At 32.1% G+C, this 129466-nt stretch overlaps 4 protein-coding genes across 4 annotated transcripts; 1 reads left to right on the forward strand and 3 right to left on the reverse strand.

Moving 5' to 3' along the window:
* Positions 1–29853: 29853 nt before the first annotated feature.
* Positions 29854–63202, reverse strand: LOC127724588 (pre-mRNA-processing factor 17-like). The gene is made up of 14 exons (XM_052231606.1): positions 62961–63202; positions 49537–49623; positions 45010–45139; positions 44582–44665; positions 43109–43251; positions 42176–42272; positions 39876–40090; positions 38560–38707; positions 37320–37435; positions 36543–36676; positions 35909–35985; positions 32935–33035; positions 32074–32117; positions 29854–30334 (listed from the first exon to the last, which is right to left on the reverse strand). The coding sequence occupies exons 1-14, from the start codon at positions 63117–63119 to the stop codon at positions 30157–30159; spliced, it is 1713 nt and encodes a 570-aa protein (XP_052087566.1). The 5' UTR covers positions 63120–63202; the 3' UTR covers positions 29854–30156.
* Positions 63203–63411: 209 nt separating this feature from the next.
* On the forward strand, positions 63412–90156 carry LOC127724585 (actin-binding protein WASF2-like). The gene is made up of 7 exons (XM_052231602.1): positions 63412–63501; positions 78058–78338; positions 79026–79179; positions 82397–82520; positions 82794–83036; positions 84075–84861; positions 86708–90156. Exons 2-7 carry the CDS (start codon positions 78071–78073, stop codon positions 86902–86904), a joined length of 1773 nt encoding a protein of 590 aa, XP_052087562.1. The 5' UTR covers positions 63412–63501; positions 78058–78070; the 3' UTR covers positions 86905–90156.
* A 14956-nt stretch (positions 90157–105112) lies between these two features.
* Positions 105113–107104, reverse strand: LOC127724591 (uncharacterized). The gene has a single exon (XM_052231610.1). The coding sequence runs from the start codon at positions 106959–106961 to the stop codon at positions 105312–105314; it is 1650 nt and encodes a 549-aa protein (XP_052087570.1). The 5' UTR covers positions 106962–107104; the 3' UTR covers positions 105113–105311.
* An 11031-nt stretch (positions 107105–118135) lies between these two features.
* Positions 118136–123131, reverse strand: LOC127724936 (protein PML-like; the record flags this gene model as incomplete). Its single annotated transcript, XM_052231938.1, has 1 exon — positions 118136–123131. A coding segment is annotated over one exon (942 nt), but the record flags the coding sequence as incomplete, so codon positions are not given.
* Positions 123132–129466: the final 6335 nt, after the last annotated feature.

A 129466-nucleotide genomic window follows, 5' to 3' on the forward strand; every position in this document is an offset into this window, starting at 1 on the left:
TTGTATTCTTGTCTTTCATTTTTGCTTATGTGCTTTGTCTATAGAGTGTCTACATGCAATTTTGTTTTTCTTTGTTGACAAAGTTGTTAGCTTTTATAGTGATTTTTGCGTTCCCTATTGTTAATTTTCCTTTTTTTTTTGATCGTGATGTTCCTTTGACCCTATGTTACAGTGTATATATAACCAAAATAGTTCGTTCTGTCCGTTTCTGTTATGACGTTATAGATTTCAATGAACGAAATCTACGTATCAATGGTAACTTAAATATTAATTCTTGGATTTCGTTTAACAAATAACTTTAAACCTTATATTATTTTGTTCATAGATAAAACAGATTTTTTTTAAGTGTGACTGTACCTCATTACAATGTATAAGTACTAGAACACACCCGCAACATCGCAGGTCCGTGACTGAATTAAAGTACCTACCCCTTATTTTCAGCCTGATTTTTAGTATTCGTATTGTCATTTGATAAAGTTATGCTGATTATAAGGTGCACAGTTTACTCTGATTTCAAAATATTTCTGTTTGAATCCGTCCTGGTAATCTAACTACAACCGGGAACTACTTGTTGATATATTAGTTTGGTCAATGATTGACTTTAGTAGTGTCAATCGCTGTATAATGACGCAGCTCAGGTGTGGTTATGACCCGAGTATATAGCAAATCCCAAATACAGCGTTTGGTGGTGCGCCTGACAGAGGCGGAATGTACAGATTAGGTAACAGAGGTACTATTGGTATCGGTATCGGATTCGACCCGGAACTTGTTAATCATTGGTTTTTGTCGAGCCTGCGACTTCTATAGTGATCCGGCGGCGGCGGCGTTAGCTAACCTCTTAAAAGCTGAATATTTCAGAAGGTAGAAGACCTGGATCCTTCATACTTTGTATATAGATGCCTTATGCTATGAAGTTTCCGTCTGTCATATGACCATTGTCCTTGACCTCAATTTCATGTTTCAGTGACTACTTGAAAAAAAATTAAGATTTTTAGTATTCTTAATTTCTCTCTTATTATGAGTAATAGGATAACTATATTTGGTATGTGCGTACCTTGCAAGGTCCTCATGCCCGTCAGACAGTTTTCACTTGACCTCGACCTCATTTCATGGATAAGTGAACAAGGTTAAGTTTTCGTGGTCAAGTCCATATCTCAGATACTATAATCAATAGGTCTACCATATTTGGTGTATAGAATGATTGTAAGGTGTACATGTCCAACTGGCAGGTGTCATCTGACCTTGACCTCATTTTCATGGTTCAGTGGTTATAGTTAAGTTTTAGTGTTTTTATCTGTTTTTCTAATACTGTATGCAATAGGTCTACTATATTTGGTGTATGGAATGATTGTAAGGTGTGCATGTCCATCTGGCAGGTGTCATCAAACATTGACCTCATTTTCATGGTTCAGTGGTTAAAGTTACGTTTTTGTGTTTTGGTCTGTAATTCTAATACTGTATGCAATAGGTCAACTTTATTTGGTGTTTGAAAATATTTTACGATGTACATGTCAGTCTGGCATATTTTCTTTGACCTTGACCTTATTTTTACGGTTCATTGCTCAATGTTTAATTTTTGTTTTTTGGTCTGTTTTTTTTTAATACTAATAGCAATAGGTCAACTATATTTGGTGTATGGAATGATTGTAAGGTGTATATGTCTGTCTGACAATTGTCATCTTACCATGACCTCATTTTCATGGTTCATTTGTCAATCTTAAGTTTTCCTGGTATAGTTTGTTTCTTAGATACTATATACAAAAGGTAAACTATATTTAAAGTATGTAATGATTGTAAGGTGTACATGTCTGTCTGGCAGGGTTCATCTGACCTTGGCCTCATTTTCATGGTGCATTTATCAATGTTAAGTTTTCCTGGTTAAGTTTGTTTCTTCGATGTGCAATAGATCAACTATATTTAAAGCATATTTAGTGTATGGAATGATTGTAAAGTGTACATGTATTTCCAGTTTGGTTTATCTGACCTTGACCTCATTTTCTTGGATCATGTTAAATTGATGTGATAGTTGTTGTAAGGCTTTATATTTAGGACTATCAACATAATATCAGTGGTTAGTAAAGAAGGCAAGACATTTCAGCGTGTGCACTCTTGTATTAATTATGTTGAAAACAACAGGACCTGGAATGGTGTAATTTTTAATCAACACCATTCTCCTATATTTGTCGTTTTACGTCATTCTGGCTAACAAATTGGACCTCGTTATTTTAGTAGTATAGATATATGTTATTGTTATTACTCAGTCACATTCCTCGTCTTACAGAGACTTTATATACTACCTCCTTATACTGAAAAAATGTTTTATAATTGTAGTAACAAGTACAGTCAACTATTCTGCAAATACTACCACAGGTAAATTGTCTGATATTCAACTGATAATTGATATGGATATAGATTGCAATTCCTCCAAACCTTAAAAATCTAGTTGAATTCTTTAACATGTTTATTCAAACTAGTATTAACGTTTCAAATGTATTCCTGGAAAAGAGTGGGATTCTAGTAGTTCATTGTTCTGATAAAATAAAATATTAATTTAAATTTCTTTTTGATTTTTTCCTGCTAAATATTACAATTTTCTTTGTTTTTTTTTTTATTTATAATTAAAGTCCAGGTTACACACGTAGTCTATTGCTAAATAATATCGTAATATAAAGAATTTGTTGTGTCGTGACCTCTTATAGCTGACTATACGGTAAGAATTTTTGTAATTGTTGAAGGACGTACGGTTACCTATCGCTTTTTACATCCACGTAACTTGGTTGATAGTTGTCTCACAAAAAGCATAACAAATCTCCTTATTTTATATTTATCAAAATGCCAAAATATAAGTAAACAGTATCGACAGAGCTACATATGTAGGACCAAAAAATTTTCTTAACTACTAGTATATAGAAACGTATTTTTAAGTTCATTTAAAGGTTTTTTAGTGTTTGATTTCAAATATAATAAAAATAACATTATAATATTGTTATTCAAAGTTTGCCCCCCCCCCCCCAAGAAAAAAATCTCAATGAATTCGAAAAAAACATTTTGCAAAACAGTCGATAGTTTAAGAATATATTTAAAATATTCGCCCCTGAAATACGCTGAACATTCATTTCCGTGTTATACGCAAGACATAAGATTTTACATTTTTAAACATAATATAATTGCCTTTTTTTCAAAACTAGAATCGTTATTTTAAATAATGGACCAAAACAAAACCCGTATCAAGAAACAAATTGAACAATTTTATATATACAGACATCATTTCATCTAAGATATGTTTCATATATTCACTTAAAATATAATCACCTCCTGAAAATTTCCTGTTGTGTTTTAAAAATCTATCGTTTTGATTTCGTCTTCCGGGATTGGACTAATACACAGTCTTAGAAAAACATGAACAGATTCACATGTGCAATGCCCAAATATTAGTATTGACAGGATGTAGGACCATATGGGTTTATAAAATGATCATATGTCTAATTACAGCATGATGATTATTATAAAGTATTTGAGGAACTTTTAAATCAAACATGATCGAGGCTTATTGTGAAGAATGTTCTTTGTATGTATAACAGATTTTGAAATGTAAAATTATTTAACAGTAACAGATCCAATAAAAACAGACAGCACCATATAAAAAAAACTACTAAAGGCCAAACAACATTGACAAACCAAAGATTGAGCAACACAAACCACACCAAAAAAAAACCTGAAGGAAACTGAGGTGCTCTGAAGGGGTATATCTGGCATTCGTTGTGTTGTTCGGGGAGGTAATTTCACAATCCGAAACAAAGGCTAGTTACGACAAGTGGAACATGTTCGTAGTCATATGTGACACAGATATTCCATAAGGACCATCTATAAACAATGACGGCGTCCGTAAAACTTTCGAAGCGATGAACTTAACCACTTGGAATAAAATTGAGAATGGAAATGGGGAATATGTCAAAGAGACAACAACCCGACTAAAGAGCAGACAACAGCCGAAGGCCACCAAAGGGTCTTCAACGCAGCGAGAAAATCCCGCACCCGGAAGTTCCTCAGCTGGCCCCTAAATAAAATTGTGTACTAGTTCAGTGAAAATGGACGTCACACTAAACTCCAAAACATATAAATGAACTAAAATTAAAAAAAACATACAAGACTAACAAAGGCCAGAGGCTCCTGACTTGGGACAGACGCAAAAATGCGGTGGGGTTAAACATGTTTTGTGAGATCTCAACCCTCCCCCTATACCTCTAGCCAATGTAGAATAAAGAAACACATAGCAATACGCACAGTAAAACTCAGTTCAAAAGAAGTCCGAGTCCGATGTCAGAATAGGTAACAAAAGAAACGAAGCAAAATGACAATGATACATAAATGAACAAAGGACTACTAGTAGTTACTGACATGCCAGCTCCAGACCTCAATTAAACTGATTGAAAGATTATGTCTTCATCATATGAAAATCAAATACAATCCCTCCCGTAAGGGGTTTAGTATCATACCATCATAAAATATACTAGTATGAGAAGAACATAATCCGTATCATGCCAATAACTGATTTTAGAATAAATGTGTTTATTTCCGATGCAAAGACCCTATGAGTGAATCAATATTAATAGCAAAATATGCAATCCTTAATGACTTGACAACAGTATCGTAACTATATCCTTTCCGAAGAAGTCTGTTTAAAGGTTTGGTTAGCTTTTGAGGTGAATGCCGACATTTTTGTGCTTTGTAAAGAATATTACCATAAAATATTGGATGTGAAATACCTGAACGTATAAAATGTCTGCATGTTGATTTATATTTACGAATGATGTCCTTGTACCGATGATAAAATTTAGTAAATGTTTTGGCTAGTTTGTGATATCGAAAACCCTGGTGTAATAATTTTTCAGTAATACAGATATTTCTTTCATTGAAATACGTTGTTACATACACGAGCGAATCGAACAAGTTGAGATATAAACACCATAAGATGGTGACAAAGGAACGTCACCATCTAAAAATGGATAATTAACAATAGGAAATGAAAAATCATATCTTTTATCATAAATTTTGGTTTTTAAGCTTCCCGTTAAAGATATAGATATCAAGATCCAGGAAAGGGTAGTGTTCATTGTTAGTATTAGCTTTATTTAAAGTCAGTTCGGCAGGATAAATCTCTTTAGTGGATGTAAAATCTTCCTTTCTAGCAGTGGCTCTATAGTCTATACTAAGGAAATCATGATAGGAAAGCCTTGGAATATCGTACCAACTGGAAAATATATACCAGGCGCTGCTAGAATTTTGCTACACAGAAATGGATATTTCATAATAGGAACATTGAAATCCTCTCTTTTGTCGTAAAGTTTAGTTCTCAACCGACCCCCATTGTCAATTTATAGATGAAAGTGAAGATTAGGGACATACTTAACTGTATCTGTGGTATCCCGTTTTAAACATTCATTGGGAAAGATGTAATCAATTACAAGTAATGAATTATTAAGTGAAAGGACATCATCTATATAGTGGAAAGTCGAATCAAAGGACAAAGCCAGCTTATTTTTATTTTCTAGAGAAGCTTCTGTATGAAGTCTGCCTCATAAATAGAAAGAAAGAAATCGGCAAGCAGAGTGGCACAGAGGGTTCCCATAGGAATGCCGATTGTTTGTTGAAAAACATGTCCTCCAAATGTACCAAATGTGTTTTCCATATAAAAATCGATTATTTTGAAAAATGTCAGTTTTAGTGAATTTCCTACTAGAATCAGGGAGGTGTTATACAAAGTACGATATGTCCCTTCCTAAAACAAGATATTTGAATTTGCGTTAGCCATTCTGTCATGAAACAATATATGATCAATTCTTTTAAATTGTGTTTAAGTTTAGATTGAAGAATGCTAGAGAAAAGAGAAGAGACGTCCAATTTTTTTTTTACTATTTTAAAAATAAAAATAGCCTAAGGATCACAACATTAATTACAATTGAGGGCAGAAAGCTTCCTTTAATCCTTTCCCTTTCGCACCGGTACAGCTTACCGGTGACGCAAATTTTAAGAAATTTTTGTTGGCATAAAGTCTTGTTTCATCGTCATTCGCTGACGTACAGATGTGATTAAGGACTCAAATTAATCCTCAGAATTCCAGCAATGTGATTAAATGTGCATCAAACTTCTGTCATTATCTGTTTACAGTCGATTTGCCTCTTATTTATTTTTTTCTACAAATTTTAACAGGATATTTTCACAAAGTAGTGCATAGAAAACTGTTTTTTTTTGTGGGGGAATTATGACTTTTTTCAATAATTCGGTGCAGTGAGTTTTTGAGGAATAATATAAAAAAATAGTTCTAACTTGTACACTAGTAACTAGTTAAAATGTAATTTTTTAGTGTACCATCGCAAACACAAACTTGAAATGCTCTAAAAAAAATCGTAGTCATTTCTTAAAGAATTTATTGAAAAAGAGACAAAAACCACTAAAATATCCTGAATTTTTTTAGCGAAGTTGAAATAGATGTAACAAAACATGGTTTCGTAAGTGCTGGGGTATGATAAAGTTGAAAACTTTTTTGTTTAGATGAAGGAACATGTATATGTCAATGGAAAAATGACAGACTAAGGACTGGATTCCTCCTAATATATTTGCGTAAAATCATGCATTTGGCAACAAAAATATATCATCTTAACACATAATTTCTAAACAAAATCAAGCTGGATGAGGATCTTTTTTTTCACGTCTTGAGTAGTAGACTAAAGTACTAAAATTTCAAAATATTTCTAAGGATGCCAGTGGTGTAGGGGTATGCTGAAATAACCTACAGCGGAAAGATCGCGTGGTGTTCAAATCTCTCTGCCGGAGGTGGAAAATTATTTCCTACATTAAATGTAACTTACCTTAACTTTACTTTCAATTTCAAAAAGAAACCAACGAAATATTTATGTTTGTTTTTTAAAGAATTTATGTAGATATAGGAAGATGTGGTATGAGTGCCAATGAGACAACTCTCCATTTGCCCCCCACCCCGTCCCCTTTTCTTTCCCTTTGTTCAATTTGGCTCGGTCCAGGGTGCGCTACGTTAAGTTATCATTGGTAATTCAATGCATTTTCCCTTGTAAAGACCAAGTTTGGTCTACTACTTGACTGAAAACGATTTAGACAAAAAACTAGTGTCAGGGTTTGAATTTGGACGAAAAAAGCTTCTGAAATCAATTATTTTGAATGTTACTAACATCGATATTTCAAGGCATATAGCACGTATTTTGTCTTTAACAGACTTGGGGCATTGTGTTTCCACAAAAACCTTACCCTATTTGCGCAATAATATGTCTCTAGTCCACTTTTCCCCCAAGGATTTCGTATTTTTCCACATTTTCCCCAAAAGTCACGTGACTTTTGAAACATACCACGTGACAAAAAAAAACGAATTACCTTCAAACTTGATTTTCTGAAATATTCGATCAATTATCTTTCATATGAGCCCGACATGGCATGAGCATGACCATTGGTGCGAATGCAGTATTTAATTGAACTTTGATAGTGTCTTTTCGATAAGTAAGGGGAAGGGTTAATTTTTTTATTTTTTTTTTGGGGGGGGGGGGGGGGGGGAGGTTGTCATTTTAGAGTTTCAGAACTTTGACCCTTAGATTTAAGGCTATTTATCATAAATCATGCAGTTACTCCTGTATTCCTAAATTGAGTACACTCAAAGATGGAAGATAGCTTCCTCGTGTTTTTTTTTTTTATTATCATTTTCCGGTTTGTCTTTCCCGTGTTACGGAACTTTAACTTTAACTGACTGTTACATTTGAGTCAATTTTTCACAAATAGCGCACTTACTCCAGTATTCCTGGAATTATTTCCTCAAAACTTTACATATGGTTGGGATTGATGAAAGAAAGGTACCCTTTAATGTGAACATCAATACTTCAATATTAAACCAAAATCCCAAGGATTAGAAATAACCTGCACTCGTAGTGATTACGACTACCAAAACTTAGATTGCGGTTGGTAAGAATACCATTTTAAATATGTAGGACCACTCTAAAGTGCGATGGGGACGCTAAAGTACGATGGTCACGCAAAAGTGCGATGGTCTGCGCTAAAGTGTGATGCCTCAAAGTATAGACGTAAGAAACGTAGTTGGATTATGACGTTAACAGTCGTTTATACAAACCAAAAATGAACATGCCTGAAGATAAATTAAGAATATTTGATTAACAACTTTTAAACCAAATGTCCATGACTTAATTAATTTAAACCTAACTGTGCTTTGTCGGCTGAAACAAATGTGTGTTTTTTTGGTTGCTGGAAAAAAGGACTTGTATCCTGCAGTCGACCATTTTACTATATAGATACAAAATAGTATACGCATAAGTATTCTGTATCCTGCTTCTATTGGGAGCGAACAGATACATTTTGAATTTTTGTTTATGTTGCAGTTTACTTTGCGGTCCCCGTTAAAATATTTTCGATATTATTGAAAAGCAACATCGGTAAAATAAAGGTACATGTTTAAATTATATGGCTAAAACATTAGTCTGTACATTGCAGGAAAATATAACATTTACTTGTACTCGCTACGAAAAAGGAGAAAGCTCGGCGAACATTGCCTTTCTGGTCTCTCGCATTTAAATTGAAGCTTGAACAAATAAATGTTACATATTCAGACAATGAACGAATTTTGTATTTGTAATTTACAATGACGACTGTAAGGGGAGGTGTTCACATTAGTGATAGACTGTGTGAACGGCAAGCTACGCCAATTATCCAAATATTTAATCCGCCAGAATTGTTGAAAAATCATTTAGAGGAAATATAGTATTTTGTGACACCTGAATTACCTTTTTAGCAATTATTACGTGGTCGGGCTTCTAAAATAAAAACAATCACTTAAGCCTACGGGTAAATTATAAAGCCTATCACATATGTTGTACCTTAGTATACTAGCTTTTGCAAAAATACTATTTTTCAACATCCATGTACTTTAACGTTTTAAGCCCTCGAACTTTGCCCGATTGGTTCATCGCACTTTAGCGTGAGACACCATCTTTCTTTAGCGTAAACCATCGCACTTTAGCATGACCATCGCACTTTAGAGTACCATCGCACTTTAGAGTTCTGCAAATATATTGCTATACTATTAAAGCACAAAATAAACTTAATTGGTGTATATAAGTAGATCTTTGATTATTTTTATTTTTCTATTTTAAACTCGTATTTTTTCAAGAAGTAAGGGAGTATCCTTATATCTTAAATTGTATGTTGTAACAATATACGATCAGAATTGATAAGCTATAATTCCAATTTTTTTTTTATACAGGAATGGATATTGGTCAAAGTTTCTACTATGGTCTATTTGCAGCAGGATTTGCGGTTTTATCTTTGTCTGTTGGTTGCATTTTTTTCATCAAAAAATACAGAGTTACAATTGCGAAAGAAAAAGAACGAGGTTCAGATGACAATGAACATCAAGAGGACGTGTTGCATGGAAATAGTACAAATAGTGCCACTGCAAATGTAGTAGCTCTGGGAGAAAGTGAAAATGAAACATCACACTACGAAACCATTAATGATAATGAGATGATAGAATTTTCAAATGCTACAACCAGTGAAAATTGGTCTAATTTTTCTTGTACTTCAAACATTGCTCAATCTTTACAACAGGACATGATGTATTTGAACGTTATTGAATGCACCGACAATAAAAAATTAGATCAAAAAACCAGAACGAACGAAGAAGACCATGTGAGCATATCCAGTAGTTCGCTGAGAGAGGAAAGAAGGGCTTCGACATATATATTTTCGACAAAAAACGAGATGGAGGTTGAAAGTAACACACTTAACAAAGAATTTGCATTGGCTAATGAAAAAAATAATTTTGAAGACTGCAAAACAAGAATTAATTCCATTTCAGTGTCGTGTTCTTCTTCAGAACAGTCTGCGGGTGAGAAGATACCAGAAGAGGATAACAAAGCGTCCGAACATCTAAACCAATATATGTCTTTAAATGTGAATGATATGGAATATTTAAACAGTTACAGTACACTTATAACTGAAAACAAACTAAGGAAAAGTAGGTCCCAGAATTCATATAACAATGAACGTCCTTGAACATCGATCAGGCGGTAAAAGAGATCGTCTTGTCGCTTGAAGTGTTCATCATAGCTCATATTGTGACCGTTATTGTGTACATATATGCCGACTTTAAATATAATTTACTTACTTACTAAATAAATGTATTTGATAGCAATACCAAACTAGCAATTAAAATGTCGGGATATCTAATTTTTAGTTAAAGATACCGGTATGTGCATTAAGATTACGTCAATTAATGTAAGCATTGCAATTACCGACACAAAAATCAAAATCACTGTCAATATTGAATGACTTGATTATCCATTACTACATACCATATCTAAATATCTTCCATGTAGATAATGTGGGTTACACAAAAAACGTCGTGCATAGTTGCAATACTGCAATTTTTGAGAAAGATGTTTTACAGTTGATCAAATGATCTAAATGTTTCTTAATGCCTGTAGGTATGATGTCTTTTTAATTGTAATTTATATTTTTATTAAATTAAAATCAGTTTTATAATTTAAGTTTATAATTTTTCAAACATAAGAAATAACCAAATAATGCAGTTTCTCATTAAAGTTCCTGTATAAACAATGTATGTGATATGTCAAATAGCATATCTGCTTCTAGGTTATCATGGTTATGAGGTCTTCTTAATTTCACACAAATCGGAAGAATGTGCAGTTAATTTTAGAAGTCTGACAATATTTCGGTCTCATCTATAAAAAACATTCATAACATCTTGTTCCTTGAAAATGGTAACATAGCCATATATAAAAATAAGGAGAAATAGGATTTCAAATGAGACAACTATCCACCAGAGACCAAATGACTTGGATGTTAGGCTTAATTTTATAACTCATGGTTGTAGCATAAAAAATGTAATTATAAGAATTGAATGCTTCTTGTAATTAAAATTATTTATAGGGTTGTTAAAGCGTTTAACGTGCGCACATTTTTGGTATGTAGCGCTTCTGTCAACTCTTTTAGACCACAATGAAATAACAAAATAAGAGTTCAATTCTTAAAATTAAACAATGGGTATATGTATCAGAACGAGATCGAAGTCTATACATTACTTTGTCAGTCTTGTATTATTTTTAATTTTAGTTTCTTGTGTACAATTTGGAGTTTAGTATGGCGTTCATTATCACTGAACTAGTATATATTTGTTTAGGGGCCAGCTGAAGGACGCCTCCGGGTGCGGGAATTTCTCGCTGCATTGAAGACCTGTTGGTGACCTTCTGCTGTTGTCTGTTCTATGGTCGGGTTGTTGTCTCTTTGACACATTCCCCATTTCCATTCTCAATTTTATTACTGGTCCATTTTAATGTTTCTAAATTAAGAAATATATAACTAAAGAAATACCAATGGCCTTTTACTCACAATTCACCAAAAGGAATTCATCAATGATTGATAAATTAGTTAGCATAAAAATGGCATATAAATGTATATGAGAACCAAAAAAGTTCAGCACTTTGACAACAATTGCGTACAGTCTTGGAAATAAAAGAAATTTGGTTGAGCAGAAAGTACCCAAATAAAAAAAATGAAAACCGCGAAAAACAGGAAAGAGGTCCAGTGGCTGATTAAGATGAAACTACGTAGTAGTACCAGTACAATAGTTAAAAAACATTATAAATAACAATAACGAATCTAATTGTGATGCAACAGATGAGTATTTTAATGATTAATGTCTCCTTGGAGATGTCCCATGCCTATATGAGTATTTTGTTATTAATCTCTACTTGGAGAGTTTCTATAGGTCTAGATGGGAATTTTGACGATCAATATCTCCTTTGGCGGTTCCAAGCCAAGCTAAGTAAGCATTTTGATACTTTTATGTTTCCTTAGAGAGGTTCCAGATCTAAACATTTAGAGCGCCTCCATACTTAAAATATGATGAGCTAAAATAACTGAAACTGACAAAAAAGAAAAGTCAACATTTTTGAATTGAGATGATCCATAACTCCCTTATATGCATTTCTTCGTTTGCGCTCCGCAAGTCTTTAAACGCATTTATAGCGTTATTATGCCAGCACCAAATTACTAGGTAACTAGGCTTAAGTAAGCAAGTGGAAATAACAACTATGCAGACGATCTACATGGTGACATGCAACTATATATACAATATATGTACATTGTCGGAAAATATAAAATTTATTTGCACGAGCTTTAGAAACAGGACGAAAAGCGAGGCTCGCCGGGCTTTTCTCTTGTTTCGTAGCAAGTACAAATACATTTTATATTTCCGGCAATGTACATATATTGTTTTTATCCTGCAATTTACACCCGGTACTTGAACGTTAGTTGCTTAAATCCAAATCCTTGGCCTCTGATTTTTCAAAGAAATCGACATAGTTGAAACGTGGACCGCGAAGAGGACCCCAAAATGAAGTGTTACCCAGAAAGAAATATCCATTTAACCGCTTGCTCAACATGGAAGAGGGGTAACAGGAGACTTTATTTGTACAAGTACCAATCAAGCAAAAATTTATTTGTGTACCTGTTATTTGTACAATAGTTAGCTGATTTCAGGATAAAACGATGTAAGTAATAACATAAACGATACCAATTTTAATACACCAGATGCGCATTTCGACAATTTATTTCTCTTCAGTGGTGCTCGAGGCCAAAATATTTGAATATCCAAAATCTGATACAAATGATGAAGAGCTTATCAAACCAAAATGCACCTAAAGTATAGCCAAATCCAGACAAGGAATCAGAGCTTTGCATGAGGGAAATATATTCCTTAATTTCAAATAATTTCAAAAATTGTATTACAGCAAATTTTTATCAAACAATATCCGTATTTTCATGCCAGTACCGAAGATCAGGCTACTGGGCTGGTGAAACCCTCGGGGACTAACAGTCAACCAGCAGAGGTATCGACCCAGTGGTAGTAATAACATAAACGGTACCAATTTTAATGCACTAGATACGCATTTCGACAGATGTAAGTAAATGTTGCCGGCTTCGTTGGATTTGCACAATATACCAATACTACAGATGGGTAATAAAAAAGCAAAGTGCTCAAAAGAGTGATCTATACATTGAGTTTATCGTTAGACAGAAGTTAAGTCTATGGATGCATTAATCAAAAACAGCAATTTGAGGCGTTCATAACATTAAAATGATGAAAAAGCTGTTCCTTTTTGGAAATTCATTCTTAAATTTAAATTAAGTTTGTCAGGGAAAAAGCCATCACGTCATTGTCAATTGTAAACATAACATTAATTTGTCATTCAGAAATGAAAGTCAACTAACTGCAGGGAAATGCCGCCATATTTCTGTACATGCGTGATTATTCTATTATCAACAATACATTATACGGTCCAATTGCACAATATACCAATACTACAGATAGAGGTAATAAAAAAGGCAATAGTGCTCAAAAGAGATCTATAAATTGAATTTATCGTTAGACAGAAGTTAATTCTATGGATGCATTAATCAAAATCAGCAATTTGAGGCGTTCATAATATTAAAATGACGAAAAAGCTGTTCATTTTTGGAAATTCATTCTTAAATTTCAATTAAGTTTGTCAGAGAAAAAACCATCACGTCATTGTCAATTGTAAACCTAACATATTATAATTTGTCATTCAGAAATGAAAGTCAACTAACTGCAGGGAAATGCCGCCATATTTTTGTACATGCATGATTATTCTATTATCAACAAGACATTATACGGTCCAATTGATGTCGTTTTGAAATGTTGACGGGGGCGAGGTCAAAATATCAAACTTATTATGTTATGCAGTGTCCGTGAGAGAACCATGATGAGATACAGATACGTTATGTATAACTCTAGAGAGAGTTATACTATGTAATTGTAAAAACATCACTTCCTAATATCACGAATCGTAGTTGTTTTAGAAGTTTTAGTAAAATGACCATAATAAAGTGAGAGAAAACAACCATATAGTCTGCGGTTAAAAGTATCGTTCCGTCAACAATGATGGATAAGATATTTCGAACTTCTTATATATAGTAGGTCGTGAATGGCTTTGCTTATTCTTGAATTAGAGCATGCGTTGAAAAGCGGTCATAACGTTAAAGATATGACTAAATGACCGAAAAGTCTGTTGGTAAAAAATCATTATGCTGATTTATTTTGACATCGCGATGACCGTGAGGGCATTCCGATGTATTGCTATCGCCTAGATTTCCAGTACGTAACTTTCGTTTTGGGTTTGTAACCGATCTATAAACATGATAAATACGCGGATATTAACGAGTGCAAAATAACATTCCTTATCGTTTGTTATAAATACATCTCTTCAATGAATACTGATAACAATATTTTTGTTTTGAACATAAATTAATAATATGAAAATGTTTTGTCGTTAGATATATATATATATACATATATAACCATGTCTAAATTGAAAACAACGTTCAAACCTATGATTGCTTTGGATAAAAACCGCAATTTTTATACGTGTGCATGCAAAACAAATTTCTTGTATATATATATATATATATATATATATATATATATATATATAAAAGTAAAAACTCATTGATATGGTAAAGCATGCGGAAGAATATCTCAAGAACATTTTGCGATAATCCGGGCAAGGACCGGTAACTCTGCATGGAAGATTGTTTTTGCGGGAAAATATGCATGCCTACTCATATCAAATCTTTTAGAAAAATCGAATTTTTACAGAAAAGTGTCCACCATGCACTTGCACTGCACTCTTATTAGAATAGTAGAATAGAATGATATACAAATGGATGAAAATTATATATACATGTAACTGTTATATTAATATAATATATTATAACAACAAACCAGTGTATACTGATTTGTATCACTACAATATAATAGTTATTACGGTGAGGTTGAATTTCCTGTCATTTATTCATCATCCACGCACGAACTTGTCTCGGAAAAAAAATATCTCTGTACATTAACCTCAGTTTTAGGTATAGAGATGTGATTTTTTTCTGTGACAAGTGCTTTTGACAATCCACAAGATCTTGCGGTCATCCGATGTTCAGTACTTCAGTACTTTGATTAATTTTTGCTACAGGCAAACGAAACATATATGTATAACCAGGAAAAATGTTAATATTGAACCCAGCAGAGAGATATCGTTGAAACCACATCGAAATAAGGTCAATTAACGTTTCCAATATATTATTAAAAGGAAATATTTTCGAACATGTCGCGAATATCAACTTTACAGGAAATGAATAATTAACACATTTTTGTCTATCTTTCCGTGCTGAAAATGATGATTCATATATTACTATTATTTTGTCTACGACTATATATAGGTATGGAAAGCGTGGTTTTTTATGAGGCTGCTTCCCGTTGATTTTAGCTTTTGTTCTCTGTCATAAAAGTTCACTCAGTACTCGAAGTACGAAATTTGTGCTCGAAACACCAAATCCAGTATTTTAATTGGTTAATTTCTGAGTCAGAGTACAAAAGTAATGCTCGAAATTTTTATGACCGCGAGGCAAGATTGTATATCAGAATTCAAATGTAACTGAAAAATATGTGTTCGCTACTCTGTTAAATATATTGTAGTATTGATATCAGTTTATCAAAGAGATGTCAGTTGGATTTGTGTGTCAGATACAGGTACTTTTAAATGAATTGTTGCCGTGGGATTCAGGGGCTTGATAGCCATTTACGTGTTATAGAATATTTTTTCTCTTTTTCTCCCCAAAAACTCGTGAAAGGGGGGGGGGGGGGTGATGCAAAATTTTTTTCGATGTTTATCTGCCCTCCAACTCGAAAATGGCGTGTAGTTGCAAAGGAGTTTTATCGTTGTGATAAGAAGGAAACATTTTCTAATACCAATTATGAAGGTAATTAATACTATTCTTCCATTCCCAAGAACTAGAAAAAGATCGGTTAATTGATTGCAATGGTTGCATGTTGAATGTGTGTAAGATCCAGAGACAAATATTTGAAGCATGATCAATTCACGGAGACGGGCCTTTATAGAATGAAGAAAATTACTAAACATCCAGTGACATATATATTTTCATTAATTTCGACACGTTAAAACAGGTATCCAACCAAAATAACAGTAGGAAAATTTATAGTCATTTCTATTACATTTTGTTTTATTCTTTCGTTAAGTGAAGGAAATTAAACGACTAAAATTCCAGTGACAATTTTTTTGGAATATTTATATTGTCACGACAAAAACAAGTATCAACCAATTTATCAATATTGCCTCTTCGTTTATAGACCACGTTATACACTATATAGACTATCTTGTTGTTCTTTAGTTAGGAAGAAACTCAAATTGTTCCTTACTAAATTTATTTTCCATACATGTAATTATTCTGTTATTCAAAACTGAACTAAATATTTTTGCAATTCCATTAATAAGAGATATTCCTTTGTAGTTGTTTGGATCTGTTGTATCTCAAAAAGACTTTTAAATATTGGCACAAGCAGAGAATATTGTCATGCTTCAGGGGAATATCCAAGATCAAGAACAAGGTTATATAACTGTGTAACATTTAATTGTTATTAGACTACAATATTTAACTTCATTTACAATTGAGTCTGAACCTGGAGATTTTACATTTTAAGGGATTTTATTACTTTATTTACTTCATTTACTTTATTCATTTCATTGCAATTGTTTTTATTCTCTTTGGTTTTCAAAAGCTGGTTTATCTCAATTTCTGCTTTATTGCAAGGTTTGTTCCAAATTGTTTTTGCTTTTGAAAATGGTTTGTAATTTTATCTGACTTTATATCAATCCATGAGGTATTTATATTATTTTTTATAGAATTAAGTAGTTTCCAAAATTGTTACAAATATGATTTGCTATGTCATATACCATACAGACAATTTATTGTTGTCATTGCTTTGTCAATGTTCCTTGTCATGATGTTTGCTACTGGACAACAGTTTAAAATCGCATGACGGGTTAAATAAATGAATCAAAGTTAATGTATACGCCGATGAGAAAGCAACTCAACAACACACATTTTAAGATAATCATAAAATGCTTTCTATAATATACACGAAGCTCTAATTGCACCCCGAGTCTTGAAATAAACATAGCAAAGTTTAAATTTATTAAACATCTGGTATTTACACCAAATGATCCACATATGACATATGCGGAGCACCAGATGCATGCGCTTGAAATAAATGGAGAATGTGTCCATGGGACACAGATGATGCCCCCGTGGCATTTGACGTTATAAAGTGACATAAATTGAGAACCGTAAAAGTGACAACACCCAAATTCAAACCTGATCTGTGTTTTATGGTAATAAGCATTGTATATAAGTTTCATAACTGTATTGGTTGAGGCAAACTAAAGTGAGAGAATTAACGGAAACCAATTTTTGGACGTACGGACGGACAGGGGTAACACTAAATGCCCCCTCCGCTGCGACAGGGGCATACACATGTTGTTCCTATGTGCGATTTGTCATCGTTACGATTTTCACCGTTCTTTTCACTTCCATGTTTGTATGATCTAAAGTGGCGTCATTTACTTCTTTCATATTTATTGACAGAAAGTTGTTTTTATTTTTATAGTTACTTGTACAGTCAGCTTTTATGAAGACCACTGCCACGTATAAATTGCTTAATATACAACGTACTGGAAGAAAAAAAATAGGTAATCAAATTTCATCCCAAAATTAAAATCTTACAGATTTTCGAATATTTGAAAAGGTTGTCCAGTGAGAAACTTTCATATGTTTGACCGCTGCTTTACTGTCATGTACCGGTATTTATTAATACAACAGATGTTTTTATATCGTGACAGTTCGGCAATTAATTTACAAACATCTAGAAAATTCCGATGGCTATGAGTAGACCGATGTGTACGAAAGCTTAATCGAAAAAAGTTTTAAGGAAATTGTTTCATTCTCAGAACCAACAGGAATACTTTGAAAAATGGAACAATGGAAAAACTAAATGAAATCCTTGGTAAATGTCTGACTCAATGAGACTACAACCTTACGGCACTCAACCCAATAAACATTTAGAGGTCAACATGTTGTCTTCAACAATAAATATCATTATTAAATATTCTTTGATTAATATGAAGAAAATATTGTTATTTAACTTTTCTTATTTAAGTTACGGTAATTGTTTTTCTTCTTCTTCAGACAGACATACTATAAGCTCCAAGAGCACTTTAAGGTCAAGTTACATAAGTTGTCAGTTTGTTTTCGATCTATGAGTTTGACTGTCCCTCTGGTATCTTTCGTCCCTCTTTTACAGTAAATGGGCTTAGCCTATGTCACAGATTTTCTTAAAATTTTGCATACACCTTTGGCTCGTTGAACTTGAACTGAAAACCGAAAAATATAATGTCTTTATCTAATCTTATCTTTTATTTTCTGAAATATTACTGATTGAATTCTTTGAGTTATAATAAGTAAAAATTATCATGCTGGTGGGCTTAAAGTGATAGACATAGATATATATATATATAGAATCCATAAATATTAATAGGTGAACATTTGTATAGAAAGCACATAGAATGGGCGAAAAACGTTCTTATATTTGTCTTAAAATCAAATTTCCTATTTTTAATACATAATTTTTTTTTTAAACTATGTGTTGTTGATAAAAAAAAATCCGTTTTAATGATGAAAAAATAATAATAGGGTCACTGACTTCGATTTTACGGTATACATTATTCAAAGTGGTGTACTATGTGAAAAAATACCACAGAACGTTGAAATAACCGTGGTCGTCATCGCGTTTAGGCCGTAAAACGTCGATTTTTGACGATTTTCACTACCAACACCAAAATCGATGATTGTGGTCAAGTTTGGTTAAATTTATTCCACTAGTTTCAGAGAAGATTTTTGTAAAAAAAAAGACAACGGACGCCAAGTGATGAGAAAAGCTCACCTTTTCATGTGTAAAGAGAGTGCAAGGAGGATCTCTGCACGTTAAGAAACTTTGCAACAACTCTTTCAGGTGTTCGTAGATGCCCTGTTCCAATGCTAAATTTCTGTCCAACCTACCTTCATTTTCAAGTGGCAGTCCAGATTTCTAGCCCTATATCCCGATTGACTCCTATAACAGGACCTACCTATTGCATGTATTGTTAATTTGTTCTCATCCAGAACTTGCGTAAAATATTTGCTCCTGGACGTTTAAAAAGCAGCTAACAATCAATCATTGTTCAAGAAACTACACATTTTTTAAAATGCATTAAAAAACATTCTTTCAACGCATATGCCTATACTATTAATATTTTCCAAATTAAGTTACAAGGGGGTGTGGTTCCAGGAAAAATCAATGTGAATTAAGTAATTTATCATATATAGAACTTTTGATGTGGTCTCTAATAGCAATTCAAAATGATTATTCTGTCCATATCTCTTTGTCTTCCATGTGTGCGGTTAACACACATAAAAAAACATCATAATGTATAGTTACAATGCTACCATTCTTGAAGAAGACAATTTTTTTTGGAAATTAAAATGGTCTAATTTTTATCTGTATAGGTCACTGAATTTACATGATTTCTTTTTTATTTATTTTTTTATGAAACAAAACCATTTGTATTTTTTCAAGAACGAGAAGTTACCAAATGACGCCTGAATTACCTTTATCCGAATTGTTCTTGTATAAAATATGTATGTTATATTTAAAATAACATATCTGCTACGTGATTATTATAAGGATTTGCATGTATAGTAAGACTATACAAATCCTTGATTATTAGGAACAATTGATGTCTTCTAATTTCCAATGAAACAATTCAAATATATCTGCAATTACAATTAAAAATAACCAAGGGTCCAAAAGCATGAATCCAATGAATTATTTTAAAATTGAAGGGCATCTATCTTTTTCAGAAACATAGACTTCAAAGGTTTCACTCTGGGACTAAAACATGACTGTTGTCCCCAGCTACAATTGCCAAATTTATTGGTGAAACCAATACCAAAATTATTTCCTTTAAGTATTGCAAAATAACATCATTTTCAAATTATGACTTTTTCTGAAATAAAAGAAATATAGATTAACCTGTTATAAGGGCCCTGCATCTGAAATAGAGGATGCAGGAGCCCTATAGTTTTCACTTTGTCTGTCTGTCTGTCAACATGTTTTTCAATGCAAAAACTCAAAAACTAAAGGTAGGAGGCTAATTAAATTTTGCACAAATATTGTACATAATATGTAGATGTGTATTTCATATTCTGGTGAAATTCAGCTCATTAGTTTTGGAAAAAACTTTGTTTTTGTTAAAAAAATCACAAATTTGGAGAAATGTCTTTTGTAAACACAAAACCTCCAAATATTTAGGTAGTAGGTCAATGAAATTTAGCACAGTTGGTATGCATAATAAGTAGATGTTCATATCATATTTGGTAAAAAAGAAAATGGTAAAAGCCTTTTGTTGAAAAAATAACAAATTTTGAGAAGCATCTTCTTGTAATATATGTCATCAAAAATTGATATATATTATATATAGCCAAAATATGCATTCAAAATTGTTTTCTCGGGTCAGTATTGTGTAAGCAACTCAATTATTGTTAAAAAATGATAATCATATTTTTGGATAGGATTTAATGAAAAAGGTATCATTTGTCATTAAGAAATGATTCTCTGTGTAAAAATTATTGGTTGCCCAACATAATACATATATAGCTTGTGCTTAAATTTTAACAAAACATGTATAAATCGAGAACATATCCTGAATTAATTACTGGTGTCAAAATTTATAAAAATTATGAATCTTTGCTTTGTATGCATCAGTCTCTTTGCCTCTCATAAAAATGTGCAAGCGGGGCCCTTGCTGATATGTCAGTTTTCTCTAGTTTAATTAGGTACCAATGACTTAAATAACATCTTTTGTAATAACAACATAATTTATTCTTTCCATGTTTGAATAAACGAAATAGGTAAATTCAAAATGTTGAAATAGCCAAAAGACACCATATAACTATGTATAAAAATAAGGAGATCTGGTATGATTGCCCATGAGACAACTACCCTAGTATCCACCAGAGACCAAGTGGCATTGGAGTAAGCAAGTGCTGTCACTGTACAGCATTCAACAATGATCAAAACTATACCAAACATCTAATGTCCTACTGAGATCAAGAGTTGTGTAATTAGTGCTTATAACAAGTAAATGATTACGTAGGTCAAGAAGCTTGGCTATTCAAATTGTTATATGCAGCTGTTAATTGACAAACAAAAAAATAATCTTATCATCTTAGTAATGAAGTCTGAAGTAATTTATGCAGGTGTATATTGACAAGAATTTACCTCATAAGTTTTGCTCTAAACCATATGTGAAAAACCAAAAATGTAAAACATTGTTCAAAGAGCAATAAATGTTAAATAACAGATACATTTGAACATGCAAAGGAGCACTTGACTGTATATCTGCATGAATATAACAAATGATTGAATATCTTTTTGTGGTCTGAGATTTAACTTTTTAAGGGGATCATAAAAATATCAAAAAGTGTCGCTCACCTTGGTCTATATGCATATCAAACAAAGGACACTATCCAACATTGTAGATGAAAATAGACTTCATGACAAAAACGTCTATTTTGTTGATCTTTTAGTCTGTTAAGTTTCTCTCTATCTTCTTTAGTTTTCGCTCAAATCACAAAAGAGGGTAAAAAAAAAAATTCCTCATTAATCTTATTATCTTAGTGATGAAGTCTGAAGTAATTTATGCAGGTGTATATTGACAAGGGCAATGTAAAGGGCAATGACTCCTTATGAAGTCAAGTGCTTCATAAGGGCAATTACTCCTATGAAGAGTGACAGTCTACTAACTATATCGGCAAAATTTGACTTTTTAATAAATCTTGCCTTGCCAGTGGCGGATCCAGAGGGGGGCGTAGAAGGCGTACGCCCCCCCCCCCCTTTTGCTTGCACTTTTTTTTTTTTTTTTTTTTGTAAAATGATTGATTAGACTAGACTCCGTGAACTTTACCATTTCCCGTGTATTTAATTTTTATGCGACAATTCTTTACTTATAAAGATATTTTTCGCTCGTATTTACTGTAATATATTATTGATTATGTGAAAGTCATGTGATTCGCAACGGTGGAGTTGTCCAGTGCGTCGAAAAAACGTCACTCAGTCATTTTGAAATTCAAATTACAGTAACACATTGCTTAGGCTGAGGGTGACAAGCCTGACACCTTCAAAGCGACAAAGGATTGAGCAAGAACGTATTGACTTCTATTTCACAATTCCACCAAACAGAAAGTAATACTCTATTACACTCTCATGAAAAAAAAAGTTCCACAGCAATATTATTTACCTACGAAAACATGTTTAACCCCACACGCCCCAGCCTATTAATAACATAGCTGAATAATGATCCCCAGTCAGTAAGCTCTAGATAGATTTAAAGTCTATGGTACGGACCATTTGATTTGAGGGGGCAGTCTGGGATATTTGAGAGAACAAATTCTGACCCTGATTTTTGCCTTAAACAAAAAATTCTGGCCGTATCTGAATTGAAAACTATAATCTTGTCCACTTTTTTGCTATTAGAAACAAAAATGTCCAACTGAATTATTTAGCATTAAATGAACATGATGAATAAAAACGGGCTTAATGTTTTGGGGGCCGAGGGTTTACATGTAAATCCCGTATCTGACCGGAATGTCTGTTTCGCCGAACTGATATATTGAATAATTTTTTCAAGGCCCGACTGCAACCTGCCTGCTGGGTGTGGCATTTCAGACTCATTCGTAGCCTTTGGTTGATTTGGAACCCCTCACTTCCCTTGTTGGGTGAAACATTTCAACATTTGGATAAAAATTGCGTGTTTGTCTTTCTTAACTCGTATCGGTCGTATTGTAAATTTCATTGAACAGCCCGGCGTTTATCTTGTTTACAACAAGAAATCTGTGTGAGGATATGCTAACTAAACATACAACAAACGAGAATTTTCCATGTCCATTTTTTACTGACAAGTCCCACATCAAATATATTAGTACATAGCTTTGGATCCATCCAATTATTTTATAATAGTCAATTAATGGGGAGAATACGGCATCAAAAATGACCAAGTTGAACCCTTACACTTTTACTATAAATATACATGCCATGTCAGGAACCGTTAAAAAATGAATTTTACACTTATTTTATGTTTTTAAGTCAAAACAGGGCCAACGAATTTTCGCCTCGCTCTACGCTCGGCAAACTTTACATACTTCGCCCCCCTTTCCAAAATCCTGGATCCGCCCCTGCTTGCTGATCATTTTTGTGATTTAAAGTGCCTATTTATCTATTATAATTTAAAATTTATGCAAAAAGGAAAAAAAATGTTTCTCTCTAAATATCATAGTTTTCATGATAATAGGCAAAAAAGAAAAAAAAAAGTAAAATTTGTCATTTATGGGCAATAACTCCTATAAGAATTTGTCTACCAGTTTTGAAGTATATGTAAATTAGAAAATTATTTCAACCTCAAGACTGACTTCGTAAAGGAGGCTTATTTATCAATTAAAGATTTTAATATAAGAAGAGCTATATGTAAATTGAGAATAAGTGCACATGATCTTAAAATTGAGAAAGATAGGTATAGTAAAAAATACATAGAGAGAAGTCAGCGTCTATGTCATCACTGCCTATCACATGGATCAAATTCTATTGAAGATGAGACCCATTTCACAGTAAGTTGTCCTTTATATAACGAACAGAGAAAATTATTATGGGATAAAGTAAACAGTTTTTGTAATAATTTTAAAGAATTACCCAAGGATAAAAAATATTTCTGGCTGTTCACAAATGAGCATTTACCAACTCTTATGTGCCTAGGCAATTATATAATTAAGTGTTTAGAAATAAGATCCAGGTGGATACAAAATATATAAAATTATTATGCAATTATTGTTAATGTTATGTAAGACACATGATGTGTTAGGCTCTGATCCTGTCCAATATATGATAGTATTATATTAGGATATAGTTTTTCTTTTTTCCAATCATATTGTGCTTAATATTGTTGTAAATGATGCCCTTTATGGGTTCTTGATTAGATTAATAAAATTCTTAAATTCTAAATTCTTAAATTCTTATATGGACAATTGGTAGAGCTCATTATTCTGAATATTTTTGTTCCTTTCAGATTTTCTCAATTTATAACGATTCAAAAAATAATAGACAAAACTTGCACTTTACCCCCTATGTTCTATTTATAGCCATGTCCGCCATGTTGATTGGTAGGCAGGGTCATTGGACACATTTTTTAAACTAGATACCCTAATGATGATTGTGGCTAAGTTTGGTTAAATTTGTCTACGTAGTTTCAGAGGAGAAGATTTTTGTAAAAGATTACAATAAAATGCTCCGCTGGGCGCAGCTTGATACGACCGCAGACGTCGAACCCTGAACAGTTGGGGCAAGTATGGACACAACATTCAAGCTTGATACAGCACTGAATTTGGATTGTGATTAAATATTTGACACAGCATAGGTTTCTGACACAGAATGAATGTGGTCTAAGAACTAAAAAAATTTAATTTACCTATTCAAACCATATCATTATTATTTGCTTTTATATATAAATCAGAAATAACCAATTTAAAATGGAAAATTTTAAAGAAAAACTAGAGGCTCTCAAGAGCCTGTGTCGCTCACCTGTATTCAATGATGCTTTGGAAATCATGTAAAATAAGGTTAAAATCATAATTGATAGTATTAGATATTAGATATTATAATGATATCTAAGATAATAACAAAAAACTGCAAAATTTTTGTAAAATTACTTACTCAGGGGCAGCAACCCAACAACGGGTTGTTGGATTCGTCTGACAATTTCAGGGCAGATAAATCTAAATCTGATGAACATTTTTGCCATCTGTCAGATTTGCTCTAAATGCTTTAGTTTCAGAGATATAAACCAAAAACTGCATTTTACCCCTATGTTCTATTTTTAACCAAGTCGGCCATAATGGTTAGAAGGCGGGGTCATCGGACAAATTTTTTAAACTAAATACCCTAATAATGATTATGGCCAAGTATGGTTAAATTTGTCTCAGTAGTTTCAGAGAAGAAGATTTTTGTAAACGATTACAAAAATTTACGAAAAATTGTTAAAAATTGACTATTAAGGGCAATAACTCCTAAAGGGGTCGACTGACAATTTTGGTCATGACAACTTATTTGTAGATCTTACTTTGCTGAACATTATTGCTGTTTACAGTTTATCTCTATCTATAATAATATTCAAGATAATGACCAAAAACTGCAAAATTTCCTTAAAATTACCAATTCAGGGGCAGCAACCCAACAACGGGTTGTCAGATTTGTCTGAAAGGTTCAGGGCAGATAGATCTTGACCTGATAATCAGTTTTACCCGTGTCAGATTTACTCTAAATGCTTTGGTTTCAGAGATATAAGCCAAAATCTACATTTTACCCCTATCTTCTTTTTTTAGCCAAGGCGGCCGTCTTGGTTGGTTAACGGGGTTATCGGACACATTTTTTAAACTAGATACCCTAATGATGATTGTGGCCAAGTTTGGTTAAATTTGGCCCAGTGGTTTCAGAGGAGAAGATTTTTGTAAAAAGCTAACGACGACGGACGACGATGACGACGACGACGACGACATCAACGACTGACGACGGACGCCAAGTGATGAGAAAAGTTCACTTGGCCCGTTGGGCCCGGTGAGCTAAAAAAGGAAAAAAAGGGGAAAAAAAATCCCTCCCCCAAATTTTTTGAACCCCCTTATGATTCATCACCCCCAAACTCAATCCCAGCCTTCCCTTTGTGGTATGGTACCTTGCAGTACAATTTCAGAGAGATCCATACACTTGAACACAAGTTATTGTCTGGAAACTAGAAAAATGCTTGTTTTTAGGCCCCTTCTTGGCCCCAAATTCCTAAACGTTTAGGGCAATTACCCCAAAACTCAAATCCAGCTTTCCCTTTGTGATATGGAACCTTGTAGTACAATTTCAGAGAGATCCATACACTTAAACACAAGTTATTGTCTGGAAACTAGTAAAATGTGTTTTTTGGCCCCTTTTTGGCCCCAAATTCCTAAACGTTTAGGGCAATTACCCCCAAACTCAAACCCAGCTTTCCCTTTGTGATATGGAACCTTGTAGTACAATTTCAGAAAGATCCATACACTTACACACAAGTTATTGTCCTGAAACTAGAAAAATGCTTGTTTTTGGTCCCTTTTTGGCCCCCAATTCCTAAACGTTTCATCAATTACCCCCAAACTCAATTCCAGCTTTCCCTTTGTGATATGGAACCTTGTAGTACAATTTCAGAAAGATCCATACACTTACACACAAGTTATTGTCATGAAACTAGAAAAATGCTTGTTTTTTGCCCCTTTTTTTGCCCCTAATTCCTAAAATTTTGAGGCAATTACCCCCAAAATCAATCCCAGCATTCCTTTTGTGATATGGATCCTTGTGGTACAATGTCAGAGAGATCCATACACTAACACATAAGTTATGTCTGGAAGTTACAAAAATGCTTATTTTTGGCCCCTTTTTGGCCCCTAATTCCTTTACTGTTAGTACCATAACCCCCAAAATCCCAACCTTCCTTTTGTGGTATTGAACCTTGTGGTAAAATTTCATAGAGATCCATTCACTTAAACTAAAGTTAGAGTGCGAAAACTAATGTGGCTTCGGACGACACAGGACGACACCGGATGACAACGACGACGACGACGCCAACGTCATACCAATATACGACCACAAAATTTTTTTTGCGGTTGTATAAAAACTGCAAAATTTCCTTAAAATTACCAATTCAGGGGTACCAACCTAACAACGGGTTGTCTGATTCGTCTGAAAGTATCAGGGCAGATAGAACTTAACCTGATGAACATTTTTACCATCTGTCAGATTTTCTCTATATGCTTTAGTGTCGGAGATATAAGCCAAAAACTGCATTTTACCCCTATGTTCTATTTTTAGCCATGTCGGCCATCTTGGTCAGCAGGCGGGATCATCAGGCACATTTTTTAAAGTAGATACATCAATGATGATTGTGGCCAAGTTTTATTAAATTTGGCCCAGTAGTTTCAGAGGAGAAGATTTTTTGTAAAAGTTCACAAAAATTTATGAAAAATTGTTAAAAATTGACTATAAAGGGCAATAACTCCTTAAGGGGTCAATTGACCATTTTGGTCTTATTGACTTATTTTTAGATCTCACTTTGCTGTACAGTATTGCTGTTTACAGTTTATCTCTATCTATAATAATATTGAAAATAGTAACCAAAAACTGCAAAAATTTCCTTAAAATTACCAATTCAGGGGGAGCAACCAAACAATGGTTTGTCTGATTTGTCTCTAAATGCTTTAGTTTCAGAGATATAAGTCAAAAACTGCATTTTACCCCTATGTTCTATTTTTAGCCATGTTGGCTATCTTGGTCAGCAGGCGGGATCATCAGACACATTTTTTAAAGTAGATAAATAATGAATGATGGACGATGACAGACAACAGACGCCAAGTGATGAGAAAAGCTAACTTGGCCTTTTAGGCCAGGTGAGCTAATAAAGGGAGTTGTAGTGATCAGGCCTAATTATCAATAGCTGATCCAAAAGGTTCTTTTTGAACTGACAATGATCTTTATTAGTGTTTCACTGTTTTCGCCCTGATCTTACAGCAGCCAGATCACTTAGAATTTATAGACTCTGAGTCATCAAATATATATGGTAGTTTTAAACCAAGGTAATGGAAATTTTTATGACCAAGAATAATTGAAATAGACTGATTAGTTTAAAAGAGAACTTTCTTTTTAATAAATGTGGATAGTGTCCACATGTGGACACAGATGATGCCCCCGCTTGCATATCATATAGTTATAAAGGGACATAACTGAAGAGCGGTAAAAGTGATGCTACCCAAATTTGAACTTGATCTGAGTTTTGTGGTAATAAGCACTGTGTGTAAGTCTCATAACATTTGGTTGAGGCTAACTTAAGTAGAGAACAGAAACTAAAAATTCAGCAATTTTTCTATTTGTAAACACGCATAACTCTAGAACAGTTGTGTATAAGTTTTATAACATTTGGTTGAAACAAACTAAAGTAAGAGAACGGAAACGAAAAATTCAGCAATTTTTATGTTTATAAAGGGACATAACTCAAGAATGGTAAAAGTGTCGCCACCAAATTTCGTACTTAATCTGTATTATGTTGTAATAAGCATTGTGTATGAAGAAAATAAAATTTTTGCAATTTTTCCATTTATAAAGGAGCATAACTCTAGAACGTTGAAAGTGACGCCACCAAAATTCAAACTTGATCTGTGTTTTGTGGTAGTTAGCATTGTGTAGAAGTTTCACAACATTTGGTTGAGGCAAACTTAAGTTACAGAACAGAAACTAAAAATTTTGCAATTTTTCCATTTTTAAAGGGCATAACTCTAGAACGGTTAAAGTGACGCCACCAAAATTCAAACTTAATCTGTGTTTTGTGGTAATAAGCATCGTGTATAAGTTTCATAGCATTTGGTTGATGCAAACTTAAGTAAGAGAACGGAAACTAAAAATTTTGCAATTTTTCCATTTATAAAGGGGCATAACTCTAGAGCGGTTAAAGTGACACCACCAAAATTCAATGTTGATCTGTGTTTTGTGGTAATAAGCATTGTGTATAAGTTTCATAACATAACATTTGGTTGAGGCAAACTCAAGTTAGAGGATGGAAACCAATTTTGGGACGTACATACGTAAGTACAGACGGACAAGGGTAAAACCTAATACCCCCACCGCTACGGCGGGGGCATAATAAGAAAATAAATGTTTATTGTAAAAATAAGGAAATGTGGTATGATTGTCAATTAGACTATAAACCAAGACAAAAGGTAGAGAATGTAAACATCAACAGGACATGTACAGCCTTCAACAATGGCCAAAACCCATACTGTATAGTAAGCTAAAAAAGCATATATTAACACCAGTTGAGAACAAAAGCTCAAATTACACTTTCAGTTATGTATAAACTTTTACATAAACTTTTTTGGTACATGTACAATAGAAAGAATATGTTAGCAACACCTAAAGCCACGACACAAAGTATTACATGTGTTTAAGTCATGTTGATCAAACATAGGATCATATAGAAAATTACGTAGTTTTGATTTGAAACAAGCAGAATAATTTAAAGTTTTAACATCAGTTGGTGAAAAAACAATATGTACACTGTTGGTTTTATGTAGTATCCATCATTCATTCTTGGGTCAACAGTTTTACCTTGTCAAATCTTTCAAGATGGTGATACTGACTAACACTTAATTACACACCAACAGTTAAAGATTTTAGATGCATGATCATTCATACTGTTGTGATATCCTTTAACTTTATAAGGCAAGGGTAAGAATACATATCTGTAATTGTCTTGAAGGGTAGAAGTATTATTGGTAAGTATATGAGCATCATATGCTAACAGATTTTTCAGTGTTCCTTGATCTTTTTACTTTTGTAGGATGATGGGACAGCTATATTGAAGTTGTCAAAAATAAATACAAGAAAGCAAAATGTAAAAAGTAGGTCACAATGACTTATTTTTTACTAGATGCTCACTTCGTCACAAAGGTTTGTGTACATCCTCTTGCACATGAGAAGCTTGATCAAACAAACCAAAGATTTTGGTCAATGGACAATAGTCATATTATTGTACCATGGGGATATATCAAGTAAAAAGATGAGATACTAGTTAGAAATATTACCTGGTGAAATAGAGAGAGTGACATGTATATTCCTTATTTTAATGATAGATTGAATGCTTAACATCCAGTTTTAAATATTCCTCATTTTATTAAAGGCAGAGAGGCTTTTCCCATTTGAACAACAAAAGCCTTATATCAATTTAAGAAACATGTAATGATGTATTTTATTTAAAATTGCAGCAATGATAGCACATTAAAATGAATGACATATGTAACATGATCTTGGATGATAGCGATAAAATGAAAATACGTTCTAGCATCAATATTGATTTTTGAAATACATTCGGCTACTTCTAAACCAGAACACTTTTTGGACCTGGTCACTGGTTAATTGTACTCTTGATTTTCTGGAGATCAATCTTGGATACACTTATTTTTCCTCTCAATTGTTATAAGGTATTGATTTTCCTGATTTGACATTACAATATTTCATCCATCTCAGTCCCAGTATTTTATCACACCATCCCATCCACATGATGCCACTTTTGAGGTTTCGTGAGGATGCCATAACACAGTGGCACACACATCATCGTGAGCTTTGAATTTTGTATAAAGTTTAGTTGTTTTCCAGTCCCATACATAAAGTTTTCCATCTGCATCTCCTGATATCACATAACTGAAATAACAAAAAAATCATATATAGATTTGAAACATTTCACTCAAACAGGTGCTATTGGCTGTCTTGAATTTGTTTTGAAATGTGGTCTTTTTTTACCTGTAGAAGGCCTCATCCTGACTTTGAGATTAAAACAGTAGTACAGATGCTGTTCCTTTGCTTTGGTTTTGTCAAGTGCATGTAGTGATCATTTTTATGATGGTTAGAGAGTATGTGCAGTCTCTTTTTCAACTTAATGCCAATAATTGTGCAGGAAAATTAATTTTTATTCCATTAACATCTTGTTGAGATTTGGGATGATTAAAGATGAACATATGGAACCAATATTTGTCTATTTTTGGAGACCTTATGATGACCCTTACATATCTTTGTTGTTTTAATCTTTTGTTGTGTTGCTGTCATGTTGACTTATATGCCATATCTGCTTTTTATATGTAATTTAATATTCCTGTTTCACTTTGTGTATAAAATACAAAATAATAGTTTTTTTGTACATTTTTTGTAAAGGCGTAATCAGATGGAACCAAACTTTTTGTCAATTTTTTCTAACGTTTTCATATAAGAAAAATAAAATGCTTTCAGTGTGATACAACAGCAGAGGTCGAACCCTGAACAGTTGGGGCAAATTTGGACACAATATTCAAGCTTGATACTGTCTGAATTTGGATTGTGATCAAATTTTTTGACATAATATAGGTTTCTGACACAAAATAAATGTGGTCAAAGATCTTATAAATCCATTGCGCAATACTGTGCAATTGAAGATTTCTTCTTGAAACTTTTCAAAAATTCGAAATTTAAAAAATTTTGAAAAAAAAATATGAATCCCTTAAAAAAATTTGGAAAAAAATCCCCCCCCCCCAACTTTTTGAAACCCCCCTTGGAGCAATAACCCCAAAACTCAATCCCAGCCTTTCCTTTGTAGTATGGAACCTTGTAGTACAATTTCAGAGAGATCCATACACTTACACACACACAAGTTATTGTCCGGAAACTAGAAAAATGCTTGTTTTTGGCCCTTTTTTGGCCCCTAATTCCTACATGTTTGGGGCAATTAACCCCTAACTCAATCCCAGCCTTCCCTTTGTTATATGGAACCTTGTGGTACAATGTCAGAGAGATCCATACACTTACACACAAGTTATTGTCTGGAAACTAGAAAAATGCTTGTTTTTGGCCCTTAATTCCTAAACTGTTGGCCCCATAACCCCTAAAATGAATCCCAACCTTCTACTTGTGGTATTAAACATTGTGGTACAATTTCAGAGCAATCGAAATACTTATACACAAGTTATTATCCTGAAACTAGAAAAATGCTTGTTTTGGGCCCCTAATTCCTAAACGGTTGGGACCATCATCCCCAAAATCAATCCCAACCTTCCTTTTGTGGTATTGAACCTTCTTAAAAAATTTCATAGAGATCCATTCACTTAAACTAAAGTTATTGTCCGGTGTCTTCGGACAACGACGCAGACGACGACGACATCATACCATTATACGATCCCAAAAAATTTTTTGCGGTCGTATAATAAATGATTTTTAGCAGACAATGGTATTTTTTTATTTTAATTAGGAAGGCCATATATTTGCTCAAATTGTAGCAACTCTGCTTCATGCCATTCAAAGTAAAATATTTATTAGAAATGACCTACCAATGAAAAAAAAAACAAAGCTGTAGTAATAATTTCTTGATCATTTCACACTTGCAGCATGTTCAAATATTCTATATTAAGTCATACCTCATATCTGGTGAAAAATCTGGCTGACAAGCATAACCTGCTACCTGTAAAGACACATGACATAATTTATTAATAAGCTTTTGACACTGATATGTTTCACCTGTATGTATTGATTGATTGGTATTTAACATTACTTTCAGGACTACTATGCTATTTCATGGCACTCAGTTTTTATTGGTAGAGGAACCTTCCGTAGGAACACTGACAATCCTAGTCAATTAAGATTGGAGTTGAGCGCACCTGCCACATGTGGGATTCGAACTCACAACATCAGTGTTGACAGGCTAGTGATACAGTAGTTCGACTACCTATACCACTCGGTCACCGAGGCCCCCAAATGTATGTAGTTGTGATATTAAAATGCAAATGTTGAAATTGAAATGGCATTACTGTAATATGTAAACTATGCAAATCATTCACAGCCAATTAACCATGACTGAAGATGTAGGCCCAAATAATCTCTGTGGAAATGAGATATGCCAATGCTAATACAACTTGCATACCAAAATACCACTGTCTTTTTATAAGTTGTTCCCCTTAAACTGACATAATCACAAACATTAACCATTACTGTGAGGACAAGCCAGATAATGAGATCTGCCAATGCAAATTAACAAATGACTTTTTTATTTTCATTAATTTAAATTGCATTCAAGAATTTTTTTTTTTAATCCAAACATAAATACATGTTATACCAATTTTTGTTTGCTGCATTTTGAAACAAGATGTTTGGTAGAGTAACTGTTATATTAAAAGTCAAATAAATTCAAAAATGTAAAATCTTTTTTGTTGTATTGTTATAGTCATACAAATCAAAACAAACATGTAAATGTTATAAATTAGTTTGCAACAAATACATACCATATGACCAGTAAAAAGTTTCTTTCTCATATATTTAAATCTGTTCAGTACATTAAATATACAGATCTTATTGTCCATAGATTGGCATGCTAACCATTTTCCTATAAAAATAAGTCAATGAAAATAATTAATTTATGCAAGTTGTTTTTGGAAGTGAAAATAGATCCCAAATCTGTAACAAAAACAGGCATTTAAAAATTCCACCAATCTCTTGTCTAAAATCTTTTATTCATGTTCCGCTGTTGTTTTGGTTTAAAGGTAAGCTGTTGTGTTGGTTACTAGTAAGCTGTTGTATTGGTTAATAGTAAGCTGTTGTATTGTAGTAAGCTGTTGTGTAGGTTATAGGCAGGTTATATCAGTACCACTTCAAAAAGCACTAGAAATTCTAAAGACTTTTGATTCATTTTCATTTTACAAATTTCCTACAGCAAGTAAGCAACAAGAATTCAAAAAACCTAACTGGGACTTTTGGTTTATTGCTTGATCTACATTCAGAGAGCTAAATCATCACTGATTTTTATACGCCCGTCAAATTTTTGACGGGACATATTATGGTATACAAATGTCCGGCGTCCGTCTGTCTGTCCGTCTGTCTGTCCGGCGTAAACATGTTGCACCGTAACTTGAGAATGACTTATCCAAATTTCATGAAACTTAACATAGTTGTTTCTTATGATGGTCAAACGATCTGTATACTTTTTGGTGAAAATAAGATTAAAACTTTTTGAGTTACGGGACTTAGTAACTAAAACAGGTGTGTGTTTTTTTCACATGTCGCGCCTTATCTCAAAAACAATTTTTGATTATTGCTTAAAACTTTACACACTTCTTAGTTATATTAATCTTAAGATCTGTATACTTTTTGGTGATGATTCAAAATTTTATTTTAGAGATATTGAGTATTTTGTTAAAAAAGGGGGAGGGGTTTTTCACATGTCGCGCCGTATCTCGAAACAGTTTATGATTATTGCTTAAAACTTTACACACTTCTTAGTAATATTAACCTTAAGATATGTATACTTTTTGGTGATGATTCAAAATTTTATTTTTGAGTTGTTGAGTATTTTGTAAAAAAAGGGGGAGGGGTTTTTCACATGTTGCGCCGTATCTCAAAAACGATTTATGATTATTGCTTAAAATTTTACACACTTCTAAGTTATATTAATCTAAAGATCTGTATACTTTTTGGTTTTGATTCAAAATTTTATTTTTGAGATATTGATTTATTTTTTTTTTAAAGGGGGGGTTTTCACATGTCGCGCCGTATCTCAAAAACGATTTATGATTATTGCTTAAAATTTTACACACTTCTTAGTTATATTAATCTAAAGATCTGTATACTTTTTGGTTTTGATTCAAAATTTTATTTTAGAGATATTGAGTATTTTGTAAAAAAAAAAGGGGGTTTTCGCATGTCACGCTGTATGTCAGAAACTATTTATGCTTATTGCATAAAAATTCACACACAAGACGACGGGCGTATCATGCGCTCATGGCGGAGCTGTTTATTTTACCATATCCTATAATTTTTGTGTGCATTTATTATTGTGATTGTTATTCAATGGACAAAAATGTGTGATTAATCATTGTGATTTCAAGAAATGCTGCATACAAATGCTGCTATCTTAATTATAAATGTGGGGTCGCTATAATAATAAAAGAACAGAAAGAACAGAGTTCTAATGTCCCCTGTGTTGCACAAATTAGTGTGTCCAAGGGAAATAACTTTAAAAACTTTTTCTTTGGTTTTTTCAAAACTTTTTCTTAATATATATTACAGAAATGAAGACTTGAGAAAGCTTACTATGCAGTTTTCAATAAAATATTTTCAAGGGCAAGAATTGTACACATGAGAGCACTTACAATGCAACTTTCTATATAACTAAAATTGTAAGGGACATAACTCTTTTTAATAAATGGGGAATGTGTCTATGGGACACAAATGATGCCCCCGCTTGCATATAAGTTATAACGTTATAATGGGACATCACTCAAGAACTGTAACAGTGATGCTACCCAAATTTGTACTTGACCTGAGTTTTGTGGTAATAAGCATTGTGTATATGTTTCATAACATTTAGTTAAGGCAAACTTTAGTTAGAGAACGGAAACGAAAAATTCAGCAATTTTTCCATTTGTAAAGGGGGCATAATTCTAGAACTGTAAAAGTGACGCCTCCAAAATTTGAACTCGACCTGTGTTCTGTGGTAATTAGCATTGTGCATACGTTTCATAACATTTGGTTCAGGCAAACTAAAGTTAGAGAACAGAAACCAAAAATTCAGCAATTTTTCCACTTGTAAAAGGGCATAACTCTAGAACGGTAAAAGTGAAACCACCAAAATTCAAACTTGATCTGTGTTTTGTGGTAATAGCATTGTGTATAAGTTTCATAACATTTGTTTGAGGCAAACTAAAGTTAGAGCACAGAAACCAATTTTGGGACGTACGTGACGTACATACGTACTGTACGAACGGACGGACGGACAAGGGTAAAACTTAATGCCCCCTCCGCTACGGCGGGGGCATAAAAATAATTTATCAGCACTGATTTTCAAACTTGTCCAAGAGTTTGCTGATATAAACCTATGGTATAAAGTTTTATTAAATCTGGCAAGAATTGTAAACATGAAAGCGCTAACAAGACCGGATGAACAGACAAACTGATGAACAGCCTGTATTTCTATGTCCCCCAACATAATGCTTTGTGGAGACATTTAATAAATTTGATGCATCTGAAGCACTTTTTTCTGATTGACCTTCATTAGGAACTCTCACTCTAAAAATTGTGAGAGCAATGGATGTATAAATACCTGCATGCTTAAATGTCTAAATAGGACCTAAAATGAATGAGTTAAAAAACATCTTATGCTTGAAATATTATGAACTACTAAATGGTATCAAAGCAATTTTACATAAAATAGATGCCTTATTTTTGAAGGAAATAGGAATAACTATTTTTTTTCCATCTTACCATTTGGTGACAATTTAATTGCAGGCATAGAATGCATAGAAGGATCAGCAATGTATTTAAAATCCACAGGAATTCCCCTGGAATAAAAAAAGTTAGTTCAAATGTACATATTTCAATATAAATTAAATTTGTGATGATTAATTCTTGTTGCACACATTTATTGAATATCAGAATTCATTTTTTCCTAAACAAAACTACGATGATGGACTGCTGTCGAATATAACATGCATATTAGGACGTACTAGCCCAAAAAAAGGCTGATATAGATTTTTAAAGTGCTAGTTCACATGCATGGCAATTGTCTGTAGGAAGATATTTCAAACTTATCTGACACACATTCTGATTGTAAGCCGACCACTCTTTGTTCTTACTCATAAATGCTGCTTGCTTTGCAGATAAGCAACTAACACTTAATTTCAAGATGTATGTTACCATTTAGAAGTCTTGATATAATTTATGTTACTGATTTGCTCTCTTTTTGATATATTTCCATATCCTTTTTTCATAGTTTCTTGTCATTTTTATCAAATTTAAGAAATATTTTCACATAAATAATGTAATCGCTTAAATATAAGCTGTTTTCAGACAAAATATACACCTTTGCTATTAACAGAAGAAAACTATTTTCACATACCATTCCCATATTCTCATACTTTTGTCGTCAGATGTTGACACAAATCTTCTGTTCTGATCTACAAATTCTAAAGCATTTACTGCACCTAAATGTCTGTCGTATTCCTGAACTATTTCACCTGACCTTATATCCCACTAAAAATCAATAAATACATATTTGACATTGGCAATATTAAAATAATCTTTAAGAAAAATATAATAATCAATTAATTTGAAAATGTAACAAGAATACATTGATGTGCTAAGCATACCAAATTCAGTATTCAAAGTCCTGGAATCAAGGAATATATGTCTGACAGATCCAAAAGTGCACAAATATTACAACTCATCACAGTCAAGCTGCTGACCATATATAAAATCATTCTGTTCTGTAGTATTGTGAGAATTGTGTGACTAAAGTTAAAGATGGGTCTAAAAGTAGATGTGTATGTGATGTTGCATATGGACGGACATCAGCATGCAGCTTTAAAAAATTTCTGCGCAAAAATAAGCAAATTTTTCAAAATGTGTAGTGGATTTTATAATTATATGTGGATTAACTTATTTTCATGCATTTTGTGAGGTCAAGATGAACAATGCATTATTGTCATAAACAATTTGAAATTTCTAAAGGCCTGTTTGCAGAATTGTCAAAACGACCAAATTAAGTATCTACGAACAAAAATTTGTACTCGAACAACAAAAAGTAGTAACAGATGGACAAGGTGAGTGCAATAAAGCCCCAACTTCTACTCCTATTTATTAATTTATGTTGTTTATAGAGGAAAAAAGAACTTACACAGATAATTTTCTTGTCTGAAGTACCAGCCACAAACAAATGTTGTTTATCTTCATCTGGATTGAACCTTATACAATAAGGCACTTTCTTACTGGTAAATCTTGCCTTACACTCCCCTGTAAATGCAGTAACCCATTAATAGTATATATATCATCATGATCATACCCTATCATCATTTTTGTAAATCCACAATAAAGGAAAGATTTGGTAGACCTGCTATCAATTTCATGTCCTTTAAAATAAATGAATTGAATTATAATGTACAGCTGTTAAGATTCCAACCTTATTGATTAATTGATTATTGCTTGCTTAATGCCCATCTCCAATTATTTCATGCATATTCAAGATGATAAATGATATCGAGGACAAGAACATGATGTGGTATCAATGTGTATCCAGTTTAGTACTAGAATGTCTGAGATGATGTGACAGACCTTTAATGCAGTAGTTTTACAAGGTCACCTGTCAAATGAAGACACGTTACCCTGCCTGAACATCATTTTGCTTCTGTGAGCTATAAACAAATTTTCCTCTTATTTGAAAATTTCACATGCTCAGTGGAGCTTTAACATACCTTTATATCAATATTATCTACTCCTGAGGAGCATCACCAAGGTGTACTTTCTTATGCCTTTTAAAGTGCCTATTGTTGTTCAGGCTCATTTTACAGGTGAAAGCATCATTGTGTTAATTTAAATTTTTTTGTTCGTCTTTGCAGTTTCAATATTTAATTCAAATTTAAAATTGGTCTTTGACTTTTACATTGATTAATTGTTGCATGCTTAACCTCAAATGGAAATTATTTCATGCTAACTTTTACATGTTTTATATAAAAATAAGAAGATGTGGTATGGTTGTAATGAGACAACTCTCCACCAGAGACCAAATGACATAGAAGTTAAAAATTATAGGTCACCGTACGGCCTTCAACAATGAGCATAACCCATACATTTGTTTATTTCAAGTCTCATTTCTTTATATTTCTTTTATGAATTATCAGTTCTTTCTTTCCTAAAGGATTTATTATTGATACCTATTTTTTTTATAAATATTGTGTGCTTTGCTTGATTCTCAACTTTTATATATTGCCAAAATATCATTTGAGAACTGTGACTCATATAATATGATACTTCAACGATCTAAACACTGACTTTTAAATATCTAAAAAGCCCAATAATTTCAGATATAATCTCGAGCCCAAAGCATACTTGCATTTGACTAATACTTCACAATACCATACCTGTTTCAGTATCCCAAAGTTTACAGAATCTGTCATAAGCACAGCTAAGGAATTCTGTACCTGAGTTATTAAAACATGCATCACGAACAGCCTGTTTATGTCCGCTGTAAGTTCTGACTAGTCTACGATCATTATATACTTCCCAAATCTGAAAAATGTTAATATTAAGACTAGATAATTTGTGAATGATTTCAACAGTAAGGACCAAATATCTAACATAAACATATCTTTACTTGTAGTTGCTCATAACTTTTTCGTTTAATCTTTTGTGGGCATTTGTCTCATTGGCAAACATACCAAATCTCCCTATTTGCAGTTTTTGTGCATTCAAAACAGAAAATCTCTTATACAATAAAATGAAGGACTGAAATGCCAACCTCTTTTGTTGTGATCAGTAAACAAAAATTTTGAGCTGTATATGGTGATTTTGACTATTTATTAGAATAAAATTTGCTATGAAAAAATGAAAATTTTGAGCTGTATATGGTGATTTTGACTATTTATTATACATGAACTGTTAAGAATAAAACAAGAGTTATCTCCACTTAAAAAAATCCAAAGCCACATGAACATACTGCTACTTGATATTTTATTTCATTAAAAATTTTAATTTTTACATGATAGTTCAATGGAGAAATGCGTCAAATGAATGTTCTAAGGGAATACTTCCAAACTGGGAATTTGTAAAAAATCTAAACAACTGAACATGTCTATTGGGAACTAATTTTTATGAGTAACCATGGTAACTTCACATAAGTAAATGTGCTCTAATACATTTACATTATTTATACTTGAGATTGTATTTAGAACTATGAAGTTAAGTTTGACTGTTGGCCAGGTCTGTAATAAATATCAGTGTTAGCCTTTTTACTTATAAAATAGATGTGTAGAATATTCCTGCAATAGTTATTACCAAACAAATTAAGAGACTAATTATAAAAGGATAACTAGAAACCCTGTTTGACAAGTTTGTTTCTATATTTAGAACAGCTAATAAAGAATTCATGGTTCACCGAACATACAAGCAAATTGAACTTTCATGAGCGGTTACACATCTGAATACTATGGATTCATTATAATTCGAAGAGCGCCATTTTGTTTGGTGTGGATTTCAAGGGTATAGGTGAATATTGAAATTATATAAAGCTTTTATCAAAATACAAATTTCCTATGAACTTGTATGCTGTGTGTGCTAAAACCACAAAATCAAGTACTTTTTTGAATCCACAAAAATACAACTTTTCATCCATCCATGCAAAAAAAACGAATCCACAGCAGTTCAGCAGTAAAGGTATTATTACAGTAAAATCACTTACCTTTAATTTTGAATCCATACCACATGATAAAATTAAATGACCAGATCTGGGGAACCATTTTATGGTAGCTACACCCTTTGTATGCCCTGTCCAGGTGTGGATTAATTTCTTTGGCAAAAAACATTTTTCTGGTGGTTCGTCTGATTTTAGATTTATACCAACGTCCTGTGGTGGACATAAGAATGATCTCCCTTGGTAGTCGTAGGCATCTTTAACTATAAATAAAAATAATACAAAAAGATTAAGCCTAAAATTTATCTAAATTTAGAATAATACAATTTTGTATTCCAAAAGTTTATATTTCGTGGAGAGTTATTTTTATTGGTACCAAACCTGTTTTTTTTTACTGCCAAAGATTACATGCTGTTTGCTTTGCAAACGCTGTCATTTTATGGAATTTTTTTAATTGTTTCAAGGAGTTTCTATTGCCAAAGCTAATGTTATGTGTAGTGTTCTTTTTGTAAATTTATTTTCATTAATAATTTCTATTATTTTTAAGCAGTGTTTTTTTCGCCAAATATTTTATCTAATTTGTACAGCCATCATATTTTATGAATTATTTTTTTTTTATCAAATTCAATCATTTTAAAGATTTACACAACCAATGTTATGTATTTTAAAGTTTGTACTACCAACGAAATTGTTTTGATTAGTTTTTAATGTCATATTAGATGTTTGTGTGGGTGTGGGAGGTTTCTTGCCAATTTATTTTGTGGAGTTTGAATTGTTAAAGTGCCAATAAGTTCCTTTTGTAAGCGTTTGAACAGCCATTGGTTATATCAACTTATATTTTGTTTAATGCTTTCTTTACCACAGGTTTATAAAACAGTTTTGAAGCTTATAGAGTCAATACTTTCTTTCAAGTTATCTTTTTATATTTTTCTTACATGTCTATAGCAGCTTTTTGTTGTGTCAGGCTTGTTTTATTGTCAGCAAATTCAGCATTATTGTATTTATTCATATAATATTTAACATCAACGAGAATTGTGTAAATTGTTGTTCTGTTACACAATAAATATAAAAAACAAGTAAAAACATGAATATAGAAAAAATTGTGAATTGATAACAGTATTTTGGAATTTTTAGAATGATTTTGTTTGTTCTGTTTTTAGGCCTTTAAGGTTTTACAATATTATTTAAAATATCCATATGTAAAAAAAGTACTATGCATGCTTAAATATTGTAATAGTAATGTGCTGTCTAAGCTGTCAATTTTTATTCAAAAGGTAGAAAAGATGCTTGTCTAATTTAAAACTGTAATAAACAAAGACTTATTTCTGAAGATGTATAATTCAACAATGTATATTATTATACCTCAGTATGTTTTTTCTATATAAAAAATAATGAAATAGTTGTGCTATTTCATTCCACAGACTATTTGCTAGTCAATAGTTTCAAAGACTATTACCCCGGTTAATAGTTTCATAATCATCTTTCCCGTACTTTTTCATGCTTATTTTTCATTGGACAATAATGATGTCATTGACTATTTTGCTTGGCAACGTCAAACTCTAATATTGTAAACGGTATAATTTGTTTGTGTCGATTGTAATTTCACTTACAAGAAGCAATTATAAAAGAGAGAAAATCTTTGCGCGCATTTTTTAAAGATCTAAAATATAGTACCTTATTCATAATATGGGTTCGGTCGTCGTATTCTAAAAGCGAATTTGCGTTTGGTGTACTTTAGCTTAAATTTATCATATGCACAGAAAATTTAACACAAGTATTTCTAGTCTTGATTGCAATTAATGAAATATTTACAAATACAAGAAGAACTATAAAAAAACGTATAGTTCATCTTGTGCATGTCAAGTTATGTGACATTTTTTTCTTTTCTTTCATATGATATATGTACACTTTTAGAAAATTAGTTAATTTGGTATATAAAAACACTTAATGACTGTGTTGTTCAGTATAATAAAACACCTAATGACTGGTTGTGTGGGTAATAGCAAGTTTGTAGTCCCTTCGCATACCAACTATTGCTCTCGGCTTTGCCTCGAGCAATAGTTGGTATCTCAGGGACAACAAACTTGCTATTACCCTCACACCCAGTCAATAGGTGTATACTGTTTGTATTATGAACTATGTTGTAATTAATATTGTGTATAATATGCTCCTGTTAAGCAGTCTTCTGCGGCTGAGTTTTCTTTAATAAACTATGAAACTATGAACAATTTGGCTTTCCAAATTTTTAATCATGAGTGTACCAATGAAAGTTGTTCCAGAAACATTGTGTTGTGTACACAAACACCATAATAATGTATTTTTTATTCTGTAGAAATAAGTATATATACCATGAAGAGTTGTCTTCTCCTCAGACGGTTTTTCTTCAGTCTGTTTTCCTGTTTTACTTCTCTTTGCGAGTATTTCATCAAGTTCCTTCTTTTCTTCCTATAAATAAATGTCAATAAAATTTTAATATTGGTCCAATGGCTTACAAACAAAAAACATGAATGAAAAAAATTATAAATATAATACTACAATTATATTTATGTTACATATATATTCAAATATATTTTCACAACTCCCTATCCTCAGTCTAAGTGACATTTTTTTTAAATGGAGCCCAATTTGTAGTTATTCTAATTTTGTTTCAGGATTAAAAATTCATTGTAATTTATGTAAATAATTAATGTTATCAGATATATTTTCAATAAATAAAAATCTGTTCTTCAAAAAGAAAGGGTTTTAAGCAAACTAATTTAAAGTGAATTATTAATAAGCATAACTATATATAGACATGTTTGGCCATGCTTCAGGAGCCTGTCATTCAGTGGTTGTCTTTGGTTCATGTCTGTCATATTTGTTTTTTTTTGTTAATTGTTTTGTTATAAGTTAGGCCGTTAGTTTTCTCAATTGAAATGTTTCATATTTTTCACGTCGGGGTCTTTTATAGCCGACTATACAATCAGGGTTTTCTCATTGTTGAAGGCCGTATGGTTGCCTGTAATTGCTTACATCCACTTTATTTGAACAAATGGTGGATTGTTGTCTCATTGGCAATCATACCTCATCTTCTTATTTTTATATTTATGTTTCAAAATTAAGTCAACAATTTAATCATGTCGGATTTACTTTTGAAACATTTGTCCCATAATATTTGTTAGGGTCTCTAAAAGATCAATGAAATTCCTAACCTTTCTTCGGCAAAAATTTTTTTTTAGAAGCCATTCCTTCAGGCCAAGTGAGCTAAAAATAGTCACATATTATATATGTTTTGTTTGTACCTCATTTGGTTTCATTACAGTTTTCTCATCCACAAACTTGCCCCATGGACCCAAATACCCCTCTATGTCTGAAGAATCATCATTTCTCTGCCTCTTTCTCTTGTCCTCAGGCCTCTTTTGCGTCAGTTCAAAAACTGTTTTACCTATCAAATATAAAGACATACAATGTACAGTTTAGTTACAAATAACATCTTTCACTTCTTGTGTTAATAAGACAGACATAAAAAATTCGGGCACCACTGTACAAGTTCAAGTTCATATTGTAAGCTTTTATTCAAATTTCAACTACCTAGCTTAAGAAATTATGGTGATTCTAATTATACTTTTAAAATTGTGAAAATGAACTATTATTTTAAGCGGATGTTAAATTGCCAAAATTTAAGAAAACATACAAAGTTCCAGTATTCTCTGTCTTTTGGAAGCTGAGATTATCCTGAACATTATGTACATGCATATGTACAAATTTAAAAAACTTTGATGGTCTCTGTTCATTCATAACATTTTTTCTTAACTTAGGACAATTTAGAGATCAACATATGTTGATTGTTGAGGACTGCATGTTTAACTCTAAATGTCTTCAATTTTTTGGTCTCATCTGGTTGCTGTTACATTTGTGTATATCTCAAATCTTGTGATATTCATTGCAAATCATTATCTGCACAATTTTGTTTCTTATCAGTAATGTATTTCACTTTATATAATTTTCTGTACAAATCACCTCAGCCTATTCCCATTTTCTAAAGGTTAGAATCTTACGCTATTAAATGACAAATGGCAATTATCTATAATTATAATAAAAAAGTTTGTCAACTAGTTGCAAAAGTACAAAGTTTTAACCAGTCTACCATGGTCTAACTCTTCCCCCCAAAAACTAAATGCCATGAAATACAAAAATGTACGAGAATTCATGAAACAAACAATGGGTTGTTTGTTGCTGTTTGTCTTTGTCTGTATATCTTGTTAATTGGTGGTTGATGTGGTCTGTTGTACTATTCAGTATTACTGGTGATTCCTGTTAGCCTTTTTATGTTTAATCAATAAAATCAAAAGGCTTATTTTGATATATAAAGAGATCATCAAGTTTGAGATATGCAATGAAGAGGAATCCACGGTAATACACGAGATTTACTACTTGTCATTTTATATGTTTTTTCTGATAGCTCTCAATTTTATAAAATTGATGGATAATTCTAATGCCATCCTGAATTTTTATTTAACATTTGTAGATGTTTAGTTGTAATTGTATGCCTCTTTAACACATTTCTTTCTGCAAGTAATGCACCAAGACACCTGTTTACCTTCATATGCTGGTGGCAAGGTACATTTCACTTATTATTCCTTTTTTTACTGAACATATTGTAACAATTCAATGCGATCTTTCATGTAGGATGCTTCTGAAAATAGCAGAAATTGAATAAGATTTTTATTGAAGTACAAATAAAGTAGATACATCCCATATTACTTCAATCCTACCTTTGTTGTCATCTGATTTAGAAGAATCCCCAACCAGTTTTGGTTCTGCTATGACATTATCTACAGATGGATCAATGGCATATCCTGCAAAATAATATAAAGCTTTTAAGTTACCATGGACAAATTTTTAAAGAAAGGACATAAACCACTGACAAGTTCCTTGTCCTTTTTCTTTTATCTATAATCAAGGCTCTGTGCTCTAATTAAAAAAAAATTAGCCATGGGAGGAAATTATGAAATTCAAAGTTGTTTCCATCGTTGGAAAAGAGTACAAGTTTTTCTTCCATTTTAAATGTCACAGGGGGAAACAGCTTGAAATGTATAGTCTAATAGTCGTAAGATCAAAAATAAATCTCTGATGCAGCAGACGTAATACCCTGATGTGCTTTTGTCTGCATGCATAAGCAAATATTTGAATGTTACCTTACCATAACTAGTGAATGTCTTTCTCTGGTTATCAAACTGAAAGTCACTGATATGGGCAGGCTCTGCAAATCCTGACATCATGTTCCTAGGGGCCAACATCTGTTGTGTTTTAAAGGGATTATTGGGACCAATCTGAAAAAAAGAACAATTTAAAAAAAATACAATACTCTGAGATTTCTTATTCAAAGTAAAAGAGTGGTCTATGTAGTGATTGAATGCAACTTTGACCTTAGACAATTTGGTTGTTCTGTTTTATAATACATCCTTTCCATTTTTATTTTCCTAACCAAACTTTTGCCCTCTGGAGTACATGATGAAGGTAATCATTTCAGATTGATACACCAATATGTTGACTGTCAAATGTAGGAATAAAAGGAGATGTAGGGAACCTGTCAATGAGACAACAAACAAACAACACAATAACACCAGAAAATAGATTGATTGTTGGTTGCTTAACATCCATTGGCAACTATTTCATGCATGTTCAGGACGACAGAAAATAGACATCATGAGATCAACTGAATGTAAATTCAGAAATAAGTGTGTGAATTTATTAGGGGATTTTTGAAAAATAGACAAAAATGTGAGATTAATTTATCTTGGTGTGAAGAAAAGGACAAATTAATAGACACTCAGTTTTGGTATAGGCCAGGCAAATCTACCATAGATGCCATATTTGTTCTCCACATTGTTATATCACATGTTATTCAACAAAAATTATACTGCGCATTTGTGGACTTTCGTAAGGTGTTTGATAAACTCAGAGGAAGAATCCTTACATACAAATTATTACCAAATGGAGTAAGCGCTAAATTTGTAGCTATGGTGAAATATAAATATTAGTCTGTGCAACTTCATGTTAAATCTGGAGGTTTGCTGTCCAATTCTTTTGAAAATCTGCTCGGTGTGAAACAAGGAGAACTGTTATCTCCTCTGTTATTTTTATTTTTCATAAATGATATAGTCAATGATTTATCTATTGATACAACTGATGATGTCACTGCAAACAAGTATTTCAGGGCCTAATCTATGATTTTTGAGAGGGAGAAGTGACTTCTCCTCCCATGAGAGAGTTGGGAGAAGTGGTCAATTTCTTGGAGAAGTGAAATTCCATTACCGTTTCGTTTGCATAGTGTTTTCGTGCACATCATTCAGGGACACATGTTTTATTTATAAAAAATAAAAATTTTACTTGCAGTGTTGTATATGATTATAATATTGTATAAAATGTATGAATTGAAAATTCTTAATAAAAAGGTTTAGACAATGTAGTTGTTATTTATTCATTCAACCTTTTGTGCTGTCAATTTGAAATTTATTTTGTTGCTTGCCTAGTAATATTATAATGCATTAATCCCATGTGCATCTGCTTGAATTTTCAATAGTCCAGAAAAATATGATTCCCAGTTTATGTGATGACTTTTTAATGACTGGGCAATTTAATGTTTATCTTTTGTAAAATATTGACTGTCTAGGACATCATGTCAGTTGTAACTTGAGAATCTCGTGAAAGATTGTAAGCCTATATATAAATAAAAATATTTATCAATCACATTTTAATCAATAGATACAGAGCTAATTTTTATCATTTTGTTACAAAAAATATCTCCCTCATTAACAAATTGGTCGTGAAAAACCCACTGCTGATCACAAGCTGGCCATGTGTTGTACGTTATATTACTCTTTGCAACCAACTTATCCATTAGCTGTCTTTCTACCTTTTATATTTCAATTTTTAATCAAAGAATATAAAAAATCTGCCATTCACTCCCACCCTTAACCTACCGAATAGTAAAATAGATTGTCAGAAACAGATAAATAAAAAGAAAACAAAATCAGCTGAGCGATTACGCAACATCCTCAGATGAAAATCATTGTAAAGTGATAACTCAAACAGACGCTCTGTTTCTCGTTTCAATAGTTTTGAATGTTAAATCCATGGATGTTCAAAGTCGGCGTTGTATTTATTTCATTTAAACGTCGACAGTATTAGTCCTGGGTCGTTTCGAAAATTTCAATTTTCCTTGTCGGTCGCCATATTTGTTTGGTTTTGTTAACCTGTGAGACTTGCAAAAATTCAAGTTGTCTTCCTTTTACCGATTTTGATAGCGATTTGACTTCGCCATGCAGTCAGTCGGACGGTGAGTGTTAGCGATTTTCTAAATTCCTTGGCGATTTAAATCGTCAATTCCCCGTCAAGATTATGGCCTGTATTTGATATACCTCATTTATTTGCAGACGATACGGTTTTGTTTGGAAAATCACCTGATATTTTACAACACACATGCAACAGTTACTTAATAAATTGTCAACATATTGTATAATATGGAATATTGAAGTAAACACTGACAAAACCAAAGTGATTGTATTTAGAAATGGCTGGCAGCAGGTTAAGAATATTTTTTTCTATGACAACAACGAACTTCAAATAGTTGATTTATATGTTTACCTCGGAATATCTGAATATTGTTGCATTCTAATGGCAAATTTCTACAAACAGAGAAACGTCTGGCTCAGCAAGGATCCAAAGCCTTATCATCACTAATGAATACTCTTAAAAATGTTTACATATCAACTGATCAATGTTGTATTTTATTTGACAGTATGGTTGGTTCCATTCATAGTTATGCATCAGAAATATGGAGCTTTTGTCGTGCTTGGGATATTGAATTAATTTATAACCGTTTTTATAGATTTTTTGTAAAGGTTGGTAAAAAAGGTACCTATCATTTTTCTGTGTGGTGAACTTCAGCATTTGCCTATCTACATTTCAAGGAGTATTAGAATTTATAAATATTGGTTATATTGAAAAAAAACATGTGTTGATTGCGATGATTACATGCCTCTATATAAAGATGTTAATAATGGTAAAACAAATTGGGTTTCTTGTGTACAGGATTTATTATCAAATCTTGGCCTAAACTTTGTTTGGATTTCACAGGATTTAACTAATGTAGTTTTTGATACTGTTAAAGATCGTATTACTGATCAATTTTTACAAGAGTGGTCAGCATCTTTATATGATTGTGAAAACTTTGTATGTATAGAAGAATCAAGACAGATTTTTGTCTTGAAAATTATTTTAATTTCTTTTGTGATGTTCGATTACTTAAAAAACAACGTAGTGGGACACTTCAATCAAATATTGAATTTGGTAGATATACCAATATTCCAAAAGAATCACGATTATGTCTTTGCTGTAACATGAACGTTGTTGAAGACGAATATCATTTTGTTTTAGTTTGTCCTGTTTACAGACCCGTAAGGTCACATTATTTACCAAACTACAACTGTTCATTCATTGCCAAATATTTATAAACTAGATCAACTGTTAAAAGCTGCCATTAAATCTCTGACATGTATATGCTTTTTGCAAATAAACTCTCGCAAATGCTGTATTCAGATTTTTGGGAAATCTGCACACAGATATGTGTACCAAGAACCATAACTCTGCACAAAATTATCAGACCGAAACAAAAATTTGAACTTGATCTGTAACTTGTTATGATAAAACTATATACCAATTATCAATCAATATCTTCAAGCATGATGAAAAAAAAGTGTGGAAAACACTCTAACATTAGATATGATTAATAGTTCTCTAAAATTAGATATGATATAATACAATGTATATTTATTTTCAAGTTATAATCAAATTTAATTAATAGTTCCAAATATTTTTTCTTTCATTTGTCACAAACTAATATAGATTTGTAACTTATCTATAAAATGTCAACAACTTTTATCTATACATAATGTAATGTAATGAAATATATACCTTAATAAAAATAGATTATTATCCTTCACTTCATAACTTTTTTTTATGTATATAGCATTCAGAAAATTAGTTTATACAAAATAAAAAACACTTCAAACAATTAACCAAAGAATGTCTTTCAAAAAATGAGTTATCTCTCACTGTACAGAAATATGGTTTAACATACACAATGTAGTACTCTAACATTAGATATGGACCATGATAACTCTGGACTAAATCATGAGACCAGAACAAAATTCGAACTTGATCTATAACTTGTCATGACAAAAATATATACCAAATATCAAATCATTATCTTCAAGAACGAAGAAAAAACGTGTGGAAAGCTGATTTGCCGGACTGACGGACGGACAGACGGACGGATGGAGTGCAAACTTAAAGTCCCCTTTGACTTCGTCGATAGGGGGCTAAAAAAGCCTTGCAATAATGTCTGAATTTACAGTACTGTCTTCAATAACAGAAAGTGTCTGCATCAAACATTGTCAAATGTGACAAAATGTCAAGCTATAAATCACTGAGCATTGAAATAAGTTGCAAATAACTTCAACAGAGACTCCCAAAGATTGGTCTTAAACACAACATTCTTTGAAAGACATACACATTATAACATAGAAAACTACTGCATTGGAATAGGCACATTACCATGTGGGTAGGTTAAACTACATTTTGAGTATTCCACCATACCCCCTTTTTTCTAGTTCAGTGAAAAAAAACAATGTAAAGAGAAGAACATCATTCTTCGTTAACATACCTCTGGTGCAAAAAGTTCTTCATATTTAGGGTTATACTTGACTTCCTTGGTTGTTGAATCTAAATGTCTGTTAACTTGGATATCATCCTGAAAAAGAAGATGAAAACATAACAATAATGGTCGCCATCGCAACATTTGAAAAGTCTAATACAAGTACATGTATATGTTGTAGTGTTATAGTTAAATTCAAAAACTAAAATTCTAATTTTTATCAGTTTGAAATTTGTCCTGTCCCATTTTTACCCATAACAGAAACATTGTATTAATTCACAAAAATTTTCTGAGACTGATCAAAAATATAAAGAAACATTCTATTTAGAATTAAAGTTTCTACAAATATTTATCTTAGAAGTATTAAAATCTGCTGTCCTTATTTTATACATTTTTCTTGTTTAATGAATAAGTTTAAATTACATGTATTATTAGCAATATAAAATAAACCTATCCTAAAAAAACAAAAATAACCATAGAAATATGATTTCTCATGTTAATGATTATTTACAGAATCATTATAAATAAAATGCTCCGCTGGGCGCAGCTTAATACAACCGCAGAGGTCCAACCCTGAACAGTTGGGGAAAAAATGGACACAATATTCAAGATTGATACAGGTCTGAATTTGGATTGTATTAAATATTTGACATATTATAGGTTTCTGAATAAATGTAGTCAAAGAACATGAAATTGGTTATATGAATTGAATTTATATTCAATTAAAGATTTCTTGTTGTTGTGCAATACACTGTGCTGTTGCGCAATACTTAGTAAATCTGTTGTCAGACTATAAACAATTAAAGTTCAATTAATTCTCAATGTCATATAAGAAATTTATGGAAATGTAAAGGGAGCTTACATCAATAGATATAAACAATTCACCAAAGTTTCATGAGAATTGCTAACAGCATTTTTGAGTTATTGTCTGAAAACTGGAAAACCCCCCCTTTTTTAATGAATAAAACCCCATAACTCAAAAATGTAAAATGTAAAATTTATAAAATTCTAAATGGAGCTTACATCAATAGATATAAACAATTCACCAAAGTTTCATAAGAACTGCTGAAAGCGTTTTTTATTTTTTGTCTGAAAACTGGAAAATCCCCCTTTTTTCATGAATAAAACCCTGTAACTTGGAAACGTAAAATCTAAAATATATAAAAATCGAAAGGGAGCTCATGTCAATAGATATAAACAATTCACCACAATTTCTTGCAAGTTGGTGAAAGCATTCTTGAGTTATTGTCCTAAAACTGGAAAATCCCCCTTTTTTTTAATGAATTAAACCCCACAACTCTGAAACATAAAATCTAAAATTTATAAAAAACAAAAGGGAGCTCACGTCAATAGATATAAACAATTCACCAAAGTTTTATGTAAATTGGTTAAAGCATTTTTGAGTTAATGTCCGACATGTTGACCACGGATGGACAGACGGACAATGGTATACCATAATACGTCCCGTAAATGGGCGTATAAAATTATTGGGACAACTATCATAACTATCCACTGCTTTATAAACCAGCAAAGAAATATAGCTTTTTTATTGTTGTTTTGACTCCCAATTAAAAAGTCAAGTAATTATGCAAATATGTGAATATGACATTACTAATGATATCTCCTACACTTGTAAGCTGTCATTGGTACAAGTTAATTGTTATTATATACCAGTAATGTATATATACAGGTTTTTTTACATGAGGAATTTACCTGGTGACAATATACAAGAATCTTTGTAACACTCTAATTCACACAATATCTAATAAACTAATAAATCAACTGCCACAATAAATGAAATAACTTACCAGAACTTTATAAAAATAGTACATGGATGCCCCACTCACACTATCATTTTCTATGTTCAGTGGACCGTGAAATTGGGGTCAAAAAACTAATTTGGCATTAAAATTAGAATGATCATATCATAGGGAACATGTGTACTAAGTTTCAAGTTGATTGGACTTCAACTTCATCAAAAACTACCTTGACCAAAAACTTTAACCTGAAGCGGGCACTATCATTTTCTATGTTCAGTGGATCATGAAATTGGGGGTCAAAACTCTAATTTGGCATTAGAATTAGAAAGATCATATCATAGTGAACATGTGTACTAAGTTTCAAGTTGATTGGACTTTAACCTTAAGCGGGACAGACGGATGGACAAAGGAACGGACGCACAGACCGAAAACACATAGTGCCCCTAGGTAGGGAATAAAAAGTCTATTTAGGTATTGTATCTAAAAGTAGACTTAGCAATTAGAAGAAAATCAAGCAAATACCATTAATATGCATGTCTAGTGCAAGTTTTCTTGCATGATTTAACAAAAGACAATTTTAAGATTATCATTTGACATCATAGACATGTTTGATTGCATATGACACATGTGTACATCTTACCACATGTGTACATTTTACCACATGTGTACATTTTACCACATGTGTACATTTTCCATGCCCTTTTGTATTTCAAATATTAAATAACAGTAATTTTTATTATCTTATTCAAATTTATAAATTTATTACAAATGCATCGAAGGGAAATAACTCTGCTAAAAAAGCATATACTGGAAAAGTAAAAATCAATGACTGACAATTTCATAGAAAATAATAAAATGCTTCGCTGGGCGCAGCTTGATACGACCGCAGAGGTCGAACCCTGAACAGTTGGGGCAAGTATGGACACAACATTCAAGCTTGATACAGCTCTGAATTTGGATTGTGATTAAATATTTGACACAGCATAGGTTTCTGACACAGAAAGAATGTGGTCTAAGAACTTCAATTTTTTTAATTTACCTATTATGGTCCAATGTCCAAAATCAAAATACATGGTTAGATTCAGCATATCAAAGAACCCCATATATTCAATTTTTGTTGAAATCAAACAAAGTTTAATTTTGGACCCCAACTTGGACAAACTTGAAAACTGGTCCCATAATCAAAAATCTAAACACATGTTTAGATTCAGCATATCAAAGTACCCCAAGAATTCTATTTTTGTTAAAATCAAACTAAGTTTAATTTTGGACCCTTTGGACCTTAATGTAGACCAATTTAAAAAACGGGACCCAAAATTAAAAATCTAAAAACACGGTTAGATTTGGCATATCAAAGAACCCCAATAATTCAATTTTTGATGAAATCAAACAAAGTTTAATTTTGGACCCTTTTGACCTCAATATGAACCAATTTGATAGCAGGCCCACAAAATAAAAAATCTAAATACATGGTAAGATTCAGCATATCAAAGAACCCCATATATTCAATTTTTGTTGAAATCAAACAAAGTTTAATTTTGGACCCCAATTTGGACCAACTTGAAAACTGGGCCAAAAATCTAAAATCTAAATAAATGTTTAGATTCAGCATATCAAAGAACCCCATATATTCAATTTTTGTTGAAATCAAACAAAGTTTAATTTTGGACCCCAACTTGGACCAACTTGAAAACTGGTCCCATAATCAATAAAATGCTTCGCTGGGGCGCAGCTTGATACGACCGCAGAGGTCGAACCCTGAACAGTTGGGGCAAGTATGGACACAACATTCAAGCTTGATACAGCTCTGAATTTGGATTGTTATTAAATATTTGACACAGCATAGGTTTCTGACACAGAAAGAATGTGGTCTAAGAACTTGATTTTTTTTAATTTACCTATTATGGTCCAATGTCCAAAATCAAAATACATGGTTAGATTCAGCATATCAAAGAACCCCATATATTCAATTTTTGTTAAAATCAAACAAAGTTTAATTTTGGACCCCAACTTGGACAAACTTGAAAACTGGGCCCATAATCAAAAATCTAAACACATGTTTAGATTCAGCAAATCAAAGAACCCCAAGAATTCAATTTTTGCTAAAATCAAACTAAGTTTAATTTTGGACCCTTTGGACATTAATGTAGACCAATTTGAAAACTGGACCCAAAATTAAAAATCTAAATACACTGTTAGATTCGGCATAACAAATAAATAAATGTGATCAAAGATTTTACAAATCTAATGCGCCATACTGTGCAATTAAATATTACTTCTTGAAATTTTTCAATATTTGAAATTTGAAAAAAAAATAATATTTGAAGAATAATTCTTTTTAATTTCTGAAATCTGAAATGAGAAAAAATTGGCCCCCCACAATTTCTTTTTATCCCCCCCCCCCTTTTTCCCCCAAAAAAATTCTTTCCCTCAAGATATGGTCATAATCTCAATTCAAATTTCCAATGGAGTTGGCAACCATAATTACCCATTTAAATTTACCATAGTGCTAACTTAATCTATTTTATTATAGAATTAATAAAAATATAGTGTCAAATCTTTCATATGGATTTTTTTGTAAAAAAAAAAGATGAAAACATTTGCAGATATTTTTACTGGTCTTCCTTTATAAATATGCATTTCTTTAAACATAATTTAAAAGCAGTGTAAGGGAAGTAACCAAAACGTTGTATTTGGATTACCTCCCTTACACTGTTTTAGATTATCTTTATTGTTCATTAACCATTACTTTATACATAATTTAAAAGCAGTGTAAGGGAGATAATTTCAATGATGTATTTGATTTATCTCCCTTACACTGCTTTAAATTATGTTTTGTACTAAAGTATTTGTCAATTAACCAGGACAACCTTGTTTTTCCCCCTTTTTTGCCCCTAATTCCTAAACAGTTTGAGCCATAACCCTCCAAAGCAAATCCTAACCATCCCTTTGTGGTATGGAAACTTGTAGTATAATTTCAGAGAGATCCATACACCGTTCCACAGTTATTGTCTGGAAACTAGAAAATGCTCATTTTTGGCCCCTTTTTGGCCCCTAATTCCTTAACAGTTGGTACCATAACCCCCAAAATCAATCCCAACCTTCCTTTTGTGGTATTTAACCTTATGGTAAAATTTCAAAAAGATCCATTCACTTAAACTAAAGTTAGAGTGCGAAAACCAATATGTATTCGGACGACGACGCCGGACGACGACGACGACGACGACGACGACGACGCCAACGTCATACCAATATACGACCACAAAATTTTTTTGCGGTCGTATAAAAATCTAAACACATGTTTAGATTCAGCATGTCAAAGAACCCCAAAAATTCAATTTTTGTTAAAATCAAACTAAGTTTAATTTTGGACCCTTTGGACCTTAATGTAGACCAATTTAAAAAACGGGACCCAAAATTAAAAATCTAAATACACGGTTAGATTTGGCATATCAAAGAACCCCAATAATTAAATTTTTGATGAAATCAAACAAAGTTTAATTTTGGACCCTTTTGACCTCAATATGAACCAATTTGATAGCGAGCCCACAAATAAAAAATCTAAATACATGGTAAGATTCAGCATATCAAAGAACCCCATATATTCAATTTTTGTTGAAATCAAACAAAGTTTAATTTTGGACCCCAATTTGGACCAACTTGAAAACTGGGCCAAAAATCTAAAATCTAAATACATGTTTAGATTCAGCATATCAAAGAACCCCATATATTCAATTTTTGTTGAAATCAAACAAAGTTTAATTTTGGACCCCAACTTGGACCAACTTGAAAACTGGGCCCATAATCAAAAATCTAAACACATGTTTAGATTCAGCATATCAAAGAACCCCAAGAATTCAATTTTTGTTAAAATCAAACTAAGTTTAATTTTGGACCCTTTGGACCTTAATGTAGACCAATTTAAAAACGGGACCCAAAATTAAAAATCTAAATACACGGTTAGATTTGGCATATCAAAGAACCCCAATAATTCAATTTTTGATGAAATCAAACAAAGTTTAATTTTGGACCCTTTTGACCTCAATATGAACCAATTTGATAGCGGGTCCACAAATAAAAAATCTAAATACATGGTTAGATTCAGCATATCAAAGAACCCCAAGAATTCAATTTTTGATGAAATCAAACAAAGTTTAATTTTGGACCCTTTTGACCTCAATGTGGACAAAGTTGATAACGGGGCCCAAAAATCAAAAATCTAAATACATGGTTAGATTCAGCATATCAAAGAACCCCATATATTCAATTTTTGTTGAAATCAAACAAAGTTTAATTTTGGACCCCGATTTGGACCAACTTGAAAACTGGGCCCATAATCAAAAATCTAAATACATGTTTAGATTCAGCATATCAAAGTACCCTAAAAATTCAATTTTTGTTAAAATCAAACTAAGTTTAATTTTGGACCCTTTTGACCTTAATGTAGACCAATTTGAAAACGGAACCAAAAATTAAGAATCTAAATACACGGTTAGATTCGGCATATCAAAGAACCCCAATAATTCAATTTTTGATGAAATCAAACAAAGTTAAATTTTGGACCCTTTGGACCTCAATGTGAACCAATTTAAAAACGGGGCCCAAAATCCAAAAACTTAATACACGGTTAGATTCAGCATATTAAAGAACCCCAAGAATTCAAGAATAAAACCCCATTGAAATTGATCAAGAAATAAGCAATTTATACGAAGTATCTTCTTTTGCACAATACTGTGCAATTGAATATTTCTTGCTATTGTGCAATACTGTACAATTGACAATTTCTTGCTATTGCGCAATATTGTGCTATTGGATATTTCTTGCTATTGCGCAATACTGTGCAATTGAAGATTTCTTGCTATTGCGCAATACTGTGCAATTGAAGATTTCTTGCAATTGTGCAATACTGTGCAATTGAAAATTTCTTGCTATTGCACAATACTTATTATATAATAATTTACACATCCTGTTTGGTGTGTATCTCCTACCATATCATTATTATTTGCTTTTAAATATTAATCAGAAATAACCAACTTAAAATGGAAAATTTTAAAAGAAAAAAAAAAGGAAAAAAAGAAAAAAAATTCGTAAGGGTTCCGCGGAACCCAGTGTCTCGCCTACTTTTGCTCTTAATCGCGGGCTCAACAAAAACGAGGAAAAAAATTAATAAAAATATTCCTTTCTATACCATCTTTTGATTGTAAGTAGCTTCTGTCCAAGTTTGGTACAAATCCAGGATAGTTTATGAATCTAATAAATGTTTTAAAAACTTAAACTGCAGACTGTATGTAATGTTAACTGGAAGAAAAACTAAGTCCATTTATAAGTAAAATACAGAAAAAATTGAACAAAATTTTAACAAAATTTCCTTCTAGATACTAGCTTTTAATCATAAACAAGCTTCTGTCCAAGTTTGGTACAAATCCAGGATAGTTTAAGAAAGTTGCTAAAATTTTAAAAACTTTAACCACAGAGTGAATGTAATGTTAACTGGCAGAAAAACTAAGTCCATTTATAAGTAAAATACGGAAAAAATGGAATTTTTTTTTACAAAATTTACTTCTGGATACTATCTTTTAATCATAAACAAGCTTCTGTCCAAGTTTGGTACAAATCCAGGATAGTTTAAGAAAGTTATTAAAATTTCAAAAATTTTAACCACAGAGTGAATGTAATGTTTCTTGGCAGAAAAACTAAGTCCATTTATAAGTAAAATACAGAAAAAATGGATTTTTTTTTTTACAAAATTTACTTTTGAATATTATCTTATGATCATAAACAAGCTTCTGTCCAAGTTTGGTAGAAATCCAGGATAGTTTAAGAAAGTTATTAAAATTTGAAAAACTTTAACCACAGAGTGAATATTTGTGGACGCCGCCGCCGACGACGACGCCGACGGAATGTAGGATCGCTATGTCTCGCTTTTTCGACAAAAGTCGAAGGCTCGACAAAAAAGAAAAAAAAAAGGAAAAAAAGAAAAAAAAAGAAAAAAAAAAATCCCCCCCCCAAAATTTTTTGAACCCCCTTATGATTCATCACCCCCAAACTCAATCCCAGCCTTCCCTTTGTGGTATGGTACCTTGCAGTACAATTTCAGAGAGATCCATACACTTGAACACAAGTTATTGTCTGGAAACTAGAAAAATGCTTATTTTTGGCCCCTTTTTGGCCCCCAATTCCTAAACGTTTCGGGCAATTACCCCCAAACTCAATTCCAGCTTTCCCTTTGTGATATGGAACCTTGTAGTACAATTTCAGAAATATCCAAACACTTACACACAAGTTATTGTCATGAAACTAGAAAAATGCTTGTTTTTTGCCCCTTTTTTGGCCCCTAATTCCTAAAATTTTGAGGCAATTACCCCCAAAATCAATTACAGCCTTCCCTTTGTGATATGGAACCTTGTGGTACAATGTCAGAGAGATCCATACACTTACACACAAGTTATTGTCTGGAAGTTACAAAAATGCTTATTTTTGGCCCCTTTTTGGCCCCTAATTCCTTAACTGTTGGTACCATAACCCCCAAAATCAATCCCCACCTTCCTTTCCTGGTATTGAACCTTATGGTAAAATTTCATGGAGATCCATTCACTTAAACTAAAGTTAGAGTGCGAAAACCAATGTGTCTTCGGACGACGCCAGACGACGACGACGACGACAACGACGACGACGACGCCAACGTCATACCAATATACGACCAAAAAATTTTCAATTTTTGCGGTCGTATAAAAAGTTTGGCAATTATATCTAAGCTGTTAGAAATCGTTTATATTATTTCAATATCTACTGACTTTTGAAAGACTTGTTTGAGCTAGAAACAAATATATTGGCATAGTCATATCGAAATTGATGACTGTAAAATTATCATTGTTAAGTCTTGAGATAATTGCTATCTGTATTTTTGACCTATCAAATTTTTTGCTTCAATGGAAAAATTTCTTATTATATAACGAGATAGAAAAATAAAAAAAGAATGTGTCAGACATGTCAGAAGACATGAATGCCCTTGCTTAAGCTTTGCAAACAGTAAATGACATACTGCATCAACTCTTTCTGTGTGTTGTCGTTTTTAGCATTGTGTATGAGTTTCATAAAATTTGGATGAAGCAAACTAAAGTTAGAGTTTCGGAAACAAACAAAATTTGCAATTTTCCAAGTTATAAAGTGGCATAACTCTACAACGGTAAGTGACTCACTGCCCAAATTCAACCTAAGATAGAGTGAGGAAACGAAAATGGGATGGATGGCCTGTCAAGGGTAACACTTAATGCTCCTGTTGCATAAGGCGGGGGCATAAAAATATTTGAATAATTTTGATTCTGAAAAAGTTTATTACTTTATCTGTACCCATACTTCTTGAATTAGTACAGGTCCTTTTTTTACTTATGGAAGGATTAGTATTTTAATTTAAGTCGGAGCTAAGATAGATGAAGACCCTACATCAACTGTCAAGATGAAGAACAGGAATAAAAGCCCTGTTCATTGATAATTTTCTATGTTTTCTATGTATTGTGTGTGATTTTGTCCCATGTACATTTACTCCATATCCTTTCATTTTCTATTCACTGCTATATTTTATTTAAATATAAAATAATATTTTCCCAAGGTCTAGAGAATTTCAAGTAAGTGTACAACCATTAGCAGTCAGGGGACTTACTTAAATGAGTGATTTTCTAAATCACTGATTCAAGTAACATTATGTCCACAAATGTTGGAAGTAAGAGTTGTCTTTCTTTAATAATCACCTATTTAAGTAGTACAAATAATCACTAGACTTAAGTGATTTAATTTTATTGTAGCTTTAAATATACAATACTAAAGATCCAGGGACTAATTATGTTGTTAAAATTATCAGAACCAACATCTGTGTTTATAGGATGACCAGTCATGTCAGGTGATGACCTTGTACTGAATTTGAGATAATGACATAATAAAATGCTCCGCTGGGCGCAGCTTGATACGACCGCAGAGGTCGAACCCTGAACAGTTGGGGCAAGTATGGACACAACATTCAAGCTTGATACAGCACTGAATTTGGATTGTGATTAAATATTTGACACAGCATAGGTTTCTGACACAGAATGAATGTGGTCTAAGAACTTAAATTTTTTTAATTTACCTATTCAAACCATATCATTATTATGTGCTTTTATATATAAATCAGAAATAACCAATTTAAAATGGAAAATTAAAAAAAAAAAAAAAATCCCTCCCCAAAATTTTTTGAAGCCCCCTTATGATTCATCACCCCAAACTCAATCCCAGCCTTCCCTTTGTGGTATGGTACCTTGCAGTACAATTTCAGAGAAATCCATACACATGAACACAAGTTATTGTCTGGATTCTAGAAAAATGCTTGTTTTAGGCCCCTTTTCGGCCCAATATTCCTAAACGTTTAGGGCAATTACCCCCAAACTCAATTCCAGCTTTCCCTTTGTGATATGGAACCTTGTAGTACAATTTCAGAAAGATCCATACACTAACTGTTGGTACCATAACCCCCAAAATCAATCCCAACCTTCCTTTTGTGGTATTGAACCTTATGGTAAAATTTCATAGAGATCCATTCACTTAAACTAAAGTTAGAGTGCCAAAACCAATGTGTCTTCGGACGCCGACGACGCCAACGTCATACCAATATACGACTGCAAAATTTGTTTGCGGTCGTATAAAAATCACTTGTTTAAGTATCATACCTCAATTTCCTTCCAAAAAATCACTTCTTTAAGTATCATTATTTTAATAACCCCCACTAATTTCAACACCCCCAAACAGTGAAATTTTCATCGCGAACAGTAGAATTTTATTACATAATCTGTAAGATGAATACTTGAATTTTACAGGAAAAATACTCCCACTGCTGGGAAAAATCTGTTAAGAAAGTATCAGTTCATTATGTAAAGCCTTTAGTATAGCATTTTTTCAACTAAAATAGAATTTACAGCTAAATGATTGCATCAAAGGCATAAACCTTGCTACTTAAACATGTTAAAAGAAGCAAAAGGTTCATTTTTTTCAATTTTACTAATGAAAAGATATTATCTAAACCAATGTGTTTAAAATTTTGGTAAAATTACAAAATCACAATTTGTGACAAAACTTTGAATTTGCTACTAAATAAGTGATTTAAAAATCACTTATCATGCTTATTTCAATAAGTCCCCTGACTGTCAGATTAGAGATGTAGAAAACTATCACAATATTAAAATGTTTACAACAACTAACTTGATGCATGCACATCACTAAACCCTTTATAACATATATGGAAAGAACAGATTTCACAACCAAACACAATAATTCAATTTACTTACAAATATAACACAAGGTGTCCCTTTATAAAAATCAGAAGATGTGGTATGATTGCCAATGACTAAATGAGACAACTTTCCACCATAGAGCAAATGACATACATTTGTAGAAGTCCCTTTACATAGATTTCATGTGCTTAGTGCCCTTTTTAACATGCCCTTTTCTAATCCAAGATACAATAGCGACTGTAAAACTCATATGACACGGAAAACTGAAAATTGAGCAACACAATTCCAACAAAAATACAAACCATGTTATTTACTTACAAGCTGGAATGGCTTTCAAGTATATTCAGTATTACCCTCAGACATCAGGCTACAGGCATACATGTAAATCTAGCAACTTTTAAGCAGCAATAATCATTTGCTTTCAAGATTTACATATCCACAGCCAAAGGTAACTCTGGTACACTAGATGTAAGAACCAAGCCAAACAAATCGGGGGTTAAGAAGTGTGCATGTTCTCTTGATCTTTTCTTCTAAGGGAGCTACCATTTGATTTTTATGGGGGGCCAGGATGAAAAATTTGGTCCTGCTTTTTTTTTAGTTGTAATCTCTGTCCTGCCTTTTTATTTTTCACTCTATTCAGTCCTGCCCTATTTTTTTATTACTTTATCCTGACTTTTTTTTACATAAATTGTCATCCTGCCTTTTTTTTTGCCAAGTTGCTCATCCTGCCTTTTTTTCAAATTTCATCCTAGCCCAGCCCCCCCCCCCCCCCCCCCCCCAAATCAAATGGTAGCTCCCTAACCAGTTACCATAATTAACTCAACTGACTGAAAGTTCGGGAGTTATAGAAATTTTAACCAGTTTGAAGAAGGCTGACAACTTCCATGTAAAGACATAGCAGTGCAGCTTTCAATTACCTTAATTCTATAACTGACAAAAAAATCTTATTAAAATTATACTCAATTATTGATATTTTTTTATATTATCCTCAAACTGCAGAATTGTGTAAATGTGATCAAGATATTTAATAAGGGAATTTTTTCTCTATTCTATATATTTTAGCACGCCATTATTCTGTACACATTTATTTTTTTTGCCTATTTTTCTCTATTCTTTACTTTTTGGGCCCATTTTCTGTAGCATGTGTAGTATAGGTCCACTATCATGACTATACTGTTTTAGGAAAACCCCACCCAGACTGACTTGACTGACCATTAATGCACCTAATAAACGTGTGCTTTGCTCAGTCTGTTTTTTGTTTTATTCGTTGTTGTCACATCAATGTCCTTGTGACTAATTTGATAGCCTTTTGGTATCTTCCGCCTTTCTTTTACAAGTCTTAGAGAAAAATGAAAATTTTCATTATTCATTTCATCAAAATAATTTACAAAAACAAAAACCTGTTTTAATACATTTTAGAATGTCACTTTATTATTACACAAACAAAACTTATTATCTTTATTTTATACCAATACACTACCATGACTACTTAACATGCTTAAAGCAGTATTACAAAATATTTTAAAACATAACCTTTACAAAGGATGCAAATGTGTAGAGTGAGAACAGACCAAAGGTGCAAACATGTGGGGTACGAAAGTGACAGGGGGCAAATGTGAATGGGAACAAACATGATTTTGGGTAAACTGAACGGATTTGGTACACAGCACTAGCACTAGTCCAAATAATTACGACGTCTTGCAAGGCTATTTTAATTTTTTTTCTGTGACTTCTTCCTACGACGTCATAACGCTGAAGCCATTTTTTACGTCTGGACTTTGAGAGAGAATTTTGGGGGGAAACTTTGAGACCCAATTTTGGCATGAAATCTTCATTGCTGGCTAGAAATTTTTACATAGTTACTAAGTCTTACCTTTTTTTGTGCTTATTGATGCAAAATATTTCCAGAAATATCCAAAAGAAATGATAAAATAAAATACAATACCATTCACTGCCATTTGAGGTGAGCAAATATTTACTTTAAAAGTCTTTATTTTCAAAATGGTTTCCCAGAATTTAAAAAATTCGTCACTTCCAAAGAGTATAAAATATCAAACTCCGTAAAATTTGATGGACCCGAATTTCTGGTAAGTTCGATTTGTATTATCCGAAAATTCAGGTCCAACTTATTTTACAGAGTTTGATTTTTTATTTTAATTCTCTCTCAAAGTCCAGACATAAAAAATGGCTTCAGAGTTATGACGGTGTAGGAAGGCGTCACAGAAAAATTAAAATAGCCTTGCAAGACGTCATAATTATTTGGACTACACTAGCACGTACAACTACAAGTACATGTAGCACAAGGTCTACCACCTGTCTCCTTTAAAACATAAAAGGAAGAAAGATGATACATATTTGGAGGTAGGGATTTGTCTTATCTTGGTGAAATATCATGCCAAGATGGTTGTCATACTTTTGTAAAAATATCTGGTGCTGCTTTCAACTGAATCGTTGAAGAAATTGCATTTTTCTGATTTATTGGTCTGAGATGGGCTGTGAGATCCTCTAAATGATCTTTGTTTTCATGGTCTGAATTGTCTTCGTCACTGCTGTATTGTTGAAGTGCCAACATTTTAGGGCATTTTCAATAATTGTCATAAAACAGGTAGGGCTGGATGAAAACGTTTGAAAAAGCACTAACCGGAAACGAAATGCGTAAACAACACTATCGAAGAAAAAGTCTTCTGCAGTAAATGAAACCAAGTACCTGATAAAATTTGCTTTTTTCATCGATTTTCTGGTTTTGTTCAAGTTTTGGTTATTTTTAATAATAAATTGAATAAAAGGAATATTTTCTTTATGTATACTTCAATAAAATAAATGTCAAGTCTCGTGGATAATGAGAATGCATGATAATTAACGAGATTTTATCGCCATTTTCTTGACTTCCCGGATTGATGATGCTGTATCGTAAATATTTACATTTTTCCAATCATGAAGTTTGAATGCAACTGGTGAGCATGTTAAAATGTCAGAAAAGAATTCTTTGTTCGAATGACCACGTGAAAAATCATGCCAATTCTCTTAACGGCTCAAAATTTATTATCAAACCTGGGTGTGCCAGTGACCTGTTTTTGTTTTCTGCTGTCATCTTTCAGGTCGAAAAGTAGCTAAAAAATGTAAACAGATTTTCAGAATTAGTTCATAGTTGCACAGCTACTCTTGTCACATTTATGAAATTCATTTAAAGCATTATCATATCTCATTTAACAGCATAAATTCGCGACATAACAAGGCAGCTCAGAATGTTAATCCTGATAAATATGATTTTGTCAGGGGTACACCACAAACGATGGTGTGATCCTGAATTCGCTTGTCAGTGATATCAGTTTTGACTCAAGTGGCTCTTAATGAAATTATGGTGCTGTACTTATTGAACCAAACACCCTTATAAAACCAGGATGATGTAAATTATTAGACAAGTGCTACCTGATTCATCCCTTTTGGGATTATTTGCCTGTAGCCATTTTTTTATTTTCTGCTATGTTTATCCCTTAAAACCACTAAATGCAGTCAGGAAAACTCAAAAGAATTACCACCCCTCCAAAATGATTTTTTTTCGTGGACCGAAACACTATGTATCCTAGAAGATTGAAAGTGTGTTACCCTAACTCGAAGTCGAACCGATAGAAAAAATTACAACCTTGGAGCAACTATTATTCACTGTGAATGTAAATATTCATTGCTTATTTGTAAACAGTCTGATATACTTAATTGATGAATAGCTTTAGAAAGATGGTCAGTCTGTCTACGTTTTGAATTGTGACCTGATTCCATAAAATAAGTAGACATGCTTGTAAGTTTGTGACCTTTGTCTTGGACGGTGGTTTTTGTACATGTGCAACAATATAAAGGTCAGGCCTATTGTATTATTTATTTAAACATTACAGAATAAATTTGAGATCAAACAAAAAATAAATAACGCAAAAAAAAAGAAGAAAATGGGACTTCCTAGCCTTTTTTGTTCACCCTGCAACAATTATTCTAAATTTGACATGTGACTTACAATGTTCAATTAAAAGTTAAGAAGTAAAACCTTTCAACATGTTTAAAATAACCATAACAATGCTGAAAATGTCATTAATGCATCACAGTATGTTTATGTCTTTGCCGCAAGGTGAAGGGGGCATTAAGTGTTACCTGTGACCATGTTGACCATCCATCTTTCCGTCTGTCCCATTTTTGTTTGAAAAGCAAGCTTGAGTGGTGGCATTTGTGTCCCCGGACACATTCTTCTTTTATTTCATTCAAACTGCAATCAATGGCATAGGATTAATTTACTATTTACGACCCAATAATGAATATTTGGCAGGTTTTGTTGTATTAAAATTTATCGAGCCATTTTCTGATCTTAAAAAATCCGCTCTCTTATAAACTTATAAAAAATAATATTCTTGGCCCTATGATGGAAAAGAGTGCCACAGACATGACAGACCTTAAAATAGATGATCACTCATTGTTGAGATGTCAATAACAATGCTGGAGGGATTTCCCAAAAAATTCAACAAAATTCTAGTAGAGGATTAAAACAGTAAAAGCGGAAACAGATGTTTAATCAAATAATATGCAAGAACATACACAAGTTCTCTTTTCCATGCCGATATTAGTGAAAATGCAATAAAAAATATCAGGATAAATTTTTTTGAAGTTGCACATTGCAGATGATAAATACTTACAGTGTCTTCCCTAGAAAATTTTTCATGCATGGTGGTTCCATGGTGAATTTGCAACGCGGCGCATGACGCTTTTTTTAAGAATTAGTTACATCACATAATTTATAAGTTTAAAGCCATATACCAATCTAATTGTTTTATTATAGGTACAGCAATTCATATAAGTCATGGAATTTTAAAGTATTTATCACAGATGAGAGTAATTAATGAAAGACCATATAAACAATAATAACAATAATCCAATCTGCAATAGTTATTTACAAATTAATGTCATATACACATTATTTTGTTGATATCTTCCTCTGTTTCAACTTTTCAAAGGTCACCACATATTTTTCAAAATCAAAAGCTTCTTCCTTTGGTCCTTCAATTGATATATGCATTAAGCAATTGAGCACTTTTTGGCATAGTCTGTTTCTCAAAGGTGATTTTAATCTGTCTGACTACAATTTGATGAAGGAGTAGAATTCTCTAACCAACTTGTCAAAAAAGTTGGGCCAGTAAGGCGACGTTTCTTTGATGGTTGCTTGGACATGGTTGTTAAACTGATGATTGTTCTTCGAATTTTGCTGATAGAATGGTTTCAGAATCAACAGCAAGTTGTTAAATAAAACTTTGAATGTCATCATTGCTTCACAGAGATTTTACAGGAAACAATAAAAAAAAAGTGTATTTGCGTTAATTACAGAAGTCGTCAATGAAGAATACCTGACATACGGACACACGGATGACATATTTGGCAATTACCTGTTTGGAAGCTAAGCTGACATTTTATTTCATGACAATTAACTATTTTTTTTTTTAAATAAATCCCTGTCCGATTTATTTATAACGCTTCACAATTGTAAAAATCCTATCTTGCCGAAGTGAAAGAAATTTAGCCCCACTTGGCAAATGAATCCGCTACACGTGAAGATTGTGACCCATTGAAATAAAAATAGAACAACACAAGTTTATTAAAAACAATATTTCCGTAAATAACTACGTATATTTGAAAGTTTTTCTATCAAATCTTTTAAATATTTCATAAGACACGTCTTTTTCTCGGCCCGGTGGCGGTGATGTGTATTCTTTGATAAAATCAATCAACCGTGACTAATCTAAAAATAACTGATTGTTGTGACCAATCAAAAAATAATTCATCGATGTAAATATAGCTGATGAAGTAACTGCGAAACTTTATTAAAAAAAATGTTTTGTCCATTCTCGGTGAAATTATTTTAGTTTTATTTTATAATACCAGAGACTATACCAAATTTTAAATTTCTACTTTTTAAAGATCACAGTAAAATAACGATGTCAAACACCCGGCCGTTTTTAAGGTGAAATTTATACAGGCAGTCAGGGGTACTACTTGTACAAGTAATTTTTATTTACTTGAAGAAGTAAATATTAATATACTTATATAAGTAAATTTGTAGGATACTTATACAAGTGTATTTTATTTACTTGTATAGGTAAAAAAAAATTGGGCTTAGTTATGTCCCTTAGACATTCAGATTTTTTTACTTATACAAGTAAAAAAGTCATCCTATCTTCTTTTCTTGAATTCTTAGGACTTCTTTGCTCTAATAGAATTTTTGATTGTCTGTCCTTTGCAGATGTCTTTACTAATCATTTAAGTGTAATTTCATGGACAATGAAAATCTCATTTGTCTGTTATCTTCAGAACACTGCTCATTTACAAGCCCCCAAGGGGCAATTTTTGAAGGCCTTGCGCAAATACTTAAGATCTTTGCCAATCAGTTTCTTTGTTGAATTAATGAGATGAAACATTGAACTCTAATAAAAAATTATGAGCTAACCTGAGAAAAATTGTTAAAGGCATGTTTTTACATCTCAAAACTTGAGAATTTTTGTGGGATTGTAAAATAAATTTACTTATACGAGTAAATTTTTTAGAAAATTAAGGGGAGATTATTCAAACATTATAATTAACTTATATAAGTTTATTTTATTTACTTCTTCAAGTAAATAAAGATTACTTGTATAAGTAGTACCCCTGACTGACAGGAAAAGGTTAAACTTTTTATTTAGCACAGAAAGATATGCATTGGAGATAAATCTGACTATTTATTTATCAGCTGACTGGTAACTTCTATTATGTAAATCAAGTCTCGATGTATAACCGTCTAATCAAGAAGGTTGTAAAATCCCGGCACGCGCGACGTGATGCATTCAATTATTAGTCGGAAAGTTTAAAACACCTGTGGAGTGTTGTCGCTTGTTACTTCACTTTCAAAATATCGATAATAAATATTTTACACAGTTATAATTTTCACACATAGCGGGATGCATTGCGGCAATGATGAAAGCATGGCGGTCGAAATTTATGCGTAGCGGTACCGCAATGCTTGACTGGCTAGGGAAAACACTGACTTAATTATGCATGACGTCACAAGTAAAGTGAAAATCCCCAAATGTCACGAACTTGCAAGCATAAGAATTTGCAATCATTGACGATACAACCACTTGAAGCAGCTTTGCAATCTGTAGAAAAAATTATCAAATCAAACATTTTAGCAAATATCCACTGCAAAAGAAGGATACAAATGGAATATTTGCAAACTACAGTTTGTAACTGTTTAAAAATAAGTTTATTCACTTATTGTCTTGATCATGTATACATGATTGTTGTGTACATGAATATCCGATTCAATGTTTTGATTTGCATTTTTCTCATATATTTTTTTATTAACAATCCCCACACAAACAGTTTGAAATTATTGTTATGAAGTTATAAGTTAAATATCTTGAAGATCTATATATATCCTAAAGAAGAAGGGACTGCTCTATGATAATTTGACCTTTCAAAATATTTATCTGATTGATTGATGATTAGTTTGTGTCAATGTTGGAAATTAATCAAGATGACCTTCTGATTGACAGGATGACTTTTTGGAATGATCAGCAGTTAGTAGGCCTAATGCAGTTTGTTTTACTATAAATATAAATAAATTCTATTTTATTATTATGTCACATATTGATTGTAATCTGTACAATAAAATAATACAATCAATACTAAGCCATTGAGTTGGCTTATATCATGTGACACATATTTACAAAATAATTCACATTTATATAATATAACATTTACTTAAATTTGTTTTTCCAACGATTTTAAAAAGATTTATCATTTACATACATGTTGTTTTTAATACAAATTCAATAAATTAAAATAATAAATTATATAGATAAAAGTTTTAAACAATGGTAAGGTTAAAAGTTACTTTTTAAGTAAAAATCTACAATACTTGACTACCAATAAGATTGTTTCACATCCTACTCAAGAATTTAATCCTCTATCATGTCTAAGTCATTTATAAGTTGGACCATGGGTGTTTAAGTAGTTATTAGCTAAAATAGATAAAACTTATTAACTTTTCAAATAATCATCTACTAAGAAGTTTATTTTATTTTTCCAATCAATTGAATATTTTATGATAATTTTTTCCAAGGCTATCATTTAATTCATTAAAATATTTATCTCTAGCAAATGAAATTAAAAATAAGTGGGTCTGTCTTTTTGATTAGTAGTAAAATCTTATATATTTTCTAGATGGTGTCACAGTACATGTACAGCTACTGTATATACGATACATGTAAGGGGAAATACATGTAGCATGTAACTCCATCATGTCCATTAAAAAAAATTTAATTTCCAGGAATGACTTGTTTTCATAACCTTTTCTTAAATTATATTTATTGTTATTTATTTAAATGTATATAAGCTACTTATCATTCATGTCATTTAAGCATAAAAGATGATTTATAAAAGAAAGCCTTATGTAGATATTCCAATCATTTGGCCAAAACAACATGGTGATCTGACTTAAAAACAAGGTCATTGAACCAGCAAGGATTATCAATGATTATATTACTTGTCAGTTTTTATTATGCAATTATCATTAAATTATTGACACAATTCAGTGTTCTCCCTAAGGCTGCTTAGCATCCTAATTATGTGATGCTATATATATTGCTTGAATGTGATGCTATCTGAAATTATTTCATTAAAGATTGTGTTTTGGATGTGATGCTATAATTTCTAGAAACATCTAAAAGTGGTATTTCCAAATTCCCTGTGTACCAGGATGCTATATGAAATTGTGGGAGGACACTGAATATTACAATTAATTGTTGATTGAAACATACATTGTACATTACATTTATAGTTGTCACTTACAATCAAGCCTAACATGCATAACAATATATTTAGTGTAGAATACGATTAAATCACTTTTAGGATTATTGAAATTGTCATGATTGGTCAATAAAATGTGTAGGACATAGGGGCAATGCAAAGGGAAATACAAAGGTGCAGTCTTAAGGGTGTAGAGCTTGGTACCCTCTTATTTTGGCAGAGTATAGTAGTGAGGACATTGAACAATTGTTTGATGTGAATTAACAGAGTTCTGTTGTCCCTTGCATTGAGAGTCATATATACATGTAGACAATTGACCTGATGCATGACTGCTCATGTTTAACGCCACTTTCATCACTATTTGCTGTGGGGTAGCCCTTTTTAATGTTGGAGGAAGCTGTAGTGCCTAGAGAGAACCTCAACCTTCTGCAGAAAAACTTGCAATTAAAATTGGATTGTAATGCATCTGCTAGGTGCAGGGTTCAAATTAACAACCTCAGTGTTGACAGGCTAGTGATACAGTAGGTTTATAAACTACTTTTAACACTCAGCCACATACATGAAAAAGGCCCCAACTGTGAATTAGGAAGTTATGTAACACACTTAAAACAATGTATATATAATTGAAAACCTGTAATTAGCTATATAGGGCTATTTGTTTTAAAGGGAAGTTGATAGATTTTACTCTATAAAATACTCAGAATGAGGAAATGTGATAACTGTTTCATTGGATTGCTGTCAGACTGTCTCGTTGAAAAACTTGAATAAAAACTGGGAAATTATACTCGTCATATGAAATGGGATTTATTTTTAAATGTTGCATACATCATGTACATGTATACAATATTTTTTCAATACATTTCTTTCAATATAACTGAGTATTTCATATCCATGATATCAAATTCTCAGTAACAAAGTGACATCATGAGACATAAACATGTTTAATCTAAAGTACATGTGCCAAGTACTTTTATATCTCATGTAAGTACCTCATAAGTTTTCAAAGAATTCATATTTAATTTGCAATTTATTTGTTACTGCCACATATTAATAATCTACATGTCATATCAAAATAAGAAGATGTGGTATGATTGCCAATGAGACAACTCTCCACAAGAGACCAAATGACACAGAAATTAACAACTATAGGTCACTGTATGGTCCGTCAAAGACAAATATTGTTAACAAATGTCAATGATTTACAGAAATGTTTTTGCAAGACTGAATGTTGACCTCTAGATATCTTAATTTTGATGATCAATTATTGAATAGGGACTTGTAAGTTTGTTGATCTTGCTGTAAAGATGTAAGTTCATCAATGAATACACTCCAGCAACTGGCAAGATAAAGAACAGCAATAAAAATGAAGTGGATGTAACCAATTATAAACAACTGTATGGCTTTCAACAATGAGAAAACCCCTTATTGTATAGTCGGCTATTACAAATATGACAGACTTGAACCAACAACAACCGCTAAACTACAGGCTTCTGACTTGGGACAGGCACATATAGAATGAGGTGGGGTTAAACTATTTTGCTGGTGCCAAACCCTCCCCCTAACCTGGACAGTGGTGTAACAGTACAACTTAAGAACAAACTATAAAATTACCTTATTTCAAATTGAACCATATGTTTTTTTCACAAAAAGCATAAACCAATTATAATTATTTTAATTCTTAATAAAATATTAACAGAAAGGCATGCATGTTCTCTTTTCCTTTTTTAAGTGCAGTTTGTGTAATGCTAAAAAAGCTTAATCCTGAGAAAATGGAAATGAGTAGTGATTGTCTAGAGAAGATAAATTTGAACTGGATTGTAATTACATCTTTATTTGTCTCTTCTTTTGTGAAGATTACTCAAGGGTGACATATATTTTATTTACAAGGATGTTGCCCTTTACTTTATTGTAAGAGTTATATTTACGTTTTATTGCAAACCATAGAAGATTGGATGGTGATTAAATTAGACACATGAATATTGATTAAATCATGTAAATGAAATTTAGGACAGGTTTGACTGACAGGACTGAAGTGTTGACAGATTTTTTCATGGTGGACATTGTAACGTTTTTATTTTGAACTAACAAACCATGTCATGCATATGCATCTAGGACCAAAAGTTATAAATATTGAAAATGAATACATTAAATCGTAAACATAAAATGGAAATGATTTTTAAATGCATGAGGCCAAATGAAAAAGTAAGTGTTTATAGTGTTCCGGGTTTTCTCCACTCCATACGGAAAAAGTTGGGATTTTTATTTGCTCATTTGTTTACTTTGAATGTATATATGGGGAGACCAGAAAATTTGTAAAAAATTCATTGCTAGAAGTGCCAATGAAAACTTTAGGGTAGGTGCTTTTTAAGGAATAAAAAGTAGGTAGGTAAAAAAACCCTGAAAACAGTAAATTTTTCATGTTGGCCTTGTGTAACAAAATCAAAATATGCTGAAAGTTTAATGTAACTCAATGCTTAACAACATCGCTAGCTTTTCTTTAATAACTATCATCAAAGTAGTGAGATGACACAAAACATAATGAACATTCTGAAGTTAATAAAATATTCTTCATACATCATTACATGTATAAAAACATATACCAGTAATACATGTAGGTCTGTACCAAACTGTCTAGACTTAAGTTTGAAAAAAGGCAGTGTTACTTTATACAAGTATAGATATAATACATGTATGCATGTTGATTTGAACATGAGTAAAACTGTAAGTGGAAACTTCTTAAAAGGACTTTTTTAAATGTAAGGATGTAATATAAGATCAATGAATTCGAAAACAGAATAAAGAAAAAAAAATTGTTAAAAAAATTCTTTCAACAACATCTGATTTAATTAAGCTCTATTTAACCTTCAGCTGTCTTTCCATTTGTTATTTTTTCCTCAACAATTAAGACAAAAGAAAGTGAGAAAATTCTCCATTCATTTCATTTGTACATGTATGTTTTATATGTGTTGTCCATTTCACTGAACTAGTATGAGTTGTTGCTAATGGGCCAGCTGAAGCCCGCCCCTGATGCAGGCTATTCTCATTGCGTTGAAGACCCATTGGTGGCCTTCGGCACTTTTGTGCTCTTTGGTCAGGTTGCAATCTCTTTGATACATTCCCCATTTCCATTCTTTATTCTATGGGTTAAGTAATTGGGCCACCCTTAAAAAATTCCTTGTTTGATGTTGCCTACAGATGTCTTGTAGGGTTGGGGAGGTAGGTAGGGATTTTATTTTTTTTAGGCAAAAACATAAAGTAAGTGTTTTAGACAAGAAAGCTATAGCTTTGCTGTTCAGTGTGAGCCAAGGCTCTGTGTTGAAGGCTGTACTGTGACCTATAATTATTTACTTTTTGCACATTGTGACTTGGAAGGAGAGTTGTCTTATTGGCACTGACTCGTACCACATCATCTTATTTATATGAAAGAGCAGGAAAAAATCTTTGAAAAAAAAATAAATTGAAACGATTTGTGTCATAAATTTTTTTAGGTAGGCTGCTTTTTAGGTGGGTAGCTAGGTAGGCAACATTAATCAATTCAGATTTTATTTTTGGCCTTGTATAAGATACCAGAAGTTTGTCTCCCAAGTTAGTAAGCTGGTACATCTATGTGCATGATGTGTGAGTATGGTTTCCTCTGAGAGTAAAATTTGCAGTCATGTCATGGTACGTACTCAAAAGGTGTGGTTAAAACCAGTACGAAACACATTAAGTCAAATATCTCATAAGAAACTAAATGCATATTATAAAACAGCAATGAAATTTCAAAGTTTGTGAATTTCTAAAGGAATTTTAGTATTATAAAATATAACACACTTTTGTTTATTGTGTTTTCATATCATATGTATGTTCCCTTTCATGAGCACAGGTACATATAAATCCTAAGTGAAGGTCATTTGGGGTGTGGTAAGTTAAATATTGAATGGACATTATTTGAAAGGATTGTTGCAACATAGCTTTCAGTTTAAGGCTAGGCATATTGTCATCAAATCCATCAGGGAATTTAAAAGTGAACGGAAGGCTGTTCTTAGTGAATGAAATAATAATTCTTATCTTCGTTATTTATCAAGATGCAGGTTTTGTAATCTACTTATGTTGAATTTGGTATTATTTTTTAAATCCTTTAATTTCAATGAGTAATCATTTGATAGTCATGGTCTTTATCACTGCTTTCAGCTTCATTTTTCCAGTATTTAAACATGTTAAAACAGTAATTCTGAAAATGCCATCTCAGATACATGAAATATTGTCTGAAAATGCAAGATTACATGTATTATGACTCAAAAGTATCTTTTCGACAGAAAAATTTGAAGTTGACAATTTACTTGGTCAATGACAGGAAAAAATCTTAAAAAAATAAATAGGGCGCAAATTATTCCATTCACAATAACATGTACATGATGTACAGCTTTTCAAATCTGTGTGAAAAAAAACCCAAATATTTTTGAATTAACATGATTAACCTAAATATTTAAAAGGTACTACATCAGTGTTGTTAATTTCTATTTTAATGTACAAATGTCAAGTTCATTTGATATTGTAAGATAAACACATCCCCTTAAGCATTACAAATGTATTACATACATGTATTAAGAAAGATTATCAATAATAAATCTTAAATGGGTATTTTTACATACTTGGGAGTTTTAGGCTATTAGATAAGGATTGTGAAAAAGCCTTTCATTGATTCTTAATTCATTTATAAATGGTATAATTAAACATGTTAAAAGATAAATAGAATATTTTTCTTGTTTGGAAATTTGCTGAAGGGTATTATGTTTCTCAAAAATGCAAATTCTTTTAAATTTATGATTGAAAATTTCACTGTCAAATGTTAATTTGAGGCAACATATACTGTGTTATGTTTTGTAATTTAATATGTCCTTTCATTTGTTTATGTAACAATAATCTAGTCTTTAAAAAACAGACCATATATATATAAATCTCATTCTGGATTGCTAAAGATTTATAAATTAAATTTAAAGATAACAGGGACAATACATAAGATTTTATCTTTTACAGACTATTATGTATTTTCCAATATTGCACTTGTATCCCGTTAAAACTTTAGTGGTAATTGTGTAGGGACATTCCTCACTGTATATCTAACTTATACACAGGAAATTTTCTATTGAAATCACTTAACATATGAAGATGTTATATGTTGTACATCAGGAAATATTGAATTTCTTATCTGTGTGATTTAATATATGATATACGTTTATAAACGTTCAACCCTTAATCACTGTAACGGTCATGATGGTCCTTCAGCTTGTAAATGGTCATATGTTAATTGTACATACAATAACATGAATAACGATTATAGAATATGGCATTAAGAGGAAGCCTAAATAGGTGAATTATATTTGAGTGTTTTTTTGCTTCTGGGAAGTCCTGATCACTGTACGATAAGCTATTTTCACTATTATCGGTACTTAAAAAAGATGTATGTAGTACTATGAGCATGAGAAATGAAAGAAAATTGTATTGTAAGGAATGAGGAATTAAAATTCCGAATATAATTGTATGCTTCTTAGTTTCCTTTGTTTTAAAGATATTTTACACTTTATCAACCGTGTTTTAATAGTTTTAGAAAACAATAATTTGAAAAGAACAAAGAAAATAAGGAAAATATTTGATAGTTAAAACAAACATACAATGTTTTCCTTATGTTTTTTTCAATTTCAATGAAGACAACGGAAGTACTGATATAAAATATTAAATTGCTTCCAAATTTACTCCTGCTATTAATAATTTGCATTAATCTAAAAATATCTGCATTGTAGTAATGATTGATATATATATAAGTGTAATGTGATATTTGAGGAGCCGTTCTTTATTCATGTACGTGTTTCACCATGATCACTGTCCACACTTACCTCCATCTAATGTCGGTAATATTTTTTGGTTGTCTACCACATTTGCCAAAACATGATTGTCTTATTTTTATTAAGGCAAAACTCTTGATTGAAATGAAACTGCTGTAGAAATAAAACACCACTAAAGTCCTGATATTTATATTATATATTAACATGATTAAGAATGAAAGAAATATTCACAATTTACAGAATGATTGTTTGATATTTTATAAGACGATATATACATTGTACATGAATTTCAGAATACTGTGGATTCATTTATTTTCGTGGGTACCAATTTTCGTTGATTGAGGAAAACTTGCATTTTCGTGGATATTTAATTTCGTGGTTTTGACAAAGTCTGCATACATTCTTTTAGAAAATTTGTAATTTGTTGAACATTTAAATTCGTGGTTCACCTGTACCCACAAAATGCACGAAAATTGTTATCCAACGAATATTAATGAATCAACAGTAACATTGTTTGACGATATGAATCTGAAGTTGGATTCATTTTAATTTTTATACGACCGCAAAAAAAATTTTGTGGTCGTATATTGGTATGACGTTGGCGTCGTCGTCGTCCTGCGTCGTCCGAAGACACATTGGTTTTCGCACTCTAACTTTAGTTTAAGTGAATGGATCTCTATGAAATTTTACCACAAGGTTCAATACCACAAAAGGAAGGTTGGGATTGATTTTGGGGGTTATGGTACCAACAGTAAAGGAATTAGGGGCCAAAAAGGGGCCAAAAATAAGCATTTTTGTAACTTCCAGACATAACTTGTGTGTTAGTGTATGGATCTCTCTGACATTGTACCACAAGGTTCCATATCACAAAAGGAATGCTGGGATTGATTTTAGGGGTAATGGCCTCAAAATTTTAGGAATTAGGGGCCAAAAAAGGGGCAAAACACAAGCATTTTTTTAGTTTCATGACAATAACTTGTGTGTAAGTGTATGGATCTTTCTGAAATTGTACTTCAAGGTTCCATATCATAAAGGGAAAGCTGGAATTGAGTTTTGGGGTAATAGCCGAAATATTTAGGAATTGGGGGCCTAAAAGGGGACAAAAATAAGCATTTTTCTAGTTTCCAGACAATAACTTGTGTTCAAGTGTATGGATCTCTCTGAAATTGTACTGCAAGGTACCATACCACAAAGGGAAGGCTGGGATTGATGATGGGGGTAATTGCCTCAATATTTTAGGAATAAGGGACCAAAAAGGGGCAAAAAAACAAGCATTTTTACATTTTCAGGACAATAACTTGTGTTCAAGTGTATGGATCTCTCTGAAATTGTACTGCAAGGTACCATACCACAAAGGGAAGGCTGGGATTGATGATGGGGGTAATTGCCTCAATATTTTAGGAATTTGGGGCCAAAAAACAAGCATTTTTCTAGTTTCCAAACAATAACTTGTGTTCAAGTGTATGGATCTCTCTGAAATTGTACTGCAAGGTACCATACCACAAAGGGAGGCTCGGATTGAGTTTGGGGGTGATGAATCATAAGGGGGTTCAAAAAAATTGGGGGGGGATTTTTTTTTTTTTCATTTTTTTTTCTTTTTTTCATTTTTTAAAATTTTTCTTTTAAAATTTTCCATTTTAAGTTGGTTATTTCTGATTTATATTTAAAAGCAAATAATAATGATATGGTAGGAGATACACACCAAACAGGATGTGTAAATTATTATATAATAAGTATTGTGCAATAGCAAGAAATTTTCAATTGCACAGTATTTCACAATAGCAAGAAATCTTCAATTGCACAGTATTGCGCAATAGCAAGAAATCTTCAATTGCACAGTATTGCGCAAAAGCAAGAAATATCCAATAGCACAATATTGCGCAATAGCAAGAAATTGTCAATTGTACAGTATTGCGCAATAGCAAGAAATATTTAATTGCACAGTATTGTGCAAAAGAAGATACTTTGTATAAATTGCTTATTTCTTGACCAATTTCAATGGGGTTTTATTCTTGAATTCTTGGGGTTCTTTAATATGCTGAATCTAACCGTGTATTTAGTTTTTGGATTTTGGGCCCCGTTTTTAAATTGGTCCACATTGAGGTCCAAAGGGTCCAAAATTAAACTTTGTTTGATTTCATCAAAAATTGAATTATTGGGGTTCTTTGATATGCCGAATCTAACCGTGTATTTAGATTCTTAAATTTTGGTTCCGTTTTCAAATTGGTCTACATTAAGGTCCAAAGGGTCCAAAATTAAACTTAGTTTGATTTTAACAAAAATTGAATTCTTAGGGTTCTTTGATATGCTGAATCTAAACATGTATTTAGATTTTTTATTATGGGCCCAGTTTTCAAGTTGGTCCAAATCGGGGTCCAAAATTAAACTTTCTTTGATTTCAACAAAAATTGAATATATGGGGTTCTTTGATATGCTGAATCTAACCATGTATTTAGATTTTTGATTTTTGGGCCCCGTTATCAACTTTGTCCACATTGAGGTCAAAAGGGTCCAAAATTAAACTTTGTTTGATTTCATCAAAAATTGAATTCTTGGGGTTCTTTGATATGCTGAATCTAACCATGTATTTAGATTTTGGATATTGGACCATAATAGGTGAATGTCCAATTTAAAATTTTTAAGTTCTTAGACCACATTCATTCTGTGTCAGAAACCTATGCTGTGTCAAATATTTAATCACAATCCAAATGCAAAGCTGTATCAAGCTTGAATGTTGTGTCCATACTTGCCCCAACTGTTCAGGGTTCGACCTCTGCGGTCGTATCAAGCTGCGCCCTGCGGAGCATTTTATTACATGTTTTGTTGATGTCTTTAATGTAAAACTGTATTATAATTGTATATTTTCAGATGATTGTACAACATGCCTTTCATTCAACGAGGTATAGAACCAGTTAATGTCAGCCATGTTGAGGTTGACAAATCGGTCGCTAACGAATTAGAATGCGTGACCAACCACACCCTGAGTTCTGTCATTCAGCAGCTCAGTAGCCTCAGTCACCATGCCGAGGACATGTTTGAAGACCTTTCCAAGGAGGCGTCTAATTTCTTTGGGAGAGCCAATCAATTACAAAACCGAATTGATCATCTTAGGGATAAAGTAAAACAGTTAGATGCAGAAAGAGAGCAAGGTATTTTAGAATTAAGTGGTTGAGAAATAAATATACTGCTATTACTCAATTGTAGTTTATTAAACCAGGTTTTTCAACAAATAATTTTGAGCAGTATGGTGAGCTGGAGATTGTTTTGATTGATTAAACTTGAAAACTTCAACTAGTCCATTTCAAAAAAAATTTATATGTGGTTCAAAATAGACAAAATAAAGGTCGTTTGATATTGGTGATTTTCAATTTTGTCATTCAGGAGTTATGGTCCTTGATTATTGGAAAATGCTGATTTGTGTTGTTTCCATGCAATAATGACGTGATATGAGAACAGTTTAACTTAGTGGAGGTCAAGTTCAATTTTGTCTTTTTCTATCCTGTCCATATTGGGATTGGGCACAGAGTGAACAAAAAATATGGGCAGACCTAAGTAGTGGATATTGCACATCATCTCTCTCTTCATTAGACTTGCACAAATAATATTCTTAGAAAAGAGGTTAAGTTTTTGCATTTCATTGCACAAAATTTGAAGTATTATTTGAGTAGAAAGGAGTTGTCTGCCCACAATGGCATGTGGAACTGACACAATTCATCATACATTTGTATCTGTAGAGTATAAAGTTCTTGTATATTCATTGATATTGATTGATCAATAATTAATCTAAGCTGATTAATTCATATGTAAATTTAGTGTGAGTGTATTTCTATTTTCAGTTTCCTTACAAGACATACATTTAAGAAAACCATACAAAAGTTCAAATCAGCATGATCAACAGGTTGTTTCTAGGGCAACAATACCAAAATCTATACAACAGGCATATTTTGATTGTACAAGACCTCCTGCTTTGGAGAAACTTAATGAGTTCAGGTATTTAGAATTTGTAGTAATAAATTTAAGATAGTTTGTCATTAATGGAGTTTTCAAAGGTTTAAGATACATGCTGGTCTGCTTTAAAGTTAGAACTGAAATGGATCGCATTGTTCATGATAAACGATCAATTTAAGTCGTAGGTGTTTTTGTCAAAAGTAAAATAACAAAAATATTAAAATATTAGAAGGAAAATTCAAAACGGGAAGTCCTTTATTAAATGGCAAAATCAAATGCTTAAACACATCAAACAAATGGAAAACAACTGTCATATTCCTGACTTGTTACAGGTATTTCCTTACCGTAGAAAGGCTTGTATAGTCCGCGGTTTTATTATCCAAAATTGGACCTTCCAGACGGGGTGCGGACTATAGAGTACAATAAGCAAGAAATAAGAGAAAAATTTCAATTTCGCGGTCGAGGTGGTTTGTTTACGTTCCGCCATCTTTGTTATTTCTATTGTAGAGGGCGCTCTTATCATTTTTCAAACTAATAATTTTAACTCATCCATATTAATAAGTTATTTCTATTCAATATCAAATTAATACTGATAAATATAAAAACTAAACCTTTCATTACAAATTTCTCGTTTCTTTTCAATGCATTGGTTGAAATAAACTGGTATCTGCTCGATTGAAACGATACAAACATAGTGAAAAAGACAACCGTAAACCAGCTTAGAATTTGTAAACTACAAAACGAAATCGGTTATTGTTCGTTCCGTTTTGGTGTTTCATACTGACTAATATGGTTTGTATTAGCTTAAGACCCTTCAAACATTAATGTGATAGATATATTAAAGACTGTTTTACAAAAGGATGGAACTGTTTTACTTTCAAAGTCGTATTATAGTGATATCTGTTATGTACGGATTTCGACTCTCACCGGTTAATTTCTTCTTTTACACGTGCTTTTTAAACTTCCTGTTTAAACATACACAAGTTTCTAAATTGTTTTTTAAGTGAATTAAACTTATTTCAACAATCATGAAGCGTTCTAGAATCATTAACAAGCAGTTTCAGCTTCTGTTTGATGATGGAAAACAGGTTTTTCCAAGAAAATACCGCAAACGACCGCACAGGATTTGAAATTACCGGAGTTTCATTAGACCTTTTCTAACAGTTACAAAAAGTTTTTTTACCTAAAATTTCGTGGGGAGAAGGGGGTGCGGACTATGTACCACTGCGAACTATACAAGCCTTTCTACGGTATGTAGAAAATGGTGGATTAAACCTGGTTTTATAGCTAGCTAAACCTCTCACTTGTATGACAGTCATATAGAATTCCATTATAATTTATGTTGACAACAATGTGTGAGCAAAACAAACAGACAAAATAGGTAAAATGGCAAAAATTGGGGTACAGCAGTCAACATTGTGTTATAATCTTAATCACTATAAAAACAAATAACTATTTCAACAAAGAAAAACAAAAAGGCATATCTATAGACACTCTATAGACAAAGAACTTAAGCAAAAATGAAAGAATAGAATACAATAATGACCATAGCACAATAACACAATGGCATGATGTATAAATATCGAGCCAAGGAGGCTTGGTGTGTAGATCCAGTAGAGGTCCTGAACTTGAAACAGTGATCATCAATAGCGTCCTGTTTCAGAAATCTTCAGAACTGCTTTATATGTAATAAGTTATGAACAAAAGGAGATGCGGGGATAAATAGCATTGAGACAGCATCCAAACATCACACAAAACACTCAAAAAGCATCTTAATGTCAAATATCAGTCTTAAATAAACCTCAGAAAGATACCAAGCTTATTATTTTTATGCCCCCGCCGTAGCAGAGGGGGCAATAAGTTTTACGTCCGTACATCCCGAAATTGGTTTCCGTTTTCTAACTTTAGTTTGCCTCAACCAAATGTTATGAAATTTATACACAATGCTTATTACCACAAAAGATCAAGTTCGAATTTTGGTTGCTTCACTTTTACCTTTCTAGAGTTATGCCCCTTTTCAAATAGAAAAATTTCTGAATTTTTAGTTTCTGTTCTCTAACTTGACATGCTTGAGTTTGCCTCAACCAAATGTTATGAAACTTAAACACAATGCTTATTACCACAAAACTCAGATTAAGTACAAATTTGGGTCGCGTTCTTAAGTTATGTCCCTTTATAATGTTATATGCAAGCAGGGGCATCATCTGTGTCCCATGGACACATTCCCCATTTATTTATGCCAGTCGAGCATTCTGTCTTCTGTACAGAAGACTGATCAGTGACGCTCAAATCAAGAAAGTTGAAGAGCATTGCGGACCTAAACATGCTAAAAGAGTGTGTCTGTATTTGTGTCAAGCTCTTAATCAAACTAGACCTGGAAAGTTGAGGAATGTTTTACATACAGTATTAAATTTGAATGTGGTGTAGTATTGCTTAGTAAGGAAGAAAAAAAAACCCAATTGTATCTCAGTCAACTAGATATAAACATGATAACACAGGAAATAATGTTTTTTTTTTCTGTTTTTAATCATCTTGGGTAAATATATGTTGTTTATAGATATAGAAGTAGATGCTTAAAGAAGAAGGAAGTAAATTCCTTTCAATCTTGAGTGTTAATGATTTGTCAGTTAGTTATTTGTTTACATAGATGACATATTGTCAAGAGAGTCTATTGACACATGCTTTTTGTCATTAATTTTTCATATAAGTTTATACAAATAATTATATAATGAGGAGGACTTCCTTGATGGTTACAACTTGGGAATTGAAATAAACATACTGATATTATTTCATAATAGTTGAAATAAGATTCAGGTCAAGAATGTCAAAAGAATTGAAATTATTAAACCGCAATTTATTGGAAGTTCCCATATTAATAACCATACCCTGTTGTCCAGTACCTGAGGATTTCAGGAGCATATGTATAGTACGACCTTTTTCTCATTGTAACCATGGTTATAATAGCGACAGGACATGTTTCACAAAAATAAAAGCTTTTGCATTTTGAATTTTATAGCTTTAATTCTATGGAGAATTTCCTGAAATCACAATAATAAATCTTGCATTTGAGCCCATTGTTTAAAAATCACAATAAAATAAATGCACACTAATTTCTGAATTTACACTAATTTCTGAATCTACACTAATTTCTGAATTTACAATTACAGTAAATCACAGTAGGAAGCCTATTGAATTTTGGGTCAATATGTTCATAAGATCTTTTACAGTATCAATAGTAATTGATGAATTTCTTTTTCAGGGAGGATGGTAAGGACAGTATGAAGTTTTACACAGATCCTGGCTACTTCTTTGAATTATGGTTCTCAGATATACAGAAAGATATCGAACAAAAGAAAACAGAATACAAAGCAAAAAGAAAGAAGGTTCTCATCTTTTATGTGTACTCTGTCCCACTTATATGGCATTATTTGTTATTACTCTATTAATTTCTCCTGATTTGGAATTTGTTAAATGGCTACCTAATTGAAGAATGCTATATAAATGTATTATCTGTGAGGCAATTTCACAAGAGTTCACTAAATTTTACTATATAAGTATGGCCATATTTATTAGATGGTAACAAAAAATAATCTTGGTTTACATTTTTATTTTGATCATTCGCAGTTCATCTTCATAGTACTATTTCTATATTTTAGCAAAGGCCTAAAGAAACGAAAACAAGAGCAAAACCTAAAGAAATTAAATTAATCAAAGAAAAATATAAAGACAGAGCACAAGGAATAGAATTTAGTTCAGAATATCAGAACCCTCAACAAATTTTGAAAGGATTACCTTCAAATGCGACTTCTTTATCTAGTGCTGACATTCAAAATAAACCTATTCAAAACCATGTTTCATCGCCACAGCAACAGAATGATATAGACCCTAGATATTCACAGGTAAGAAAGCAAAAGTTTTTCTTTGGTAAGATATACATGATATATATCAGTGCAAGGAGAAGTCTACAAAGAAGTAAACAATAAGGAGAGTCTGTATTTTTCTATCTCTGATTGATCCTTTATATTGGTGACAGAAAATATATACTATTGACTTGACGATAGTGTTAAAGAATTTGTAAATCAATGAGTAATTTGATCAAAGACCATTTTCTATTTGGAAGGATAACCCTATATAGACTTTTACAGGGGAGGTAGAAGAACCATGAATACCATATAACATCCATAATACACTTACCTTATATACAAATTTAAAAGGAAAGCATACATTGTAACCCAGGTGACAGCCTTTTTGCTGAGTTTATACCGTTATCAGCTGTGTATAGTCTGTATTGGTACATAGTGCATGCACCCATTTTTCACCATGTAAAATCCTGAAAATTGTAGTAAACATCATTATACAATGGTTGAAAAGAAAAGAGAAATTTGAAAAAAATCGGTAAATATTTAAATGAGAAATGCATTTTAATATATATGGATTGCATAAATCATTAGAGTATTTGAAAAGAATTATGGATGCCCTCTTCAATTTCAAGAACAAACATCACCAAATTGAATATTTTTCTTATTTCTTGCTTAAAGTACTCTATAATCAGCAACCTGGCCTGGCAAATTTAATTTTGGAGTAAACGACTGCAGACAGTTCACAGCCAAATTCAGTAGTTGATTTTGTAGCAAATGTTACCCAAAATAGACCTAGCTCAATGGATTTATTGATTTTCCATTAATTTTATAATACCATAGACATTTACCCTTTGTCAGAATGTTAATTCTGTGATGAAAGATGGTGATGGATAGTGGTAATGTCACTTCTCATTGTGGGATGATATTTGCAAAAAACCATGTCAGTTAAAACTACCATTAGTTCAGCACCATGAACTTAAAATAGGTCATTATCTTCACTTGATAAAGTGCTGAGTTAACCTATTATCTTAACTTGCAGAAATGCTTAGTTATACATGTCATAAAATTCTGTTTCAGGCACATGCGAACAAAAAGTCACAGTATATGAATGGTCCAAACGAATTACCATCACCTCAGGACCCTCGAATTAGTCAGATGTCACAGCAGCATCAACAATATTATGATCCAAGCATACCAGATCATCCCCAACAACATCCTGGTCATCTACACCTTCAGCAGCAACATCAAAGAGGATCACGAGCACCGTCAATGATCAGTCCTGCTAGACCGCAGCAAGCTCCTCCTCCCCCTCCGCCTTTTGATCCAAACAGTGACAGGATGAGAGGGCAAAGAGACAGTTTGCCACCCCCTCCTCCCCCACCCCCATTAGATGCTGACAGTTATAATCATAAGTCATACACACCAAGTCCGCAGATGACAAGAAACCAACAAATGAATTACGAAATTAGAGGAGAATCACCTCAAGGAGGCTCACCAGTACGACAACCTAGTAGTTATTCTTCTAGTCCCTCGAGGCGAACACCAGATCACCTACCTCCCCCTCCACCTCCTCCACAATTCATAGCAATGCCAGAGACACCAATAGAAATTATGCCGCCTCCTCCAATATCTCCGCCACCAATGGATGGAGGTGCTCCTCCACCCCCGCCACCTCCTCCCCCTCCTCCGCCACCACCCCCTCCACAGTCAATGCCTAATGGACATGTGAGAGCACCATCGGATGGGGTGTCCATATCATCAACTAATAGTTCATCAACGATAGGAAGGACAGAAATTGAGCAACCCCCTGCACCAGTGGAAACGGAAAGAAGTGCTTTATTATCAGAAATTAGAATTGGTGATTGTAAGTACTCCTAATTGTTGCAACAAATGTTCTACTGAAATGCCAGACTTTAAAATTTCATTTTTGTTTTGAAATTTGAGATAAAGATAACATTACATTGAGACAACAGTGATTAAAGATTACATTACATTGAGACAATAGTGATTAAAGATTATAGTGCCTAACAAAATTTTGTGAGGTAGATGAAATTGACCTTAAAATGTTCGTATTGAATTTTCATGTCCAATAATAGGCAGATCGGACATATTTTGACTTTATTGGCTGACTACTTTTGTTTGGGGTAAATTGTAATCAAAACTTTATAATGAGACTGAAAAATGTTTTTTTTTTGTTAAGATAAACAATAATTTTAGCTGGCGTAGCCGTGTGTAAAATGTATTTCGGCATTTCTCTTCGAAAAATTACTTGTTTAATGGAATAAAGCATCTGATTTATAAATTTTCCCTGTTTTTTTTTTAGGGAATAGGCTATTTAAAAAATAATAATCTTCTCTATATGTAGAAAATTATGTGAAAATATTAAAAGTTGCAATTCTTACCCTTCATACCTTTAGTGTCATTGATAAAAAATAATATGGACTCTTCCAGTGTCCAGTTTGAAGGTCGTTTAAGTTACTGTACACATTCATGCAGGTTCCCATTTAATCCATATACATGTATGGAAAAAACAAACAGTTTGAAGGTAAACTAATAATAACTTAAGCCAATCAAATTGCGTAAGATTATATAACAATGACCAGTCCACATCATAATATGTAATAGGGGTAAACTGGGTAGGGAGAAAATGACAGATATTTTAAGTTCATTTTATTGTTATAACGAATAAAAAATTGTCAACCAAAAGTTTTGCTATAATTTCAAAAACATGTCCTCCTTTATTGGTATAGTTTTCCGATCTTTCATTTGCATTTTTAAGGCAATAGAAAGTTTGGGCTTCAAAAGTACATAATTATTGAATTATGGACACAAAGTAAAATCATTTCTTAAAACACTGCAAAAAATTTCATTCTGATTGGTATAGTGGTATTGTTTTAAAGTGCGTTGACATGAACCGCGGTATAGCAAACATTGAATTCCCTCACAGAATGTTATCACACACTATTGTTAGTCATTGCAATGTGACAATAGTAATCGAGGTCAATATGAATAGAGGAGAGATGGGGTATTTGTCAATGAGAATGCAACCAAAACATGCTAAAAACACAAAAAAAAGCCAAGTTTTGAGTTATTACTATGAGACACAATGGTCAAGATTATTGGTATTTTGTAGATTTTGTAGATTTTTTTAGGAACTGTAATTTTTTTATTAGCAACTTAATGAAGAGCAAAGAAAAATAACTCTTATTGTTTTAAACTGTAATTCATTACTTAAATTTGAGAATGGTTACCATATTTTTAGAGAAACATTGAAAAAGTTCAATAAATACTTGCCTGCCAATATGAGTTATTTGAAAGTTGAATCAAAATCAAGGAGTACTTTTCATCATAGCCTTACGTTACCATCATAATTCACTCACTAAAATTTATGTGTATGGTCTTCAACATACTTTCGACGTTTGTTTGTCTGCAACTGGTGAAAGGCCAAATTTGCCATACAGATCTGTACCTATTATGTCCTTGATTACATTATAAATGTTATATGGATGGTTCAAAGCAGATACTACCTAAGAAAGCTTACATAAAAGTTACATAATTTAAGCAAATAAAATGCAGGAGAACACTGAAGAAAACCCAAAAACATGAAAAAGAACATTTCTAAAAAATAAAGTTTGCTTTTTTTTCCTATTATTTTTATCAGTAACTGTAAGGGAAAGGAATTTTAAGTATTTTTTTTCTTCAAATTTTAGGGATGTCAAAATTAAGAAAAACAGAGGAGAGAAAGAGAAAGGAAGAACAAAAGAAAACACCATCAGGACGATTTGATGTGCATTCAATAATGAACCGGGCATTTGAAATGAGACGGAAGGCTATGGAAGCTAGTGATAGTGAGGGTGGTGAAGAGGACTCAGATGAAAACGGTGAAGATGAATGGGACGAAGACTGATAAAAATTATGTGAAATTAGAGAAATTTTTAATGAAATTTGTGAAAATTTGATGAAAGTGTCGTGGAAATATTTTAAAAGATAAACTATAGATGCAGCTGGTAGAAAGTATAAATGAGAAGTGTATACATGTGAACTTCCAAGCCTGTAAGAGGGCTTTCTTGCTGGAATATTTGGATAAATTTACTACATAGCTACAAAGGACACACTAAAAGCTCGGCTATAATTTGTAAATTCATAGATAAGGGCTTGCTCTAAAGTCTGTTGCACGTATGAAAGGAATGTTAAAGAGCTGTCAGATTAATTGACTTGCATATGATAAGCATTGCAAAGGAATGTGATTGTCTGCCAACACAATGCCTTTCATCCTATCTGGCTGGTAGCTATTAATCTGAAATGTTTCTTTGCAGTATTGTGAATTTGAAAGCATATTATTTGAATTACTATGAATATTTGAATGATCATGAGAGAAGATAAAGTCATGATCATTTGTTTATTTTCTCTCTATTGAAATATATTTCAGAATAATATGTAGTCCCTTTCTGATGACAAAGAAAATTTAGAAATTGCTTTTTTTTTTAGAATTAAACCTGTATAGGGCTCTTAATTTAAGGATCATGAGGATAGAATTATTAAAATATGATTGACATTCTTTTGAAATATAGGTTACATGTACGTGTCAAAATTTCAAGATTTCAGGGTAATCAACAACATGAAGAAAGAAATTCTATCATTTTTTATTTTAACCCTAAGAGTTTGCTCAAATACAGTTACTTGTAAAGAATTATTAAAGTAGTTGGCTTTTATGGTCATTCTATTAAATAAGCCTTGTCTATGTGATAGTTGTTTTCCCCACTTGTAGTTTGAATGTGAAATAATGCTGTCATTTGTATTAAATTTGAGAAAAATGACAAAAGTTCCTCCCAGTTACTGAATAGTCGACCCCTATATAATAGTACTTTCATACATTTGAGATTTTTTAATTAAATAAATATTGCTTCCAATTAATTATGAATGGCAGGGATAAGAAAATGACACAATGAATGATGAATATTAGTAATTTTGGAAGCTGAGAGGTCCAGATGTTTGTTTTTCAACCTGTAGCAAAAGAGTTGTTTAAGCTGTGTTATTATATTTCTGTTACAAAAAATATTAAAAGTGGATTTAATATAAAATTGTGTAAACAGGGCATCTTGAATATATAGGTATTAAGACTCACAACTACAATGTAGTTATATAATATGTGTATTTCTACTCTGTACATTTATAACTAAACCTAACTAGATGTACAAACTTAAATTATTTATACAAGTTATATAAATTTTAAACATTGCCAATTGTGCTTATCGTTATTTTTTGTTCGCATTTTTAAATATATATATAATAATGCATGAAAATGCTCCCGCTAGTAGAAGCTGAACGTTGCAAGGGTACTTTTATTATTTATATCATAATTAGCCAAAATATTGTCTTTGTATACCGAATCCTATCATGACTAATCGGCTGCAGGACGTAAGATTAAGTTCAAATTATACAAGTGATATTTTTACACATTGAAGTAGTTAAAAATATTTGTTTTAAGTTTTGTTGCAAACATCCATGAGATCGTGGTTTATGTAGGCCTCGGTTTACACATTTTTGACTCTATAAAGATTAAATTTTTTCAAACTCATCCATTGCATCAGGTTCTTCAGTAATTTAGTAAACAATATTTTTGCAAAAATACTTAATATTCTCTGTAAAACATGAAGAACAGTTAAGACACAATATCATTTTGGTATTGCACTAGTGCAATATCATTTGAAAATGATGACTCTAATTAATGGCAGAAGCCATGTGATTCATGTAATTTCAAACATTTTGCAATACAATATAAGGGTTATTGCACAACTTTTGGTAAATGTTATCCCTTGTAGAATAGCTATGACATTCCACAGCTAATGTTATATGAAATGTTTTACCACTTTTGATTTGAAGACATCTGCTGTCAATTCACAGTCAAGAGTGGAACATATGGAAGTCATAGGCAACACCATTGATTGGCTGCTGTCCACATTTCTGGATTATTTAAAATATTTTTTTTTAATGATTTAAAAAAAATTACTAGTTATAATTATGTACTAGTCTGTTAAACTTTACTTGGATCATCAAATAATTGATTGTTGCAAATTTTCATACACAGTACTGTTATTTCTTAATTTTAGTTCAGTAACCCAAAAATATATGATGACTTGTTGCAATGTATTATTGTCATGATTGTCATATTTTCATCATGCTACATAAACGTACGATTGTCAATGTTGTCATCTCATAAAAATTGTGATTTCAGTTGGAAAGTATTAATGAAACAACTCAGGGGATATCTTTTTGTCTTTAGAAAAAAAAATAATAGCACCAGAAAAAACTGTAGATTAGTGGATACAATAAGTGTCTTAAGTCCAGGTTATATTAAGACTGTTATTCTCATGGAATATTCTATTAGCTACATGGAAGGGCTAATTTGTCTTTTTTTTTTTGATTTGTGTGTTTGTTGAGTTAAATGTGCATGCTCATCATTTTTTCTTCATAAAATTGAGTGATATATACGTGTAATGTGTGGAAATTGTGTGATTTGTATATGCAAAGTGCTACTGTTATGTAATGGTACTAATTAGAACTAGAAAGTTCATTGTTTTAGGTAAATGATTCACTTTTTTTCTGGAAAGTGTAAATTTTGAATTTATACTGTAAAAGATAAAGAAAACCTTTAACAATTTTTTCTGGTTTAATAAATACACAAATTATTTCTACCTATTTTTTTGTATTTTCCTTTGTTTTCTTTTAATACATTGGTGCTTATTTCTCTAATTGTAAGTACTTTTTAATTTAGTCTATTTAACTAGATTAATAATTAGTAATTTCCTTTCATTAACACTGATCTCAATATGAGAGCAAATTTTCCTCCATAATGCCCCAGGTTTTTTTTCATCGAAATATTTTCTGGTGTAGAATTTCAAATTGGAACATTGCCAATGATATTTATAATATATGTCATCTAAATATATATTTGAGAAAGGAGACTGATCAGCCATGTTGTTTAGTGAGAAAACAGAGCAACCGAAGAAAGTAAGTGGGTTTTACTATACACAAAAATAAAAACATTTTTCAACAAAAAAATCAGTTAGATAACTTTTTAAAAATACTGGTGATTCTATTTGTAATATTTAAAGCTCTCTGGCATTGTGCAATTAAAAACCAAATGGTGTTGAACTTCCCTTTGGACATTGAGCAAGCGACAATTAACAATTAATCATTCCCATTTTCAAATGCAGTGCATTAGTATGTTACAGATTAGATGAAAAACAAATATTTGCTTTCTCTGTTATTAAAACAGCAAGGGCATTATTGCTATCATTAGCAATATTAATAAAATCTAGATATAAATTTCTCTAATTTGTTCACTATTTTCACATTTCCCAACCAATTGTGAAAAAATTGATGTCCTCACTAGTGAAATAACTGTTCTCGGCAAATGATTGGTTGAAATTTAATTGTGACATAAAAAATTTTTTGGTTTCTCTTCTGAATTTCCTATTGCCTGATGACGTCACATTTAAAGAACACAACTTTCTATAAATCTTTGAAAAGGAAGGATAAAAACTAAAACTAAACAAACTGAATTGCTTCCCCCTTATAGTTTGAATACTACATTTCCATTCTTTGTGCTATCCTTTATTCCAAGTAGAGCTATTACTCTCTCCATAACCTAGATAACTTCAAAATTTCTTAAGATTATTTTTCTAGGTTTTTTAGTTGTTTTTTTTTAACAAATTGATATCAGAATCTCAAAACTTTGTTATGTTCAGTAGAACTGAGCACCTATCTGTTAATAACATGTCCCTTGTTTTAGTTTTTGTTCAGTTTCAATTGTTTTGTTTATTTGTTTTCATTGTTTTGTTTACTGCTGCTTATCAAGTGTACACTATAGTCTTCCTTCGTTGTACAAAGTTGTATATATAGAGAAGTATAGATATATATATATATATATATATATATATTAAACATCTTATTTAACAAGTCATGTGCAATATTTTGTCTTATTGATGTGTACATTAATGAAGAAGCTAGATTTGAAATTGTAGCAGACTAACTTTCATAGTTCAAAGGTCAAAATTTGTGTAATAAGTAAATTGCTGTGGATACCAATTTTCGTCGTAGCAGAAAACTTGCCTTTTCTTGGATATGTGATTTCGTGGTTTTGCCAAAGTCTGCATACAACCTGATAGAAAATTTGTAATTCATTGAACATTTAAATTAGTGGTTCACCTGTACTCATGAAAACCACGAAAATTGGTATTCAACGAAAAATAATGAATCCAAAGTAGGTTTGTTTGCTGTAATAAATTAATTGAAGGTACAAATTAAAAAAAAAGGTTAGAAACATAATTAATTATATTATTAATATACTGACATAGAATTTTTGTCTTAAAATTACAAATAATGTTTTTTCTCAATCATATGAAGTTTTGTCTAAGAAATATTTCATTTGATAGTTAATTTGATGTTTAAAAGATTATGTTCTTTTGCAATAATATACATTTATTTGTTCCATTCAATTTTCAGCACATTTTCTTAAATTTCAATTATGTCTTGATTAGCCAATTCTATTGATACATTCATACTCTTTTTTATAACATTCTCTTTACCTTTCTTGCAAGGAATGTAATGTTGATGTGATGTTTTTTTTTTTTTTATAAAATCGTAGCCAGAAAGTACACACTTGAAAGAAAAATTATAATATAAAGTAAGGGAGAATTTTCTTTCAATAATATTGAGAACTATAATATCAAAGATAAAACATAACAACTAAAGGAAAAGGATTCCTGAAAACAGGGGTTTATTTGGAAATGTTATTAAAGAGACATTTTGTATATTCAGAATCTTTTATTTTCGAATAAATAGCCGTAGGTGTGTGCTTTATAGCCATGGTGGTATTGCTGTATGACTTTATCAAATAACTACACATTTACACAAGATTTTTTTTTACCACATTATTAGGAAACTTGTGTAACAATTAAAATCAATAACACATAACTACAGTACAATCTCTACTGCTTACTATGTGAAAAGAAAGAGATCAACAAATATAAACAATAAATATTAACCTGATCAGTTGGATTTTGTTTTTGTATCGTAGGTTCAAGCTTAATTAATCTTAGCTTCTTTCTCCCTTTTCGTATCATCCCCCTTTGCAGTATTTCAAATGATGAAATTTTAGATAAACTTTATATTTTTTTTTAAAACCAGAGAAGAAAAATAATTAGATACATATTTGTGTGCTAACCCACTAAGAATTAAAAAAAGTTGGATTTGAACATGATTTTTTTAAGGACATAAAATTGGGCTTATAACAAGTTTTACGGGGACTCGGGCATTCCCTTCGCCTATTCTGATGTTTTAATATTTTCAGGCACTTGCTTGGAAGCTTGTATTATGATTGTTTACAAACTCATGTTACCAGTATAATTTAATCTATTAAAAAAAAAATATACAATTTAAATTTAGGATATGCATGACCCAGACAACTTGGATATGAATTTACTGATATTTTTTTGTGGGCAGAAAATTGCCTGTGTAAATTTGAATTAAAATTTTCTCATTATGAAATATATTATATTTTAGTCTGCACTTATCTATATCAGAAGTACCTTGTACACGTGGTTTAATATCCCATCAATAAAACCATCATATCTTCTAAAAAAATCATTTGTATCATTCATGTCATCAAATCATTAATTTTGCAAATCATTCCCTGTGAATTTTGTGAAAATTTATTGTGATATTAGTTTAGCATTAATAATAACACAATTTAATCTACCATGGCATAAACATGGTGTATCTTTTTCTCTTCATTTTGCATATTTGCTCACCTTATTTGTAGCATATTAATGCATATGTGTATACAGTATTTACACAAAATGTCAAGTTTTTCTTCAATATTTCTTTCAACAACCAAGCGCATAAAAATCAGTACCGGCACATTTGAAAAAATTCTTTCACAGTATTTTCGTTATTCTTCCAAGAATTAAATGATATGTTCATTGTTCATAATCAGAATTACATGTATTTGTAATATTTCAAATATATTTTACAATGAATCAGCATATAACAGTAATATTATATATAAAATATTATATATAGCATATTATTTTGTGTGTTTTTTTTATATACTTCACAGTAACCAAGAAAAAAAACCCTCAAATTCACATGAAGTATAAAATAAGTATTGTCTACAATTGCTTTTAAAACCTTTCACAAATATTACTATTCGAGATGCATGTTTTGAAAATATGGATAGAATAGTTGCCTAGCTTACACTTTTGTTTGACAAGTTTTAATGAACTGTTTTGTGAATGTATGAGCACTTCATCCTACTTCTTGCAGGTAGCCTAAAAATGGTTGAAATTGAAAACTATTTCAGTCTGAGGCTTTCAGTTGTTCATTTCATGTAATCTATTTCAAAATATCAGTAGTTATTGATCATTATTGAATAAGTAATTAGTTGCTATATGTGGCCATAACATTAAAGTTATATATGAATGTTATTGTACATTAAATTTGTACATTTTGTATAGACTTGTGCTGTAATAATAAATGCTGCTTACAAGGAAGTTATTTCAATTATTGACAAGTTGCAATCTTTCATCAATAAACACTTTCATTTATGCCTCCGTAAGTCGGGTTACAGTCTTTTGGAAAGGAAATATATTATTCTTTTTTCATTCACATATGGTAGGCGTTTAGGACTAGAACATACGAAGATGTGATATGCTTGTCAATGAGAAATTGATCCTCCAGAGTCCAAACAAGATGGATGTAAGCAATTTATGGGATATTGTTCAGCCTTCAACAATGAGCAAAACTCATAATGAATAGTCAGCTTCTGAGTTCAGTCTTTATTGTGAGGCTTCTGATTTCAGGATAATTGTCCTTTGTTAATCAACCTTTCAGCAAATCAATAAACACTTTCATTTATGAGCCCAATGGCAGTCGTTTGGGACTAGAAAATATGAAGATGTGATATGATTACCGATGAGAAAACAATCCTCAAGAGTCTAAACAAGGTGGATGTAAGCCTTCACCAATCCATAAGGTAACTTCTGAGTTCAGTGTTTATTGTGAGGCTTCTGATTTCAGGATAAATGTCCTTTGTATAGTCTGCACTTCAGTGTTGACATGAATTATCATTGCTATGGTCATAATTATAAATTAACTGTTTACAAAACTTTAAGTTTTTCTGAAATAATAAGAATTTTCTACCCCAGGAAAAGATAACCTTAGCTTCATTTGACAAATCCTTTCAGAATTTTGGGTCCTAAACGCTCTTAAACTTCATACTTTATTTGGTCTTTTGAACTTTTTTGATTGGAGCGTCTGGCATACAAAATTTTAAATCTGGTATCTATGATGAGTTTATTGTAAATCAACCTTTCTGCAAAATCAAGAGCTTCAAATTGACACATTCGTTTTTCCTAGTTATGACATTGAATGAAGTAAACCCTGTTAATTTTTTTATACGACCGCAAAAAATTTGCGTTCGTATATTGCTATCACGTCGTCATAGACGTTTTCCGAAGACATTTGGTTTCCTGACAATAACTTTAGTTGAAGTGAATGGATTTCTATGAAATTTAACCAAAAGGTTCAATACCACAAAAGGAAGGTTGGGATTTTTTTTTTGGGGGGGGGGGGGGGGGGGTGATGGTCCAAAGCGATTAGGAATTAGGGGCCCAAAACAAGCATTTTTCTTGTTTCAGGACAATTACTTGTGTTTAAGTATTTTGATTGCTCTGAAATTGTACCACAAGGTTCAATACCACAAGTAGAAGGTTGGGATTCATTTTGGGGGTAATTGCCTAAACCGTTTAGGAATAAGGGGCCAAAACAAGCATTTTTCTAGTTTTCAAACAATAACTTGTTTTTAAAGTGTATGGATGTCTCTTAAAGTATACCACATTTTACATAAAGAAAATTTCTTCTAATATTATTTTTTTGGAAGATGGGGGTAAAAAAAAATTTTTTTGGGGGGGTCAATTTTTATGCCCCCGTTGTAGCGGAGGGGGCATTAAGTTTTACCCTTGTCCGTCTGTACGTTCGTCCGTACCTCCCAAAGTTGGTTTCCGTTCTCTAACTTTAGTTTGCCTCAACCAAATGTTATGAAACTTATACACAATGCTTATAACCACAAAACACAGATCGAGTTTGAATTTTGGTGGCGTCACTATAACCGTTCTTGAGTTATCCCCCTTTACAAATGGAAAAATTGATAAATTTTTTGTTTCAGTTTCTAACTTTAGTTTGCCTCAACCAAATGTTATGAAGCGTATACACAATGCTTATTACCACATAATACAGATCAAGTATGGAATTGGGTGGCATCACTTGTACCTTTCTTGAGTTATGCCTCTTTATAAACATAAAAATTGATGAATTTTTCGTTTCTGTTCTCTAACTTTAGTTTGCCTCAACCAAATGTTATGAAACTTATACACAATGCTAATTACCACAAAATACAGATCAAGTTTGAATTTTGGTGGTGTCACTTTTACCGTTCTAGAGTTATGCCTGTTTACAAATGGAAAAATTGCTCAATTTTACGTTTCTGTTCTCTAAACTTAAGTTAGCCTCAACCAAATGTTATGAGACTTAAATACAATACTTATTACCACAAAACTCAGATCAAGTACAAATTTGGGTAGCGTCACTTTTACTGTTCTTCAGTTATGTCCCTTTATAACTTTATATGATATGCAAGTGGGGTCATTATCTTGTGTCCCATGGACACATTCCCCATTTATTTTTCCTCAAGATTTAAGAAACTATCAATTTTCCAAAAAAAAATTGGGAGTCACAATTTACTTTGCTAATTCTTTGTATATAGTCTGAAAACAGATTTACTAAGTATTGCACAACAGCACAGTGTATTGCAAGAAATCTTCAATTGTATATAAATTCAAATCATATAACCAATGTCAAGTTCTTTGACTACATTTCTTCTGTGTCAGAAACTAACGTGTCAAATATTTAATTACAATCCAAATTCAGACCTGTATCAAGCTTGAATATTGTGTCCATTTTTGTCCCAACTGTTTAGGGTTGGACTGCTGCGGTCGTATCCAGCTGCACTCAGCGAAGCACATTTCATTGTTGTTTGGTGTAACTACCAGGATCACTAAATTTTTGCAAAAAGAAATCAGGATTTAAAAAACAATTTCAAAATCTACCGAATTGCACTCTTCTAAGCAGTTATCTTATCTTAAAGACAAATTTGTAATAACTTTTTGGATTTTGGATAACAATGCACCATGCAGACTTACAAAACTGTGAATGTAAAAGTCATCATTGAAATTGTGTAATGATATTGTTGTATGTCAACCTCAAAACGGAACATCACCATAAAGAAATGTAAAAAATATATATATATGTATGTCCGTGACGGAAACGTTTCCTTGGCTCCATTTTATGCTGTCTACATTTCTCTTTTGCAGTGACATCTGTCTCAAATTTCTTTACAGGGTATTTTACAGCAAGAATACAGTTACAATAAATTGGCTTGATTTTTATCACAAATATAGATATTTATTGCTGGAATGTGATAAAAAGCTGTATTTCGCTTCAAGCCTTTTACAGTAATATTGGTGAAAAGGTGGCCAGTTTGTTGCTGTATATCATATTTGTTTTTCGTTCATTATTTTGTTCATTAATCAGGCCGTTAATTTTCTTGTATGAATTGTTTTACATTTGTCAATTTGGGGGTCTTTTATAGCTGACTGCGGTATGGGTTTTACTCATTGCTGAAGGACGTTCGGTGACCGATAGTTGTTAATGTCTGTGTCATTTGGTCTCTTGTGAATGTCTCATTGGCAATCGTGCCATATCTTCTTATTTTTAGCTCACCTGGCCCGAAGATGCCAACAATGTCGTCGTCATCTGTCGTCCGTCGTCGTTAGCTTTTTACAAAAATCTTCTCCTCTGAAACCACTGGGTCAAATTTAACCAAACTTGGCCACAATCATCATTAGGGTATCTAGTTTAACAAATGTGTCCGATGACCACGCCAACCAACCTAGATGGCCGCCATGGCTAAAAATAGAACATAGGGGTAAAATGTAGATTTTGGCTTATATCTCTGAAACCAAAGTAAATCTGACAAGGGTAAAACTGATTATCAGGTCAAGGTCTATCTGCCCTGAAATTTTCAGACAAATCTGACAACCTGTTGTTGGGTTGCTGCCCCTGAATTGGTAATTTTAAGGAAATTTTGCAGTTTTTGGTTATTATCTTGAATATTATTATAGATAGAGATAAACTGTAAACATTAATAATGTTTAGCAAGCATTAGTTTAGTCAGTCGAGATCTTTAGGAGTTATTGCCCTTTATAGTCAATGTTTAACAATTTTTCGTAAATTTTTGTAATCTTCTACAAAAATCTTCTTCTCTGAAACTACTGAGACAAATTTAACCATACTTGGCCATAATCATTATTAGGGTATCTAGTTTAAAAAATTTATCCGATTACCCCGCCTTCCAACCATCATGGCCGACTTGGTTAAAAATAGAACATAGGGGTAAAATGCAGTTTTTGGTTTATATCTCTGAAACTAAAGCATTTAGAGCAAATCTGACAGGTGGCAAAAATGTTCATCAGATTTAGATTTATCTGCCCTGAAATTTTCAGACGAATCCGACTACCCATTGTTGGGTTGCTGCCCCTGAGTTAGTAATTTTACAGAAATTTTGCAGTTTTTTGTTATTATCTTAGATATCATTATAATATCTAATATCTAATACTATTAATTATGATTTTAACCTTATTTTACATGATTTCCAAAGCATCAGTAAATACAGGTGAGCGACACAGGCTCTTGAGAGCCTCTAGTTAAGAATTCTATTCTCGTCTACAATGTTGGAGAGTGTCCTTTGTTTAATAATATGCATATAGACCAAGGTGAGCGACACGGGCTCTTTTTTCATTTTTGCCTATTATCTTGAAAACTAGAATAGATAGGGAGAAACTTTAAATTGCAAAAATGATCAGCAAAACAAGTTCTACAAATACGTTTTACATGGTCGGAATCGACAGTCAACTCTTTATTAGAGTTATTGCCCTTTGATGACGATTTTTACCAATTTCTTTCGTTTTTGCCTTATATCTTAAAAATTATAATAAATAGATAGAAACTTAAATAAGCAAAAATGATCAGCAAGACAAGTCTACAATTTAGACAATATGGAGGAAATCGTCCGACGACTTCTTATTGGAGTTATTGCCCTTTAATGACGATTTTTACCATTTTTTTGCGTTTTGCCATAGATAATAAAAATTACAATAGATAAATAGACACTTTTATCACAATAGTGATCAGCAAGGAAAGATCTACTAACACGTCAAATTTTGCCGATATAGTTAGTAGACTGTCACTCTTAAGATTAACAAAACAGAGATTTTTGTCATGAATTTTTAATCTCGTCTACATTGTCGGAGAGTGTCCTTTGTTGAATATGCACATAGGCCAAGGTGGGCGACAAAGGCTCTTTCGAGCCTCTGGTTATACATATTGATTACGGCTATGATTTAACCCCACACTATGAAGTGAAAGGGTATATAGTTTTTTCTCTCATCAGTCCGTTAATCATCTCGTTTTCCGGATGCGAAATCAAATATTGATATCAAGAGAGACCTTGCTCCGATTGATGTTGAAATATATTGAGCCGAATATCCGTATTGATATATACGCCACTATTTCATAGGTCAAGTTCATCATTAATAAAAAAAATATATAGACCAAATTTGTGCAGAAGAGTTTTTTTCGGACATAGATTATACATTTTTCTGTCGATTTCTTGGATATGTAGTAACAAATAATGTGAGAAAGATTCTAAAGTCAAAGTCGTCGACAATATTACTGCATAAAATCATAACCAACAAATCATACCTGAAAGCAAACAAAACCTGCCACTGGTGTATATGATCATCCTCACTAAATTAAACTGTTGTTTTTCAATCACTGTCCGGTATATTTGTGGACATGCATCAATTCGTTAATTGATAGGTTGAATATTTGTTAAGTTTGGTGATATGTTTTTCAACAACAAATTGGCATTCACCATAGGAACCAACTGTGCTACTCTTGTTGAATTATTCCTTTATTTATATGAAGTTTCTTAGGAAGAATGAAAAGAAGCTAGCATTAGTTAACTTTACATTCCGCTATAAAGATGATGTCCTTTCACTAAATATATCAAAGTTTGCCAAAAGTAATTTGTTATAAATAAAACAGCAGAGTTTGAGAAATTATTATGAAGATTTTCAACCAAAGCATTCATGTTTTTTCATTGAATTTTTTTTTAATTGCAAAGTAATTATATTGATATTTATTGAATCAGAGATATATAATTTGACTTATATGTCTCTGATTGAATACTTACAACTCACAATCGAGTGCATGAAAATCGTAGGTTTGATTCTCCGTAGGGTCTAACCAAATACTTCAAAAAATGTTTGTGGCATTTATGAATAAGGACACAAGAAGTTATCGACACTAAGTCTGAATAATGTGTTCGGGAAGGGTACATGTTTTTCTTGGGACTGCTATCTTATGAACTATCAAGTGAAAAAAACGAGATTATATTGACATTCTCTCGAATGCATGATATATTTGACACTGGACGTTCAACACCTATCTATCCATCTTGTTCATAGTTGATTGACAAATTTACAATAATTATTGTCATTGTCGCTAAGGAACAGTTTTTTATTGACTCCAAAGAATATCTGTGAATCTCTGATGGTTAATAGGAACTCTTAGCAAACATATGTCGTAGTTATTCTTCATATATTGCATTCTTTGAACTTAAAATTTTACCGAGTTTTCCGAAGAAAAAAATGCGGTCATTTCGATGGTTGAGTGTGACAGGTAGCTGCAAACAGTTTTCGTGCAATAACTTATGAACCATTCAACCAATTCTTTTCAAATTTTGCGAGACATAGATATTTCTATCCGGCCGCGGCGTAAACTATTTGGGTAAAGCTTTATATTTCAGAAGGTAAAAGACCTGAATGCTTCATACCTTATATGCAGATACCTTATGTTTCGAAGTTTCCGTCTGTCCTATGTCAATTGTCCTTTACCTCATTTTCATGGTTCAGCGACTGCTTGAAAAAAAATTAAAGTTTTTTGTAATGTGAATTTCTAACTTATTATGAGTACATAGTAGGATAACTTTATTTGGTATATGTGTTCCTTGCATCGCCTGCATGTCCGTCAGACAGGGTCACCTGACCCCGACCTCATTTCATGGATCAGGCACAAGGTTAAAGTTACATGACTAGGTCCGTTTCTCAGATACAATAACCAGTATGTCAACTATATGTGGTGTATGGAATGATTGTAATGGGTACATGTCAGTCTGTTAGGTTTAATCTGACTTTGACCTCATTTTCATGGTTCATTGGTCAATGTTAGGTTTTTGTGTTTTGGTTTGTTTTTCAAGCACTAAAAGCAATAGATCAACTATATTTGGTAAATAGAATGCATGTAAGGTGTTCATGTCGGTCTTGTCGGTATCATCTGACCTTGACCTCATTTTCATGGTTCATTGGTCAATGTTAGGTTTTTGTGTTTTGGTTGGTTTTCCAAATACTAATAGCAATAGGTCAGCTATGTTTGGTGTAAGGGAAAAATTTTAAGGTGTAAATGTCTGTCTGACAGGTATTATCTGACCTTGACCTCATTTTCATGACTCATTGGTCAATGATTAGCTTTCGTAATTTTGCCAGTTATCAGATACTATAAGCAACAGGTCAACTATATTTGGTGTATGAAATGATTGTAAGGTGTACATGTCTGTCTGGCCTGGTACATCTGACCATGACCTCATTATCATAGAACATTAATAATGTTAAGTTTGTGTGAAACTTGTAGTAAAACCTTCATGTTACAGACTTTCAACATAAATTTAGTGAGACAGGCGAGGCATATCAGCGTGTGCACTCTTGTCCAATCTATCAATTTATTTGAATAATTTAGGTGAGCATATTAATTTGAAAGCTAATGCCCCTTTCACGAAACCAATTTTAATGCACCAAATGCACATTTCGACAATTATTGTCTCTTCAGTGATTCTCGAACCATAAACCTTAGATTATCCCAAATTTTATACAAACATTGACAAGCTGATATACATTCCTTTATGTTTTACAAAATTATACAACAGCAAATATCAAATCAAACAATATTTGTATTTACATACCAATACCAAAGTACTGGCTACTGGGTTGGTGATACTGACTGTCCACCAGCATGGTATGAAAGTATCAATTATTGATGATCAGCACATTTAACCATAAAATAACACCATAAGATGACAATACCGAATTTAATATTGGCAGGTAGGACCAATCACCCTTTAAATTATTTTAAGTAAGGGCTACTATAAGCAAATCTTCAATCTTACTGAAATTCACAGTATGCAAGTTTCATATGCGCACTTGCTAACAATATTATACCATATTCAATCTGAGTACGTTACCAAACTTTATGTGCATATAATGATTTTTTTTAAATATTTGGTAGATTTTAGCAACTTTGGAGTAATTCTCCCAAAGTGAATCAGAAATGATAAAAATGTGTATAACACTTAATAAATTTTAAGCGTCTGGAGCGCTTTTCTGGATTTACCTTCACCGGAGCAAATATTTGAAAGCCAAGTAAGTATAATAACTGAAACACGTGAAGATCAAAAGGGACCTAAAAACTTACATCCAAATCTATCTTAGGTCAACTTTGATTGAGAGACTTGATCATAGGACTTTGCCTAATAGAGTTTAAGGAAAGTAATTAATTCATAAGTGTATAAGATGTCTTAATTTCAAATTTTGCGACGAAGTCTAAAAACTCTTACCTAATTATATATATATAACACAATTAAAGGATGCAAATAACCCCTTAATTATTTTATGGAAGAGCTATTATAATAAAAAATGTCAACCTTTACTAAATTTCACAGTATGCAAGCTTCGTATGTGTACTTTAGATTCTAGCAATATTATATCGTAATCAGTCTAAGTATGTTACCAAATTTGATGTGTATATAATGATTTTTATGCCCCCGCCGTAGCGGAGGGGGCATTAAGTTTTACCCTTGTCCGTCTGTACGTCCGTCCGTACGTCCGTACGTCCCAAAGTTGGTTTCCGTTCTCTAAATGTTATGAAACTTATACACAATGCTTATTACCACTAAATACAGATCAAGTTTGAATTTTGGTGGCGTCACTTTTACCCGTTCTAGATTTATGCCCCTTTACAAATGGAAAAATTGCTAAATTTTTCGTTTCCGTTCTCTAACCTAAGTTTGCCTCAACCAAATGTTATGAATCGTATACACAATGCTTATTACCACAATATACAGATCAAGTTTGAATTTTGGTGCCGTCACTTTTACTGTTCTAGAGTTATGCCCTTTACAAATGGAAAAATTACTGAATTTTTCAAATTTTTTTTTCTAAATATCAAGTACTTTTAAAATTGGAGTGATCTTTCTTTGTCCATGATTATAGTTGAATCAACTACAATCAATGCTTTATACAATGCAATGTTTAATTTTACCTTCCACTGATAAATTAAAGTAATTTTTACTCTTTATTTCTAAAAAATATTTTAAAGTCTTTGAAAATTGGAGTTATCTTTCTTTGTGCATAATGGTAGTTGAATCAACTACAACCAATGCTTTATACAATGCAATATTCAATTTTACTTCCTACTGATAAATTAAAGCAATCTTTACCATTCAGTGCTTACAGGCACTTTGATTACTGTTCTAGAGTTATGCCCATTTACAAATGAAAAAATTGCTGAATTTTTCGTTTCCGTTCTCTAACTTGAGTTTGTCTTAGATTAATGTAATGCAATGTATATATAATGCTTTTTACCACAAAACTCAGTTTAATTTTTTGTTTCCGTTTTCTAACTTTAGTTTGCCTAGGCCAAATGTTATGAAACTTATACACAATGCGTATAACTACATAATACAGATTAAGTACGAAATTTGGTGGCGACACTTTTACCATTCTTGAGTTATGTTCCTTTATAAACATAAAAATTGCTGAATTTTTCGTTTCCGTTCTCTAACGATAGTTTGTCTCAACCAAATGTTATAAAACTTATACACAACCGTTCTAGAGTTATGCGTATTTACAAATAGAAAAATTGCTGAATTTTTAGTTTCTGTTCTCTTCTTAAGTAAGCCTCAACCAAATGTTATGAGACTTACACACAATGATTATTACCACAAAACTCAGATCAAGTTCAAATTTGGGTAGTGTCACTTTTACCGTTCTTCAGTTATGTCCCTTTATAACTATATGATATGCAAGCGGGGGCATCATCTGTGTCCACATGTGGACACTATCCACATTTATCTTCTTTTTATGTTTTATTTTTAATATTTAGTAGATTTTAACAACTTTAGAGTAACGATTAAAAAATATATCAGAAATAACAAAAATATCTTGAAATGGACAACAACACTTCATAAATTGTACGCGTCCAAAACGCCTTTTATGAATTAACTTTCATCATCAGGAACGCTCAAAAAGAGAGGCGAAAGATACCAAAGGGACATTTAAACTCATTAGTCGAAAATAAACTGACAACGCCATTAGAGAAAAAAAGACCAAAAGACAAACAATTGTTACAATACACAACATAGAAAACTAAAGACAGAGCAACACGAACCCAACAAATACCGAGGGTAATCTCAGGTAATTCGAAAGTGTAAGCAGAACTTGCTGAACATGTGGCACCCGTCGTGTTGCTCAAGTACAAGTCTAATTCGGTAGGTCACATTCTGGGAAAAGAGGACGGGATTGTGGTTACGACAATTGGAACACATTCGTCGTCATCTGTGAAACAGATATTCCATAATGGTCAACCAACTCGTGATGGCGTCCATAAATTTTTCAAAGGGATGATTTCAACTTCACCACTTGATTGAATTAATATGTTCATTGTGAGCAGCAACCCTCTATCAAGAAAATGATGACAGAAAATGTAGGCTCTGTGATAAATGGGAGATATATACTCCATATGCAGGCGCTGGAATGTTGCTACATGAGAATGGAAAGTTCACAATTGGGAAGCTGAAATCACCTCTTTTGTCGTACAGTTTTGTTTTCAGCCGACCCTCATTGTCAATTTTTAGATGTAAGTCAAGATATAAGGCAGACTTAACTGTATCTGTTGTATCCTTTATCTCAAGTTCGATGGGAAAGATACGTTCAACATAGTCACCAAACTTTGAATTATTTAGTGAGATGACATCTATAAAGCGGAAAGGGAAGTTAAAGGATAATGCTAACTTCTTTTCTTTTTTCCCTAAGAAGCTTCTGTATGAAGTCAGCCTCATATGCATAAAGGAACAAATCGGCAAGAAGAGGAGCACAGTTTGTTCCCATGGGAATGGCGATTGTTTGTTGAAAAATACTTACTCTAAACAAATATGTTGTCAATCAAGAAATCAAGAAATGAAGCATTTTGATAATGTCAGTATTAAATAAGTATCAAAAGTATCACCAGATCTATATAAGGCCAACTTGTCTGATGGAGCAAGAACGCAAGAAATTAGTTAATAATGAAAATAAGGATGTTGTCTTTCAATTAAAAATTTTGCAACAATGTATCAAAACTTTAAACTAACACAATTCAAGCATGACAAAACAGAATTTATGTTAGCGGTATTATAAAAAAAAATCTTTATTTAATCAAATCCACAGTATGCAAGAGTTGTATGTGTACTTTCAGATTCTAACAATAGCATACCATATATAGTCTAAGTATGTCACAAAAGTTTATGTGTCTGTACTTATTTTTTTTTAAATCTGAAAATTTGAGACAGTGTATCAATACTCTCCAACAAAGAACTTCAGCGCTATATAACATTTAAACCCGTACGTAGATGTGTAAAGTTATTGTATATGTTTTAGACACTTCAGTGTTTAAATTGTAGGGTTTAACCTTTTTGTTTATTTTGACCCTTTGAATCAAATAGAATCGAGGTATATATATCCTACCTTTTTAACATCTTCGATTTTATCTTGTAAATTTCCCAGAATCAATACCGAAGTAAGATCAAATAAACTATACTGTGTCAACAAAAAATACTCGAAATATGAATTTCTAAATTTATTTATATGATCGTTCATCAGACAAACGACTACGAATCAATATTTTCAAAGAACATTAACAAAACAGACGATTTGGTAAATTAAAAAGTATCGAAAACAAGGAAAGGCGAGTCTTATAAATTATTTATAATTACAGTTAATTATGGTTTATAGTTATGTTTTTCTTTTCATGTTATATCGAACTTCAATCGATTTCGCACAGTACAACTGTTTCTGAATCATAACATGCAACAACAAACATATTGTTGTTAAGAGCAAAACGAATTACCCATGGCCTCTTAATTCCTAAAGGTTCTACCGGAATTATACGTATCAATTTCCCATCATTAGTAATTTGGTGAATGTTCTTAGATCTATATCCAGCAACATAGATATTGCCTTCAAAGCCTATTCCGATTCCACGCGGGGAGGACAACTGTTCATTTGTATACGTAAACTTGGTTGTGTCCCCTATTACACGTGACACGGAATTATCTCCATCTCCATATATACAATCTTTCATATCCGATGTCGAAACGTAATACGAATCGCCACCTGTTGTTTTCTGTTTCACTATCTCCCCTGATGAGTTTCCCCATGTCAATGGGGAACCACAGGTTACAATAAATGTGTTCCCTTCGAAACAACATATTCCAGATACTGTTATACCTGGTAAATCCAAAGTTCGTAATAATGTCATTCCTGTAATGTCAACAAACACAAATTTGTTCTTTCCATAAATCGAAATAACAGCTTTAGTCTGAGCAACTTGTGCGATATCCCGTGGATAGTTTTCTACACCTAACGATTCTACAAGTTTACCATCTAGGTTGTATTTCGCAACACTACTTTTGACATAGCTAGTTATAACTAGGTAATCGGCAATGAATATTGCACTAGTTTCACCCTTTTCAGCGGCTTTAATTGTATACAAAATTTTAATGCCGCCGCTGTGAAAATTAACCCTTTGTATGAGACTCCCAACAGACAGCGTACACGGAAACTCATCTTCTATTATACATGTTATATTTACGCAACCAAACGATTCTACGCCAGTTTTAAAATTCTCAATAACTTCCGACGGGATAACCTTAATAGTCAGGTTCTTCATCTTTTTCATATCTTCTTTTATTTCTTTTTCCAGTATAGCCATTTTTGGACCAATCTTGTTGACTTCTATAAAACAGTGTTGGTCAGATCCATGTTCTACAGATCCGGTTAGGACTAATTGCCAATTTCTTAAGGTACTTTTATAACCCGAAAAAGTATTATCTTCATCGGTTAATTGCATGACGACACGTTTTTTAGAAGAATTCAGTTCGACCTTTATTTTGTTTTCTAATTTGTCTAAATGGCCTATTATTTCCCTTTTCAACGTGGACATTTCTTGAATAATGTTTTCAGAGGTGGTTTCTATCTTAGACAAACAGTCTTTTCGATTTTCAAGTATTTCATCAATTTCTTTATTTCTTACGTCAAGTGTTTTACCCAAATTAGTTGTGTGTTTAGATTCTTTTATTCCTGTCGCGACATTTTCGATTGAAGTAACATTTTCACATTTGCGATGTGAAAGGGTTGCACATAAAGTGCAGCATGGCTTTGAATGGTCCATGCAATAAACCTCCACAATCTTTTCAGGATGTTCCTCGCAGCTTAGGACACCAGATATTTTGAAATCGGAATTTCCTGATTGAATTTCTTTGATTGAAACGAGTTTATGTTTAGCGGAAAATTTAAAAGATTTGTGACATTCATCGCATTTTTCAAAAAATGCCTCTTCACAAATAGTACACCAAGATATTGCCTCTTGTGTCTTATTGTTAACCTGACAGGAGTTGCACAACTTTTTAGACATATGAATTGCTCACTTATCTAACATTGACATCACAAAATAATTCGTCGGTAATGTGGATGCCCATGTTTCTGGTTTTTCTGCCGTTTTGCTGTATGAAACAATTTTGCGACAAACCGGGCATTTGAATGCCTCGGATTCCTTTTCTTTTTGTGTAGACGATACAATGTGAGTTTGTATACACGCTTCACAGAAAGTATGGAGACATGGCAAGTATTTCGGAAATTTGAAAGTTTCCAGACAAATTGTACACATTAATAAATCATCAAAATGTTCCAAATCTTTTGAAGATGTCGCCATTTTAGACATTGGACTTTATCCTTCCTGGTTACCTATTTATTAGTTACAGACATTAAAAGGTTATATATTGCGTCGATAACTTAAATAGTATTTTTTAAATTGTACGTAATGGATCGTTCTATTTAATTTTCCATTAAACTATGTTGTTACCTGGGTGGCCGACCGACCTAATACATTATATATGGTAGATATATTTTTGTTCTCAAAAGTATCGAAAAACAATTCAAATTTTGGGGTACATTTGTTATTTAGCTCATTTACAGTAAATTAAGGCCGAGATCTCGTATACAAAAATATCATAGCAAACTCCATAATCCAAGCTTTCGGAGTAGTATTAACAGCTACACAGAGGAACAAGTGATCAGTATGCTGGAGTTTCTCATTGATAACATATTTGTTGAATTTGGAGGTATTCTTATGGGAATGAACTGTGCGCCTCTCCTTGCCTACCTCTTCTTGTTTTCATATGAGTCGGAGTTTCTTCAGACACTTGTCAAAAACAAGAAGACCAAAGAAGCCAGATCATTTAATTTCACATTCAGATATATTGATGACGTTCTTTCGATTAACAATCCAAAATTTTCTGATTGGGTTCCATTAATATATCCTCCAGATTTAGAAATTAAAGAAACAACAGACACGGCTTCCTACGCCTCATTTTTAGACTTATATCTCGAATTTGACATGAGCGGTCATCTCAGTACTAGAATCTATGACAAACGAGACGATTTTAATTTTCAAATTATCAATTTCTCCCACCTTATATAGATATCAGAAGATGTGGTATGAGTGCAAATGAGACAACTCTCCATCCAAGTCACAATTTATAAAAGTAAACCATTATAGGTCAAAGTACGGTCTTCAACACGGAGCCTTGGATCACACCGCACAGCAAGCTATAAAGGGCCCCAAATATTACTAGTGTAAAACCATTCAAACGGGAAAACCAACGGTCTAATCTATATAAAAAACGAGAAACACTTATGAACCACATCAACAAACGACAACTACTGAACATCAGATTCCTGACTTAGGACAGGTGCAAACAATTGCAGCGGGTTTAAACGTTTTAATGGTACCAAACCTTCACCCTTATCTGAAACTATAGTGTAACATCACAACATAGAAAGACACACTATAAAATATCAATTGAAATGGCTTAACTCAATTAAAAGACATATTAACACAAGTGAACATACACTGAACGAATAAATTTGATCTATGATACAATGTAAATACTAAATCAATAAAATAGGGGATGAATAATTAAAGTAACAGTATTATACCGCTGTGGAATGTTAAACGATTTCAGAAAAACAACAATAACCTTAAACAAAAATCCGCCATTTACAATAATATTATACACAGGTAAATGAAAATAATTTTGTTGTTAGGTATACAGTTTAAAAGGAGAAAGGAAATATTTTTACAAAATAAATAATTTTGATGTTCATAGTTCGAAGAAGTGAAAATTTATAGTAATACCAAACACTTATCAAAGCTGGTATATAGACCAGATATAACCCTGAATAAGTAAACATAACATAAAAAGCATTACAAATAGTATCAATAGGTCAAATTAACAAGAAAGTACGATTTGAGAGTACTCGCAGTTACTGACAGCTAGTTAAAGCCAAACACAATTAATAATAAAAAATCATGCATCAGAGACTTAAATCAACTAAAACACATCCCAGGGATTTAGTATTTTAACGTCATGGACAGTCAAAGAAGACATGACTTGTGCAATGCCAAAAACTAATGTATCGACAAGCAGTAGGATAGTTAGGAGTTAACCTTTTAATAGATAAAAATGAACGTGGGTGTGTCTTTATACATCCCGTTTGAAAAGAATACAAATTTACAGTTTTAATTTGCTGATGACAAAATCGATATTGGTGCCAATGTAAACCATATTCAAAGATCTAATTACAACATTGGTAAGATAACCTTTACTAATAAGTTTGTTTAAAGGTTCGATGAGTTTATACGGATCACATAGTGATTTCCGCGCTTTTAGTACAATATTAACGTAACATTTAGGATGTGAAATACCGTTTTTAATAAGTTTTCAGCCAAATTTACTAATCAAATCTTTGTATCTATGAAAGAATTTAGTAAAAGTTTTAAGTTATTTAGGTAACGAAATCCCTGACTTAATAATTTACCAGTGATGCATTGATTACGTTCGTTAAAATCTATGACATCACTACACACATTGGCATAACGAATGAGTTGGGATATATAAACACCGTATGATGGAGCCAAAGGAACATCGCCGTCTAAAAAAGGAAAATTAACAATAGGGAATGAAAAATCGTCTCTTTTGTCGTAAATTTTAGTATGGAGTTTCCCTTTAGAAATTGAAATGTCTAAATCTAGAAAAGGACAACTACTGCTGTTTATGTTAGATTTAGTTAAAGTAAGTTCTTTTGGGTAAATTTCGGTAGTATATTTAGAGAATTCTGGATTATTTAACGAAAAAATATCATCAAGATAACGGTAGGTATTGTTGAATGTATCAACCAAATGTAACAATGACGTGGCTTTACTGAGTTTGGTCATAAACTGAGATTTATAGCAATACAGGAATAAATCTGCTATGAAAGGGGCGCTGTTAGTGCCCATAGGAATACCTACTACCTGTCGATACACTTTATCGCCGAAACGTACATATATGTTGTCCAGGAGAAAATTTAAAGCTTCAATCATATCTTCACATTTCCAGTAAGTGTATCTAGCATACTTTACTTTTTCGTTACAGAGAAAGGCTTTAAACGAGTTACAGCAGATAAATTTGCAATGAGATTTTTCAAAAGACCATTTAATTAAATATGAAAACTTTTTCTTGATAAAATTGTGTGGAAGTGTAGTGTAGAGAGTAGAAAAATCATAACTGTCAACAGAATTAAAAGGACCATCAAAGGCACGTATTTTATCCAAAACCTCTAAAGAATTTTTAACACTCCAAAAATAATTAATACCATTATTTTCATAAGCTTTATTACAAAAGTTAATAACAAGTTCTTTGATAGTAGTAAGGGAGGTAGTTAGAAGCACTGATAGATTTGTAGTAGAACACTTACTAGATGCGGAGATGAAACGGAATATACATGGTTTTTTGTGCAATTTAGGTAACCAGTACATAGTAGGGACTTTCAAATGTTCGGAAGAGGCTTTAAGCTGGGTAGTGGCAGTGATATGATTGTTTACAATTAGTAGTAATATACCAACTTCACCTGCATATGGGATATACATTTCCCAACTAATTCGGTATTCAGGAGCTTGCAGCTGCTACTCAGACTTTATAAAATGTCACCAGTGTCTGAGCAAAACGTTGATGAACCAGGGTTATGTCATAGAACATCTCATCATCCTTTTTCTAAAAAAAGTTCATCGGAAGAAACCAAGACCTTGTTGATAAATATTCAACTTCACAAATAATACATGATGGTCTTGAAGTATAAATTCTAGGTACTGACGTTGTTTATCATCTTAATTATGTGTTATAGGGTTCTTTTATTTGTCTTTGATAATTATTTACCTTTACTGTTTAGTCTATTTTTGGTAATTTCCTTTTGGCGTGGCTCGGAATTTATACATCTTGTCATTGTGTTATTGTGATATGGTAATGTATTCTTGTTTTTCATTGTTGCTTATGTGCTATGTCTGTATGTCATTTTGTTCTTCTTTTTGACATATTTGATTGATTCTATAATGATTAAGATTATAACACAATTTTTACTGCTGTACCCCCATTTTTGACATTTTTACCTATTATGTTTGTTTTTTTTTGTTCACATATTGTTGTCAATATAATGGAATTTTATGCGACTGTCATACACGTGAGAGATTTAGCTAGCTATAAAACCGGGTTTAATCCACCATTTTCTACATAAAGAAATGCCTGTTCCAAGTCAGGAATATGACGGTTGTTTTCCATTCGTTTGATGCGTTTGAGCTTTTTATTTTGCCATTTGATAAGGGACTTTCCATTTTGAATTTTCCTTGGAGTTCGGTATTTTTGTTATTTTACTTTTTAAAACTCGAATTCTTGAATTCGTTTTAATTTATTAACGAACATTGTTAACCCATATTAAATACAATGTCAAATAACGGGATCGTTCGTTGTTACCAGGAATTCATTATCTGAAATCTATTTTTCATTAAAATGATTGCAATTATTCGATGTCAAGAATTAGGTAAACAGACAGAATTGTCGGTCCGTCCTAGAATTTGGTGCGTGTTCGAAGTGAGGAGATTGCTCAAAATAGGAACTTCTGTTAGAGTTTTTATAACTACGTTTAACTAAATCTGATCATTTTCATTGACACCCGACGAATACGATCCTGCACACCTGTGCCAAAAAGGATTTGTATTTCTTCACTACTTGAATGAAAAAGGCTGTACGCTGGTTCAGTGTACTAAATTTTATCGAAATAACAGAATTATAAGGTATATTTCCCTGTGTTTTAAAAAAATCCTATTGTGTTTAATTCCAAATTCTGACATTCAGATAGAGTACGGATTAATATTGCAGGTGATGTATGCATATTACACCACTGTCCCAGGTTAGGGGTAGGGTTGGCGCGCCTTCAAACTAGTTTAACCCCGCCATATTCTGTATGTGCCTGTCCCTAGTCAGGAGCCTGTAATTCAGTGGTTGTCGTTTGTTGCTGTATATCATATTTGTTTTTTGTTCATTATTTTGTACATAAATCAGGCCGTTAGTTTTCTTGTTTGAATTGTTTACATTTGTTTACATTTGTCTTTTCTGGGCCTTTTAAAGCTGACTATGAGGTATGGGTTTTACTCATTGTTAAAGGTCGTACGGTGACCTATATTTGTTAATTTTTGTGTTATTTGGTCTCGTGTGGAATGTTTTCCCATTGGCAATCATACCACATCTTCTTATTTTTATAGCTGGATCGACGCACCCGGTCTTGCTATTTTTGAAGTGCATGCGATGCTCTCAGTTTTCATTTTTACTTTGATTTGTATATTCTGAACGGATTTATGCGATTAGAAAGTCGGTTAATTATGGTTGCCTGTAGTTTACACAATCTTTTTCCGTTATGTTTTGAATCTTAAAAACTGTAAGCACTTTATTTCAACAGACTGAAATATCGCATCATATATTTTTTTCAAATTACTGTTTAATATTATTTACAAAATACCTGGAGGTTTGTATGGAGGGTTTATAAAATACAGATATAGATTTTTTGACGGTACAAACAGAAAAGCAAAAGAAGATAATTTATTATAAAAGGAATACAACTAAAGATACATGAATGATGTGTGATTTCAACTTTATGCAACACATCACAAAGGACACAACCTGTGACTGGTTTCCTGCTAAACATGTTATACCAATAAGATTTTGACCCTGCTTTTCAAATTAAGTGTCTTTTTTAATTTTTGGCTATGTTATTGGTCACCCTGTCAGATGCTGGAATTTGCTTTTTTTAGGTTTATATCTGTTCATATTATCTAGATAGGTAAAGTGTTATATTTTTAGCACTCAAAACTGATATAACTACAATTTGTGCCAATAACAAGGTTTGGACCAAGTGATTATTATTATCATGTGCCTTTGTTTATACAGCTATCTTTTGTGTGTGATTGGTAAGGACTGGTTTTTTTTTAATTTAATGACTAATTACATTTAAATTGTATAGCAATAGTGGTGTTCATTCGTTCATGATTTTGTAATGTATTGTAAATTTTTGAAAGGGTGATTCCACTGGTTCATCTTTTAAAACCCCTTCATCAACCGCCATCATGGAGAACGGCGATAAAAGCACGATTCTTTTAATCATGAATTGACTTTTGCTTACACGTTCAATATATTTTTGCTCACGTGTATCCACTTAATAAACTGTGGAATGCCCTGTAAACTAAAAGAATATTTATATTCCTTTGCCCAAAACATATATATCAGATCAGTGTATAGATTGAAGAATTTAGCGGGAATGATTGATTGAGTGTTGGTTGCTTAACTTCCAGTGGTAAAAGAGCTCCGAAAGATAACAAAGGGACATTCAAACTCATAAGTCGAAAATAAACTGACAATGTCATGGCAAAAGAGAAAAGACCAAAAAAACATACAATACTATACAAAACACAACAAAGAAAGCATAAGACTGAGCAACACAGACCCCACCACAAACAAGGGATGATCTAAGTTGCAAATATTTTATGCACGTTCAGGACGAGAACAAATTGACAACAAATATAATAGGTATGTCCTAAAATAGAAGCCGTCAGGGATGAAGGTCAGGAAAATTTGGACTACCATTGGGAAATGAGATAGGAAAAGATATTTTGCCGTACAACATGCCACCTGAAGACCCCCTTCCCTCACCCCCCCCCCCCCCCCCCCCCCCCAACCCCCACCCCCAAAGAATTGTTGACGTGTAGAGAACGTGGCCCTTTCTAAGAAGACAGAAAATAGCGATATTTCTATTCCCTGGTCACTCTTGGGGAAAATAGATTTTTCAAATAAAATATGAGAAGATAAGTTTTATGATATGCTTTAAGAAAATAAAAGAAAGATGTCATTGAACTTGTTTTCTTGCTACAAGTAAAACATGAAAATTTCACTATCATAAGACATAAGACATAAGACATTTTATTTCACTAAAGCCCCCACATGGGGTATGTTAGTACAACATTTTTTAACAAACAATAAAAGTGTGAACATATTTACATTAGAACAACATGGTAATAAAAGGTGCAAAAATAGTATATAAATTAATACTGATATGTGACAGGAAGTACAAATTATAGTAACATGATTAAGCACATGTATTAAAAGGTTTTAATAACACTTTTGCAAAATTTTGCTATTCCAGTAAGCGTAAATAAATCTGATGTATTCATCAGTTCTTTAAATTTCAAAATATTTGGTTTATTACATATATTTAAAGGTAAAAATTTAGCTCTTGCATTGTTGAAAAAGGTACATTTGAATAAGTAATGAAACTCATCACCAAGCTCATTAGCATTACAGACATTACAATGTCTTTCAGTTCTATCAATATTTAAAAATCTGCCAGTTTCAATGGGCAATTTATTTCTAAGGCAACGGAATTTACATAAATACATTCTTAGATCAGATGGTAACACCGATAAATATTTCTCAAAACAAAAATCAGATTTGTATATTCTGTAATTAAGACATTTTGCAGAATTCATAACATTATTACTCCAGTTCATCATAAATTTATCACTCAAACATTTCTTAACATTCGTACTAATATTATCAGATTTAGCAATTATTTGATCATCCCACATCAAATTAAATCCACATTCATATAAAGTATTTTTAATTTCTAACAACCATTTAGAGTGGTAAAAACCCCTTTTACTAAGCTGATACAAAAAAGTAAAATCACAAAAATACTGAACTCCGAGGAAAATTCAAAACGGAAAGTCCCTAATCAAATGGCAAAATCAAATGATAAAACACATCAAACGAATGGACAACAACTGTCAAATTCCTGACTTGGTACAGGCATTTTCAAATGTAGAAAATGGTGGATTGAACCTGGTTTTATAGCGCTAAACCTCTCACTTGTACGACAGTCGCATCAAATTCCATTATATTGACAATGATGCGTGAACAAAATGTCACAAATAGGGGTACAAGAACAACACGAACCCCATCAAAAACTTGGGGTGATTTCAGGTGCTCCGGAAGGGTAAGCAGATCCTACTCCACATGTAGCACCTGTCGTGTTGCTCATGTTATTACAAAGCCGGTAAATAGTCTCTTTCGGTAGGTCACATTCGCGAAAAGGGAACGGGATTGTAGTTACGACATAAAGAACATATCCGATATCATATGTGTAACGGATATTCCATAACGGTCAACCAACTCATGATGGCATCTGTAAAATTTACGAAGTTATGATTTCAACTTCACCATTTGGAACTCTTGGTTAAAAAAATGAAAAGGTCACATTTGGGAAGCTGGAATCATCTCTTCTATCAACCGACCCTCATAGTCAATTTCTAGATATAAGTCATCATCAAATGGCAAAAACAAAAGCTCAAACACATCAAACGAATGGATAACAACTGTCATATTCCTGACTTGGTACAGGCATTTTCTTATGTAGAAAATGGTGTATTGAACCTGGTTTTATAGCGCTAAACCTCTCACTTGTATGACAGTCGCATCATATTCCGTTATATTTACAACGATGCGTGAACAAAACAGACATAATAGGTAAAATAGTCACAATATGGGTACAGCAGTCATAACTGTGTCACAATCTCAAAACAAACAAATATTTATCAAAAAAGCACAGAAAAGTAAAATCACAAAATTACTGAACTCCGGGTAAAATTTCAAAACGAAAAGTCCCTAATCAAACGGCAAAATCAAATGATAAAACACATTAAACGAATGGACAACAACATCGTTAAGTATCTATAAGATTTAAAAACCACATTCATTGCTTCGCGTGTCTGACGTCAGAAAATGTAAACGTCACATAGGAAGAAATTTTTTCGTTCAAAGTATTTTCAAAAAAAATTATAATTTCACATGGTGAATGGTGGTATACCGGGTTAAAAAATCAAAAGTTGTGTTAGAACTAATTTCAAAAACAGACAGAGATTTAAAATTATCCAGAAGTTCTTTAGAATTTTTAAGAATCCACATATGGTTAATACCACTACGCGAGTAACATAATTTTGTCGTTTGTCGTTCAAAGTATTTTCAAATTTATAATAGAACAATAACAAAATGACATATAATAGAACAATAACATAATGACGGGATCTTTAAAAGTACAGAGTCACGTCATATGAATCAAAGAAACACAAAAAGTCGCACATACACACCAGCAAAAATGAAAGATAAAACAAACACATTGACGGGATGTATAAGTACCGAGCCACGTCAAATGGATATCGCAGAAAACAGACCAAACAATAAAAGTAATATTAATAATTGAACAAAGACAAATCAAAGAACAATATATCACGTTGTTAAGATGATAAACAACGTCAGTACACATAATCTATACATAAAGACCATCATGTACTATTTGTGAAGTTGATACGGAATATTTATCAACTAGGTCTTGGTACCTTCCGATGAACTTTTTTAGAAAAAGGACGAGACGTTCTTTGACATACCCCTGGTTCATCAACTTTCTGCTCAGATTCTGGTGACGTTTTACAAAGTCTGAGTAGGAGCTGCAAGCTCTTGAATATCGAATAAGTTGGCAAATGTATATCCCATATGCAGGTGAAGTATGTATATTGCTACTAAGGTGGAGGAAATTTATAATTTTAAAATTAAAATCGTCTCGTTTGTCATAGATTCTGGTACTGAGATGACTGTGTATGTCAAATTCGAGATATAAGACTAAAAATGTAGAAACAATATAGAATACAGTGTATATGAAATTTTTTCTCTTTTCTCTTTTACCACACATGATACGTTGCCAGACCATAAATCATACAATGAGCAGTACTTTTTTTAACCTTCAAAATTGTTTTACAAAACTGCATATGCAAATTTTCTGTAATATTACAATTTTCAAAATCCCGTACTTCTGCACCATATAACAAATTAGGTACAACCATTGTATCAAATAGCTCTAATTGCATATCAATTGGTAAATTCAACTTCCTAGCCTTTCTTAAGACTGTAAACATGGCTTTTCTTGCTTGCTGTAAAACATGTTTAACCCCCCCCCCCCCCCCCCCCCCCCCCCCCACCCCAATTCTGTATGTATGTGCCTGTCCAAAGTCAGGAGCCTGTAATTCAGTGGTTGTTGTCGTTTGCTAATGTGTTTTTCGTTCATTTATTGTACATAAATTAGGCCGTTAGTTTTCTCGTTTGAATTGTTTTACATTGTCATTTCGGGGCCTTTTATAGCTTTACTGTGCGGTATGGGCTTTGCTCATTGTTGAAGGCTTTACTGTGACCTATAGTTGTTAATTTCTGTGTCATTTGGTCTCTTGTGGAGAGTTGTCTCATTGGCAATCATACCACATCTTCTTTTTTATATTTGGCGTCATTAAAATTATCCTTACATGAAAATATAATACCAAGGTATTGAAAATTTGTAACAATGTTTAGGCTTTCACCACTATATTTCATATTATCTGTGTTAAGTCTAGATCTTGAATATATTACAACTTTTGTCTTAGATATATTTACTTGCATTTTCCAGGTTTGACAATATAAGTACATGGCATTTAATGAGGCTTGTAACTCTTTTGCCGATTCGGCTAAAATTACAGAAGAAATGTAGCTTCGTTTTGTGTGTATTTAATCTAGACGCCATCTAATTAACTGTCGAGTTGAACTCCCGAAAACCACCGATGCCCATATAAGGTATATAAACATAAATAAAGATATAAATAGATAGCGCAACTCGTGCAAATGGATTCTTCTAAGTCTATTGAATTTCATTTATAGATTAAAAATATATGTTAATCATCATTTTTACCTGTATAAGAATGATTTTTTTGAGGATCGAATCAGTCAATTAAATGATAAACCTTTGTTTCACTTTCAATGTTGACTTTCATTTCCTTTAAATAATCAAACATGCACACAATTCATGCGTTTTCCATCTCTAGCTTAGGGGTTAAATTGAAGTTCACATGAAAACGGATTCAATGAGGTCGAATTATTCACTTGCAAGTGAATAATTCATCATCAATATTTCTTTGTTTATTTTGACAAAATTAGACAATACTAGCTGCTAAAAGCGAATTATTATTTCACTATTTCACTTTCATTAATGATTGAACAAAAAAAATCATGTTTTATAATTTTTTTATATCTCGTAGCTAGTGCCCCTTTAAAATAGTAATACCACGATAATTATCCACATCATTTGGATTACCTTTATTCTTAAATATTGGACATATATAACCTTCTGACCAACTATCAGGTATAATACAACTGTGAAATACAATATTAAATATTCTTACAAAACAGGCATTAACTTTACTGTAGCATATTTCAAAAATTCATTCAATATAAGATCACCACCACATGCTTTATTATTTTTCAATGATTTGACAGCATATAATACTTCGTCTTCAGTAATATATTGATTTAATTCAATATTATAATCAGTAATATTATTAGGTAATACAATATCGTTATCATCCTGCTCATCAAGAGCATTAAGATTATTAAAATGATCATAAAATACATCCATAGCAATCTTATTTACAGCTTTGTTGCCCTTTGTATCACTTTTGTTCAAAAGAGACCAGTACGTTTACGCTTTCGAATCAGATTTATGCAAGTTTTTCAATTTGTCTATAACAGACTTCTGATATTCTCTAAACTGCTTGTTTAGCGTACGTTTATACTCTCTACTACTAGCAATATTATTTTCTTTTGTTTCAGCCCTTTGTAATCTCCAGTGAAGATTTTTACATTTACGATATGCTTTACGTTTTAAATAACAATCTTGATTAAAATAAGGTTTACATTTTTTTACCCAACACCAGGTTTATTCTTGGGTTTGAATTCTACAATCATGTCAGCTTTATCAGCAGCATTTTTAATAATTGAATTACAATTCAATACTACATTGTTGACAGTTTCAACATTAATATTATTAACATCTAGATTTTCAAGTTTTTCAACTAAATCATGAATAATTTCATCATTCAAATTTTCAAAAAATACATTTGCATTATTATTCTTCCATTTTGATTTGTATACAACATGGCTATTATCATCATGTGAAACATTGGCATCATTAGACTGACTATCAACAGGTTCAAGTATTACAGAAGTATCAACATTTATGATAACTGGACAATGAATATCACTCAAAATTGGATCAAAATTTGCAATATTGAAGTATGAAATACATTTAAATAACATAGGTGACACAATTGCATAATCAATAAGTGTGTTTTTACTTGTTGTAACAGCCCTACAAATTGATCATTACTAATTCTACTATTAACAATATACAGATCTAAATTTTTACAAAATTCCAATAATTGATGTCCCTAATTATTTATATTTGAAATGTCCTTCGAAGAACGCTTAATTGGGATACCTAATTCATACAGAGCATTAATACTGTTCATATATTTTCTGGAATTCTGGTCAATCAGCAGGCTGTCTAGGATTGTATCATATACAATAATAAAGTCATCATGAATCCCTGTATGGGCATTAAAGTTCCCAAGTAGGCACACTTGGTAATTTTTATTAACTATCATTCTAGTATATATTTACTATCAGAGTTATCTCCCCTTAAATAGCCAAGTTGAAAAATTGATTCTAAAATCATAAATATTTGGTTTTGTTTAAACATTTTGGATAATGCAATGAATCACCTATTTGTCTTTATACAAATAAGCAGTCTTACGCATTAATTTCAATTCTGTCTCAGAATTTGAAGATTTAGGCAAAGAACTAGACTGCTATTGTACAATCCAAGATGGCGGTATAGATTGAATCTACCTTTAGTAGAAAACATTTTTATCCACTAACATGTTGGTACATGTAAGTATCTGAAAATATTTTCTATGACTTTCAGAGAAATGTTAACCCAAAAATAAGACATGCTACACTGAAGAACATGTGATCAGTATGCTGGAGATTTTCTGGAGAACGTATTTGTTGAATTCGGAGGTATAATTTTCCAGTAAGTTGTCGGAATTCCTATGAGAACCAACTGTGCACCCTCCTGGCCGACCATTTCTTATTTTCGAATGAGTCAGAGTTCCTACAGTCACGTGTAAAACAAGAAGATCAAAGAATTAGATCTTTCACTTACAGGTGTATTGTTTATGTTCTTTCCGTTAACAATCAAACATTTTCAGATATGGTCCCATTTACATGATAAATATATTCCCCTGAACTAGACACTAATGAAACCACAGATGCAGCTTCTCCTTTCTAAACATTTACTATCGTCTCTAGGTATATTATTATATCTCCTAATTTCCAATTCTAGGGTATGGTAACCTATCCGAAATTTAGATACGAACTCCTGGTTTCTTTAAACAAGTATTCATCTATTTTTATCTCAGATTTAAGTTTGAAATAAAGAAATACTTTCAATTATTCCTAAGAAAAATCACATTTGCATCTTCCCTAAAACTACATAACCTACTGTTGTTAAACCTTATAGAATGAATGAAACATGGAAAACCCTCTACAACTATTTTTCATTAGCTTAATTAAGGATACAAAACATGACCACCATGCAACTTTCATTCGATATGAAAGTTTTCATGATCTTCTCTGAATTACAGTATGTTTTACCTTACGTTTATTGATGTAAGCAAAGCCATCTGAAGCTATATTTTTCAGAATTGCATACTTCTTTATGCAATTTAGGGATAAATTTGCTTTGTTAGCAAAACTATCAAGGTAAGAGCGAATTATTTTTTGTCTGTAATAAAGTATAAGTAGTGTTGATTGTTGTAGCATTCTTGCCTTGAATGCCGGATTTCAAGAAGTAGATTCCCGTCAAACCAAAGACTAGAAATTGGTATTTGCTGCTTCGCCACTAAGCACATATAATTAATAAGTACGGCGATATGAGTCAGAACAAGGTTGGAACTTTATTTTTCATCAGTGGTGCTAAAAATAAAGTAAGTATAAGATTGTATCAAAAATTGAAGAGCAAAATAAACACTTAAAAGCTTGAAAGATTAACAAAAAAACAGAAAAAGCATCTTATGTAGCCTAAGACCTTAAAAAAGAGGTATGGTTAACATCCTCTTAATTTATTTCACCCTAACTGTTTTTTTCAAAAAACATCTTCCACCTTTAATAAATCTCCCAATAGCAATTTCGAAGTAAAATAAAACAAACTAAAGTGTGGAATTCCAACAACAAATACGAATTTCTAAATTATTCAAATGATCGTTCATAAGTCGAACGATTACTAATGCAGATTTGATTAGAGCACTAAAAAAAACAGACAACGAAAAAAGCAACGAAAACAAGGAGAAGCTAGTCTACGTAGTTAACGATAATTGAAGTTGATTAGGGTACATAGAACTGTTTTCCTATTCGTTCTATATCGAACACTGCTTCAACTAATTTCACACAGTACAACTTTTCCCGAAGAACTACATGTCACGACAAATTTATTACTATTAGGAGCAAAACGTATCGTCCATGGTCTTCGAATTCCAAAAGTTTCAATCGGAAGTGTTCGTATTAATTTCCCATTATCCGTTATTTGATGAATGTTCTTAGAGCTCCATGCAGCAATATAGATATTGCTCTCAAAGTCTATTCCGATTCCCCGTGGGGAGGACAACTGTTCATTTGTATACGTAAACTTGGTTGTTTGCCCTACTACACGTGATACGGAATTATCTCCATCTCCATATATATGATCTTTTATATCTGATGTTGAAACATAAAACGAATCGCCACGTGTTGTTTTCTGTTTTACTATCTTCCCTTTTGAGTTTACCCATGTCAGTGTGGATCCATCAGATATAATAAATGAGTTTCCTTCGGCATAGCATAATCCATATACGGGTAAATCCGAAAAATCCAATTTTCGTATTAACTTCATTTCCGCAATGTCAACAAACAAAATTTTGTTACTTCTATACGTAGAAATAGCGACTTGAGTTCCGTCAACTTGTGTTATATCCAGTGGATACTTTTCTACAGCTAAAGCTTGCAGAAATTTTCCGTCGAGGCTGTATTTTGCAACATTACTTTTGTAATAGCTCGTTATTACTAGGTTATCAGCAATGAATATTGCACTCATTAAACCACTTTCAGTAGCATTAATTCTATGCAAAACTTTAATGTCGCCGCTACGAAAATTTACCTTTTCTCTATTACCCCCAATGGATAGTGTACATGGAAACTTGTCTTCTATTATATCTACGGAACCCAACGACTCTACGATGCTTTTAAATTTCTCAATTAGTTCAGATGGGACAAACTTAATAGTCATTTTCTTCATCTTTTTTTATATCTTCTTCCATTTCCTTCTCAAGTATAGTAATTTTTGGACCAACTTTGTTGACTTCCATTAAACACTGTTGGTCTGATCCTTGTTCTATAGATCGATTGAGAACTGACTGCCAGTTAGCCGAGGTACATTTATAACTCGAAAAAGTGTTAATTTCATCGGTAAATTTCATAACCACACGCTTCTTTGACGAGTTCACTTCGACCTTTATGTTCTCTTCTAGTTTGTCTAAATGATCTATAACTACCCTTTTTAGTGTGGCCACTTCTTGAATAATGTTTCCAGAAGTGTTTTCAAAAAAAGTCATACTATCTTTCCGATTCTCAATTATTTCATTAAGTTCCTTATTCCTTTCGTCAAGTTTTTTAACCAAAGAAGTTGTAAGTTTGGATTGCTTTATACCTTTGGCGGCATTTTCGATTGAGGTCACGTTTTCACATTTGCGATGTGAAAGTTTTGCACATAAGGTGCAGCATGGTTGTGAATGGTCCACGCAGTAAACCTCCACAATCTTTGCAGAATGCTCTTCGCAATTCAGCACTTCCGATATTTTTAAATTGGAATTTCCTGACTGAATTTCATTGATTAAAATAATTTTGTGTTTTGCTGAAAATTTGAAAGATTTGTGACATTTATCACACTGTTCACAAAATGCCTCTTCACAAATAGTACACCAAGAAATTGCCGTTTTTGTGTCATTGTTTATTTGACATGAGTTACACAATTTTTCGGACCTTTGAATTGCTCGCTTATCCAACATCGACATCACAAAATGGTTCGTCGGTAGAGTACATGCCCATGCTTCTTGTTTTCCAGGTGTTTTGCCGTATGAAACAACTTTACGACATACCGGACATTTGAATCCCTCAGACTCCTTTTCCTTTTGCGTAGATGATACAATGTAAGTTTTAATACATTATTCGCAGAAAGTATGGAGACATGGCAAGTATTTCGGAGCTTTAAAAGTTTCCAAACAAATTCTACACGTTAATAAATCGTCAAAATGATTCATGTCCTTTGTGGGTGTCGCCATTTTAAATATTGAATTTTATCCTTCCTGCTCACCTTTATATTAGTTACAGGTGTACACAAGTTAATACAATGTTTCATATTAATACATGGTAATATTATATTACACAACAAATAATACGTATTGTTCTTTTTAGTTTTTCATTTAAACGGGGTTCTTCCAAAGGGTTTCTGGCTGACTTAATATATAGCAGATTTACTAAAAGGAAAATGTTGGCAATTTAAAAAAGATTTCAACATTTGGTGAACAGTTTGACTAAACACGATTTCGCAAAATATAGTAGATAACTACAAAAGCGATGTCATATTCCATAATTCAAACTTTCGGGATCGATAGTATCAAAAATCTAAAAAGCTAAAACTCAAAACATTATTTACTACCATTTGAATTAAAGAACTCGTTCGTGGTTCATTCGAAATCATCAAATCTTGCAATTATTGAAATGAATTCTTGGAATAAAATCAAGGCTATAGTGGATCATCAAGTTTTAAGCTACTTTTAATTAGCCAGTAATGGACTCCAATTGGATGGTGTTAAGTCTTTGTAAGGATCAGGCAATTCAAATACAAATCAAAACATGGTCAGAAAAAAAAACCGCCAGCATTAATATTTTGAAGAAACCATCATCCTGAGCTAGATATAGTATGTCTTTCGTTTCTGTATGTCTGGTAATTCAAAATAACTAAAGATAAGTTTTTTGGTTAGAATAAAAGAAAATTACAGAGTTATCTCCCCTTAAATGTTAATTTATAGTGCATTTCAACCAAATTGTATCTTCTATTACCAGAACAGGAAACGGGAAAGAAAGTTATTCTCGTGCATTACTACCTATTATGAACTGAAATCAATGTAAACTTCAGTGGCTTTTTTTATTTGTCATGTTTTCACCACTGTCTGATTCTTAGGCAGACTGGCACTTAAAAGTTCAATTAAAGATATTGAGCATGTTTAAAAAAAAACGAAACGCATCAAAATGTGGTACAGTTAAACAAGCAAAACAGTGCCTAAGATTTTTCATATAATTTCATTTAAAACGACAAATGTTCCAAGCAAGGAAAGAGACGGGTTCAATTTTCAAAGTATTACTTTTTCTTTTTTTCAGACATAATTTCAACGGTTGTATGTGGTATTTCAATAGAATGATAAAACCAGCATGCATTCTATTGTGCCCTGAACATTGTGATGATAATGATGGGAGGGGGTTAATATATGATCTAACTACTGACATAGTCAAACCCGTTAACGATCAAACGAGTATATGCTCATATGGTCCGGAACATATGTATATGTACGATATGTACGATAAGAAGTTACAGATATACACTACGCGATAACCACAAAACCAATAATAATGTTATCGTGACACAGAATATCCACAGTAACTGTTAACTATCTCAAAAAACTTGCTGCTATGAAACCAATCTATCCTACGGTCGATTTACGATCACTGTGTATCAGGGTAGATGTCACAGAAGAAGTTGTACCGCAGAAAAAACAAGATTCGTTACCATTCTTATGGCTTGATTACGGAAACGTTCTACATAGTTCACTGTTAATGGTTTGACTGTCATAAACATAGTGGACATTGCGATCAATCTTATTGCTTACTAGCACCTAAGCGATAATTGTTTTCAAAGTAAAAAAAATTTTGCGAAACCCGCAAAATTTGCTTTAAATGACACTTAAGTGACTATTAATGTATTAATGCATATGTTTTAATCATTTATTTTGCAACATTGTCTGAAACTGAAAATTGTAAACGATGGAAAACTGTTGATTAATTAAAGCCGAGATACAAATAATTAACCAAGATTTTTTTTCAATTATTCAACATAATATATTTTTATTAAACAAAATAAAATAATTAAAACGTTGGTCACCAAACCTAAAAGAGGAGAAATTTCAAAGTCATCAAAAATTTGGGAATATAGTGTATCTATTCTGAAAGCAACGTCGTTAGACGTTACACAGAGTTTGCGATGTAGTCGTTGGTTCCTGTTAACTAATATAATCCCTGTTCTTTGTAGAATAAGCCTTAGGGGATATGGTATGATTTCCAATGAGACAACTAGGTAATAGAGCCCAAATGAAGCATTTCCCACAAACCATATTGATAATATTCATGTGATACGTATTACAGATAAATTTTTTTTTTTAAATGATTTCAAATTTTTTTTGGATATTTATCCGTTTTAACCTGACTCATACATGTATTCTGCCTGTCTTTGTGCTTACTTCCAATATAAATCCCGTGCTTGAAAGAGAAATGCACAATGCCAATTTTAAAGTATTTGTCCAAATACACGACCTCTAGTATTAGTAGTTTTCTGAATCAACGATAAATATTGTTATAATTGATGATGCATAATATGTTATATGAAATATACTTGAGTTTGCATATAAAAAAGAACAATAAAGTTTGTTTTCTTGTGTACTATGTAAGCCATACAAATCAATGTATCCTCTTAATACTCTCATTCAAACAAGTAACATTAGTTAGTAATAGCCATTTAAGTCATATAATATTCATCTTTCACAGAATGACTAAAAACGTTCTTAACCAGCCTGTTTTGCAAATTAAGAATAGCCAGTAAAAAATGCTTGGTTCAGCTAACAAAGAAGCAAACTTGAATTGGAAGCATGAAGTACGCATGAAATCGAACAGCTGTAAATTATTGTAGTTATCCGTAACTCCCAAACTTACGCTTACAAAATGGTTAATAAATGTAAATATTCATTTATTGCTTTAGACAACTAAAATCTAAATTCTTTAAACTGATACTTCGAGGTTAATATATGAACCCCTGTGATCATTTTGTTAGAGAAAAAATATATATTGCAAGACCGAGATGTTGTGAATCTTAAGTATGTAATGTGAAGTGATAAACGTTGATAAAGTCTTGGTTAAGCTGCTTTAATTTGATATTCAGTATGTAAAGTTGACAACCATCATTTTCTACTTTTTATACAAAACTGCGGTTTTATATTATTTTGCAGAAAATTCCTTATGTAATGAAATTGTATTTCTATCCATCAGATTATAATTAAAGATAGTTAGTTTAGTCGTGTAGATATATCGTTTTCCTAATATCTATTAAAACATTGTTTCATTGGTGTGCAGATGGGGACTTCATTCTAACCTTCTTAACGCAATGCTTTCTTCTTAAATATTATGACTAGAAATAAAAGCATCAATTGGTAGACAATTAAAGGGACATTGATTTAACATGTATGCCAACTGAATTGATCAAAACTCACAAGTTTATCTATACTATTCTAACACGTACATCAGAAATTAAAAAAGTAAGTAGAAAACCAAATTAAACAAAGAATAAAATCGTTATAAAGTATATTTATATTCGGATTTTACGCCAAATAATTCACAAAGTATGACTATGGGTGTGTGCCCAATTAAATGTAGATAGTGTTAATTCGGAATAGCCTTCGTCAGAAATATTTTGGAACAATAAAGCCAAACAGCAAATATTGGTAAAGGGATACCAACACAAAACAAAATTATAATATTTAAATTTACATGTGTACGTTATTCTATTTAATGCCATTTTGTCAAAGGTTATAGTTGTCTTTTTTCATTGTATTACATCTCCCCCCTTTTTTTTATTAATATTGTATTCATATTGTGTCATAGATCAAATTTATTCGTTCAGTGTAGTTTACTTGTTTTTGTTAATATGTCATTTTGATTGAGTTAAGCCATTTCAATTGATATTCAATAGTGTGTCTTCCTATGTTGTAATGTTACAATACTGATCCAGGTTAGGGTGAAGGTTGGCGCCTGTTAAAACGTTTAAACTCGTTGCTATTGTTTGCACATGTCCTAAGTCAGGAACCTGTTGTTCGGTCGTTTGTTTGTGTGGTTCATAAGTGTTTTTCGTTTTTTACACAGATTAGACCGTTGGTCTTCCTGTTTGAATTGTTTTAGGTGTAATACAACCATTGATTTTTCTCTATTAGTCTTTGTTAATTTTGAACTTTTCAAAATGTTGTGCAGAATTTATCTTTGTTTCAAATAAAGAAATACTTGGCATGAGTAAACTTCTTATCCTGTCCAGTACTATAGACAAAATTTCATCTAACATTTCATTGCATATAATAGAAAAAAACCATCACTGGAAGTAAACCAATCAAATTTTCACCCCTTTTTTCCTGTCTACAAGCTTAAGTAACCATGTAACCTCAAGTTTACAAAATATTCTATAGAAACACCAAATAAAAAAATAATGGTGCTTTGAAACACCCAAGATATAGGTTTATGACTCAGAATTTTTTTACTGCAATGAAATGTAGAATTAATTTCCTATAACTGTCAAATTCAAGGGAATATTTTTTTCGATCCTTTTTCGTATGCAACCGGATGTGATGTACTATGATATGGTGGCATTACACCTTTACACTAGTCATTTTGGGGCTCTTTATAGCTTGCTGTTCAGTGTGAGCTAAGACTCCGTGTTGAAGGTCGTACTTTGACATATAATTGTTTACTTTTTACACATTGTGACTTGGGTAAAGAGTTGTCTTATTGGCACTCATACCACATCTTCTTATTTCTACTAAAAAGAACAACCAAAATAATTCGAGGTTACCTTTGCATACAGATTTTAAAATGAACTTTGACCTATAATTGTAAACTTTTAATACATTGTGTCTCGGATGGAGAGTTGTCTCATTGGCACTCATACCAGATCTTCTTATTTATATTTGCAAATATAAGGTAACTCTAAAATATATAACGAATAACAGCTAATGACATTCTGCTTTGAAAATTACTCACTTCTAATTTTAGATGTCTCTGTTTCATTTAGACACCGAGAAATTAGTCAAACGAAACAAACTGAAAACTCAATCTGTTAGTCCCTATTATACACAACATAAGTACCAAAACAACAGCTCAAGAAATGTAGGGATTTTTTTTTTAAATCAGGACAAGTACGATTTTTATGAAATTTCTGAGTTCAAAGGACTGAAATGTAAATTCGATCTGTAAGTCATTCATCATTAATCACTCGTGTACCAACAAACAATCAATATATGCAGACATAGCAGAACAAATTTAAAGATAACAATAACGAAAAAACGTTATGAGTATACCGGGTCATTTAAATGCGAGTGCATAAAAATGCAAATACGCATTTTATAACAATTAAATCTAGCACAAAAGTTTCTAATATCTATTTTTTTTAGATTCAAGTCAATTTATTATGTTATTTTTTCTTTTTATATATTTTCATAGTGTATGAATAAACCATTCAATTTCCAATTTTATACTACTTGTAAATTAGCAAACGCATGCAAAATTTCTTATACATAAATCAATTAAAAAAAATATTCTTAATATATATTTGGTCCTAAATAAACGGATTCTGAAAGTATCTAAATTGAACTACAATAAACAGAAACTTACACTATATAAGGACGAAAAACAAAGGTGATATATCTTCTTGTATATATATATATATATATATATATATATATATATATTAATTTATAATTTAACATTATTCATTTTACTGCAGGTTAACCAAATATCAGTATCAACATGATATCAAATAAAATACAATGTAACGCGAAAACAACATACTTTAACTTGTAAGGGAAGAGTAATTAAAGTAACAGTATTATACCACTGTGAAATGTTAAACAATTCCAGAAAAACAACAATAACCTTAAACAAAAATCCGCCATTTACAATAATATTATACACAGGTAAATGAAAATAATTTTGTTGTTAGGTATACAGTTTAAAAGGAGAAAGAAAATATTTTCACAGAATAAATAATTTTGATGTTCATAGTTCGAAGAAGTGAAAATTTATAGTCATATCAAAAACATTACAAAGCTGGTATATAGACCAAATATAACCCTGAATAAGTAAACAATAAGTAACAAAAAAGCATTACAAATAGTATCAACATGTCAAATTAACAAGAAAGTACGATATGAGAGTACTCGCAGTTACTGACAGTTATTTAAAAGCTTAGCTGATTGATGAAATACCATGCAATATTGATAACTTTATATTCTATTTATTATAACACTAGCAATCGTATACAATTGAATTTTTTTGTCACTATGTTTATAACATTCATTCTGTCGTTTAAAATTGACAAAATAACATCCATGAAGATTGCTACTGAGCATTCAGTTTGTTTGATAAAATCCAGCATACTGCATTTGCTTAAACATATTTTGGACTATTT

The sequence above is a fragment of the Mytilus californianus genome, unplaced genomic scaffold (assembly GCF_021869535.1).
Source record: "Mytilus californianus isolate M0D057914Y unplaced genomic scaffold, xbMytCali1.0.p SCAF_14, whole genome shotgun sequence".
Taxonomy (NCBI): domain Eukaryota; kingdom Metazoa; phylum Mollusca; class Bivalvia; order Mytilida; family Mytilidae; genus Mytilus; species Mytilus californianus.

What these genes read in the sequence shown, in the direction of transcription:
- LOC127724585 (XM_052231602.1), top strand. Translation starts at nt 78,071, where the DNA reads ATGCCTTTCATTCAACGAGGTATAGAACCAGTTAATGTCAGCCATGTT. An exon ending in ACAAAGCAAAAAGAAAGAAG is followed by an intron (nt 82,521 to 82,793) that starts GTTCTCATCTTT and finishes TCTATATTTTAG; the next exon opens with CAAAGGCCTAAAGAAACGAA. An exon ending in TAGACCCTAGATATTCACAG is followed by an intron (nt 83,037 to 84,074) that starts GTAAGAAAGCAA and finishes ATTCTGTTTCAG; the next exon opens with GCACATGCGAACAAAAAGTC.
- LOC127724588 (XM_052231606.1), bottom strand. Translation starts at nt 63,119, where the DNA reads ATGTTGGCACTTCAACAATACAGCAGTGACGAAGACAATTCAGACCAT. An exon ending in CAGACAAGAAAATTATCTGT is followed by an intron (nt 36,677 to 37,319) that starts GTAAGTTCTTTT and finishes ATTGATTTTTAG; the next exon opens with TGGGATATAAGGTCAGGTGA. An exon ending in AATTAAATTGTCACCAAATG is followed by an intron (nt 33,036 to 35,908) that starts GTAAGATGGAAA and finishes TTATTTTTATAG; the next exon opens with GAAAATGGTTAGCATGCCAA.
- LOC127724591 (XM_052231610.1), bottom strand. Translation starts at nt 106,961, where the DNA reads ATGTCTAAAAAGTTGTGCAACTCCTGTCAGGTTAACAATAAGACACAA.